The sequence below is a fragment of the Podarcis cretensis genome, assembly GCF_951804945.1.
Source record: "Podarcis cretensis genome assembly, chromosome: 17".
NCBI classification, from domain to species: Eukaryota; Metazoa; Chordata; class Lepidosauria; order Squamata; family Lacertidae; genus Podarcis; species Podarcis cretensis.
Window position 1 is genome coordinate 14,010,605 of NC_137187.1, and position 144,179 is coordinate 14,154,783.

The window sequence follows — 144,179 nt, forward strand, 5'->3', positions numbered from 1 at the left end:
ATCGTGTTGCCTAGACATTGTTGATGTTCTCTTTGCAACACAGGGGTTTGTTTGGATACTAACTTCTGTAGCCAAGCTGGTGCCCAATGTATTGCTCTGCTTTCCTTTGGACCACATCAATGAGACCGAGAGGGGGGTCTTGTCACCTAGGCAACCCAAGTCCTCCATACACCCTGCCCAGGCTTGCGCCCTGAGGAGGTCATTTAGGTGCCTCTAATGTAGCAGTTTGACCCCCCCAGAGATGCACTCCATTGTGTGTCGAGACAGATGGAAACCAAGAACAACAACATTTCTGTGAGTTGCTTCGAATTTCACTTTTCTGAAAAAAGACAAAGTAATATAAAAACAACAACTCTGAATAGTCCCCCTTTTTCTCTGGTCCCCCCCCTTCTCTTTTATTAAAGAAGAACAGGATATTTTAATGCCACCATCATCACAGAGGTATCTGTGGAGGGGATATATTGATTGAAAAGTGTATTGTATTGTAACTGCATTGTAACATTTGAATAAATGTTTTTTGAATTTTTTTAAACTCCGAATCAGATTGTTCCACACTGCAACATGTTGCTGCTGGTTCTTTGTTTGAACCAAAAGTTCCAGCCAGTTTGGCCATTGTTCAGGGATGAAGAGAGCCACAGACACCTGAAGACCTTATCCCCAGTGAAAAGAAAAGTACAGCATGCATTGTGGCAGAACATAGGAGCATATGGATTTTAGGTGTGCATTAGTCACACCTTAGCAGTTACTGTGTGTAAACGTGTGGTGCCGAGATGCCCTAATAATCACAGAACAGTATCTGTCTCTGGGCTTGTGTGTGGCCTATGAATGGCATGCAGTTCTTGCCAGAATTTGATCCCAACCACCCACAATTCCAACTGAAGCCCAAGGAAATAAAGTCCTTCCCATTGACTTCAATGAGGATCATGTCTGCATAATTACCAAATCCAACCATCACTCACAAGGACTTTGTAGTTCTGGAAGGATACTGCCAGCGCTGACATCATCCTCATCAGACTCTTCCACATGGTTCTGTTTATAGACGGTTAATTGCTGTCAACGTCTCAAGGAACCTTTGAGATCTAGAGTCTTTTTATTTTTTTGCGACTCCATAAAATTAAGAAGCTGATTTTTGTTGTTGTTGTCGTTTAAGGATCCAGTCCGCAAAAGACTCAACACTGGCATGACTTTTATTATTGTAATTTGCTGACTACAAAGCATAAAAAAGTAACTTACGCAGACATGTAATGGTTTGCATTTGGGTAAAACTAAATTGCATTGACGACACAGAACACATTTTTCTAAATAAAAGGGAGGGGGGTTAGAAACAAATGCTAAGCACTCATTGTTCGACTGGTGAAGTTAGGGGACAGCTGTACGAATGGCTGTGGCTATAAAAAAAGTAACTAAACATTCTGTGCTAAGGTGACCCAAATTCTGCACTAATTCTGTGCATTGGAGAGCTACTGTGGTGTAGTGGTTAGAGCACTGGACTAAGACCTGGGAGACTGGGGTCTGAATCCCCACTCAGCCCTGAAGCTCACTGGGTGACTTTGGGCCAGTCCCTGCCACACAGGGTTGTGGGGATTAAATGAGGGGGAGAACCATTGACACCACCTTGAAGCTGGGGTATAAATGTATAAATCATCAGGAGAAAAAGAGGGCAACAGCAGAAAACTAATATGGAGAGGCAGAGCTTCAAAGCAGCACAGAGAGGAATTGATAAGTATATGTAAATTGCTCAATGGATTTCATTAGCAGTCTTACTTGGGGTCTTATACCTGAATGAGTGCACCTACCCTCATCATTCAGCCTGTTCATGGAGATCCAACTCTGAGGGTCTTCTGGTAGTTCCCTCTCTGCGAGAAGTGACGCTACAGAGAACCAGACAGAGGGCCTTCTTGGTGGTGGCGCCCGCCCTGTGGAATGCCCTCCCATCAGATGTCAAAGACATAAACAACTATCTGACGTTTAGAAGACATCTGAAGGCAGCCCTGCATAGGGAAATCTTTTAACGTGTGATGTCTTGCTGTGGTTTTATAATTTGCTGGAAGCTTCTGCAATTGGATTGAAGACTTATACAAGCTCGCAACATATGAACAACATGCATATAAATGCAGATTTGCTATGGACAAATTCAATGATATTTGGAATCCATTCTTAAGATCTGGTGAAGTACAATAACAACCTTCTAAATTATACAGTTTTGGGGTTTCCCCCTCCCCCCTTTATTTTCCTTTATATACTGGTTCTGTTTCTCTTTTTCTTTCTCTCTCTTTTATTTACGTCTCACCATGTTTAGTGCACATATAATTATGTACTTTTTGAACTTTCAATAAAGATGTTAAACCAACAACAAAACAAAACAAAAAATTTGCTGGAAGCTGCCCAGAATGGCTGGGGCAACCCAGTCACATGGGTGGCATATAAATTTATTATTCTTATTCTTATTCTTATTTGTAGTAGTAGTAACCAAAGGAACACAACAGAGCAGCAGTAGCCAACATGGTGCCCTGCAGATGTTGCTGACCTACAAGTCACCTCAGTCTGAGCCAGTTTATTAATGCAGTAGAAAAGGCAAGTACAGATCTTGAATAACAGAAAGGGAGATCCCCTCGCATAAACATCTGCTCCATACATATTTATTCAGATGTAAGACTCACCGAGTCCTTAAGCATGCATAGGATCACAGCTTATAAATATAGCAAGACAGCAAGCAATGCCGCTCTGTAATTGTAAGCTGCCCTGGAAACCTGGTTATCAGGCGGCACAGAAACAGGATAAAATAAATAAAAGTAAACCAGAACTCCTACTCAGGAATGAGAGCAACAGGAAAGGTTTTTTGACACTCAATTTTTAGAGCTCTGGCACAATGTCACAATCTAATGTAAGCCAATTAAAAGATGTATTTTTTTTAAAGTCATGCTGGGCAGCCCTTCCCAATATGCCAATTAGGGAGACACAACACTGATTTATAATGTGATTTTTTATTTTTTATTGGTATATTGTTGTGTACCTTTGTAGTTATAAAAATTGCCGAAACAGTACATCAGCTTTTACCAAAGCAGGTTGCAGTGCTTTGAAGCTTGCTTGCTTGATTAGACTGTCAAATCCAATAAATATATAATCAGAGAGCAAGTTGTATATTCATTAGGGAATGTGTGAAATGGTTCCCTTTATCTTTTGTGGATTTTGCTGCCTTCCAGATGTGGGCATTCTGTGTTGGGGAGACTTATCCGCAACACTAGATCTGCATGTGCGCTTTACAACATAGACACAGTTCATTGCTATCTATTCAATTTGCTTGTCATCTATAATTATGCTTTATGTCCTGCCCCCCTCCTATCCGATGTCCAGCTGCTTTAATTATGAAACAACTGGCACAATTAAGTATCCATCTACCCCCACGCCCCTATAAACCCTGTGATTATCTTTGCAAACTTGCTGTCTGCATGGGACACATGCAGACGTGTTTTGCCTTTCAGGAGCAGAGAAAAACATGGCTATGACAAGGCACCCTGGTTTATGGATGGTTATTGCTCTGAACCATATAGAAGGCTGATCGCCAAAGAATTGATACTTTTGAATTATGGTGCTGGCGGAGACTCTTGAGAGTCCCATGGACTGCAAGAAGATCAAACCTATCCATTCTCAAGGAACTCAGCCCTGAGTGCTCACTGGAAGGACAGATCCTGAAGCTGAGGCTCCAATACTTTGGCCACCTCATGGGAAGAGAAGACTCCCTGGAAAAGACCCTGATGTTGGGGAAGATGGAGGGCACAAGGAGAAGGGGACGACAGAGGACGAGATGGTTGGACAGTGTTCTTGAAGCCACCAGCATGAGTTTGACCAAACTGTGGGAGGCAGTGGAAGACAGGAGTGCCTGGCATGCTCTGGTCCATGGGGTCACAAAGAGTCAGACATGACTAAACAACTAAACAACAACAAATTGCTCTACAGAACATGGACTTCTAGGTGCCTTCACAAATCCCTTCTAAGTAATGTTGAGACCATATTGTTCCATCCCAATCTAGTTCATAGGAACGTAGCATGGGCTGAATTAAAATGTGTGAACAAGCACAAACACTGCTGGCTTGTTTACTCTCAAGTACCAATTCTCCCAACATCTATAGCAGCTCTGTCTGAGGCAGCTGAGAATACTCAACTCTCATTTTCCCCTTCTTTCTTATAAAAAGGGGGTGGGAATCTCTCAGTGGAAACAGATTGAAGTCATTAACATTCGATCAGTTATTGTATTCTTTTTTTTTTCTTGAGCACCGCCGCAACTTATGAGGCTGTTTTAATAAAAACTCTGGTCAGAATCCAGCCCATGGCTGCCAGAATGTATGCAGGAAAGTGTTTCCCACACAGCTTTGCTCTAAAGCCGCCTCCTTCCTGCCTCTGAATGGCTGAAAACGAGGAGCCCCAAGCATGCATCTTTGTCGCTACACATCTCCATTTCCTCCAGAATATTGTAGGCCAAAAATCACAGCACAGATATTCCTAGACGCAAACAAATACAAGCTGTCCTTTCGGATAGCCAAAGAATGTCCCGTTGAATCATAACACAATATGCCATAGGTCTTCCAAAATACATGCACCACTTTCGGGCAGGAAGTTGTTTGCAAGATTGTGCATTGTCAACAGGATTCAAGCAAATGCTTGCATCCGCTGAAGAAGGGCTGAACATGCTTCTACTCCTGTGTAGGCCTGCACATGCCTCATCCTGGAGGGGTTGCTGCTGCCAATAAGCCAGGCTACGTGGGTGTCTCTCTATGTGGGGAGTCGGTTTTGTGAAGCGCGAAGTATTTCACCACAACAAGGGTAAAGCCCTTGACAAAGAGGGATTTTGAAGGTCATGCCTGACACCTCATCTAGGGGAATCCTATGACCACGAGGCCTGTTTCAAAACCAAGCAGGGTTGAAACAGATCATCTACAACTTCCTCAGTTGGAGGAAAATGTGATTTTATAAGAACATGGGATATGTGGAAACGAAGGATTCAGACACTAAAATTATTTACCTGTTCACGTCCTCGTTGCTTTATTACATTTATATAGCACTTTTCTTCCAAGGAGCTCAAGGTGATGTAAGGAAATGTTTTATTATTGATGTTTTACTGTGCTCAATGTTTTTAATTTGTTGGAAACCGAATCGTTGGAGCAACTCAGTCAGATGGGCAGCATATAAATTGTTATTGTTGTTATTATGGCTCTCCCCTCCCCATTTTATCCTCACAACAATCCAGTGAGGTAGGCTAGGCTGAGAGACAGGACTGGCCCAAGGTGAGCTTCATGGCTGAGTGGGAATTCAAACTCTGGTCTTCCAGCTCCTAGTCTTACACTACGTGGGTTCACTGTCTTTTGAAAGGATTTTATCCTTCCCCTCTAGATATCCCCTCACTGGTTTTCGAAAAATACAGTGACATCAACACCCAGTATCTGTCCCCTATAATAATAATAATAATAATAATAATAATAATAATAATAATAATAATATCTTTATTGTCATTGCCCCCTCTCAGGAACAACAAAATTTACTTGGCTGCTCCATCCACCCAGGTAGGGCACTCCACACAAAATCAGAACAACTATAAAAACACTAATTAAAACAATACAATATAATACAGCAAGGAAGATTAGATGACTTTCAAAGTCCAGGTTTCCCATTCAGGGCCGAGATCGCTCTGGAGAAGAAGCTGTTCTTGAGACGGCTCGTTCATGTCTTCATCGTCCTGTATCTCCGTCCCGACGGCAGGAGCTTGAAGAGACAGTGACCAGGATGCGATGGATCTTTTACTATGTCCAGTGCCTTCCTATGGCACCTTGTGGCATAAATCTGCTCTAAGGTGGAAAGTGGGCAGCCAACAATGCTCTCTGCTGCCTTAACAACTCTGCACAACCCCATCCTGTCCTGGGTAGTACAGCTTCCGTACCACACACATAAGCCATAAGTGAGCACGCTCTCAACGGCACAGTGATAGAAGGCAAGCAGCAGTTTCTGCGGAAGATGGTTTTTCCTTAGGATTCTCAAAAAGTACAGTCTCTGCTGCGCCTTCTTCACAAGCCCCCTTGTGTTGACACCCCAGGACAGATCCTCTTGTAATTCAATACCCAAAAATCTGAACGTTGTTACCCTCTCCACACAGACCCCATCAATCAAAAGTGGCTGGACATTGCTCTTCTGTCTCCTGAAGTCCACCACAAGCTCCTTTGTCTTCCTTGTATTTATGAGCAAGTTGTTAGCTCTGCACCACTCTATCAGCCGCTCCACCTCATCTCTATAGTCCGTTTCACCCTCCCTTTCAGAGATGAGCCCAATCATGGTTGTGTCATCTGCAAATTTGACAACCCTATTACTAGGGTGAGCAGCGACACAATCGTACGTGTAGAGAATATAAAGGAGCGGACTAAGTACGCATCCCTGTGGTGTTCCTGTGTTAGTCTTAAGCTTATTAGAGGTATAAGGGCCCAACCGAACCCTCTGGGGGCGGTCTGACAGAAAATCCAATATCCACCCACACAGTGATAACGGAAGCCCCAGATCTTCCAGTTTAGACATCAGACGTTGTGGTAGAATGGTATTAAATGCCGAGCTGAAATCTAAAAAAAGCAGTCTGGCATAACACCCCCCCCCCCCCGCTGCTCCAAATGTGCAAGAACGGCATGGAGGGCAATCGCCACAGCGTCCTCTGTCGATCTTTTCGTTTTATAAGCAAATTGGAATGTGTCCAGTGCCTCAAAGTGTCTCAAAATACTTTGATCTATGTTCATCTATGTTTCAGTGCCCTGTAGCAAGTTACCTCAAGTTCATATCAAGTTATCATTTGCTTTCTCTCTCTCTGACCATTTCTATAATCTACACTTTATATAAATGTATATATTCATTAGGGGAGGGGCTGTGTATGTCATCAGGATATTGAACTTTCCCCACCTTGCTCTGCATCACTCTCCTGCTTCAGAGTTTTTTTATAAAAAAACCTAAGGGACGCGGGTGGCGCTGTAGTCTAAACCACTGAGCCTCTTGGGCTTGCCAATCAGAAGGTTGGCAGTTCGAATCCCTGTGACATGGTGAGCTCCCGTTGTTCTGTCCCAGCTCCTGCCAACCTAGCAGTTTGAAAGCACACCAGTGCAAGTAGATAAATAGGTACCACTGCGGCAGGAAGGTAAACAGCGTTTCCACGCACTCTGGTTTCTGTCATGGTGTCCTGTTGTGCCGGAAGCGGTTTAGTCATGCTGGCCACCTTTATAGGCATATGTACAAGTTTCCAATAGAGTTCAATAAAAACAACAACAACCCTGGGAACTGTAGTTCACCCCTCACAGAGCTGCCGTTTCCACAAGCACCTTTAACAAACTACATTTCCCAAGATTCTTTTGTCAGCAGATGTGTGCTTTGAAAGTGCTTTAAAGAGATGGTGTTTGGCTGTGACCAACTTCAGCTACAGTGAGATGACTGGATCATCCAGTGAATGGAGCAGAGACCCAACCCTACTCCCAGTAGCTGGTTGACCACTGTGAGATTAGAAAGCAGGGCCCTTAGTCTGGTCCAGCAGTTCTCTTCTCATATTCAGCGCCTCCGACTGCTCCGGGCAGAGGAGAGAGCATTGCAAGAGAACCATCTTGCTACGGATGGGAACGCGGGTAACATTCAGCAATCTGACCGATGGTGTTTCTCGAGAGGGCAGGCCACCATCAAGAGCTTCCAGAGCAGCTGTAGAATCATTGTGGCAGAGGGGCAGAGACTGACATTAGACCCTACACACAACTCCGTATCTCTACACACTGCTGGCACAGTTACAAGACAGAACTACAAGTGATGCCCTGTGGTTGCAGGATGAGCCCGTTCCTGAAGAAACAAGCAGCATCTAGCCACTGGCTCTTACTAGTGTTTCCAAGACAGGGCATACACATCCCTGAAGTGTTTCTCTAGAAGTGTGAATAAACCTTGTGGGTGATAGACTTTGCCCACCCCCCAGCAACCTTGCAGACCTAAGCATTAATTGACACGCATAATAGCACACATTATAGCTCAAGTCTGCTGTTTTAATCTTAGAATCCTTCCTTGCAGACAGGGAAGAATACCATTTCTTAAAGTTCACTGTTCTCTGTTTGTAAGAAAGAAGTTGACTCTCAACGGGAGCCCTATGTGCCAGATGGATTTATGAACAAGCCCCCTAATGTGACAATTGAAACAGCATGGTGGGATACTTCCTCCCATGCAAATATTTCCTGCATTGGTCCAGTTTTCTGCACATCCAAAGAGTAGCGAATGAAATGAATTTAAAGTTTGTGTGTGGGTACACACACACGCGCGCACACACATATATGTAGATACACACACTTGTATAATTAATCAATTGATTTATTGTATGTATGTTTCCTTAGAATGCCCAGAACAGCATAAAGGGCTCCCAGTTATTGCCCATCTTCGCATAGATCAAGCCACTCTTGCTTATTTTCAACAACGCTACAAAAGCAAGCACTCATTGACAGAGCCACTGACTGCTCCGTATAATTACCCTATTAAAAAAACCCTTGTACAACAAAATCAGTCTGTTTCGCTGCAGGTGCCTGGGTCAAGAAACTGGTGCCTCCCCCTGGCATTCCAAAAGGGCAGAAGAAACTTCCTCTGTATGTTTTCCGATTGGTACCCAATCCCAGGCTTAACACTGATACAAAACATTACATCTCCCTTTCTTGCAATTCTGTCCGTGTGTGTGTGTAAAGCACCTAACAAAGTCGATCGCGCTTTCCCTTGGCTTTGAACCTTTCATGCTGAATCTGCTCTGCTTTTCTACAGAGGGGGGAAAATCATTTGGAAACACAAACCCGCATCCCTCCATCCTCATCGCCTTGGGACACCTGTTCATTGATGCCGATCCAGAACAATATAGCTATCTATGTATGATAATGGAGAGAGGAGCTGAGATTCTGATTCCCGCCCCCCCCCCCGCCAAAAGCTCTGCGTATTGAGCAATTCCTTCCGAACATTTTTTTTTTACAGGCAAGGTTTATAAATCTTTGCAAAACAGTCTCCTTTGCACGAGCCCTCGTTTGGAGCGCACGGCTGCGTTCTTAGGGGGAGAAGAAGATGAAAAACAGTATTCTTGAGCTCCTTCCCAGGGGGCTGTTGAAAAAGAGCTGCCTGCCAAACACGTCTGAAGGGTTTCACAATTGCATCATAAGCTCTGGTCTTTGCAGGGTGTGTGTTTATGTGTGTGTGTGTGTGCGCGCTGGAGCAGGATCCGCTGCTGTGCTCCGAGCTGACCAGGCGCGCACTGCGTGTGCTGGGATTCCACAGCCGGCCTTAAATATGCTGGTTATTTTTATCCGCCTACGTAGCGCGTATAAGGCCATCCCACCAGCGGCACGGCAGCGAAAGCTACACAATGTTTCCCTTTAGTCGGGAGGGGAAGTGGAAAAAGGCCAGGCTTCCTGATCACATGGTGCTGAAGTCAATGAAAAAAAGGAGGGGGGGAGAGAGGGAGAGAGTTTTCCTGCCGGTTGCTTGGCTTTTGCGCGCGCCCCCCTCCCAGATTCCTTTCTAATAGCCTGGTCCGGCTTAACCCTTGGCACCGAGCGCGTCTTGGGGAAGGCGGCCTGGGCGGGACAGCGGCCAGAAAAGCATCAGTGGAAAAGAGCAGGGAGGGAGGGAGAGAGACCAGCGCTCTCTATAAACACCAGCCCGCTGCAGTAATTGGTGGCTTGGAAAAGGCGAAGGAAATGCGAGGCTTGTACGAAACATCAGCCGACAAGAAGTGGGGTGATGTCACACGGCCTTCCAGGATTAGAAACCCTTAAAAGCTCCGCAGCTCGGGGCTGCCCCTGCGCAAAAGCGCACGGGAAGGGAGCGAGAAGGACTTGGGCAGCTCCAAATGCCCAGCGGTGTTTGTTGTTGTGCCAAACTCTGCTGCCACAGATCGAATGGCAAAAGAACCCCTAAAGCCAGGTCACTTTATTATTAGTTAAGACAATTAGTTATTACTCTCAATGTGTATTGGGGTTTATTTCTACAATTTGGCAGTATTATAGTCATAATCAGCCAACGGATTATGGTGTTCCATGTCAGGGGCAGTGGGTCGGCTTCCATCTGTATGTGCACACTTATCATAGAATCATAGAACCGTAAAGTTGTGAGGGACCGTGAGGGTCATCTAGTCTAACCCCATGCAAGTCATGAATCTCAGCTAAAGCATCCATGACAGATGGCCACCCAACCTCTGCTTAAAAACCTCCAAGGAAGGAGAATCCACAACCTCCTCTGGGTGAAAAACAGGCTTCACTGCAACGATGCTTCAGTTCATTACAGTGGTACCTCGGGTTACATACGCTTCAGGTTACAGACTCCTCTAACCCAGAAATAGTACCTCGGGTTAAGAACTTTACCTCAGGATGAGAACAGAAATCGTGCAGTGGTGGCACGGCGGTAGCGGGAGGCCCCATTAGCTAAAGTGGTGCTTCAGGTTAAGAACAGTTTCAGGATAAGAACGGACCTCCAGAACGAATTAAGTTCTTAACCCGAGGTACCACTGTATTATAATACTGCATGGTAATTTTTGGAAACTGCATGGTATTACTTTGCACCAGTTTTTGCCAATTTGGTATCTCCCACCAGATATTTGGGACTATGACTCACGTAGGCACCAGTCAGCATCGTGGAAATGGAGACAATTTGGGGAGAAACTGGGGAGATACTGAGGTGCCTCCAGAGGTAGGAGGGAGAGGTGTGGGTGAGAGAGAGAAGATAAGAACACGAGAAGAGCCTGCAGGATCAGTCCAATGGCCCACCTAGTCCAGCATCCTGTTCTCACAGGTGCCTGTGGCAAACCAGGAAACAGAATTCGAACACAAGAGAAGTCAACCCTCCAGCAGTTTCCAGCAACTGGCATAAAGATATAAAGAAATTGTATAAGATGCCCGTTGGTATTTCCATTTTATGGGTTCCAAGTTGCGTGTGCATCTTACACAATTCCTTTATACCAAGTTGCTGGAAACCTCAGAAAGGTCTCAGTAAAAAAGGTAAAAAGGTAAAAAAAATTTTTACTGAGACCCTTCTGAGGTTTCCAACAACTTGTATAAAGGAATTGAGAGAGAGAGAAGACCTGAAATAAAGGACAAAACTGCATCAATACAGAATGTAACATTTTACATGGATATATCCATGTAATATAATACAGGACAATCCTGTATTATAAAAAAGATAAAGGACCCCTGGACGGTTAAGTCCAGTCAAAGGCGACTATGGGGTTGCAGCGCTCATCTCGCTTTCAGGCTGAGGGAGCCAGCCTTTGTCCACAGACAGCTTTCCAGGTCATGCAGCCAGCATGACTAAACCGCTTCTGGTGCAACAGAACACCAGAAACCAGAGTGCATGGAAACACCGTTTACCTTCCCGCCACAGCGGTACCTATTTAGTTACCTGCACTGGTGTGCTTTTGAACTGCTATGTTGGCAGGAGCTGGGACAGAGCAATGGGAGCTCACTCCATCACAGGGATTCAAACCGCCGACCACCTGATCGGCAAGCCCAAGGAGCTCAGTGGTTTAGACCACAGTGCTACCTTTGCTCAGTATTGGTGACCTCTCCAACCACAGATTTAGTGGCCCATTCCAGTCTTTTCAGTCAATTACTAGTCCACACTCCAATCCATGGGTAAAAAACAAGCAAACATGACACTCTATATTACTCTCCTATGCTGTCCGTCAACTTAAGTTTTAGAATAGTTTTTTTTTAAATAGGTCCAGGTAGGTTTAACGTAAGGGACACAGGTGGCGCTGTGGGTTAAAGCCTCAGCGCCTAGGACTTGCCGATCGAAAGGTCGGCGGTTCGAATCCCTGCGGCGGGGTGCGCTCCCGCTGCTCTGTCCCAGCGCCTGCCAACCTAGCAGTTCGAAAGCACCTCCGGGTGCAAGTAGATAAATAGGGACCGCTTACCAGCGGGAAGGTAAACGGCGTTTCCGTGTGCGGCTCTGGCTCGCCAGAGCAGCGATGTCACGCTGGCCACGTGACCCGGAAGTGTCTCCGGACAGCGCTGGCCCCTGGCCTCTTAAGTGAGATGGGCACACAACCCCAGAGTCTGTCAAGACTGGCCCGTACGGGCAGGGGTACCTTTACCTTTACCTAGGTTTAACGTAAGAAAGCACAACTGATCATGCAGCTTGGGCACCAGCCTGTTCAGGGTGGGATTGTTTTGAAGCTCAGGGACTAAAGATGCACAAACCCACTGGCAGAGCTTCAGCTTGCCCTCTCACGAGTGCTGGGATGGCAAGCAGACTTTCTGCCTAGAGCAACAGCTGCTTAAGAGCCTTGCCCTGCCAGAATGAGTGGGTTCATTGGACAGATGTTGGACAGCAAAGGGTATTTTGTTATGTGCATAGGAGTGTCACATACCCCCCACTGAGAGGAGTTTATGGGGGGAAAGTCCAATCTTTGCCAAGCATCTGGAGTGACTAGATGCTGAGCTCTGCTTTCTGGCCTGTGAGGGAAGTGATGTGTGGGCTTGTTTGCATGAAAAATTGCTCCAGCCAGGGTGGCCATTTTTGCTCACAGTTAAACACATTTCTTGTTTTGTTATGATCTATCCTAATCCAAGAGTCTAACGTATATAGGCTAATATAGCACATTTTCTTATATCCAGATCTTTGCCTTCTGAGTCAATCAGCTTGGGAGAGTCAAAGAAGGAAAAGGCAGAAGTGAAAAACAAATTAGTAGGTGCTAGTGAAGTTCTCTTTTGTTTTGATGGGCTGGAGCGGTGGAGGAAGGAAAGGTAATGCAATATTATAAAAAAGGTAAAGGGACCCCTGACAATTAGGTCCAGTCGTGGCCGACTCGGGGGTTGTGGCGCTTATCTCGCTTTACTGGCCGAGGGAGCCGGTGTACAGTTTCCGGGTCATGTGGCCAGCATGACTAAGCCGCTTCTGGCGAACCAGAGCAGCGCACGGAAATGCTGTTTACCTTCCCACCAGAGCGGTACCTATTTATCTACTTGCACTTTGACGTGCTTTCGAACTGCTAGGTTGGCAGGAGCAGGGACCGAGCGAAAGGAGCTCACCCCATCACGGGAATTCGAACCGCCGACCTTCTGATCGGCAAGTCCCAATATTAGGGTCAGGGTAAAGATTATCTCCCTCTCACCTCCACCCCTGTTGCCTTCCCAAGTGGATAAATGCCTTCCTTATATAGGAAAAAAATGAGTGTATTTGGGAACACCACTGGGGCAGATACGATACCTGCTGCCTTTCATGACTCTTGTGTCTGGTTTGTGGGACACTCCTTCCTTCAGCAGTCTTGATATTTGGTGTCTGTTCATATGACCATTTGCAAGTCGATTGGAGAAAGTAGAAGAGCTGCCCACTTCCTCAGACACAGATTACCCTCAGCTGGTTTTGACCCACATTGCAGTCAGTTTCTTTTGCCCAGTAAAAGGTAGGTAAAGGACCCCTGGATGGTTACGTCCAGTCAAAGGCGACTATGGGGTTGTGGTGCTCATCTTGCTTCAGGCCGAGGGAGCTGACGTTTGTCCGCAGACAGCTTTCCGGGTCATGTGGCTAGCAGGACTAAACCGCTTCTGGCACAACGGAACACTGTGACAGAAATGAGTGCACAGAAACTCCGTTTACCTTCCTGCCACAGTGGTACCTATTTATCTACTTGCACTGGCATGAACTGCTAAGTTGGCAGAAGCTGGGACAGAGCAACAGGAGCTCACCCTGTTGCATGAATTCAAACCGCCAACCTTCTGATCAGCGAGCCTAAGAGACTCAGTGGTTTAGACCACAGCACCACCCGTGTCCAGTAGAACTCAGCAGAACCAAGCCTGTCTCTGCCTGCCTAGCTTCATGCTTTATGGACACAGCCCTGTCCTGGACTCAGTTTCTTTGACATGCCAGAGTGTGACAAAGAGACAGGAACAAAGAGGCTGTGCCATGCAAATTCTATTGCTTTTACTTGGATCCCTTGTAGGACTCCCAAGAAAAACTGCAAAATCTGTAGCCACCAGAAATCTTGAGATTCTCAATTGGCTATTTAACTCGAACAGCTGATCTGTGAATTGCATGACCGACAGGTGACATTCAGCATACGTGTAGAACATCACGCTCATTTGAATTTGGGACAAGTCATCTCAACTTTGTATACAGTCTGTTAATGGGTGGAAGTCAATGGATTTCAATGATGATTTCTTATTATCTCCCCTCACCTAGCCATTCCCAGCGCCCCACTCATTGTCTCATCCAAAACGGAGTGGAAAGTGACATGGGGGAGGGCATGCAGGGGGAAGGGTGAATGAGAACATATCTCCTCTCTTTCTATTAGCAGAAGCAACTGCTGGATCATAAGCCCTCCCGAAAACCTAAATTCCACATTCAGAATCAAACAATGCCACTACTGTAAATAATCATAATCATACATTCACATTGCCCTGAGAAGCTCCCAATTGGCTTGGTATCAGATAATATATCTGTCTGAGGTGCTGGGTGTGTGGGGATGTTTCACAGCTGAGGGTGATCAGCTTGTAAACTGGCTATCTGTTCGAGGAGATAGAAATCTGGACTAACCTTGACCTGAGCTCAAGGAGTAAATTCTTATGTGCTTGAAATTTGCCTTGTGCTTCTAGTTGTTAATTTACTAACATATACTAAGTCTATATACTCCCCAATAACAAAAAATGCTGTATTTCTTCCCCTTTCTTTTCTGGCTCTATACTAACTAAATGCTTAGATTCATGTTTATGGATCTGGCAAAAGTCTCTGAATTCACCTGCTTGGTAGTCCACATTTAATATTGTCTCCAGTTCATCAGAGTTTTGCAATTGGCCAAGATTTACCATGTGACATGAGTCAAACACATGACAGAAATAGAAACTTTATAAAGCTACAGAGTGGTAGGATTTTTTATTTTTAAAAAACAAAACAAAATTATTTTGTTTAATTCTCATTGAGTTCTCATTGATTGTGACAGAACAGCATTGAGCAAGATGTTGGACCTCTGGCCCATAACTCCGAGAAGAAGTCAAATGAGGTTTCTCCTGGCAGATCAGAACAAAGATACCACTGCTTTAGTAGCTTCCTTTTAAGCCACAATTTTACCTGAAAGGGTTCCCAATGAACCATCCTTTTGGGAAACATGACAGGGTGAAGCAGAATATCTAAGTGCACACGATCACAGAGTGACCTTATGACCCTCAACAGCTTCACCCTTGTCCTTTTAATTATCCCAGGAACTTGAAATGTTTTATACCGTGATGCCAATAAAGGTATTTGATTTGATTTGATTTGATAGAACAGCATTTCTAGTACAGTGGTACCTTAGTTTTAGAGCAGCTTAGTTTATGCAAACCCAGAAGTAGGTGTTCCGGTTTGTGAACTTTGCCTTGGAAGCTGAACATGTTCCACTGCCTGTTGAGTGTGTTCTGTTTGTAAATTTAATCCTCCGCTGCTAATCAGAGGCTTCCTGTTGAGTCTGTCAGCTGTGGAGTCCCGAGCACCCACGCAACACAGAGGTGATATTTGGAGCTTTTGTTTTTGCTTTTTTTTTGCATTTTTGTTTGTGTGGCTTTTTCATTTTTTTGACTGTGACTTGTTTTTTGTTTTATGGGACTGACTTGTGAATGTGGCTTGTGACTTCATTTTTGTGAGTTGTTTTGTGACTGTGTGGAACCCAGTTCAGCTACTGGTTGATTGATTGTGTGACTGCAGAAATGGATAAAAGCCCTCCATCCAAACAATGACTATCATCAGTGCACGTAAGGAAAAAAAAATTACAGTGGTGCCTTGCAAGACGAAAATAATCTGTTCCGCGAGTCTCTTCGTCTAGCGGTTTTTTAGTCTTGCAAAGCATCCCTATTAGCGGCTTAGCGGATTAGCGCTATTAGCGGCTTAGCGGCTATTAGCGGCTTAGCGGCTATTAGCGGCTTAGCGGCTTAGAAAAAGAGAAAAAACTCGCAAGACTCGCAAGACGTTTTCGTCTTGCGAAGCAAGCCCATAGGGAAATTCATCTTGCGAAGCGCCTCGAAAAACGGAAAACCCTTTCGTCTAGCGGGTTTTTCGTCTTGCGAGGCATTCATCTTGCGGGGCACCACTGTAATTACAATTTTTATCATCTACAATACTGTCTTATTTATTTTATAGTACAATACATTGATTATTGCTTTCATTTTAGGGATCAATGGTCTCGTTACATAGTAAAATCCATGTTAAATTGCTGTTTTAGGGGTTGTTTTTAAAAGTCTGGAACGGATCAATTCATTTTTCATTACTTTCTATGGGAAAGCACGCCTTGGTTTTAGAACGCTTTGGTTTTGGAACAGACTTCCGGAACAGATTAAGTTTGGGAACCAAGGATCCACTGTAAAGTCCAGAACTATTATAATTTTTTGCTTTATTTATCTGCCTCATGTTCATATCAGGAAATTACATCAGTCATTTGAATGGATCTTCTTTGTCTTTAGCTTCCAGAATAAATACCTCTGAATTGCCAGAGGAAGAGGGAATGGGACTTATTGAACATGCGGGTTGTCCTTTTGCTCCATGATGCATAAATCTTAACTTATCATAGGCCAGCCCTTCCTATTACACTACACCATTGTCTCCAGTGCTGATCAGAGCTAACTTTAAACCGGCACTTCCTGGCTCTTTCTTTTTAAAAAGCTTCAATTTCAAAACGTTGCATTGACCGATTATGAAAGCATTTAGACACTGTGAAGTTTTGCAATGGGAATTTTGCAATTTTACAGGAATTTTCAAAGGGATCTGAAGAAATAACGGTCTTGGAAGTCACCTTTGCTACTGTACCTAGCTACTGTACCTGAAACAAGGACTTGTTTGTTGCTCACATATCCTAAAGAAGTAAGGGGAGCTGGGTGGATATCAACATGGAAAGGAGTGATTTACATAATGCACATTACGGAATCACAGCCTTTCTTAGCTGAGGCTTGGCTGATTCAGTTGGCACCAAAAAGAAACCACCATTGGCACCTGTCAGCTTCCTGAGGAAATGTGAGGGGAATATATGTTTCAAACTGTTGCCTGAATCACCAGATTCTGTATGTTGGGAAGGCATCATAAGAAACTACCAGTAAGAAACATGTCACTGAACAATGTTGTTGTTGTTGTTTAGTCGTTTAGTCGCGTCCGACTCTTCGTGACCCCATGGACCAGAGCACACCAGGCACTTCTGTCTTCCACTGCCTCCTGCAGTTTGATCAAACTCATGCTGGTAGCTTCGAGAACACTCTCCGACCATCTCGTCCTCTGTCGTCCCCTTCTCCTTGTGCCCTCTACCTTTCCCAACATCAGGGTCTTTTCCAGGGAGTCTTCTCTTCTCATGAGGTGGCCAAAGTATTGGAGCCTCAGCTTCACGATCTGTCCTTCCAGTGAGCACTCAGGGCTGATTTCCTTAAGAATAGATAGGCTTGATCTTCTTGCAGTCCATGGGACTCTCAAGAGTCTCCTCCAGCACCATAATTCAAAAGCATCAAATCTTTGGCAATCAGCCTTCTTTATGGTCCAGCTCTCACTTCCAGACATCACTACTGGGAAAACCATAGCTTTTACTATGTGGACCTTTGTTGGCAAGGTGATGTCTCTGCTTTTTAGGATGCTGTCTAGGTTTGTCATTGCCACTGAACAATAGTGTAGATAAATGATGGACTCTTGTAAGATTGGCGTGTGAGCAGAATGCCAAAGGAAGGTTGAAGCAGCTTGCAGTCTTACAACAATAAAAGTGGAAATCATTAAATGCAAAAGTGATTATCTTAGGACAGACTTGTACAGATGGTGCATCACTCACTGTTGGGCAGCCTGAAGCCACTTCAATCACTTTTTAAATTATTATTAAAGAAAAGCATAGGCAGAGAGAGCCAGGTAAAGAATTCACATGTCTCCCTGCCCGCATTCTCCCCCTTCAAACCCCAGGGGACAGGCTTTGTCACCAAAAGCTACTAAATATAGGAGCCATGAGGCAGAATATCTCATATTTCATTTTCGTTCTAAGGAACTAACAATAGTAAGTGAAAATGGAACCCCAGAATGAGGAGCAATGGGCCATTGACTTCTGTAGAGAGACTCTTGCTCCTATCTGACCCACACATTTATTCAACACGTAGCTCACGAGCTATTTCCCTCTTTTCTCTCCCATGTTTCCAGGCAGACCAATAGCTTGCTGGATAGTTGGGTCAAGGGTGATAACTCAGCAAGAAAGAGTTACAGTGGTACCTCGGGTTACAGACACTTCAGGTTACAGACTCTGGTAACCCAGAATAGTACCTCGGGTTAAGAACTTTGCTTCAGGATGAGAGCAGAAATCATGCTGCGGCGGCGGGAGGCCCCATTAGCTAAAGTGATACCTCAGGTTAAGAACAGTTTCAGGTTAAGAATGGACCTCCAGAATGAATTAAATTCTTAACTCGAGGTACCACTGTACTGACTCAGATTAGGTTCTATTGCTGACTTCCCTTTAAGAATTAACTTGTGGCCCAGAAGATACTAAATGGTTGCAAAAATAACCAGTCTGCTATGGGGTGACAATGTCACAAATTAAATAATTAGCTAGGGGGGCACACCATTCATCATTAATGCTTTTTTTTAATTTAAAAAAGTGTGCTTAAACTGTCCATTTTTATTTTAAAGAGAAAGCTAGTTTGGACCCTAATATATTCCCCATCCAGATTGGATTTCCATGCCAATTCCCTGCTAAAACCTCTCTGCTCCAAGCTGTTGCCTCCATGCATCATTTTCTGGACCCAAATGATCATTTTTGCAGGTTCGATCCCCATCTGGGACAGCTGCATAGTCCTGCATTGCAGGGGTTGGACTAGATGATCCTCAGGGTCCCTTACACCTCCACAATTCTATGATTTTCCCCTAGCTAGATGTTATTAGTCAAGATGGCAAGGATCAAGCATATAAAATATAGGCTGCACCTCTTCAGACAACCTACGAGCGTCTTGGGCTCCAATAACGGTTATGGCAGGATTGGCTTATGGAATATCTCACCCCTATTAAATCCGTTTAAAATGATTGGTCATCATTGTTACAGCAACTCTCCCCAAACAACTTAGACATTGATACACACATGATCATAAATATTCTTGACTGTAAGGAAGTACCCTGCTCTTGTACTACATTAAATGGAATACAAGTGGAAGACTAACCCTATAACTGAATTTTCACTGCAGTGAAATTCTCCCGAAACTTGTTGGTATGTACAATGATTGGAAATGCTTGGAAGAGTCTGCCCCCAGCAGACTCCTTCTGGTGTTTGTCAGCCTATTGTAAGTAGTATCTAGAGTGCTAATGCTGAAAAGACTTTGGCAATTTGATGTGGAAAGACCCCGGTTTCAGAAGAAAAGTTCAGTTCTGGGCAATGGAAATGAAACTTGTGACTTGGTTAGATAGGGACCCATCTGCGACCGCAGCTGGGTATGTTGCACAATTTTCTATTGTTGGCCTGTAACTGACTCTCATCCTTTCCTCACAGAAGGAACCAGATTTGATCTTTGAAAACTTCTCCCATGCTTTAGTTCAACACCAGCTGCTTTTTGACGGTCAAATTTAGTGCTGTGGCTAGAGTTAATTTGTTCAGTTATCACATCATTGCATAAGAAAAAGTATGCTATGGGTGAACTAGAATATACCACCAGACTTGGGTGAAATCATGTTATTCTCCTTGAGGAACTGGTTTCTTCCAGATATTTTATTGAAGCAACGCTAAAACCATGCTCTATGATCTATTCCTTGCGCTTCTCATTTTCTCCCCTCTTTTCCTGATGAACAGATTCTTAAAAATGCTCTATTTATGTAATCTCCATTGATAGTAATTGCATCAACAATTATAATTATTCATTTTCATTTGGTATTTTTCCCATTCATGAATTGAACATTTATTGTTTTATGCATTTTATCTGTATTTTTCTTGTGCTATGCCACAAAAAGTTTCATCTGAACTTCTAGTTCTATGTATAGCAAACATCAAAGAATTAAAACTTTTAATGCAAAAAATAAACTCTGCATGGGTGGGTGAATTTACAAAGGAAAGGCTACAAAGCCTGAGATCCTAAACTGCATATCCACAAATTATAACTAGCAAGCGGACCCTTCGTAACTATTCAGATTATACTTTAACTGAGCTCAAAAAGGTTTCTCCAAGGAGGTAAATACATGAGTTCAAAAACATTATTTTTCCTTTCAACTTTATTATCTAAATCAGTGGCATTCCTCCTGGGCAGCTATCCATTTGGATGCAGTCCAAATTGCAGCCTGTGAGCTTCAGAATTAATAGCCTAGTTTAAATAGACAAATTCAAAGTGATGTGATTTGTCCCAAGGCAGAATCAGCAGGTCAGCTAAATGAGGGATAGGCAGCACCTCTGGGTTCCATTCCGGTAACTTTTGGCAGAACCTAGAATAAAACAATTTTGGGTCTGCCAAAACTTGCAGTCCGGATTGTGGAATCTGGAAGAGAGTCTGTAAAATTAAGTTCAGGCTCTGAAGGGAATAAAAACACCACATCACTGTCCATGTTTCCTTGGAAGAAAACATCACCGCGGTCAGTGGGGCTTCCCCCCAGTGCATAGGATCAGAATCTTAGGTTCAATGAATAAAGCTCATTGAACACACAGTTGTACCTTGGTTCTTGAACAGATTGCGTTCCAGGAGTCTGTTTGACTCCCGGAACTGTTCAAAAACCAAGGCGCGGCTTCCGATTGCCTGCAGGAGCATCCTGCAGCCAACTGGAAGTCACAGAAGCCATGCCAGATGTTCGGCTTCCAAAAATTGTTCGAAAACCAGAACACTTACTTCCGTTTTTTGATTGTTCCGGAGTCAAAACGTACGAGTTCCAAGGCGTTCAGCAACCAAGGTACTGGGATATCCTTCTAAGCAGTGCTTTTTTTAAAAAAAGGCTTTATTGATTTTTTCTTTAAAAAACCAGTCAACAAAAACAATCCAAAATTGATACATATTACCAAATAAAGATTTAGATGCATACATAACAAATTCCATCATGACTTCCAATCACCCCAATCTCTCATCTCAAGACATCTCAAGCAGTCCTCTTTTTTTCAGCTGGAGTGCACTGGAGCACAGTTCTGGCAACTCTTAGGTGGGTGCCATTGTGAGCCAGCACTCCCCCTGCGCACTTTTTGCCTTTAAGTACTTCTGAGCCCAAAACAAACATTTCAAGTCAAAATGGAAGCTGGCCAACACGTGCGAGTCTATGCTTTTTATCTATGATGCACCTGCTTTGTAAGGAGAAGGTCCCAATCCCCAGCATCTATAAGGAGGGCTGGGACAGATCCCTTCTGAAACCCCAGAGAATCACTACCACTCAGTGTAAACAATGGTCTGACTCTGTATAAGGAACTTCGTGTGTTCCTAAAATGCAGTGGAATTGCTTGGCATATCTGAAGGAAAGGGAAAGCAAGGCATGCTGTGTGTGTGTGTGAGAAACGCAATCACTTTGTAGACAAAAAATCCAGCGATATAATGTACTGCACTCCTCCAAAAAAAAAACCCCACTTATCTTTCCAAAAGCCACATGGGGCTTTATAACAAACAAAAGAAGAGTGCAGCGAGCCTGGCTGGAAGGTAAATAACAAGTTGCAAAAATAGCAGACCATAATACTTTTCCTGGCATTTGCATCAGAGGCATTCATTATAAAACATGCAAATGCTTTGTCTGAAGGACGGATTTCTATCGACATGAATGAAAGCAAACAAGAAAGACCAGGCAGGGGGTGGAGTGGAATCAAATGACTGGCACTCTAACTTGGCATGGGACTCCTTCAGCGAGGTGCTTCCAATTGCTAAAGATTCCTGGGTGGCGCCCTGGAAGAGGAGAAATGATTTCATTGGCTGAGGCAGAGAACTTGCTGCCCTCGAGAAATGCAGAGAAGGATACGCTGATGTTTCACGCCACCCGAATAAACCGAAAGAAGGAAACATCACAGCAGAAACGCCATGTCAGGCATCAAATAAGCATGGAGCTGAGCTAGAGAATATGAAATGAGGGTAAAAGATACTGGCGCAAGCCAAACGCATCTGAATACCTGTTTGACAAAGACGCATTCATCCACAATGATGGAGCAAAAATGCTAAACTCCAGAACGATCACAGTGCATGAAGCGTTTGATAAGTGCATTTTCCCCTTCACTTGTGCCCCTGTTAGAACCAATTATTATGACATCTCTCCCGCTCTCTCTGTGCTTCGCTAGCAAATGGATTGTCTGAATCCCTCACCCTGGGCAGACAGACGATATAATTCTGCATAGCATTTCTTAGGAGCAAATGCCATCATGTGCGGGAGGGAAATTAGAGGCACAAGCAAGAACAGAGCTGTGACAAGTGCATCATCTAGTCTTCAGAAAGGCATTATAATAATGTTTGTTATTACTAATGATAATGCGTGTTATTAAAATGTTTTTGATGAAGCCTTTAAAAACGACGCACTTGTAACACCTCTGTTATAATACAGTGGTACCTCTGGTCATGAACTTAATTCGTTCTGGAGGTCCGTTCTTAACCTGAAACCGTTCTTAACCTGAGGTACCACTTTAGCTAATGGGGCCTCCTGCTGCCACCATGCCGCCGCCACACGATTTCTGTTCTCATCCTGAGGTAAAGTTCTTAACCCGAGGCACTACTTCTGGGTTAGTGGAGTCTGTAACCCGAAGTGTTTGTAACCTGAGGTGTTTGTAACCTGAGATACCACTATAATTGTTACAGAAGCCATCTACCTGCCCCTCTACCTGCCAAGCAGTGGCCCGAGCGCATGGGGCCCCAGGTATCCACACAGGGTCTGTGCCCCTTTGGAGAACAGAAAACATGGCGGAGACTGTTGTACTTTAAGAGATAGGGCTTATTCACCTATATACACTTTTAGTCTGCATGGAGAGATTATACCTCTTACAGCATGGCCCACAGCATTGCACGTAACCTCCACTCCCTCTCACAATGATGGAGCTCAGCCCTTTTGTCCTCCTCCTTCTTCCCAGGAATGCCTGCTTCCAAAGCTCCCTGTTCCTTTCCCCTCAAACGAACACCCCATCTCTTTGGTAACATCTCACCCCCCCCCCAGACTAAAAGATTCCTCTCCTCCATGCCCCATAATTGTTCCTCCCTTGTCTCCACCCCCCATCGTTCTGCCCGGACGCTGAGGTCCAGTGCCGAGGGCCTTCTGGCAGTTCCCTCCTTGCGAGAAGTGAAGCTACAGGGAACCGGGCAGAGGGCCTTCTCGGTAGTGGCCCCCGCCCTGTGGAACACCCTCCGATCAAAAGTCAAGGAAATAAATAACTACCTTACTTTAAAAAGACAGCTGAAGGCAGCCCTGTTTAGGGGAGGTTTTTAATGTTTGATGTTTCATTGTGTTTTTAATGCTGTTGGGAGCTGCCCAGAGTGGCTGGGGAGGCCCAGCCAGATGGGCATGGTATAAATAATAATTTATTATTCCATTATTATTATTATTGTTATTATTATTATTAATAATAATGGCCCTAACTTGGCCAGGCTCATTTGCATAAACCAGCCTAGGAATTCCCTTAATTCCCTGTCTGGCGCAGTTCTGCCCAGTTCCATATCTCAATTAATCAAAACCCTGACTTTTATTAATTTTGAGGGTTTACCCATATCTGTAACATAATTATGATGGGACGCGGGTGGCGCTGTGTGTTAAACCACAGAGCCTAGGACTTGCCGATCAGAAGGTCAGCAGTTCGAATCCCCGCAACGGCGTGAGCTCCGCTCGGTCCCAGCTCCTGCCAACCTATCAGTTCGAAAGCAAGTCAAAGTGCAAGTAGATAAATAGGTGCCACTCCGGTGGGAAGGTAAACGGCGTTTCCGTGTGATGCTCTGGTTCGCCAGAAGCGGCTTAGTCATGCTGGCCACCTGACCTGGAAGCTGTACGCCAGCTCCCTCAGCCAATAAAGCGAGATGAGCGCCGCAACCCCAGAGTCGGCCACGACTGGACCTAATGGTCAGGGATCCCTTTACCCTTTACCTATAACATAATTATAAACATTTCTACCCTGCCCTTTTCTAACATGTGGACCTGAGGCAGGTTATATAGTGAAATGTGCAGGATTATGTGGCATTACAGTCTACTGTGAAGTAAATTCAACTGAGTTCAAGGGGGGTTTTTTGGTTACCTACCTGGGTATACAACTGCAGCCTTAATTACTCAAGTTCATTGTGGGAGGGGAAGCACCTTACTGCCTATTGGCTGAATTGTCACGTAGGCATTTTCTCTCCATGTACTTGCTGTCAGCACTAAACAGCTATAAATTCTTTCTTTCTGTAGGTGCTGCTATGTGCGAAGCAATAAAAAAATCAAATGACCTGGCACCGGGTTAAATACCGATGGCTGTTTATTATTATCATGTGCTACTTATAGCCCAGGCTCAGTTCCCATCTCATTTCACGTGGAATTATCCTCACTTTGGAGCAATAAGCCATGCCTTTTAGCAGGCTGTGTGTACCAACAGCACAGATCTTTCTGCTCCACTGGCGATTCTCAGACAGATAAACAAGTTTTCCCCGGGCCTCTGACATGGCTTTGTAATTAAAAAGCCCGTAATAAATGTTTATATTCAAAGGAAACAACTTGTTGGATTGGCAAGGGAAGGCGGAAGAGTCATCATCATCGCAGGAGTGTGAAATGGCATTTGGCAAAAATGATCCTTCAATAATCAGCTTGTGGCAGGATTACCAGGGAGCTTTGTAACTGAGCTGCTCTGTCCAGCCTGGCGAGGTATTTTCCAGTCTTTAAGTCTAATTGCTTGCCTTTAAAAAAAATAAAAAATAAGGCAGACTTCTTAATGTGAGCATTTGTTGGGTGAGTCATACTGAGAAGGTGGCAGAGTTGTGACCCCCAGAGGGCTTTGCCACCTGCTTTCTGCAAATGATGTTTCCCTATTCACTTCACACACTCAGAGGACACACAACCCTCTCTGCTGAGTAAGCTTGAAAGCCAAAAAGTAGTCTCCGGGTGCATGCTCCAATCTCAGCTCTGTGTGTGGACTGCCTAATGTTCAGGTGCAGCAGAAAGCTGAAAGGAAGGGGTGAATAGTGGGATATGAAATATCTTTTCATTCAGAGTAAAAGGTAAATGTAAAGGGACCCCTGACCATTAGGTCCAGTCATGGCCGACTCTGGGGTTGTGGTGCTCATCTCGCTTTATTGGCCGAGGGAGCCGGCGTACAGCTTCTGGGTCATGTGGCCAGCATGACTAAACCGCTTCTGGCGAACCAGAGCAGTGCACGGAAATGCCGTTTACCTTCCTGCCGAAGCGGTACCTATTTATCTACTTGCACTGCGTGCTTTCAAACTGCTAGGTTGGCAGGAGCTGGGACTGAGCAACGGGAGCTCACCCCGTTGCGGGGATTTGAACCGCCGACCTTCTGATCGGCAAGTCCTAGGCTCTGTGGTTTAACCCACAGTGCCACCCGTGTCCCTTCATTAGGAGTAGAAGAGAGTTAATGACATGCATAGCTAAAAAAAGAACCACATTGGGAAGGAACGTAGGGTTGCCACCTATCCCGTATAATACAGGATTAAAAGGGTGGCATTGTAGTCTCAACTCCTGAGCCACTTGGGCTTGCCGATCAGAAGGTCGGAGGTTCGATTCTTCACGACAGGGTGAGCTCCTGTTGCTCCTGTCAACCTAGCAGTTCAAAAGCACACCAGTGCAAATAGATAAATAGGTACCTCTGTGGCGGGAGGGAAATGGAGTTTCCGTGCGCTCTGGCTTCTGTCACTGTGTTCCGTTGCACCAGACGCAGTTTAGTTCTGCTGGCCACATGACCCGGAAAGCTGTCTGTGGACAAATGCTGGCTTCCTCAGCCTGAAAGTGAGATGAGTGCCACAACCCCATAGTTGCCTTTGACTGAACTTAACCATCTAGGGGCCCTTTACCTTTACCTTTTTTATAATACAGGATTGTCCCTTATTTCCATGTAAAATGTTACATTCTGTGTTGATGCAGTTTTGTCCTGTATTTCAGGTCTTTTCTCTCTCTTTCTCTGCCAAGTTAGAGACCTTCTCCAAATGCATGTGTTTGAAAGCATGTGTTAAAGATCATGTGTTTAAGCTCTTGGTAGTCAAGCACAGCAATATTTATAAATTCACGTGTTTGTATCTGTGTGTGCATGACCAATTCCAGAGGGGCCATCTTGTGAGGCTGCAATAGATTGTAATGAATTCCCCCCCAATGCCCCTCCCCTCCCTGTGCTATATTTTGCCAGAACAAAGGTGGCAACCCTAGAAGAAAGGAGGATGAGACCAGATCACACATGGATGATATCCCACTTGAGGGCCTTTGCACCTGTATCTGTGAGAACATAGGGAGAGCCTGCTGGATTAGGCCAGGCCAGGCCAAGCTTAGATAGATAGATAAACTTTATTTGCATTCGCCAACGGCCGTAGCAACATAAAGCAAGCAATATATACAATTAAGAAACAACAACAATGGAGGAAAAGGACCATCAAATGACCAAGACCATCGTTCAAATAGTGGCCCTTAATCTCATTGCACCCTCGATAAACCTAGCAACCTTTGCTGTTGTCTGATCATTTTGATCTGATAAAAGAAAGAACAATGTGGCCACAGATGGGCGGCCTGGGATGGTAAGTAAGAGTGGGGTGATGATCTCATTCCTCAGGTCTTTATAAAGGGGGCAAGACAGGAGAACATGAGCCACTGTTTCCAGATTGCCATCTCCACAGGGCCAGAGTCGCTTCTCAGTTGGAATCTTTTGTTTTTTTTCTTTTTTAAAAAATAATTTTTATTAACTGGCCAATCACATCAAATTAAATCACATCATATAAATTCCGAATTACAAAGCCAAATTTTTAAATTTTGTTGGGGGAACCCATACTTCAAGATCCAAAGGGGAATTCAGATCATCTTCTTATTACTGCGTTAATGTCCAAATCAGTCCCAATCAGTCCAAACAAAGTTCATAATTCTATCCAGTCTTATCTTGGTGTTGCCACATCATATCTTGTTCGTATAGTTTCTCTTTTTCCTTTACGATCTCTTCTGTTAGTCTCCTTAAGCCGATAGCAAGTGTAATAATCCTGTGTGGATTTCCCGTTCCTCCACTAAGTCCAGATGGTTTCCATATATCTCCTTCGTAGATAACATCACTTTATCCATCGTAAATTTTGGCATTTGTCGCTCTTAAGTCCCACCGAGGAGTTGATTCACGATATGTAAACAACTCTATTTCTCTCTTTCTCCTCCCAGACCCAAGAGCTCCCACAATGCCTCACAAAATGGCGGACGGCATTTTTTCCTGACTGTGTCACTCCAAAACTCTTAGCTTTCCAGCTTCATCTTGAAACATTGCTTTGGATCGAAAGTTTATCTCCACACAGCCTTAAATCCACAGCTTAAGTCCTTAATTTCTGACTCATTAGGGGAGGGGGATTCTTGTTAAATCACATAAAAAGGTAGAGGCAGGTTTTTCCCCCCCTCCCCCCTCAGTCATTACCGTATCTTGACGTTCTTCTCGTATTTTATTGTTGTCTTGTTATCAGAGATCTCTTCTGTCAGCAGTATTTACTCCCCTTTTTCCTCGATGTATGTGCAATTAATCATGTCCAAATTATTTCTTTTAAAGATCATTGCAACCAGCGGCGCGAATCGGGGACGGCGTCGAGGAGTGCCGAAAATCCCACAGGAGGGCTTTGTGCCTAGTGCCCCCACCCCCACAAATTCGGGGGTGGTATAGGGCACAGCAGGCAAGGGCCGTCCCCCCCATAATCCTGGGGGGGGGGTTAAGGAGGCTAATTACCCCCATCATAGCCTCCAAATTACCTCGTGTGGGTCGGAGAGATGTTATTGTCAGCCATCTTCCGATGCGCCACCTAGTGGCCCCCTCAGTTGGAATCTTTTGGTATCTGCCCTCAAGTATGGCAGAGGGCATCACATCCAATCTGGCCAGTGTGAAGGCACATCTGTATTTTGGGATAGTTAATTTATACAAATATGGTGCCAGGGAGTCAAACTGAGGGGGTGGGAGGCATACCAAGGCCAGCATTTCTTCATAATGGCCAGATTGTTCTGTTGCTCCAAGTCCTTCAGACGCTGTTCAATTAGCCCCAGGCCTAGCTTAGCAACTTGTTCTCGTGGTGGTCCAGCAGATGACTATGGGATGCCCGAAAGCAGGACCTGAGCATGAGAGCACTCTCCCTATTTTCAGCAGTTTGGCATTCACAGGTATGCTGTGTCAGACAGAGAAGGTAGAAAATAGCCATCATGGTCCGTGATGCTGTCTTCATAAACTTCCTCCCCATCACCATAGCAGCATGAAGGAGGCATTCATTATCAGCAAAACATTGAGGGTAGGGGGAGAATGGGTGCCCAGGCCCTGACTTGAAGAGGTTGGGGGCACAAGGGCACATGCCCTGGGTTGCAGATTAAGGGCAGGTGGCAGGTTAAGGTGATCATGGAATCATGAATGCAGCCTAGGACCCACGTACCTATGAGACCACCTCTCCTGGTATGCCCTGCGGAGGACCTTAAGGTCCGCAAATGACAACACTTTGGAGGTCCCAGGTCTCAAGGTTGGTCTCAACTAGGGCCAGGGCCTTTTCAGTACTGGCCCCAACCTGGTGGAACGCTCTGTCACAAGAGACTAGGGCCCTGCGGGACTTGACATCTTTCTGCAGAGCCTGCAAAACCTAGCTGTTCCACCTGGCCTTTGGTTTGGACTCAGTCTGACGCTTCTGTTTCCCACCCCTTATGGTTTTGATCTATGGGCTACTTTTAAAATGAGGCTTTTTAAATTGCATTTTAACCTGTATTTTAAATTGGTGGTTTTTTCCCCTATTATGTTTTTATTGTAATTTTACTGGTGTTAGCTGCCCTGAGCCCGGCTCTGGCCGGGGAGGGCGGGGTATAAATAAAATTTATTATTATTATTATTATTATTATTATTATTATTATTATTATTGAGCTGGAAGGGACCTCTATAATCATCTAATCCAAAGCCCTGAAATGCAGGAATCTCCTTCTCTTGGTGGCAGAGACGGCAGCAGCAGGGGGACAACAACACAAGCCGGCAGCAAAATTTGCAGATCCAGTATTGTGTGTGCTTACATGGTGACCAAGGGGTGTGGGTGTTCATGCTTTTGCTTTTTCATCCCCTCCTCCTCATCGTCTTTCCTCCTTTGCATGGCTCCCTGGAGCTCTTCAACCTTCCTGGTTGGCAAGGCTCCTTGAAGGCACTTCCTGGAATGCCCAGTGGAGGACCTTAGGCCATGACATCATCCCATGAACATACCAGGAAATCTGGACAGCTGTGTGGGTGTTCTTGCTTTTTTTTTTTTAAACACACACAGTCATTTATGTGCCACCCCTTGGCTTACCCATACTTCCTGGCATGCCTGTGGAAGAACATCCTGATGTAATGTTCCCTTACGGGAATTTGAGCTGGGGAAGGATACGGAGTGCTGGAGAGTGGCACAATTAAAATATATATAAAGTGATTGCACCAACACCCCTTGGATGTAAATGATTAAGGTAAGCATATAGCCACCCTCACTTCTCACCTCCTAAAATTTCACCATAGATTCTACTGCTCCTGCAAAAGAGGCAGGGAAAAAATGACATACAGTGGTACCGCTAGTTAAGTACTTAATTCGTTCCGGAGGTCTGTTCCTAACCTGAAACTGTTCTTAACCTGAAGCACCACTTTAGCTAATGGGGCCTCCTGCTGCCGCCGAGCCGCTGGAGCACGATTTCTGTTCTCAGCCTGAAGCAAAGTTCTTAACTATTTCTGGGTTAGTGAAGTCTGTAACCTGAAGCGTATGTAACCTGAAGCGTCTGTAACCTGAGGTACCACTGTACTTAATTCCCCTCTGCTGGAGCAGGTTGGCTTAAAACTTCTTAACATAATTGTCAGGGAACTGACATTGGCTAAGAGGCGAGGAATAGAAGGGGAGTTGTGTTACAGGGAGCCTCCGAAAATCTTGCGAAGCAGTTCCTCTTCCGGGGAGGAGGAAAGCCCCACCTCTAGTGGGGAAGAGGTGCAAGGACCAGAGGATGCTGGTGGGAGCCTTAACACCGCTCCTGGGCAAGGCGGACAAGAGGGAAACACGCCACTGCCATCGCGCATCCTGCGCAGTAGCCTAAGGCGCAAAGAGGGAAGGAGAATGTTGGGGGTAATGAAACTCTTATGTTGGGGGAGGTCCAAAAAAAGACCACTCCCGGATTCTGCTAGCGATTGAACCAGACATGAGCTTTGGGGCTCTTCACTGTAAATAGTTTGTACCAAAATAAAAACCTGTAAAACACAGGTTTGGAGTGCTGCCTGGTTACTCTTGAGCAACCGCAACAGCCATCTGACAATAATCATTATTATTATCAGTGCTTTTTTTATGGGGGTACTTAAGGGTGCACAGGGACACGGGTGGCGCTGTGGGTTAAACCACAGAGTCTAGGACTTGCTGATCAGAAGGTCGGCGGTTCGAATCCCCACGATGGGTGAGCTCCCGTTGCTCGGTCCCTGCTCCTGCCAACCTAGCAGTTCGAAAGCACATCAAAGTCCAAGTAGATAAATAAGTACCGCTCCAGCGGGAAGGTAAATGGCATTTCCGTGCGCTTCTCTGGTTCGCCAGAAGTGGCTTAGTCATGCTGGCCACATGACCCGGAAGCTGTAGGCCGGCTCTCTCGGCCAATAAAGCGAGATGAGTGCCGCAACCCCAGAGTCGGTCACGACTAGACCTAATGGTCAGGGGTCCCTTTACCTTTACCTTTTAAGGGTGCACAGTACTGGCACCTCTCCTTTTTTGTTATTAAAAATGTGTGGCACTTACTGTAACAATTTCATGGTGAGTACTGGCACTATTTTGTATTATTTTTGTTTGTTTGTTTGTCTGTCTGTTTGTTTATTATATTTCTGTATCACCCTTCATCCAATGATCACAGGCCAGCTTACAATATAAAAACACAAAAATGCACACCATGATAACAGACAGAAACAATTACCCCTCCCACAGTTTTAAAGGCCATAGTTTCATTAGCCAAAGGCTTTTTGCCTGGTGCCTAAAGGTATGCAAGGACGGTGCCAGGTGAGCCGCTATGGGGAGAGCATTCCACAGGCATTGGATGGGTGGTGCCCATTGGTATTTCTGAAAAATAGGAAGGTGTGGAACCTGCCTGTAGAATTATACTGCAGCTGAAATTTCCATAGAAAATCCTGCCCTGCTGTCAAAGTTCCTTAGGGTTCTATTTCATTTCAGCTGTTGGGCCAATTCCTTTGAAAATGATCCAAAGCAAGACAAAGAAGCTGAACTAAATTAACAGCTTGAAACAGGAGAGAGAATAATGCCTAATGATAAAAAATAGTGTAGTGAACATCACTGTGTTCCAGATGATGTATCTGAACCCAATAGTTTGGCTCAAAGACTCAATCTTCAACCCTCCAGAAGCCCCACTTTATCTCTTATCTGCCCAAGGTTATTACTGTAGTTATATTCATCAGACAGAGAGACTTAGGGCATCATAAACATTAGATGATTATAATTTCCCAGACACTTGAATCATTGATTCTTTTCCCCAAAATGTCATATATTGGGCTAGAAGCGTCCTTGTACCGTCAACATTCATAATTCAGAATTTTGACCAACTTTCAAAAACATTCAGAGAACTGTACTTAAATTCACTTTTTATAACTGTATTTTCCCCAAAACGTTCAAGCTTGGGATTTATCATTGACAAAGAGAAAGCACAAATTTTAAAATCAAGATGTAAGTAATGTAAGGCAAATGTGTTTGAGAACTTCCCTTCCTCTGGCCAGCTTAATTTCAGTAGGCTGGTGGCAGATACTGTATTAGTTTTTAGGCCTACCACCCTATACCTGGCAGGAATCCCCATTGAACTCAGTGGAACGTTCTTCTAATTACAGTGGTACCTCGAGTTAAGTACTTAATTCGTTCCGGAGGTCCGTTCTTAACCTGAAAACGTTCTGAACCTGTGGTACCACTTTAGCTAATGGGGCCTCCCGCTGCCACCGGAACATGATTTCTGTTCTCATCCTGAAGCAAAGTTCTTAACCCAAGGTCCTATTTCTGGGTTAGCGGAGTCTGTAACCTGAAGCGTATGTAACCCGAGGTACCACTGTAAACATATATAGCAGGGATGTCCAACTGGTTGACAGCGATCAACTGGTTGATCCTTGGGAGCATTGAACTGATCGCTCTTTTTCCTTTGCGGGGGAAAAAAAGGATGCATCCTCACCCTGTCCTCCATTCGTGCATGATAACAAGAATGGAAGACGGAGTTTTCGCCTTTTTTCCCCATGAGCAATTTTTTGGTGGGCGACTTTTACCTATTTCCCCTAAAGAAAACCCAGCATTTTGGACCTACCCCTCTAAAAAAAGGTCAACAGCTTTGACTTCCCTCCCCTAAAGCAAGCTCAACAACTTTGACCTGAATCCCCCAGTTCACTGCCAGTTTTTTCCCCTGTGAGTAGATCGCAGTCTCTTGGGAGTTGGACATCCCTGATATATAGGATTGTACTATAGGAGTGTTGATCTATGATATAGATTTGATCCCAAAGAGGCCAGGACTTCCAAGATAAACGCACTTGATTTCTTACAATCTATTGTCATCTTTGGTCAAGTAGGTTTTGCACATTTTTGAAGTGCTAGAAAACACCGCAAACAAATATTACTACTGCTGCTATAACTTATCCTTCATCAGCAGGTGCCAGGTTACAACAATTTAAAGTTCAGAATTAAAAACAGTTACAGACATATTGCTTTCACAAGAATGGCTGAGTCCTGAAACACATGTCTCAGCTTTCAAAGGCCAGAATTTTAAAAATGTGAATTTTCTGATTAACCATTTTCACTGGAAAAATGTATCCACAACCGAACATACATATTTTAAAGAATACGCTCCCACTCCTTTCAGCTGTCCCAAAATGTATCCTGTCTGTCTCCAGTATTAGATCCGCTGGCCAATATTTCACCTATACTTTACTTTAGTGAGAATGTTTCTCTTACTTGACACTTACAGATGTGTCCTAAGCCTCTGTCACCAGAGAAGCAAATGACTGAACAGAAATCCCATTGGTAGCAGTGAAAATCTTGACCACTACTCTTTTCTTCCTGCTATTGTGTCACACTGCTTTCATGGGAAACTAAACAGCAGGAAGTGTAAACAGAAACTAAGGGATAAAGGGGAAAAAAATCTGTTGTGCACATTAAGCGGTAAGCTGTGAGGGTAAAACAATATTTCTTCATGAAAACCTGGTGCAACATGTTTTGGGAAGGCTTTGCAGTCTGTAACAATGTGTACTGTGTTCATTGTACTTTTTAGGGATGAACATGCAGACAAATAAAGCAGTGATTTATTGCATCTCTGTATCTTTTCTCAACAATCTAAATTATTGGGTAATGCCCTTGACAGGAGAGAGAGCGAATAAATTGGTTTCGTATTTATAAACAGGGAAGTATATCAGAAAAGGTTAAGGGGTTGCAACTTTGCTTGTTTTATGTTTGTCAGACACTCCCTCTCTGTGTGGGCTTATTGTTAAGAATGCAAGTTCTAACCAATATCATAAATTACAATGATTTGCCTTAAAACCATGGTATTTATTCCCAATAGAATTAAAGAAACAATGACTAGATTTATTTGAAGAGAAATGGCATTAATTTAATCTGAGTGCCAGACAAAACAGAAACAATTTCAGTCTATGTGTGTGATGTTAGGCCATTTCCCACTCTGGCCACAAGGACAGTGGCTGTCAAGGTCATGAAATAAATTTGAGAACAATTCTTATATGACTTATATGTCCTAGATTTTGTACTCAGGAAGGCATTATTTTGCAAACAGGTTGTTCAGATCCGTGTGTGTGTGTGTGTGTGTGTGTGTGTGTGTGTAAGAGAGAGAGAGAAGGATTGTGCAATTGGGTCACAAATGCCTATACCTCCCAGTTTTTTCAGCCAACACACTAATAATAATAATAATAATAATAATATATTTATACCCCGCCCATCTGGCTGAGTTTCCCCAGCCAGATGGGCAGCTTCCAGCAGAATATTAGAATACAATGATTCACCAAACATTAAAAGCTTCCCTAAACAGGGCTGCCTTCAGATGTCTTCTAAAAGTCTGATAGTTGTTTATTTCTTTGACATCTGATGGGAGGGTATTCCACAGGGCGGGTGCCACTACCAAGAAGACCCTCTGCCTGATTCCCTGTAACCTCAGTTCTCGCAGTGAGGGAACCGCCAGAAGGCCCTCAGAGCTGGACCTCAGTGTCTGGGCTGAGCGATGGGGGTGGAGACGCTCCTTCAGGTATACTGTTCCAAAAACAATTTTCCTTGTGGCGTGGGAGGCTGCTATTCATGAACACAAGGGCCTTCAGTGCCTGCAACACAGAAAACCATCTTATGCTGATAATATTTATAGACATTACCTGCCCTTCTCCAGAAGGTCCCAGGCTGGGTTACAGCAAAAGCAAACACAGTGTTGAATTGCAATTCCCTCAGCTGTGTGGTACCAGCCTACTCTAGCAACTGATATGGGTACCATGCAAGAGAGAATCACAACAACTCGGAAGGGATCTATCACATCCGTGCAGGCAATTTATGTACCAGCTGATGACTTAACTGATCTAGCCCCTGCGACTACATTTGCCCACTTGGCTGCCACCACTGTGTTGTCTCGTGCCATTGCTAAATTGGGCATTTACCCAGCTGTGGATTCTCTAGATTCCACCTCTTGTATCATGGATCCCAATATTGTGGGGCAGGAGCATTATGATGTGGCCCGTGGGGTGCAAAAGATTTTACAGATGGTGACAGCAGTCACGAAATTAAAAGACGCCTGCTCCTTGGGAGAAAGGCGATGGCAAACCTAGACAGCATCTTAAAAAGCAGAGACATCACCTTGCCAACAAAGGTCCATATAGTTAAAGCTGTGGTTTTCCCAGTAGTGATGTATGGAAGTGAGAGCTGGACCATAAAGAAGGCTGATCGCCAAAGAATTGATGCTTTTGAATTATGGTGCTGGAGGAGACTCTTGAGAGTCCCTTGGACTGCAAGAAGATCAAACCTCTCCATTCTGAAGGAAATCAGCCCTGAGTGCTCACTGGAAGGACCGATCGTGAAGCTGAGGCTCCAATACTTTGGCCACCTCATGAGAAGAGAAGACTCCCTGGAAAAGACCCTGATGTTGGGAAAGATGGAGGGCACAAGGAGAAGGGGACGACAGAGGACGAGATGGTTGGACAGTGTTCTCGAAGCTACAAACATGAGTCTGACCAAACTGCAGGAGGCAGTGGAAGACAGGAGGGCCTGGCGTCCTTAGGTTCATGGGGTCACGAAGAGTCGGACACGACTAAATGACTAAACAACAACAACAAGTCCCTCTAGGACATCATTGCTATTTTGGGTATGGATGAGTTGTCTGAAGAGGATAAGCTTACTGTGGCTTGTGCCTGTAAGATTCAGAGATTTCTGTCCCTGTCCTTCCAGGTTGCTGAAGTTTTCACTGGCCATGCAGGCAAGCTGGTACCCCTAAAGGAAACCATCAAGGGCTTCCAAGCGATCCTGGCAGGTGAGTATGGCCATTTCCCTGAGCAGGCTTTCCACTTGGTGGGGCCTATTGAGGAAGCTGTGGCAAAGGCTGAGAAGCTGGCTGAAGTGCACTAATGAGTCTGTGGCTGAGGGGGAAATTGTTCTGCATCAAACTCTCCATTGGTTCATATTGTCCAGGTTCCCAACTGGGAAGTCGTGTAACATGTCTGCAAAGTATTTAAAGTTTTCAATAAAACTTCTGGTGAGATTGTAAAATAAAATAAAAATAAAAAATTGCAATCTAGCCCAATATTGATTGGTGGCAGCTTTTCTGGATTTCGGACAGGCACCTTTCCCGCACTTGTTATCTGATTCTTTTGATATGGGATGCTGGGAATCAAACTTGGCACAGGCTGCATGCAAGACATGTGATTTACCACTTTTCTGTGATCTATGCCCCTCCCCACTATTTTGGATCCTGGCCATAAATCTTACTGATACATTTAAAGACAATAACACTAAGTGTCAGATTTCTTTTTCAACTCCTCCAAACACATTGCTACTTTAAAGCAATCCTTGACTTTGATAGATGAGGAATGACAGTTCACCTCATTATTTCTCTGTTTTGCATTTTAAAGCTGCATCTCTGCCACTCAGAGCAGCGCGGAAGAAAGTAGATGACAACAGAGCAAGAAGAGTTGGTTGCTGTGCTTCTTTAAGACTACGTTAAACTCTTTCTGTGATATTATTAAGTGCTGTGACCTAACGCGTTGCTTGATTGCAGGAAACTATTTTTTATTATTATTTTATTTTATTTTATTAAAACAGTCTGTGGAAAAAATAAATGTAGCATTAAGATTGCAACACCATTTTACATAGTCTTATGGCATTAATGGTCAATATAGGCTCTCCGCATAAAAATTTGAGAAATTGGTGGGAGAAATTTGCTATCTACTTCCCTTACATCAGAAAAAAAGGGGGAGCAGGTTTCATCAAAGGTGTCTCTCTTTATAACACCTTTTGCTATCCTTTGCCCAGTTATTCACTCTGAAATAGCCACGTCCAAGGTATTGTATAACCATACATCAAGGCTGGAATTCCAATGAAATATGCTATGGCCAAATGTGCAGCCAGGGTTTTTTTTCCAGTCAGAACTCAGTGCCATTGCCATTCTAGGAGAACGAGGGAGGTGTTCTAGAAAAACAGCACTGTATGCAGCTGTTAGTAAAAAGAAAGTTAGCTCTTAATGTTGAATAATAAGATCAGAATCTACATGTGACCCAATAAGTTGCTTGATCACAGGGAACTCTGAAGAATTGTAACTGGTGATATCCTTGGCATGTCTTCAGAAATTTCCAATCTGCCCTCTCATTGGGCCTTATATCAGATTCCATATATAAGACTGGGGTGCTGTCCTGTGGCTCTCCAGATATTCTGAACTCCAACTTGATCTTTGGCCATGCTGGCTGGTGTTGATGAGGATTGTAACGGTAAAAAACAAAAGGTAAAAGACCCCTGGGCGGTTAAGTCCAGTCACAGGCAACTATGGGGTGTGGCACTCATCTCCACTTTCGGGCCGAGGGAGCCGGCATTTGTCCACAGACAGAATTCCAGGTCATGTGGCCAGCATGACTAAACCGCTTCTGGTGCAACAAAGCACCATGACGGAAATCAGAGTGCATGGAAATGCTGTTTAACCTTCCTGCCACAGCAATACCTATTTATCTACTTGCACTGGTGTGCTTTCGAACTGCTAGGTTGGCAGGAGCTGGGACAGAGAAATGGGAGCTCACTCTGTCATGGGGATTCAAACTGCCAACCTTCTGATTGGCAAGCCCTAGTGGCTCAGTGGTTCAGAAAACCCACGTCCTAAGAGGTGAGGGTTGTAGTTCGGCAACATCCAGAGGTCCACAGGTTCGCCTCCCCTGCTATGAGAATTTGCTACCATAAAGCAATGTCTGCTGTTCAGTTAACTGATTCAACTTGTGTTTATTTTCTACATTTGGTTTGCTTCTATTGATTTAACTGCTGCTCTAAGCAGACTTCAAACGTTATGGGCCCTGTAAGGAGCTCTGCAGTACAGAGTATTTTGGGCAACCTGCTCGTGTAAAGTTAACACTGGAGTGGACTGTTAACTTCAGTAGAATTGCTTTTTGGTGTTGGCAAGAACAACCCTGCATACTAATATCAGACAGAAGATGACTTCTATGTAGCTCCCCACTTTTCACGGTAATGTTCTCAAGTTTTCGAAATGGTCCCTTTGTTTGTTTACCCGCGATTCTTATTGTTCCAAGTAGAGGAGCTGAGGCAGGGTGACAGAGAGAGAGAAGGGAAACATAATTGGAACAAAATGTCTTTTGTCATGCTAATAACGAGTGTCATCATTTTATTTATATTGTGGATTCCCCCCCCCCCTAACACAAGAGCACTTCAAAGAGCAGAGAAGAATAGAACAGAAGAACATCATGAAATAAATGTGGAGCTCCCCCCTAATGAGAACCAGTTAGAAAGGAGGCAAGCCGGCAAAACACAAACAACTGGCGGACCATCTAACGTGTATCAAGCCGTTCTAAAGGATTTGCTCAGGTGCATTAAACAAAGATGGGAAACCTGAGGCCTTAGCTCACCAGTGACATACAGCTGGGAAAACGATTGCAGTTGGTGACATTCAAACACAAGATAAAGACTTAAGAAAGACTTCTAAGGGTAGGTGAATGAGATGAGAGCTTGCAGGCAACCTAGCCAGCCTGACTAAAAGGTATTGTGTCCTGCTAAAAGTCTGCCCTTTCCCAACTTCCTCATCTAGAAGCAGTACATCAAATAATATTTTTCATAAATGAGCATCTTTTAAAGCTGGTCATATGTTACTGAGCGCAGCACTGAAGATATATTGCTTCTGCCCGATGACATTCACATCCAGGATCCAGGGAAATAATGTGGTACCTTATCACCTGAACACCTTCTTCCCTACCAGCTAAATGATGACCACTTAAGTACCAGTATTTCACAGTTTAAAAAAGAGAGAATATTTCTGCCTATTTAACACTTTCTTTGCCTCTTCCCACTTCTTTTGAGCATTATATGTTGCTGAAAGCTTTTCTCTCTCTGCCTCCTTGCGTGTTACTCTGCATTCATTTACCAGGCCTAGTCTGGGTTTATGTTTTATTTTTTATATCAGGGTGTGCAAGTAAGCCAATCACAAGTGTTTTTGCTTTTTTTGTTTTGTTTTAATAAAAACTGTCCACTACAATGCTTCAACTCACAGTGGATACATCTGGTTGCATGTATTATAGAAGAATTGCAACACAGTCACATTCCAAAATGTTTACTATCCGATGGTTATGAAGGAGATAAAAGGGGAAAACAGTGGTCTGGCGTTTTATATCCTTGTAGAGTCATTTCCCTTAATGTGCACTAGAGTCAAGATGTAGCCACCCTTCACTCGTGAGATTTAAAGTGTAGAGGCTCGGGAGGAAGAGGCTGAAATCTGAAAAAGTGCAGAGAAATGTAATTCAATGTAAATTAACGTAATCTACTCAAAAGGCAAAACAGGCAGAAGGTGACAATGATTTGCCAGGAACACTGATTAGAAAATAAGGTGTACCCTTGATCAATTGGGGTAGAGGAAAAATGCACAACCAGTTGGTAAAATCCTATTTGACCTTGCCCATGGGGAAGCAGTTTCCATGCTGCAGCAAGTTTTGCAAAGTAGCCATTCTCATTGAACAGATTGGGAAATTCAGATCAATCAGCATAGCATGTGGAAATGGCCTAAGGTAGAGAGAGAGATGAGTAGATCTCAAGAATGTGCACTTTGATGAGCCATTGATTCATCTTGAATAGATTTTAAAACACAGCTACACTATGACATTCACCATGTCTCTTGCATAGTGGATACAGTCTGGAAAGCAAGTGAGAAACATTGGCGCTTTTAAGTCTATTTTGAAATAATGTTTTATCAGCTATTCAGTTCCATCGTGGTGGTTTTTGAAAGCTGAGATATAAGGATGCAGTCCAAAATATACTTTGCTGTGAGTAAATCCTATTGAAATCAATGATGTTAGTTTCTTACTCGACATTATTAGGATCCAGCTTCACATTTCAGAACCCCTTAAGTTAAGCTTTAGCACCGAAATTTCTTGAAATTAGAGGCTGTTTCAAAAATTGCCTTAAGCCATTATAAAGGTTTCACTTGCTGAATATGTTAGTTAATACAGTGGCCGTGACTTCTGCATGAGAATCCATTGATCACATTATTCACTATTTATCCATTCATTATATTTCACCCTCCTTTTCAGACAACTGTATCAAAGCAATTCACATCAATTAACCCCCCCCCCCATATAATACAATGGAAGACACAGTTGTATGAAGCTATGGAAACTTGCAGCGTAGCCTAAATTAAACCTTTCATCTTTCCAACAAGGTTCGAAAAGTCAAGAAGAAAAATGAGCTTTGTACGCATCTACCTTAGAGTTTACAATTCATTATCAGTCAGTCATGGGGTCCTGCCTGGGTAGATTTTGAACACTGATCTGGATTTCTAAGAAATGTTTTTAAATGAGGGAGTGATCCAGAATCCCTAAATCTAAGTGAATGGGACTTAATCAGATCAGCCTGATAGCTCAACATACTTGTAAGAATAGAACCATATTCAAAAAGCACTAATGCCCTGATGACAATGAGGCTCAAGTGCTCAGTGCAGTGAGAGAGCATCGCTGACACCCCATTGGCTATCCCATTGGGTTGACAGCCAAAACATGTCAGCTTCATTTTATAGTGGAGGCTTTGGCAGAGATTTTTGTTGTCGCGATCTGCCAAGAAAAATTTCCTTTGTGAAGGGAGTAAGAGTTTCACCTGCTCAGCGGGAAAGGAAGGGCGGCAAGTTGCTCTGAGATAGAGCAAAACCGCAGAACCTCTTTTGAATGCGATGTTTTGTGAGCATGTGAAGCACTGACAAGCATCCTCATGAGCAGGTGTGGAGTACCTTTTCTTCTGTAGTGCACAGTCACTGCTTGGCAACTGGCTGCAAGCTGCTACCTTGGCAGTTGGACCTGCTCCTGTGCCACAAACAGCAACTTGATATGTATTCAGTCAGCCGGTAATGCTTTGCAAAGCATGGAGAGAAGCAGTGCTGGATTTAAGGTAAAGTTAAAGGGACCCTTGACCATTAGGTCCAGTCGTGACCGACTCTGGGGTTGCGGCGCTCATCTCGCTTTATTGGCCGAGGGAGCCGGCATACAGCTTCCAGGTCATGTGGCCAGCATGACTAAGCTGCTTCTGGCTAACCAGAGCAGCGCACGGAAACGCCATTTACCTTCCCGCCGGAGCAGTACCTATTTATCTACTTGCACTTTGACATGCTTTCAAACTGCTAGGTTGGCAGGAGCTGGGACCAAGCAACGGGAGCTCACCCCGTTGCGGGGATTCAAACCGCTGACCTTCTGATCGGCAAGTCCTAGGCTCTGTGGTTTAATCCACAGTGCCACCTGCATCTCAGTGCTGGATTTACGTATAAGCTAAACAAGCTATAGCTTAGGGCCCCATTATTTTGGGGGCCCCCAAAAAATTTAAAGGGAAAAAAACCTGGATGTACATTTCCAAAATATAAGATAAAAAACAAATAAAATAAAACCTACATACAGCAACAGTGTTTTGTGTTGTGTAGGCTCCTATGATGTAAGTAACGGGCCCTGCCTGCTAGCTTGCTCCCTAAAATACCACTGGTTTGCTCATTTCTATATATAAGGTGCCAACATTCTGCATGGACTGGTTACATGGCACCATGTGCAAATGGCTTCAGATACCTATTAGGTCCATAAATTACCACATAGCATATATTCAACACAAAGAACAGCAACAGTTTGTTGTTGGCAAAGGACAGATGGACATATTACCATTACCTTCAGTAGCTTAGGGCCTCAACAGACCTAAAACCAGCCCTATGAACTTTACCAAATTGCTAGCAGGACCAGTGAAAAAATAGTCTGAGTCATCTTTATTTCCAGATCACACTGCTGGTAATGATAAGAGTTACTGGATCTTACGAGGTTGGACTCAAAATCTAAGGAACAACATCAGTGGTATCTCAGAATGCATACACTTTATCTTCTTTCTTTCCTCCTCTGCCATATCCGAGATATTTCTTATAAATCTTCCTTTGAAGGCCCATGTTTTATATATTTGTCTGCATGTTTGAATGAAGTGATTTACCTTTTGTCTTGTTTTTTTTTTAATGCACTAACCAGAGCCAGAATCTGCCTCCTTTTGCCAGTCATATCATGTTGCTACCCTAAGGGTTAACGATTGCATTATGACTTAATAACATGCTTCTTCCCTTGATTAATTCCTATAATAATCCCAGCATTTGGCTATGCTAAACAGAGAATAAATACTTTTCTGACAGAACTCCCATAAGTTAAACTCCTTTCACCGAGAGACGCTGGCCATTTTTTATCTTCATCGCTGAAATGAATTGAACAGAACCCTGATGAGAATTAATCAACTCATTGCAGTAACAATGCTTGCTGTCTGTTTAACATTCTGTATTGTTATGGGTTTCCTAACAGAGATAGTGTAGGCTGCCCTGAGGCAATACCTGGCCAAACTCTCTGATTTGAAAAGAGAGTATTAATAGTATGGCAGTTATTTCCATGGGAACAAATAATTAGGCCGCTTTTCCTTTCCGAATGGCTAGGACTGCGGTTGGGAGCCTTATCTGGGCACTTCTGAGCAACCACAAACTTAAATAGGGTTAATACTTTTTCCCTCTTCACAAGCAACAGGAGTTCTGTGATGCGTTGATCTCTTAAGAAGAGAACTTTCAACACAATTCCAAAATTGCAGTTTTCCCAGGATCTCTTTGTGGAAAGCCGGTTAGACTGGCATACAAGCAATGTAAGCTTGCAGTCTTGATATGCCCCAGATGAACATTATTAGGGCAGGGTTCCTGTATTTTTGACAATTGTGAAAAATGGCAGGTGCAGCTTGTAACGTCAGCATGAGAAAAGTTATGCATGCTCAAGTTCCCCTTTCCACACAAGTATTTAAAATACAAGACGTTGTCTTCCTTTGCATCTGGTTTCCTAATCCAGCGTAATTTTTTTATGCTAATAATCAGTTTTTGTTTTCGCCGTTGAAGCTCTCCCTTTTATTTCTTTGTTTTTGTTTGTTCTCCAACAAGTGTTTCCCTAAAGTATTTCCCAGCTGTCTCATAAAACGCGCGCGCGCGCGCGCGCGCACACACACACACACACACACACACACAGTCTGCAATGGTCTGGGAAGCAGAATTGATTCCTGTTGTTCAGGCATTCAGATTCTGTGGCAATGTTTATGAAAAGAACACCACCTAATTAAATGCAGTGTTGAAATTAAAACTTGAAACAGCCTTTGAAACAGACAAATTTACTGTGTTAGAGTAATAAAGCATTTTTTTGTCTCATTTACGTCCCGTTTTCTTACTCAAGTATTTGTTCCCATTGGACACAATCCAGTCACTTTTAAATCCTATTGATTTCAATGAAAAACATTTTTAGCACAGCCTTGATTGTCCCGACAATATAATTACTAATGCAATTTTTAGCGGTGGAATCCACATGCATGCCCACTCAGAAGCAAGCTCCAGTTAATTCACTATCTTCAAAGGGACTTCTGAGCAGACATGTATAGGATTGTGCTGTAAATTATGTAAATGTGGCAGGATCCTTGATTTTTAAATGCATTTGATCTTTCAAAGTTTCTTTGTGTATTTAACTTTAGAACATTTTAAAACTGCACACTTGCCAATTCCATCTGAATATGCTTCTCGTTTCAAGACCTTCCTCAGCCTGAATGTCATATTTACCGTACTTGTAGACGGCAGTGTGTGGTCAGTAGACTAAGGGACTAGGCTAGTCCCCTAAATGTTCCCCTAGCATCTCCTTCCCAAATAATAATAATAAATTTTATTTATATCCCGCCCTCCCCAGCCAAAGCCGGGCTCAGGGCGGCTAACAACAATAAAATAGTACAATATTCTAAAAATATTTCATTATAAAAATTAATTAAAATCAAATTGATGGCAACCATTAAGCTAAAGTTCTGTGGAGACTGCCAAAGGAGGGAGTCAGGCTGTGCCCTGACCAAAGGCCTGGTGGAACAGCTCTGTCTTGCAGGCCCTGCGGAAAGATGTAAAGTCCTGCAGGGCCCTAGTCTCTTGTGACAGAGCGTTCCACAGCCGAAAAAGCCCTGGCTCTAGTTGAGGCCAGCCTATCCTCTCTGTGGCCCAGGACCTCCAAGATGTTTTTGTTTGAAGACCGTAAGGTCCTCTGTGGGACGTACCAGGAGAGGCGGTCCCATAGGTACAAGGAAACTTCAGCTTGGCTTAGGGAGGGAGACACTGAAGAAACCTTTCTCTTCCCTTCTCCCCCCACCCAATTATAAAATTCTTTTAAACCACTTAAAAATTGATTGAGCCAGAAATCTTCTCCCCAATTTGCAGCATCTGATATATTTGCTGCTACCACCACCATTGTAAGTGCTGTTTTGTAACTGTGCTTCCTGAATTTATTTACTTCATAGTTTCCTTATCGCTCTTTGACTGGAGTTTCCAGAGCAGCTCACTATATTTGTGAAATGCAACTGCTCTGTTAAAAACCTTGTAAAATGTAAAAATTAAACTGCTAAAATGACTGAGGGGAGGGGCAGAAAGAGAGAATGTGTTAAGAAGCAGGGTTATTTTAAAATGCCGAATTAAGAAGTTACACAAATTAGAACCCTCCAAAATAAACAACAACATCATTAAGGGCTTATCTACACTTCCTTTCGTCCCCCTTGGGGAAAAGCACTCTTTAGTGCTAAATCGGAGCAAACAGCAATTCGGAGGTTTTCTAGATTGACATTTCTTCTGATCTATCACAAAAGAGTGGGTTTTCCCTGCAAAAGGGGTGGGTCAAGGCACTGGCGGAGCAAGCCGATTGGGCGCCTGGGGCAGTACACATGCCCTGCACCCAGGGGTGGGGCCAGCCGCTTGCGGGGTGGGGCAAGCCGGGGCAGGACGCTCTGTGGGGCCTCCTCCCACTCTGCCGCCCTACAACTGAGGGGGAGGCAGTGGGTGGACCATTTGGGGCAGTGCAGAGCCTGCAGGCGTGCAAGCCACCACATCACTCCCAGGAGAGACGTGTGCCTCGGGCACGCTGCAGGCCCCGCGGTGAGTTCCGCCGGGCATTTTGCCACCCCCCCTCAGTGGTGACACCCAGGGCGGCCCACACACCCCTTCCTTCGTCCCTGGGTCAAGGCAGTACGATTTTTCTAGAAAAATAGGTGCCGGAACTCACCATGAAGGCCTCTCTCGTTCTCTTAGACTGGCAATGGCGCCCATCTGAGAGGTGCCGAAACCGAGTTCCGGTGAGTTCTAGCTGGGCAAAAAGACCTGGGTCAAGGAGAGAACTTCTCAAACCTGTGCCTAGGAAGTTCAGGTCAAGCGGAAAACCACTTGCACCCTTGCTTTGTAGGCCTGGAACAAGTGGAGGTGTGGAAGAACCCTATCTTCCACGTGTGAAGAACATTCTGTTCCTGAACATGGGTGAAGACACCAGTGGAACAGGCAGTGCTAGTGTGATTTGAGAGAGCGGACATGTGATAGTGTCTTCACCTGCCTGCCTCCTTCCCTCTCTCACACAGGGCTGTCATAATTAAACAGGGAACTAGCAGGACCCATGATCATGCATGAACTCATAGCTCCCAAAGGCTACTTCTCTTAGCAGGTGCTTTTCCTTAAGTGCTGGTGAGTCCCAGAGTATTGTCAGAAATGCACTCAGCCAGGATACGCTGCGGCAGCTGAGATGTGGAACGCCTTCTGAAACGAAGGCAGGATGGGAATTTCCAGGTCTGCTTGCTATTTATTCAGCTCAACTGCAGCAGTGTAATAAAAGGCAACAAGCAGGGGAGGGGAGGAGAGGGAGGGGGAAGACACCACAAAGCTAATGAAATGTCAGAGTTTGTGTATGCTAACCAGACAAATGCAGAGAGATGCATAAAACCACAAGGGACAAACCTGTCATTTACATGAATTATTACTGGGCCTGTGACTCCAGGGGAGGCTAGGAAAGTGCAGGGTAATCAAGGAGCAAAGGCACTGGCTTTCTGCGCAAGCCCTTCATTTAAGAGGCATAATAAAAGGACAAACATGTTGTCGAAGAGCTGCAGAAATACATGGGGTTTTTTTTTGAACCATAAGAAGAGAAGCAGCATCAAACAATATACTTTTGCACTGGACATACAAATACTACAGAAGTGGTTGCTTTGTATGCTGTGATTTGCTACAAGCACAGAATCTTGGTGTTGTTGTTATTAATTAAATTTGTTAGAATTTTGGTCCTGGAATTGCCGTGTCTGGAGCACTCCTTGTTTTGGTGGTGGTAAGGAGAATAAAAACCACCAGAAAATGGATGTCAAGATGAGCCCTGGTTGTTTTTTTTAAAAAAAATTCTAAAGTGTGGGGGAACACCACTGCCCCGCCATCAATGGTAAGCCCCACAGCCATGAAAAACTGCTTTTCCCAAATCCACTTACTTCAAAAGGGTCAATGATTTTTTGGGGGTGTGTGTGTGTGGGGGGGGAGAGGACAGGGAGGAGAGTCAGAATTTCATTCAGCCTTAACAACTCCCCCCAAAACTGCCAAGGAGGGGCCTTTGACTTTCTGCGTTTTTTCAGCTGGTAAAATCTTTCACGAAAAAGCATCCATGGTTTTGCCCTAGGAAGTGAAATTTCTCTCAAAGGCTACTTTGTCTACATTCTTTTTTTAGAAGATGAATTTTGAGAAAACAATTGTTTCGACAAGTAACTTGTCCTGATAAAATTACAGACTTTTATCATGCCATGTGTTGAAGTTTCATTTGATTACTCTAAGAGATCACGCCGCATTTTCCCATGAATGCTGGGTGGATTCCTGCCATGGTCTGAACAATTTATGTATTCAATAAACATTTGCCATATGTTATGAAAGGAATAGGGATTGTGTTTGCCCTTTGCCGCTCTCACCTGGCATGTTAGTTTCTCAGCCAATGCTATTGACCATATTCTGTTATACCAAGAACCAATGTTGAGCCCATCACTGGTAGTCCAACGTTTGGTTATATCCATATGAGCAGGAGTCATCAGAAAGGCTAAGAGGTCATCTTTAGGATCCATTCTTAGTCACCTTGAGAGGCTTGCCCCAATTCACAAGAAAATGAAGAGAGAATAAAACTGTGAAAAGGGAAAAAAACCAAAAACATCTTGCCCTACCGTGAATGAAAGTCTAATTGAAAGCTATTTTGATTTATTAGCGATGAACTTTCCAATGTAGGGAGAGGCTGCAATACAGTATGAGTAACTGTTTACAACAAGGTTTTGCCTCATACTTTTGACTGCGCCTCTGTCAGAAAAATCTGCAGTTCCAGAGAAAACTGATTAGACATATATCAGTTTTCTTTACAGCTTCCTCTGATGCTTCAGCTGCAATTGATGTAGCAGTTTTCTGTTATAGCCAGGAAGATTCCACCAGGATACCACATGACCATGATTTTAAGGTATTGATGTCCTTCTTGTTTTTAAGACACAAAATGGAGGCCTGTTTTGAGGCTGGGTAGGGGCAACTATTGGCACAAACAAGGAAGAGGAGGAGGGTAGGCCAATAGAGCCTTGCAAAATGGGTGTAAAGAAACCAATTTATAACAATGATCTCAGTGCCAGATTTACTGCTGCAAGGAAGAAGGAATGCATTGTGATTGACTAGAAACAGACAAAGCTTAAAGCATTCGCTCTTAAATCCTCTCTGTTAATATAAAAATTAAACAGCAAATCAAATAGCTGGATGCTCCGAGCAGCCAACTTATAGGTGCCAGTTAAACATAAATGTTAACTGCCTTCCCATTTCTCCACGCACAGAACTGCTGGCCGCCCGGTTTTCCTCACACTACAGTCACAGAGGGACAGGATCATGTTTGAAATGAGTTCTTGCTTACTTTGTTGGCTTCATCCTCTGCCAAGCTGAGAAGCGTTGACGCTTGCAGTGACATCAGAAATGAGCCAGAACAGTGTGGGGAGTCCGAGGAGAGTGGCCAGCAGTCGGAACATTGCCTGAGAGAGGCAGATTATTCTTATTTTTAATTAGATTAAAGTCTTTGTACTTGGCTCATACCCCATATAGGTTCTGAGGGTCAGTTCAAATAATATTACATCTCCGAGGCCACCAAAAACACATTTCTGTTCAGAGTGGCTCCATATGTGTGATTTTGTATGTGTGTTTGTGTGTGTATCATTTCGAAGCCCCATAGGTCATAAGACAGAATTTATCTACTGGAAGGTCATAATTCACACATCCCAGAAGTCCCTGGTATGAACCCTCAACTTGACTGGGATCATCCAGATATAAACATTTCTCCAGCATTCTGGGTCTACCAGACCCTCCAAGTGTCCCTATTTTCCAGGAACATGATTTAGAGAATCTTGATTTAGAGAAGCTGTCCCAGTTTCTGATTTGATCCCGGAATGTCCCTATTTTCCTTAGGATGTCCCTATTTTCATTGGAGAAATGTTGGAGGGTATGAAGTTATCCAGCCCCTGAGCCATCTGAAGGCAATCCTGTATAGGGAAGGGTTTTTTTGTTTTTTAAAAAGTTTATTATTTTATTACGTTTTTATATATTGCGGCAGCTGTCCAGAGTGTTGGGGCAACCCAATAAGATTATCATTATGGAATGGGACGTACCAAATTAGGTGTTAGGCCTATGGCTAAATCTCGTGGCAAGCTGTAGATAGGGTCTGATTCTTATAAAGGCAGATTGGGGCCAAAGGGCCTGGAGCTGATATTATAGTTAAGATATGGGTTCAGTGTTGGGTAGCAGGCAGGAATATAGTGCCCAAAGCAGGAAGATAATGAAAGGCAAACTGGAGCTCATGTACCAGGTGAGACAATCAGAAGTGGGAGTTATATAGAGCCATATATAAATTTGGAATGAAATGTCTCCACAACAGTTGTTTTAAATTACTTTCGTTTGACCCCAAGTGCTCAGAAAAATCTGTCAAAATCTTTCTACAATTTCTACTTTTAGTTATTTTTATTTACTTGAAAATATTTATTTACTTGATTTAAGGGAAGGCAACTGCCCCCCCCCCCGGCAACACCCAAGTTTCCAAAGGGTTGGTTTTATGAAAGAAACCTTCCATTCTTTTCTGAAGGGATGGGGAGAAGGGCTCAGAAATGACATTCACCATGAGTCATGTGACCATTTTGTTCTGAGAAAATGCATTTTATGGAAGCATTTTCAAGGTATGACAGCACAAACGAGATTACAAGCAATGAATGTCAAAGTGGAGGAAGGAGAAGGAGTCGAGATCACCTTGACTTGCAAGCCGTTATGCCAGAGTTATACCGTTTTGTCTGTGGCAAAAGGCACAGTTGACCTAAATTGGCTCGTTTGTATTTCTGTGTGTAAGAATGGTCTCTTAAGTAAGTTCCTTGGCATGTGTTCAAACTGCAACTCACCATTTCCTGATTGATGCTGTTTTGGGAAGATTGGTCAGAACAGGTTCAGACAGAGAGGAGGAGGAGGAGGAGGGCTTCCATATTTGCAAGGCCACCCCCACCTCCTTGTAATGCTTCCTCCAAAAGGCAACTGTCTGGGCTTTGTTGATGAGTCACATGTAGCTCATCTCTTAGTGCTATTCCTAATGCTTGTCCTCATAACTGGTAGTTGCTACTTACACACAGCCTTCATCAACTGGTATGCCAACTGACAGGACACACACATTCCTGCCTTGCAGAGGGTTGGGCTAGTCCAGGCCTCCTCAAACTCGGCCCTCCAGATGTTTTTGAGACTACAATTCTCATCATCCCTGACCACTGGTCCTGCTAGCTAGGGATCATGGGAGTTGTAGGCCAAAAACATCTGAAGGGCCGAGTCTGAGGAAGCCTGGGCTAGATGAATCTTGGCTCCTTCTCAACTCTGCAATTCTATGATTCTCACTATGTGGATTGACTTACAGTGGTACCTCTGGTTACGTACTTAATCCGTTCTGGAGGTCCGTTCTTAACCTGAAACTGTTCTTAACCTGGAGCAACACTTTAGCTAATGGGGCCTCCTACTGCTGCCGCGCCACCGGAGCACGATTTCTGTTCTCATCCTGAAGCAAAGTTCTTAACCTGAGGTACTATTTCTGGGTTAGCGGAGTCTTTAACCTGAAGCATATGTAACCTGAAGCATATGTAACCCGAGGTACCACTGTATATCTGGGATCACTAATGTGGTTACCCCTGGGCACCACACTGCCCTCAACCCCCCCCCCACCCCCTGGTGCCTGCCATAATCTGCCCCTTCCCATTTTTATTTTTGCCACTTTCCCTTTTTTAAAAAATAGTTTTTATTTACGATTTTCTTGTGCTAGAAAACAAACAAACGGGGAAAAGTGCACCATTTGTCTCCACTTTCAATTCATAGAGTCTTTTTCACAGTTTGTTTACATGTAGTGAGAGACATGTTTGTCATAGACATATTGCGATGGGGGGGGAGAGGGGAGGGAGAGAGATGGGGGTGTTGTTCTTTCGTTCTGTTGCATACTGTTTATGTAGGGGTTTGTGTCAGCATCATGTTGACAGGTCCTTTGATTATGTATATATTTATTTTTATTGACATTGCGATAGGCTAGGGGGTCCAGTTCTTGGTTGGGATGGGCAGTAGTAGCTGCTGTTGTGGTGGTCGGGCAGTTGTGGAAATGCCATTAGGAAAGACTTGTTGAATCAAGACAATGAGATTGGTGCCTTATTGGTGTCAAAGTTCTGCGTGATTGGAAGGCGAATCGGGCACTCTTATCTTTTCAAATGGTACCCAGACAATGGTATCGTTTCTGCTTCGTGATATGCTAAAACACTTTTGCACTGGAGCCTTGCCATGTTCCTTGAATCTCACTTTCTTCACACATAGCTGAGCTCTTGCATAACCAAGAACAACTTCGCAAATTGCTTCTGCCAAATGGTGCTCTCCATAAAAGACAAAGTGATTATTTTTCTACCCCCGCCCCCACCCCAAGTAAAGGTTACAACAATATTTTGTTTTAACGCACAGCGGAACAACTCAGAGCCATTGACTTAGTAATAGAATACGATGCATGCATGTGTGTGTGTGTATGTGGAAAGTATCTTGGAATGAGTAAGCCTTACTCAAAGTGATTCAGCGCTTGAAAGTGATGTGCTGCTTCAGAATTGCACTGGCTATTTCCTCTCTCCCATTCTAGTAACACAGCTTAGTGGAATGGCTGCACTGACATCTCTATGCTGAATGGAGATATTCTCAAATCTGCCCCACCAGTTTAGATTGGTTATTTAAACTTAAAAAAAAATAAATAAATCAGAATATTACAAGTTTAATCCCTGAATTCATTCTCAGTCCTTTGGAATTTGTCTGTACTCTCGTCTGCATCTCGTATGCATTGGGAGAAGCTGTATGGTATTCAGAAACCTCTGGTATGTATATTGTGAACCTTTATTCCAGTCTCCAAAACTCTGGGTCAGTTTATCCCGTCAACAGGACTGCATGCAGAATCCTGGCAGGTTAGGAGCATATTTGCTGATTCACACAAGTATTGTTATATCATTATATAAACTGATGAAACTATGCCTGTGACAATTTGAGAAGGTCACATGGATAGAGCTTATGCTCAACAGGAATCTCCGAATCGTAGAATCATAGAACTGTAGAGGTGGAAGGGACCCAAAGGGCCATCTATTCTGCAGTGCAGGAATCTCAACTAAATCATACATGACAGGTGGCCATCCAACCTCTGCTTAAAAGCCTCCAAGGAAGGAGAGTCCACCACCTTCTGAGGAAGACCGTTCCACTGTTGAAAGGGTCTTACAGTCAGAAAGTTCTTTCTGATGTTTACTCAGAATCTCCTTTCTTGTAACTTGAAGCCATTGATTCGAGTCCTGCCCTCCAGAGCAGGAGAAAACAAGCTTGTTCCATCTTCTATGTGGCGACCCTGGAGATATTTGAAGGTGGCTATGCTATTTCCTCTCAGTCTCCTCTTTTCCAGGCTATGCATACCTAGCTCCTTCAAGTGTTCTTCTTACCAGGGGTCAGCAAACTTTTTCAGCCGTGGCCCGGTCCACCGTCCCTCAGACTTTGTGGGGGGCCAGACTATATTTTGAAAAAAAGAAATAAATGAATGAATTCCTGTGCCCCACAAATAACCCAGAGATGCATTTTAAATAAAAGGACACCTTCTACTCATGTAAAAACATGCTGATTCCCGGACCGTCCACAGGCCGGATTGAGAAGGTGATTGGGCCGGATCCGGCCCCCTTGCCTTAGTTTGCCTACCCATGCTCTTAAGGCTTGGTTTCCAGACCCGTAAAAGAGTCTTTTGCTTTTATGCTCGTTTCTGAGCCTTTAACGGTACAGTTCACACTTGGTATCTTGCACAGGGCTGGAACCCCCTCAATAGATTCCACTCCCCATCTTTTCACGTGTTTGCATGGAATGCCCTCTCTCTTCCGTGCACAGCAAAGTTCGGCAGGTTCTGTGGCTTGCCTTCCAAAGATGCCAAAAAGCCCAGGAATCCAGCCAAGGAGAAAACTGCTGGATCTCACAACACTACACTCAAGGAAACGTTTAGGGAAAACCTGCTGGTGGTGAATGGTAAAAACTGAGGGAGGAAGCCAAAGCAACTTGGCACTTCAGAAAGGATTGGCGTGATGTGCGTTGGACGGGTTTCGTGTCTGATACAGGGAGTTTCCAGAAGGATCGTATGTTAGGCTAGAGGCTAATGTGCTTAGGTTTAATTATGCACTTCTGTACCTCAGGAAATTGCCAGGGAATTATGAATTCATCTCTGCTTTCCAAACACTAAAATAGACGTAGAAAGAGCTTTATCTCTGGTATGACAAAACACCCCCAAAGAAAAATAGAAGTGGATTTGGGCCAAGGTCTTTGTCTCAGCATTTAAGAGTGTGCATGTTTGTGGTGTTGGGCTCCATTCGAGTGACGTATTTTGTTTTACAAACCCCATTTAGCCAATTTTCTTCTGCATCAACAGCTAACACGTCCGCACGCTCAACCCGCCGGCTGCGAAAGGAGGAGCAACCACCATTCGGAATGAGAAATGTAAAGGCTTTCGGAAAGAGTTGCTGGTGAGAAACACAACTTTCTGTTTAACTTTTGGATATTAAGCGTTGTTATCTGAAGTGCAACTATAGGCACTCCTATTAAGAAATGAGGAAAGCAAAGGAGGAGATCCATTACTGCAAATGCCATGGGTGCACCAAAGACATGTCTTCATCTACCCTGAGCCCCTGTGGTAATGCAGGATACAGCCATGGGTGTGCTAGGTGTGGTGTTATTGTTGCACTAGGTACGTGGATCCCACAGCGCTGGCAGTTGCTGGGACCAGACTGGACATGGCAGCTATAAGGGTGGGGGAAGAAGAAGAGGAGTTTGGATTTGATATCCTGCTTTATCACTACCCGAAGGAGTCTCAAAGAGGCTAACATTCTCCTTTCCCTTCCTCCCCCACAACAAACACTCTGTGAGGTGAGTGGGGCTGAGAGACTTCAGAGAAGTGTGACTGGCCCAAGATCACCCAGCAGCTGCATGTGGAGGAGCGGGGAAGCGAACCCAGTTCACCAGATTACGAGTCTACTGCTCTTAACCACTACACCAAACTGGCTCTCCAGGGAAGCACTGGCGTGGCAACAGTGGGCACAATCTCTGTCTTCCCCTGCTGCCAGCCATGTGCTTCCTCCACCATTCCTGATGCCACACACATTCCTGGTGACCGGCAGCGCCAATGCAGCTGGGAGCACTTTGCCACCTCACATGCTGCACCTGGCAGGACCTTTTTATCAAGCACACATTTTGCATCCCTATACGGCAGGGATGTCCAACAAGTCAATCGCGATCTACTGTTAGATCTCCGTGACATTTTGGTAGATTGCGGTTGATCTCTGGCTCCCTTTTGTCTGCGTTGGTAAATCTGACTCCTGCCCTGCCCCTTGCCCCGCCCTCCATTGTTGTTTGAACTCAGGAAGGGAAGATGGAGCTCCCTCTGTGTGGCTGTTTTCATCCATAGCAATGTTTTTGTGAGTGACTTAACCCTAACTTCCCCTTCCTTGCTCCCCACCCCCAAAGCGGAACTCCCCTCCCCCAAGAAGCCTTTACCTTAACCCCACAAAAACAGGTCTTTCCACCTCCCCCAAAAAGTAGATCTCTGCCAGATTTCAATTCTGAAAGTAGATCGCAGTCTCTTGGGAGTTGGCAACCCCTGCTATATGGTAATATATGTTCCTGGTGGAAAGGTTTGCTTAATATTCCCTAATGTTCTCTCCCTATGATAGGAGAGCAGGACAGATGGAATTTGTACCATATGATGTGCTTGTGGCTGCTGATTTGAATGGCTTTAAGTCCTCTTCCCTTAAACGTTCAGGAGGTGTTGTGGCCTGGCCATGGGCCTGGCCAGCGATCCGGCAGTCGGCTGGGGAGGACTGCAGACCTGCCTACAGATCGGCCTTTGTCAGGCAAGCCTGGGTCCAGGGATTCCCCAGGGGGTGGGCCCAACAAGCCAATGGGATGTGCTTGGGTCTGCCCCCTGGTGATTAGATGAATTTAAGGGGAGATAAGACTATTCCTGTCCTTAGGAACCTGAGTGGGAAAGTGCTATTACACAGATAGCCTGCTTTTTGGCTTTCCATAGGTGTGGAAACAGAATGACCAACTAGATGGGTCCTTCATCTTGATGATATGTTGATCAAGCTGTCCCTAGGAAGGCAAGGCCACTCTGAATGTAACACTGTTGAGAGGACCTTGCTTGTGCTTTCAAAGGGACAGCTCTTGGCATCATTGCTTCAGCTCCAGTGCACCAGAATCTAGGCTGGTGATTCCTAGACTTCTAATAGGTGAAGCACACTTGAGTTAAAATCGAAGGTATGTGCAGCTCTTACACCCAGAACAGTTTTCTTTAATCAGCTTAGCCAATGGATTAATCAGCTACACTTGGGACCATCAGTTTTAGTTAGCAGAGCTGTGCATGATGTTACTACCAGCAGCCTTGTACGCTGCGTTGCTCAGGAATTCTAAGAAACAAAAACTCAGCGCAGCTTTGAAATTGGTGGCTAAAATCAGTGCAGTTGAAAGGTTCGGTCTGCTAAAATCTTGATTCAAAATGGCATCAAACTCTATCCAAACATCATGAAAACTTGCACCTTAATCCAGAGGCGGAGCTAGCTGCTCCGGCACACATGTTGTGTACCCAGGGGTACACAGGGGTTGGGCCATGGCCTGGGATGAGCATCCCAGGGGGGTAGAGCGAGCATCCCAGGGGGCTGCTTTCTAGGCAGGGGTGGGGAGCCATGCCGCTTTGCCAGCAGCCTTCCTCCCTTCCCTCTTCCTTGACAGCTCGGGAGAGGCTCCCCCCCCCCAGGAAGCAGCCCAGGAGCAGGGGGCAATGGCGCACCACCTGCCCATGACTCCCAAGTCTCCCCCGAGCTGTCAAAACGAAGGGAGAAAGGGGGTAGGCTGCTGGCAAGGCAGCACAGCTCTGATCCTTCCCCCGACAGCTCGGGGTAGGCTTGGGAGTCACAGGCGGGTGGCATGCCGAATGCCACCCCCCTCAGTGATGACAGCCAGGGCGGACTGCCCCCCACCTTCCTCCGCCCCTGCCTTAATCTCAGGAACTACCATGTACAATTTGGTTATGATACCTTAAAGGGTTTCCAAATGCACAGTGAACAAATGCACAGCTTTTCAGAATTAGTAGCAGATTATCGTCACAGCTTTTGTGCATGGAATAACATTTGAATGCATCCACATGAATGCAAGAGAGACACCCCAACCGGTGCCTGAAGATATTACTGTGCTAAACTCCAGTCCACTAGCCAAACTGCCTGCTGCCACTGAAGATTCTTTGGCCACCAGGATGCAAAAGCATTTGAAAAGCCCCGTACTTGGTTCAAGTGGTCTCAGATTACAGCAGTTGCTGGAGCCCTGTGAAGATGGTGGCATGCCGTGTGCTTGCTGTTTGTTTTAACCCTCTCCATAATTAGAGTGGTTAGGCTATTTTTACAGTACATGGCAGTCTTCCTTTCAAGGCTGAAATTATAGGGGATAAATGGGTTGCTTGTGGAGGGCAGGAAGGAATTTTGCTGTGAATGGTGAAGCAGAGCTTGGCAACTTGCGTTAAGCATTTGAGGCTGAATGCATCATTTAGCCAATGACCAATCACGTACATGGCATATTTGGCTGCAGTTATTTATCCACGCTGAAATGACTAAAGGGGAACTTGATGGGATCTGGAGAGTGCTGTCCTGAGATATACAGTATGTGAATGGGAGCCGTTGCATTTAATGTACACATGGTCCTAGTGCCAGTCTACTGTGGGTAATACACCCTTGGGCAAATTAATTGAAACAAAGCATGTTTTCTATCTTACTTGTAATCCTGTACCCAAAACAAACACAAAAAGTCAGTTGATCATTGTGGTGTCGGAAGCCTGCAGCCAATAGAAGGAATGATGCGCTCGCCACAATATATTGAGGTTCTAAGTAAGAGTTAATCCAGAGCTGGAAAAGAGGTATCCTGATGGTACTGAGATATTGCAGAAGGTCCTAACCCCCTGTCACACATCAAAAGTGGTGAAGAAATTCATGACAGCAGCAAATACAGGTACTTGATTGGCCAGGGAATTTCCTGGACATAAATCCCATTGACAATTTGTGAGCTATATGCAAAAGTCGCCTTGTGCTGTAGACTGTACGACTATGCAGAAGCTCATTCAGGCGCTGATTCAAGTGTGGTCCAGGGATCTGAAAATCAACAGTGACTAGTTATTTTATTATTTGAAACTAGTAGACTCCATGCCAAACCATGTTCAAATGCTGCTTAAAAATAGCGGAGGTCATATCCGTTACTAATGTACATATATGTGAGTTTTGTACATTGTTTCAATTAATTTGCACAAGGGTGTAAGTGGTCTTGTGGAAAAAACTGCTCAGATCATCCACTTCCTAGGCACATTCATTCATATATTTATTTGCTACCCAAAGAAACAGCTCTCTGCTCCCAGGGAGCTTACAGTTCAAGAGAACCAAATCAACCCCGTGCATGTGCCCCACAGGGCTAGATGGGAATGATGCAGCAAAACAAAACTTCCCAGCTGCAACTTACATTCTGGTACCTATTCCAAAGAATAAGTGGCTTTGTGGTGAAACAGCCCACAACAACTGATTCCAAGGCAGTGCAAGTCAACGATATTTGCAAGTTGCACAGATGAGGATGATGCAACAGGCAGCAACACTTTGAAACCGTCAGTGTTCTATTGCCTGTCCTTGATTTTTTAATAGAGAAACAGGCTGGAATATCTGATTATGAGGAAATCCAATCGACCAAATTCACATCACACATAGGACTAATTGGGAATGATAGAGTGAGCTAATAAACCTTAAAAAAAAACCCAAATCCATGTTCCAGTGTCTGTGTTAGAGAATGAGCCGTTCAGCAAAATGCAAACAAGCCACAACAACAGCAACTAGGAATATCCAGTTTTGAAGCAGTCCGCTCAACAGAATTCACAGATTCACATGCTGTATATAGGATGCAATCCAATCAACAAAATTCACATGCCATATAGGATGAGATGTTCACAAGACAGTAAGCCACAAAAACTCCAAAGAATCCACATTCCATTGCCCATTCTGGTGAGAAACTCATTTTGTAGAAAAGCAGCTAGAATGCCGAGGCGCCACTATTAACAAAATCCACAAACAGATGGGAAGTAGATGTCGGTTGAAAGACCAGCTTGGAGTATTTGGATCTTGCACTACATTTCTGGAGAAGATTAAGGTTTCTTCTGGCCTACCACCCACCACGCTGCACACGAATCTTTCTGCCTGAGCTGATGGACGTAGCATTGGATTTGGGGTTCAGGGTTCTCAGGGCGATTGATTTAGGAACCATCAGCATTTCTGCCATGCTGCTATATTCAGGGCAACTCAGGACTTCGTGCCTACTGTGATGATAATGGGCAGAATGTGTCATGGTCCAGTCTATGGGCAATTGAAGTCCCGGCTGAGGACGTCAGGACCGGGGGCAAGATGGCGGGGTGGGAGCAGGAACGAGAGTCCAGAAGCCAGGGGTCCGAGGGTCAGGAAGCAGGGAGTCATGAAGTCAAGGGTCTGAGGATCGAGAAGCAAGGAGTCACGAAGTCAAGGGTCTGAGGGTTGAGAAGCAAGGAGTCAATAAGTTGAGGTCTGAGGATCAGGAAGCAAGAAGCCAAACACAGCAAGGCAGGAAACGAGCTGCTGTGGCAAAGAGATGAAGGGAAATGCTGGCCTTATATCCCTTCCCGGCTCTTGCCACTAGGTGAGGTGAGTTACCAAGCGGCCTCACCTGTGAGGCTGTGCCTTGCCTCTCCAGAACAAACTTAGGAAGGCCCCAGTCCTGTGAAGCCCTACTGGTCACAGGGCCTGGCTCCTGCATGCACTCCTGACAGAATGATGGTGATCAAAAAGTAGGGGATTTTGTACCTTCTCACTTGACATGGTTGGATCGCTTCCTGCTGAGATTTAGACTTGCGGTGACTGTGTCCCTCTGTAAGGGTAGGGGACCTATTAGAATAGTCACTCATTGATCCATTTTAATTGGGGTTTAGGGTGGGTTTAGGCACTGAAAGTGCTGTAGTAACTCAGTGTGATGACTTTTGCCAGGACAGAGACAGATGATTATCCTGGACCTTTCAATACCATCAACTATGGTATCCTTCTGTAGAGACTGTCTGAATTGGGTGCAGCCATCCCTGCCTATCCATGGTTCCAATAACACATGATAAGTGGTTCATCTACTAAGAAGAGTGGTGCTCAACCTGTTCTGGAGGGACTGTACTCTCCCAAAAGATTCATAGTTTGGGGTTGTTCAATGGCTCTGTGGCTTGGAGAGCCTTTTTCCCAGCTTAGGTGTCTTCACTAGCACTGTTTAGAAAGATCCTGGCTACTTCAGTCATCCATGTCCTGCTAATCACCTGTTTGGATTACTGAAATGTGTTGTCAATGGATTTGCTTTCCACACAGCCTGGAAAATTGAGTTGGAGCAGAATACGGCTCTGAGGCTTCTAGCTAGGACTTGAAGTCCTGAATGTATTAGTCTGCTTTGCCATCTTCACTGGTTCCTGGTCTATTTCTAGACCCAATTCAAAGTGCTTGCTTTAAAAGACAGCACCTTTCTTCATGGTTTGGGACCTATGGTTTGGGTATCTGAAGGATTCCCTCTTCCCATATCAGCAAATGTCATTTTCTGTGTGCCATGATTAAATGAGGTATGGTAGGTGCCTACAAAAGAAAGGAGCTTTTCAGCAGTGCTCTCTTGATTGTGGGATCGCTCCACAGAGAGGCATGCATGGTGCCTGCTTTAACATATTTTTGACACCAGCTAATCTGTGCCCGGGACGCAGGTGGCGCTGTGGGTTAAAGCCTCAGCGCCTAGGGCTTGCCGATCGAAAGGTCGGCGGTTCGAATCCCTGCGGCGGGGTGCGCTCCCGCTGCTCGGTCCCAGCGCCTGCTAACCTAGCAGTTCGAAAGCACCTCCGGGTGCAAGTAGATAAATAGGGACCGCTTACCAGCGGGAAGGTAAACGGCGTTTCCGTGTGCGGCTCTGGCTCTGGCTCTGGCTCTGGCCAGAGCAGCGATGTCACGCTGGCCACGTGACCCGGAAGTGTCTCCGGACAGCGCTGGCCCCTGGCCTCTTAAGTGAGATGGGCGCACAACCCCAGAGTCTGTCAAGACTGGCCCGTACGGGCAGGGGTACCTTTACCTTTACCTTTAATCTGTGCCCGATCAGTGTTCATAAAGGAATTAGCACAAGGATACCCTGGAACTTCCATTTCTGAGGCATTCCAAATCAGCAAATTCACTGGTCATGTAGAACATCTAAGAGGGCTTGCCGTAAAGTGGTCAGCAACCAGTTTCTGACTAATACATCTCCCAAAGTCTGATTATAGGCAGAAAATTATTTGTGGTATGAAAAAGCAGAGTTTTAAGAAATATTAAACAACTCTGTTAATATGATGACCATTAATTTTCCATAGAATCCAACTTCTGATGTCTAATCCAGTCATTAAACCATTTATGAAAAAAGGAAACACATTGCTTTAAATGCCCTTGCATCACAAACAGTAACACTGAAATGTAATATAAAATGAAGAGACGAGAATGAGGAGTCATGCCAACCTCAGAAGAATAAAGGATTTATTAGTCTTCTTTTTTACTCAAGTCAAGGTAGATTTTCTGAAGAGAGAGAGAGCACTAAAAGGTGAGATTAGTATTTAAAAAAATTGCACCACCGTATTCAAATTAGCAGAGGCCATTCACATTGATGCCAGCTGAGGATCTAGTTCAGCCACCATCTTTAAATGTTTAATTTCTTGCCTCTGGCTGGATTTCTTCAGAGCTTCACCATGATTTAAAGTTGGTTTAATGGTAGCAGAGTCAGATAGCTGTGTGGCCTGCTAAGTCATTGCCCCCATATGTGACTGATGATATTTCGACATGATTACAGACCTTGGGCCATTATCGCGGTTTGCAGTGAAAGTGCTCAGATCAGTTTAAGCTTACACTGCTACTGGAAGTGGAGGGGGGGACAGGGGGTGTTTCCTCCTTCCTTCCCCCCTTTTGCCTCCGCTCCTTGAAGTACTGAAACGGCCGCAGGATTTGCCAGATGGAAAGTTGTCCAATAGACAGTGTGTAAACGGAATGAGAAAACCAAGAAGCTATCGACTGCCCATCCATTATGTGCTTGTACGCCTGTGTGTGCTTCTGTGCTTTATAAAGGAGCTGGAGCAGTCTTTCATATAGCGTTTCTGGTTAATTATTTCCAGTCGTCTTTGGTGAACCCCAGGCTTCCTTGAGTTAGTGTGTTTATCAGAAAAATAAACAATCATGAGCTAGAGCCAACAGGTCTGCGCTTACTGTTTTTCCTGTAATCTTCTGATCTTTCTTCTCACTTTCTCCTGTTCCCCAGAGGCCTCTTGATCTCTCAGGGGCTGCTTCCCTCTTCTCTTGCCTGTGTTATGCCTGTGTTATCGTGATTCCTTTATAGCTTCAGCCTCTTTATGCCTGCTGCTGACTGATGCATCCTCTTTTCATGCTGCCTTTTTAATGCTTAGACATCTTTTCAAAGTCTATTGACATTCCAGTTTTGTAGCACTCCCATTTTGTAAAGGCCAAACCCACCTCTTGTTGTGGGGGCTGGGGAGCAAGATAGGCAGAGTTGGGGGGGGGCAATGTATCATTAGAAAGGCAAAAGCTGAAACCTTTGCTCACGCAGACCAATGGACAAGTATTATGGGGATGAACGCATGGGGCAGCCCCTTTGTGCTAAAATTGTTTTAATGGGGGATGGGGTTTTAACTTGGGTGGGTGCTATTTTATTTTTTGGGGGTTGTTTTAAATAGTTTTTTAAATGTTATATGTTAATTTGGGTTTTTGAATTTGTGGGCTGGGGGATTTTGTTGGGGAGTGTATTTTTTATTAGTTTGTATACATAAGTACTGTTAATTTTTAAAATTATTTTTACAGTGGTACCTCGGGTTACATACGCTTCAGGTTACAGACTCTGCTAACCCAGAAATAGTACCTTGGGTTAAGAACTTTGCTTCAGGATGAGAACAGAAGTCGCGTGGCAGCAGCGGGAGGCCCCATTAGCTAAAGTGGTGCTTCGGGTTCAGAACAGTTTCAGGTTAAGAACCGACCTCTGGAACAAATTAAGTACTTAACCCGAGGTACCACTGTATTATGTATTTTGTGCCACAACTTTGTGTTGTTGAACTGCCCTGAGACCTATGGGTATAGGGAGGTACGCAAATTTAAAGAATAAGAATTATCTCTGGCGCAGCTTCCTTGCAAATTTGGTTGGTTTTCTGGTAGCTTCCTTCCTTCGGCTTCGTTTTAGGATTCACACCCTGAAAGCTGGGTGTCATGAATACAGTCACCCATTGGGCCATGAACACATTTTTCACCAGTGCAGAGTTCCACAGATGCACCATTTGCAGGAACCATTGCTGCCATTGTTTGGCCGATGGTGGCGCTTTTTCAAGCCACTTTTGAGCAATTGTGCAGACTATATTGCAACTCAGACGGAGGCACCAGTACAGGTCATGGGACTGCTGGTATCCTCATTTGTTGCCAGAGATGACTGAATGAGCTGAGCCTTCAGTTGCCAACTTAGAAGTAGAAAACAAAACAAAACAAAAGTATAGGGGTTGGCAATTGTATTAATGTGATGTGTTGCTTTATATCCGCCTCTCAGGGTACACATATGAAAAAATAGCAGGATTCTTTCCACAGTGTAGATGATAGAAGGCCCTGAAGAAGTGCAGGAGGGCGATAGCTCTGAGGTCTTCATTACCCTCCTGCAATCCTCTTGACCAGTCAGTTGGTGGTAGAAGAGGCTCAGATGTTCTTTGCCCACCACTCTCTCCTGAAATGAGTGTCATGGTTCATGGGCAGTCGAAGTCCGGGCTGGGAATGTAAGGACCAGGGGCAAGATGAGAGCAGAAACGGGATTCCAGAAGCCAGGAGTCATGAAGCCAAGGGTCCAAGGATCAAGAAGCAAGGAGTCATGAAGTCAAGGGTCTAAGGATCAAGAAGAAAGAAGGCACAAAGTCAAGGGTCTGAGGATCAAGAAGAATGAAGGCACAAAGTCAAGGGTCTGAGGATCAAGAAGCAAGGAGTCAAGGAACCCAAGACAGGGAACGTGTTGTTGTCTCAAAGAGCCAAAGGGAAATGCTGACCTTATATCCCTTCCCGGCTCTTGCCACCAGGTGCTGTGAGTTACCCATCAGCCTCACCTGTGCGGTCACACCTTGCCTCTTCAGAACAAACTTAGGAAGGCCCCAGTCCTGCAAAGTCCTACTGGTCACAGGGTCTGGCTCCTGCACGCACTCCTGGCAATGAGTTGCTTACATAGGGATTAGAGAGACAAGGAAAGGGTGTGTGCATGTGGAAGCAGAATATGTGTTAGGCCACAGAATGTGGATGCAAATAGGAAAAGCATGCCATGGCAATTGTATTAAAAATGGTGACCGGACCTTTTGCCTGCTGCAATCAACAATGGGTTCTGTGGCTTCCCATCTGTGAAGTATTCCCCACAGTAATTTTTGGATGACAAGGATTTCAAGGGGATGCCAGTCAGAGCCACCAAACTTCATGAAGTTTGCTTCTTTTCTTCACGAAAGGCTCAGCAAAATATTCCAGTCTCTAAATACTGTGCCCTACATCTCTCTTCAAACAATACGGCAAAACATATTCCAAAGAATGACACTGACCTTTGGTTATACATAGCAGTGTCCTGAATGGGTGCAACTGTATCGCAACAGCTAACTGCTGCACTTTTCCTTCTCCATTATTGTTATTACTATTATTTCACATTTGCTATGTTTTTAATATATATTTAAAGAACATTTCCCAGACATTTTCAATTAGAGGGCAGCATAATACTGCCAACCCTTGTGAGATGTGTAGCGTTGTAATTAACTTGTGAGATGAAAACTTAATTATATAGAACACTCTTGCTTGTTGGAATCTCTCTTATTATGATGAACAGTTTAGGTCTTTCCCCTTTCCCCTCTTTTCCTTTTGTTCCTTACTAATGTTGAAATAAATTGTTCGTGGATGTGTTCTTTTCAGGATCTCAGGTGGTTTGGAGATAATTTTCACTGCAGCCATTGGAGTCTGTCAATAACAGGGGTGAGAGCGCAGCCAAATGTCTCAGCATATAGTTTGTAAGGTGGAAAAGTGCATTGTCTCGTGCATGAACTGCTTGATGGAAATACAGTGGAACCTCGGGTTGCAAATGTGATCTGGGCGGGAGGCATGTTCACAACCCGCAGTATTCGCAACCTGCAGCGCCATATCTGTACATGCATGGGTTGCAATTCAGTGCTTCTGCGCATGAGAGAGTGCCGAAACCCAGAAGTAACCTGTTCTGGTACTTCTGGGTTTGGCGCGGTATGCAACCCAAAAACACGTAACCTGAAGCATCTGTAACTCGAGGTACCACTGTATGGCATACAAAGGTGATGAAGTTTTTTATTATACAGTGGTACCTTGGTTCTCAAACTTAATCTGTTCCAGAAGTCTGCTCCAAAACCAAAGCGTTCCAAAACCAAGGCGCGCTTTCCCATAGAAAATAATGCAAAATGGATTAATCCGGTCAAGACTTTTAAAAACAATCCCTAAAACAGCAATTTAACATGAATTTTACTATCTAGTGAGACCACTGATCCATAAATTGAAAGCAATAAACAATGTAATGCAGTCACACGATCAATCAGTCAGTAGCTGAACTGGGCTCCACACAGTCAGGAAAACAAAAAGAAAGAGAGCTGCAGAAACAAAAACACAAAATAAATAGTAAAAGCAGACAGATCTCAGCGGAACACTCAAATCGGAAGCGTAATACTCAATACGGAAGCGTGGCACTCAAAACAGAGCATGTTCGGCTTCCAAAAAAAGTTCACAAACCGAAACACTTACTTCTGGGCTAACAGTGTTTGGGTTCCAAGTTGTTTGAGTACAAAGGCGTTTGAGAACCAAGGTGCCACTGTATTGTAAATCGTTTCAGCGTCATGGGAAGTGCTTCATACATCAAATAACTAAATCAAAAAGAGCTAGGCTGTTGTCGTTTTGCTTTGTGATGATACACGTGGGACTTTTCCAAGTGGTATTGTACTTGGCTAGTGCTTCAGTTGTGAAATGCACTTTTCTAGTGGCAATGAGGTGCATTTCCTTACAGGGTGATTTAGCTGCATTGATGTACCAATCAGATCTATTAATTTATGATGTACTCTGCATTCATTCCACTAATGCAATTGTATCAGTGGTTTTATGCAGGGCTTTCTTTCACCACCATGTTTGGATTGCTGCAAATGCACTCTATATGAGGCCACCCTTGAGGTTTGTCTGCAGGCTGCTGTTGGTGCAGAACATGGTGCCCAGGTTGCTTGTGGGGGCAAACTACTGCCAACAACACATAACACCTTGCTTGTGGGATTTCCACTGGCTGCTAATCTGCTACCAGGCCAAGTTCAAGGTCTTGGTACTAAAAACTTATTAGGCCCTATGCTGCTCAGGACCAGGCTACCTAAAAGAGGTCATTGTGGTCTGTAAGAGATCTCAGATCTCAAAAGCCCACTCCATGCTAACTCAGAGCAGAGCGATGCTCCTGTTCTGTGGAACAAGCATTCCTGTTGTGATATGACAAACACCCACCATATGCACTTTCTGGAAGGAACTGAAGACATTTATGTTCTGTTGGGTCTTTCAAGCTGCTTGGCTGGATCTCTGCCATGGGTGTCTATTTTGTATTGTTTTGTTTTTAAAATATATCTGCTTTTTGGTGTTTTTAACTGTTTGCTGCTATTTAAATTGTGTATTGCCTTGAGACACTTATGTACGAGGCAATTAATAATAATAAGTTGGTAATATAAAAATATTTGATAGGTAAAGGTAAAGGAACCCCTGACCATTAGGTCCAGTCGTGGCCGACTCTGGGGTTGCGGTGCTCATCTTGCTTTACTGGCCGAGGGAGCCGGCGTACAGCTTCCGGGTCATGTGGCCAGCATGACTAAGCCGCTTCTGGCGAACCAGAGCAGTGCACGGAAACGCCGTTTACCTTCCGCCGGAGTGGTACCTATTTATCTACTTGCACTTTGACATGCTTTCAAACTGCTAGGTGGGCAGGAGCAGGGACCGAGCAACGGGAGCTCACCCCATCGAGGGGATTCGAACCGCTGACCTTCTGATCAGCAAGTCTTAGGCTCTGTGGTTTAACCCACAGTGCCACATGGCCACATGGGAGCCAAATCACAGCCAGGGTGAATTTGCATTAGGTCTGCAGTGTGGCACGAAAGTGTGAACTACTCCTTCCCATCTGTGGTGGACCCAATCCTATTTGGGACATTAACAGCTATTTTTTAAAAAGAGCTGGACAAAAATGTTAATTGTTTAGCATCCTGTGTAGTTAGCCCCCGAGTTCTGGACAGAAATTCTCTACTTCAAAATCCTGTGTCTGCCATCAGTAAGTGGATTTAGGACAGACTCATTGTTGCCCATTTTTATAAACATGTTTTATTGCAAGTGTTGCTCATAGTCTTCTAAGGGCATTTCCGGACTGACACTATTTTCATGTGCAATTCTGTCACACACCGGCAAATTCAGGTTGCGCAATTGCAATTGACTGGGAGGCTGGGCACAACAAATCAGCTTTGCCAAAAACAGCATACTTCTGGCAAGAAGGAAGGTGACTTGCAAAAGCGATGGAGAGTGTGAGATAATACTTGTTTCAGTGCAGTGTCTAGCCTCCCCCCAAACATATAAGACTGAATGGTCATTAAATAGCCTACGCTGTCTCATTTCCCCTGCAAACAAATCAGGAAGAATGTTAAAAAAGAAAAAAAGGGTCATCTGGAAGTGTCCTAAGCTTATTTGCTCAACAATGAGGGCTAGAAACCTGCTGTTAAAAAAATATGAAGACTCAGAGATTATTTGGTTGAATTCTGTGGTCAGTACTTAATCATGCACTTCAGGGGAATGTTCCCTAATTATAAATTTTCTGTTAAAAAGTGTGATGGGATCACATTCTTGAATCCAATTGAGCAGATTAAATTTCTCATTTAGAACCAAACTAGAATGTTTGGCTTTTCAAAATGTCAGGGAATAATTCAAGGCAAAGAGCATTTTGCTAATCAAGATCAACATCGACTGATTTATTGCCAGTGTAAATCTGCTTATAAACGGAGTAGCAGGAAATTCTTTTCTGTGTGTATACACTGTTAAAAGAATAAAGGTAGCTTCCGCCTCATGGTAAAACGCAATTTAAAATTACACTGTAGCTTACAAACTCAGCAAAGCACACAAAACCTTAGGACTTGCAATATAAATTCTGAGTGATAGTTCCTTTTGTCTGCAATTCTAATATTTATGTACAAATGCTGCATTGTCTGGCTGAAAAAAAAATCGCTGAGAAAATGCTTTGGAGGGTGTTTAAATAAAATATGCTTGGTAAGAGCATGACTATTCTGTGTTTGAAGCTGGGATAGCTCAGCTGGTAAAGCATGAGACTGCTGATCCCACAGTTGTGGGTTCGAGCCCCATGTTGGGCAAATGATTCCTGGGTTAGACTAGATGACCCTCGTGGTCTCTTCCAACTCTACAATTATATGATTCTTCTACCAATCAAGCCTTCTACCAATCAAGGTGTTATGTACTAAGCTTGGATCCTAGAACAATAGGCTGGTAGGATCCTAGAATGCAACAACTGATTGGCCTGCAGGAGAAGACCAATCAGGCTCCAGGAGGGAAGCAGAATCAGCCAATCAGACGGGACTCATTGTGTAAATAATGTATATAAATGCCTGAGGTTTGGGGGAAAATTCAATCACTGTTTTACAAGCTGCCATTGAGAGCATGGAATCACTGCAGGACTCCGAGTATATTTCACAAGGCAATGGGACTATTAGCTCTGAGCCCCAATGGAGTCAGAATTAATTCAGGAGACTATTGGGCGATCTCTAAAAATCTAAATTTTCTATTGTCATTTTTGCTTGGGGCAAAACAAAACCCAAAACGGGCCAGCTGCAAAAATGGCTTTCTGACTGTAATTATCAGTCGTGAATCTGCCTAAAAGTACAAATAAATAATATAATATAATTGCAAGTCATGTTCGTGCCTTGAGAAGGAAGCTGATTGCTATGATGGAAGGATTTTCCAATCAGTGAAGTAAACTTTGCGCCCTTGATTTCTTGCCATGTGGAGCTGTTTTTTCCTCCTCAGACTGTAATTATTAAGACAGCGATCTGATACTCTAAAATAAATATTGTAGCCTTAATCTGCATTTGCCTTGAGCTTTCCAGGGAACCACCACCAGTCAGTGTAACAGACAGTACTGAGGTAGATGGACCAACAATCTGCTGCAGTCTAAGGAAGAAGAAGAATAAGAATTTGGATTTGATATCCCACCTTTCACTCCCCTTAAGGAGTCTCAAAGCAGCTAACAATCTCCTTTCCCTTCCTTCCCCACAACAAACACCCTGTGAGGTGATAGATTCAGGTAGGTAGCCGTGATTCAGGTAGGTATCTGAAGAAGTGTGCATGCACACGAAAGCTTATACCATGAACTAACTTAGTTGGTCTCTAAGGTGCTACTAGACAATATATACAGTGGTGCTCCGCAAGACGAATGCCTCGCAAGACGAAAAACCCGCTAGACGAAAGGGTTTTCCGTTTTTCGAGGCACTTCGCAAGACGAATTTCCCTATGGGCTTGCGAGTCTTGCGAGTTGTTTCCCTCCCCCCCCTTTTTCTAAGCCGCTAATAGCGCCAATCCGCTAAGCCGCTAATAGGGATGCTTCGTAAGACGAAAAAACCGCTAGACGAAGAGACTTGCGGAATGGATTATTTTCGTCTTGCGAGGCACCACTGTGTATATATATATATATATATATATATGGACGACTCTGGGGTTGCGGCGCTCATGTCGCTCTATAGACCGAGGGAGCTGGTGTTTGTCTGCAGACAGCTTCTGGGTCATGTGGCCAGCATGACTAAACGGCTTCTGGTGAACCAGAGCAGCACACGAGAACACTGTTTACCTTTCCGCCAGAGCTGTACCTCTCTTCCTATGTTCCTAATATGTTCCACTGCTTCCTATGTTCCTAATATTACCCTTTCAGTGGATGTGGCAGAAGGGGACATTTGTGCTTGTGTGTGTGTGTGCCCTTCCTTCCTTAAGGTTGCAATTCTAGGCACATTTACCTGGGAATAAGAATCAATTGAATCAATGCTGTACAAATGTGGTGAACCGAACTTTGAGACTTGGGGAAAAAATGAGAAACTGACATGGACAGATTTATCTATCCCTGTCAGGTGCTAAAATGTTGGTGGATAGTTCCAGTCCCCCTGCTTTCCCTCAGGGTTCTTTACCTTTAAACCAGACTTAATTGGACCACACTTTAAATAGTGGACTGTTTTCTGTAAAGTAGTACATAGAATCATAGAACGTTAGAATTGTAGAGTTGGAAGGGACACCAGAAATCCTCATTAAGTCCAACCCCCAGCAATGCCGTAATCTTTTTGCCCAACACGGCGCTCGAACCCATGACCTTGGGATTAAGAGTCTCATGCTCTGTTGACTGAGTTATACATGTGGCCACTCTTTTTCTCTACCTGCCCTGAGGTGCCTTCAGCTCCCAATTTTTTGGGGCAGGAAGGAGGAGGTGCTTGAGTAAGCTCAAGGTCTTGTCTTGGTTTGAGAAGGATTTCAGCAGCCGTCAAGCTTTTGCTGCTTGGCGGTGGCAGTTTCTGCTTCCTTCTTTTATTCCCTTTTACTGACTCCATCTCTGCTGGAATTAATACAGCCACTGAGTGCAGGGTACTCTGCTTTTAATGCCCGTTTAATTGTTATTTGTTCCACATTGCAGGTTTAAGGACTTTCCTGAATGCTGCAATTGTGCATCAGCACGCCAAAGGAAAAGCAAGGATCAGAAGTTATTTTTATGACCATGTTTGTGATGGAGTGCACAAAGGGAATTAAAATTACAGAGGAAATTACTCACTTGCTGCGCCCCCCCCCCCACTGGCTGTTAAAAAGTAATGGGTCCCAATTGCAGGGCATGCCATGGCAATGCAGCCAGGAAATGGCAAGGCATCCACAGCCCCACAGTCCACTTCTCCCACAGTGCGCATCAATCATGTTTAGCCAGTGCATGCAGTATTACATTTCAAGCCAGAGCAATGGCTAGAAAACAGGCTTTAAAATCGAGAGAACAACAGGAAAACACTGGGCTGCAGCAGTCTGAATTTTCCGTAATTACTGAATGAATTAATACTACTGATTCCAGAGAAATGGGCTAGTGTGGAGGAAGCAGCCCCCCACCAATGAGATTTATAGCTGCACAGCACCTTGACTTCGGGGTTCTTACATCCAAATCTTATAGTGTAGTTTTTGCACCACGCTGTGTCTAAGAGGTGGAGGAGACCAGGGCTGTCATTGGGGGGAAATGCACAGAGAAGGCCAAGTCGGTTTCTCCTCTTTGTTGACATAGTTTGCACTTGAAAAACCATCTCTGAGCAACCAGTGACTGATAAGTGGGAGAAAAGTTATCTGCTCGCTCAGCAACATATATTTCTCTCTACTTGCTAAGACCTATAAATTATAACAAGCTGCTCCATTACTATTTAAAAAATAAAATAAAGAGCTCTCGTACCAGAAGCTTCCCATCTCGTGCAGTTGTATCTTGCTAGGTTAAAGTTGATTTGGTTTTATGAGTGTGAAGAATATGGCTACTCTGAAGCTGAATCAAGACATTGCTTGAGTGACATAAACCAGAGGAAGGTGATACATTGGGGTGAATGTTCTGAGATGAATGCAGTTCATTAAAGTGCAGTATGCAATGATCACACTTTTGTTTCTGGTTTATAATGATTGTGGTGGCTTTATGCTATTTTTTAAAAATGGAAGAACCTGAAAATTCAAGCATGGTTGGAAGAAACAGGTGAACTAGACCCATTTCAATCTGGCTTCAGGCAGGAAACCATCTTGATTGTTCTGACTGATTACTTTTATTAGGAATGAGACATGGAGGAATGCAAGCCTATTGATTCTCCTTGATATTTTGACATTTTTTATACTATTGCCCATGATATCCTCTGCAGATTGGGAGCAGGAGTGACAGTGGTGATTCCACTTTTATGAAGTGGACAACATTGGCAGCCCCTAAATGATATTATTTAGAAGTGTTGAAGCTACTGCAGCCTGGCTATTTTCTGTGCCACACACAGTAATATCAAAAGTCTGAGATCAGTGAACTAGATCTGCCATGTGGGAACACACCATGTGAATTTGGACATCTAAGATTTAACAAGGGATGTAGAAAGGAGTCATGCTCCAGCATTTCCTATGGCCACAAAACATTGTGATGGCCCAAAGAATGTACCATCACTGTGATTTGGAAACAATTATTTGCCATAGCCAACTCCATGCCAGTTTATTTTGCACACTTTCCCCCTCCTTGCTTTTGGTATCTGCAAGGACTAAAGGACAGATTGAGTCAAGCTCAGTTGTGGGTGATTTTTTTTTAACTATAAAGTTTGTATATTCCAAATATTCAGTTAGTGTTTTTTTTCCCTTTTAAACCATACTCAGCTTCAGAGCTTCTCTGTCCCTATTTCTGCTTAGGGCTCCAAGGCTTTTCTTTCGTGTTTTATCAAATTACATACTGAAGCAAGGCCTCCATTTCAGAGACAGATGGATTTAATGTGTATGAAAATAGATGCCTTTTAAAGGAACTAAATTAGTAGTTCCACTTTTCTTCCCCCTTTTTTATTGAAGACAGAGCCGACGATCTCTAAAAGCACAACTTAACAGACATACGTAAAAAAAGCAATGGCATAATCCAGCCAAAATTAAGCATGCTTAAGTCCCACTGATTTCAACAAGAGAGATTTGAACATGCAATTAAGTAGCCCATTGCAATCAATGGGAATTAAGAAGGCCTTCATTTTGGTTGTCATAACCCAACTTATTTTCTTACCATGTAGAATATGTAAGAGAACTTCTAACCAGTGCCAGCCATGCCAGTTTCTAATAGCAGTGCAAAAACCTGTTTCCGGTGACACAACAATAATTTGAAAAGTATTTTGAGACTTGATATTTATATTTACTTGTTGCACATCTGCAGCTAATGGAGTGAAGAAGCAGGTTCATCGCAGGAGATTTTGGAGAACATTTAATGCCTCTCAGTTATAGAGAGCAGTGTGGTTTCCTCCATGCTCTGTCCAGAAATATATGCTACTAGCATTCATGGGCTCCATGAGTCACCTTGCATTTGTGTCTGTGCATTATTTTAAAAAAATCTGATCTGTTTCTAAAGTAGGACTGTTCACTCTTACTTTGAGATGCAATTGACTCCTGTTTTAAAACAAAACTCTCTGCTCCCTCCATTCACTATAATAGAAGACCAAAAATCAGGTATAACTTTCCCCCTTTGGGCCAAAGTGGATGAAATTTGCAGGCACAAGAGCACTTTCAGAGTAGATTAAGCCTGCCAAATTGCAAACAAACTAGTCCAAGGGCTTTTTTTGTGTGGGACAAATATAAGGGATTCACTTTCTTTCCCAATCCTTTATTGGGGAGCAGGAGAGTGGGAATTTGTCACATTCTTACCTTAAAATAATTAGGTAAGTGCTGTGCACAGTTTTAACACTTTTCAGCTTCATGCTGGCTTTTCTTTCTCGTTGTTGTCCCTGTGAAGCTTTGTTGTTTGTTGTTTAGTCGTTTAGTCGTGTCCGACTCTTCGTGACCCCATGGACCAGAGCACGCCAGGCACTTCTGTCTTCCACTGCCTCCCGCAGTTTGGTCAAACTCATGCTGGTAGCTTCGAGGACACTATCCAACCATCTCATCCTCTGTCGTCCCCTTCTCCTTGTGCCCTCCATCTTTCCCAACATCAGGGTCTTTTCCAGGGAGTGTGAAGCTTTACAGGTCTGCAAAACCCTACAATGTGCATTTTTCTAGTATACTGAAAAGTTCTAGGTTTTGTTTCGTTTTTGTAAAAGCAGAGTAGTGTGGGACTTTTTAAAAACCTTAAATGAAGTATTTAAGTGTTGTTGTTGTTTTAATTATCTGCTGCAATCCTTAAAAAACAATCCAAAGTTCTTCAGTGCTCTGCAGGTAAGATTTTGGACAGCCTTGCACACATAGGGAAATATAGAGGTATTATATAGGAAAACAGAGAGCTCAGAAATAGAGAAACAGTGTTTTGTGGCTTTGTGGGTTATGTTTTTTTTTTTTTTTTGGAGGGGTACTGACATCACACCTTGATTTAGGGGAGAGGGGAGAACCCAAAACTGCCACAAATTGCCTTGTTATTCAGCCCCCACATAAAGCCAATGTACACACCTAATATCTGCAAATTCGCCCACATAGAAATAGCAAGCTTTTCATACAGACAGGTCCTAAATTTCTTGCTAAATTAAATTCAGTGTTTGGAATACTTAGGATGAATCGAAGAGCTAAACTACACATTAAATAGAAAATCCATGAATTGGATATACTGAAACCCTCCTCCCACCCAATGAAACGCAGCTGTGGAGGGCTGCCAACTTCTTTGATGTAGTGGGCAGAAGGAGTGCTTAACCCCTTTCCCTCAGTTGCATTTCCTTCCAGCTGTTTTCCTCTATGGGAAAACTGTGCCCCAAACAAATTGGCAGCCTCCTGCCATGGTTTTATTTCCATGAAAAAAGAAGATTCAGCCATGGATCTCCCATACAACTGCTGCCTTGCTATGTGATGGGGAAGAGATGGAGATGTCAAAGAGAAAAACAACTATCAGACTTTTAGAAGACATTATTATTATTATTATTATTATTATTCACATGTAGAAAGCAGTTCACCTTTTCACAAATTGTAAGCAACTTGAGGGCATCTGGAGCCAACCTTGAACAATAACAGAAACAATGACTCAGTGCAACAAAATGCTACCATTCCACCCTTCTGTCTTTCAGCCTATTTGTGATCCTAAGGTTGGACTTAGCTGCAACCATAATGCTAGAATGCATGCAGACCTTGCCAAAAAACCAAATGAAAAAACAACACCCCCCCTGAAATTATTGGGATTCTTAGAATCATCTATGGACAATCCACAACCACGTGCCATATAATCTGGCTATCAGAACAAAATTCAGTAGGAACAGAAGTTTTGGAAATCTGTTTAAGTCCCCCTATACATGATTACAAAAAAACAAACAAACACCAGAATATTTGATACTTAAACGTTTTTTTATTTCCCCAAACTGAAAAACATACCAACATCGGCAACCAGAAGTATAACTGGGATCAGAATATATTTCTCACTGTACTTTAAATTATTCTGAATGAAAGAAGTAAATAAAATGATTTCCAGCTAGGCATAATTGCACTGAAAACCCCATAATTATTTTTTTTTTGGGGGGGGGTGTCAGAATAGGGTTTAAAATTTCTTTGTAAAAACCCAACTATTTTATTTTCCAGCCCATACGTTTTGTACTGTGATACGTTTTGTACCGTAGTGCTGAGCATGAGGCTTGAGTGGTAGTTACTGTACAAATACGCAAACAGAAGTTCAGATACCAAAGGCAAGAGATGTACATAAGAGATAACAAGGTAAATATTGGCAAATGTGACCTTTACAGCTATAGCAGAAACAGGATATCAGTAGGAAATAATAGAGGATCACCATGTACTAATTTGGACTTGCTGTTGAACAAGACTTGTTGTTTTAATCCTATATGGTGGTAGCTGCCTCTTCACACTTGACATATTTCACAAGTATATGCAAGCCATCTGCACCAAACAACCAGCACATTCACTTAGATTATCCATGTTCTGTGACAAGAAAAGTTGTATTCGGCAAGCTGTGTATGGGGGATGTGCATCATTCTAGTATGTTTCCTGACTCCTAAAGTACCTTGGGGATGGCATGCATGTTTTTGAGTTGCATCGCGCTGTTAACAAGGTGCTATAAGAATTTATGGTCTCAAATATATAAATTAAATGTTCATAAATTTACAAGGCAAACACATACATAAGTATGTAAACCACGTTTTTTGAAATAGTGTTGTTGTTGATTAGTCATTTAGTCATGTCCGACTCTTCGTGACCCCATGGACCAGAGCACGCCAGGCACTCCTGTCTTCCACTGCCTCCCGCAGTTTACTCAAACTCATGCTGGTAGCTTTGAGAACACTGTCCAACCATCTCGTCCTCTGTCGTCCCCTTCTCCTTGTGCCCTCCATCTTTCCCAACATCAGGGTATTTTCCAGGGAGTCTTCTCTTCTCATGAGGTGGCCAAAGTACTGGAGCCTCAGCTTCACGACCTGTCCTTCCAGTGAGCACTCAGGGCTGATTTCCTTCAGAATGGATAGGTTTGATCTTTTTGCAGTCCATGGGACTCTCAAGAGTCTCCTCCAGCACCATATTTCAAAAGCATCAATTCTTCGGTGATCAGCCTTCTTTATGGTCCAGCTCTCAATTCCATACATCACTACTGGGAAAGTGTACAGGAGAACAACCCTGAAACCATTTTGACTCTCCCAAATTGACCTCAAATGTTTCTCTGCAAGGAGGAAGTAAATGGGAAAGTCTCTCCATTGTCTTCTGCTTACTTGTCTTTAGGGCATCTTTGTGTATGAATAGGGTGAGCCTGTGACCTGGATTCAGGAATTAAAGTATTTGCCCATCACAAAAGAATGACCAGGCTGCCCAAGAAAGCAATCACTGGCCATTGTCAGGTATCCTGGCAGACAGGATTTCTGCTGTAGACCGCCTCCTTCTGTGATGTATGTATGGTGTTTTTGGGGGTGGTTTTGAGCTACAGGGTAGGCAATTTCAAAAGTCTATATAAGGGCTTGCTCACCATGATTCTGGGTTCCTCCTCCCTCCTGCATGTGGTGAGTGAGGACCCTGTTGCAACAGTTCAATAAAGATCAGGCTTCCTATCTGCCTTGCTTCTCAATATTCTCTGGTTGGCCTCTGTTATTTTCTCCTGCCAATAGGGAACCCACTTAAGGACTCTATAGGGCTCTTGGATACCCCATAAGGGAAAAAGGAGCAGCTTTTGTTGACATCAAAGATGTCTTGAGTCACTCTGTGCATTGGCTGCCCAAGAAATGCAAACCTTTCCCTCCTGCTCTCTGCTGAGACACAAAACCAGGCTGACTGGGAAAGCACCCAGGACTCAAGAGAAAAAGGGTAATAGGTAGGATCTTTAATTTTAACAGACAGGTCTACCTTTCCACCACAGTAAATTATTTCTGCAGCAACAGTGATTTGGGGAATGAATTAAAAACTGCTAATTTTCCGTGTGGATCCATGCTTCCTTTTACAAATCAATGAGGAGATCTCTATTGTACCCAAAAAAAATATTTGAAGGGAGCAGAAATGCACCCCTCCACCACCAATGAGTAACAGAGCCAGTATGGTGTAGTGGTTAGAGCAGGGTTTCCCAACTTGGGTCTCCAGCTGTTTTGGGGCTACAGTTCCCAATATCTCTGGCCACTGGTCCTGCTAGCTAGGTATGATGGGAGTTGCAGACCAAAAACAAGTTTGGGAAACCTTGGGTTAGAGTGTTGGACTGGAAGACCAGTGTTTGTCTTCCTAACACTGCAGCCTTGCTTAGCTTGAAATAGAAAATCTAAATCTAACACTGGACAACAGTTGAAGAAATTAATAATCTGAAGGTATTGTGAGTGGAAAAAACAGAATGTAGGTGCCAACTTGAATGAAATATTGGATGGAGGAGGAATGCCCTGTCCTGAAAAAATTGATCACATGATGTGGTGCACACACAGCATTTGAATGGCAATGCCCATCAACTCTGCCCCACTCTGCCCTCTCAAATATTTAATGGAGGTGGGCAAAAATCCTGCAGCCCCTAGGAGTTGGCTCCTATGTAGAATACAGAATCTAAGGTATAATCTGACTTTTGTTACATCATACAGTTTAATTTCATTGCTATGCTATGCTAAGAAAGACAATGAAACAATGAAATGTAAACCATGATAACTCTCTCCATCCACAAGCATCAGAAGAAAAGAATCCTCTCTCTTCTCTCTTTGGAAAATGGGAAAAGGCATTAGTGTGTTTATGGTATGTATATCCTACTCAGTTTGGTTAACAAAGCAGAAGGGATCACGCTGTACTTAAAACTGAAAATGATACTATAAGGAAGGCAAATCTTTCACTAGGAGAAATCTCAAGTCCAGATATTTGATCTTCTTTGTTTACAGACTCTACTAAAAATGTTCGGAAAGTTCCAATTCAGAGCTGGTCTCCACGGTGTGTCCAGTACAGAACAAAACAAAATCCAGAGTGAATAAGTCAATTTTGTTGCAACTGGACACTCAAATCAATGCATTTGTTAAAGTCATGGAACGATTCCTACAATGGGTTCTTTGGCATCCAGTAACAAAACCTATTTAATGTTTATATGTACTGTATATAAAACAAATTGAAGGCAATATTGATGGAAACAGTGAATTTTCAAGCTAGTTTAGCACTTCTTATGCCAAACTTTAGCGGGCTCTGAAGGAAACAGTTCTCTTCTTCCAAAGGCTTGATGACAATTCAAGGAATGCAATAGGGGGACAAATGTATTTGTGTGGCATTAATATTCATAGCAAAAACAAATGAAAAAAAAAAGACATTAAAATGCTACTCTGACTTTCTTTATCAAATGTTAATGAAAATGATTCAGAAACAGTGAACGGAGGGAAGTAGTCCAGTATGAGGATGGAAATGTACACCCTTGTGCAAATTAATTGAAACAAAGCATGTTTTCTATCTTATTCATAATCCTGTACTCAAAACAAACATGAAACAATGATCAGTTGATCATTATGGTGTCAGAAGCCTGCAGCCAATAGAAGGAATGATGAGATCGACACAATATATTGAGGTTCTATGAAAGAGAGTTATTCCAGAGCTGGAAAAGAGGTGTCCTGATGGTACTGGGATATTGCAGCAGGACCTAGCCCCCTGTCACACATCAAAAATGGTGAAGAAATCCATGACAGAGCAGCAAATACAGGTATTTGATTGGCCAGGGAATTCCCTGGATGTAAATCTTGACAATTTGTGGGCTATATGCAAAAGTCACCTCTGTGCTGTAGACTGTACGACTATGGAGAAGCTCATTCAGGTGCTGGTTCAAGTGTGGTCCTAGGTGTTGGTTTCTGCTCTCTTTCACTGTGCAGCGAAGTGCTTGTCACGAGACAGGTGTTTACATTCCACAGTCAGTTGCTGTTGGGTTTCTCACGGGAAAGGAGACTGGATGTGACGTACACTGGTTTCCTGTTTTTCACTGTTCGTTGGTTGTTCTCTCCGTGCTTTAGAGGAGAGAGGATGCTTTCTCTGCTCCGGCAGAGGCAAGATGTTTTTCTGTAATCTACCAGCTTTGAAGTGTAAATAAAGTAATATAAAGTATGTGGCACGTACTCCTCATCATTCCGCTGTGCTTGGGACACTGCAAATTCAACACTGGGATCCGAAAATCAACAGTGACTGTTCAAAACTAGTAGACTCCATGCCAAACCGTGTTCAAATGCTGCTTAAAAACAGCGGAGGTCATATCTGTTATCAATGTACGTATATGTGAGTTTTGTACAATAAACTACATTGTTTGTTTCAATTAATTTGCACAAGGGTGTAGGTTGTTAACTAATTTTTTGAAACAGACATATCAGAGTGCAAATCAGAGTGGGTAGAATGAAACTTACTTAGAATGGAATAGCAATGGATATTTCCCCCCATTGCTGAAGAACTACTGTAATCAATTATAAAGCTAGGTTCATTTTATTTTTATTCTAATCTTATAATTGTAAATTATGTGTTACTGGTATTGTTGTATCATGGAAGAGCAGAGATTTGGACCCCCTTATTATTATTTTGGTGCAATGTTCCTTATAAATAGCGTTGGGTTTGGGTGATTTTTGTATGCATTTTTAAAAGTCTTTTTCTAAGATTTTTTTTTTTAAAAAAGGAACAACAACAACAACAAGCAGAATGCATGTAGCAGACGGAAAGGGAGTAGCAACCAATACTTTTCCTCACCATCTGGTGGCCATTTTGTTAATAAAACTCCCAATTTTTAATACTTCCATGGCATCAGCCGTGGATATGATCCAGTGATGCTTTCTTAGCACGTCAAGATATTAAAATATCATTACACTGGGAAAAGGACAGAGAGTTCTGGCATTGTTCTTGCATGATATGGGCCGCAAGCCATGCCCATTTGTCATTACTTTGTGCTGGTGTCAGGCACCTACATGTCAGGAAGCATGTCTCTGGTTTGTTCCCCTCAGGCAAGCACCATTTTGTTTATTGTTCATCCTGCTCTTTATTTAGAGTAATGGAGTTCTCGTACTTCACCTTGGCAGCAGTAGAACTCTGCCTCTTCAAGTGAATTTAGGATCCCAGCCAATAACTCAGAAAGGCAACGTAAGCCCATGGAACAGCATCTCCTGAGCAGCTTTCAGTAATCCGGTGGATTTCAGCTAATTGCTATTCAGTTCTGATACCACAGAATTTGGACATTTCAAATTTACCTCAGAAGCCATGCATTCAGGCAGTGCTATTTTTCTAGAAAAAGAGGTGTGGGAACTCACCATGAACGCTTCCCTTGTTCTCTTATACAGTCATACTTCTTGTTACGTTTGCTTCAGGTTAAATCTTTTCAGGTTGCTTTCCACTGCAGCCCAGAAGTAACAGAACAGGTTACTTCTGGGTTTCGCTGCTTGCGCATGAGCAGACCTTCAAAATGGCATCGCGCATGCGCAGAAGCGGTGAATCGCGACCCGCGCATGCGCAGATGCGGTTTGCGTTCTGCTAAGGTTGCGAATGGGGCTCCGGAACGAATCCCGTTCGCAACCAGAGGTACCACTGCACAGTGGTACCTCAGGTTACAGACTCTTCAGGTTACAGACTCCACTAACCCAGAAATAATACTTCAGGTTAAGAACTTTGCTTCAGGATGAGAACAGAAATTGCACGGCGGCAGCAGCAGAAGGCCCCATTAGCTAAAGTGGTACCTCAGGTTAAGAACAGTTTCAGGTTAAGAACGGACCTCCAGAACGAATTAAGTTCTTAACCCGAGGTTCCACTGTAATGGTAATGGTGCCCACCTGAGCGATGCCAGAACAGAGTTTTTCCCAGCTGAAAAAATGCCCTGCATTCAGGGCAGTGTGTACTGTGGACCATGGCTCGGTGGCAGGCCACATGCTTTGCATGCTTCCAGGTTCAATTCCTTGGATCTCCAGATGGGGCTGAGTATGGAATCATAGAACTGTAGAGTTGGAAGGGACCCGAGGAATCATCTAGTCCAGCGCTCTGCAAAGCAGGAACATACAACCTGGGCGTTATCAACACCTCAGTCGAACCTGCAACCTGGGTGTTATCAGCACCTCACTCCAACCAACTGAGCTATCTGGGCATGAGGTCTGAAACCCTGGAGAATCCTTCTGACTTCTTGGCCAAAGCACATATAGCACAGGACATAGCAATGACCAGAAGCATTTGAACATGGGCATCTTACATGTCACTGTTTTGAAAGGGGTGTGTGTGATCTCACTAAGTGCTTAAAAGGTCACTATAATTCCTTTTGGGAATTATAGGGTTAGAACTACCCAAACTGTCTAGAAATGTATTCATGTATGCAACTACAGTGGCCAGAATGTGACTTGCCCAAAAATGGAAAGAAGAAGAATGGATACAAAAACTTATTTGCAGAAATGGCAAAACTTACTGGAAAAATAAGAAATCAAGAGAACAAACCTTTTTTTTTTAATAAAAGAATGGAAATGGTTTATTAAATATTTACAAATAATCTGTAAACAGATAAGAGCACTGGCAGGATTATTGTAATAACCTGCAGTTTTAAAAGAGTATATATTTAAAGTAGATGAATAAATGAGCAAATTAAGTTAATTTGGATATGGCAAAAATATTAAAAATAAATTTCAGGAACTGCAGGAAGCAGGGAAGGAAGTCAAGTTTTGAAATGTTAAAATGATTGTACAATTATTGCAATGTATACAATTGAAAATCATAAATAACTTGGCCAGGGATTTTGGTTATAATATACAGTTAGCAGATTGGGAGAAGGTATGGAAGGAAAATATGAAATTCACTGCATGTATGACGATAAAGGAAAATATTATGAAAATGGTATATAGATGGTATATCACTCCCGTAAAATTAGCAAAAATGTATAAGACATGCAACAAATGTTGGAAATGTAAGGAAAGGGAAGGCACATTTTATCATATGTGGTGGGAGTGTAAGAAAGTAAAAGGCTTCTGGGAAATGATATATAATGAGTTGAAAAGGATGTTTAAATACACGTTTGTGAAGAAACCAGAAGCCTTCCTGTTAGGAATTACAGGAAGAGAAATTAATAGAAGTGATTATAAACTTTTTCAATATGCAGTGACTGCGGCAAGAATTTTAATGGCTCAAAAATGGAAACAAGAAGAATTACCAACATTGGAAGAATGGAGACGGAAATTGATGGATTTTGCTGAACTAGACAAATTGACAGGAAAAATTAGATATCAGAAAGATCACAAGTTCACACAGGACTGGAGAAAGTTTACGATTTATCTGGAAAATATTTGTGATGAACAGACAACGCTAGTTGGATTTAAAGAGGCTTTGTGATGAGAAAGGGTATTGTGAGAGGGACAAGAGCTGTAAAGATTAATTAACTGGCAATACAATCATAAAGAAAATGTGAAATAAATTTAAAATTATGAGGATTGTGGAGGGAGCGGGGGGAAGTTCAAAGAATTTGATATTATAGTGGATATGAATGTGTCATTTAAATTTGTAAAAGAAATTTTTTCTAAAAAAATAATAAAAAAAAAGAAAATCATAAATAACATAATTAAAAGGTCACTAGAAATAAACGTCTAGACAGCATCTTAAAAAGCAGGGAAAAAAAGCAAAAAAAAAGAAAAAAAGAAAAAAGGAGAGACATCACCTTGCCAACAAAGGTCCGTATAGTTAAAGCCATGGTTTTCCCAGTAGTGATGTATGGAAGTGAGAGCTGGACCATAAAGAAGGCTGATCGCCGAATAATTGATGCTTTTGAAATATGGTAGTGGAGGAGACTCTTGAGAGTCCCATGGACTGCAAGAAGATCCAACCGATCCATTCTTAAGGAAATCAGCCCTGAGTGCTCACTGGAAGGACAGATCCTGAAGCTGAGGATCCAATACTTTGGCCACCTCATGAGAAGAGAAGACTCCCTGGAAAAGACCCTGATGTTGGGAAAGATGGAGGGCACAAGGAGAAGGGGACGGCAGAGGACGAGATGGTTGGACAGTGTTCTCAAAGCTACCAGCATGAGTTTGACCAAACTGTGGGAGGCAGTGGAAGACAGGAGTGCCTGGCATGCTCTGGTCCATGGGGTCACGAAGAGTCAGACACGACTAAACGACTAAACAACAACAACAGAAATAAACGTACTGACAACTCAGTATATGAAGCTTGCCTCATACTAGATTTCAGTGCATAGCAAGCCAAACCATGTATGGAAAAGAATATGGGTGGCATTTTTACCAATCTACACGAGCCCTTTGTGCACTGATGAAACATTGCTAAAAAGGAGAATTTGACGCAACTGCTTGTTTTGACACCAAGACTCTAGTGGTTTCTTGCTATTGCTGAAGAGTGTATGAGTGCATCAGTAAATCATTGGACAGAAATAATGCCTCATATGTTCACATTTAAAGGTAGGGTGGTTTTTTTTTGCAATGATTTATTCATGGATGTATACACATAGTTAACAGAGACAAAAATCAAAGATTCAAATGAAATGAAGGAATGTAAAGCTTCAGCAAACTGTGCATGTTTCATGTTCAGAACTAATTGTAGGAATGATCCTAGTTGAACCAGAATATGGGGCAATGCAAATCAGAGGAACAACGAAGGAATGCAATAGGGGAAAGTCTCTCCTTTCTAGGAACAGCTCCTCAGCTTTGGAACATATGCTGCCTTGAGGTCACTTTTAAATGTATTTCTCTCACTCTCTGGCACCAACCTTCCTGCAACTTCCATGAAGGATGCAGGAGGAGGCTGCTGGCAGGTTGTCCAACTGTTCCTTGGTGGTGTTTTCTTTCGTACCTCCAACCCTGAATTGGCCCATTTGCTTCTCTCTCTCTTACCATGCATATTGCTTTTCTGGGGTCCTGCTCACTTTCTAACAGATAAAGATAACCAGGTGACAGCAAAAACAACAAAACTTTTAGCAGGGACAATGAGAATAAGATCTATTATTTGATTAGCTTTCTAATATTGCTCCGCTGTTGTTGTTTTAATCAAAAGAAAGCCTATAGGCTCACATGTTTTATCTGTGGCTAAAGGACCATGTATCAGTTCTGTCATTTTATTGGTTGTAAACCTTTTGAATGTATTTTGTAGCGGCTAAGGAAACATTTAGTTTTATCCTCCGTGTATTTTATTTTATTTTATTGCTATGGCTAGTAGCTAAGACAAATAAAGTTTCTCTCTATCCTTCTCCCATGAATTGACATATTAATAGAGGATGAGGCCATCAATGGCTACTTCCTGTGATGGCCGTGCAGTCTCTCCAGTGTCAGAGGAAGTAGGGTGAGGACCACAAGTGAGGAGTGTGATGTTGTACTCAAGCTTTAATTGCAGACTTGGTTGGCCACTGTGAGACTTGTGTGATGGTCTTTATGGGTCTTTGACCTGATCGATCAGGACTCTTCTTATGCCCTGGTATACTTAGACCTTTTCTCTTCCTACCCACATGAATCTGTCTTCTCATCCAGATGTTCTGATCCATGTAGGGCTTCTCGCTGGATAGAAACAATTGCTGAAGGAAGATATCCAAATCCAAACCTTTCTCTAAAACTAGGGAAACAGGAACCTATTCCGCCGAGTTTTGTAAACTGAACATGTATGTATTTTCCTGCTCTTAATTTGTCCTTGATATTGATCTCCATGCTGTTGCCATTTTTTAAAACACAACACAGAGCTCTTAACATATTGCAAATGCCTTTTCTCTGATTCACAAAGGTTAGATTCCACCCAGGCATAGCTTCAAATCCCCTGGGTTGACCTAAGAATGTTCAAAGTTCTTTGCCCTTCGTCATTCTATAAGGCTGAATAGGAATAAGAATAATAAGGTGGGAAGGAATTTACACAACACTTACTCCTAGAGAATGGTTTTGAATGGTCACACGTGCATTTCAGAAGCACATTGGAGCCAAAATATCTGCAGATCATTAAGTAATATGAGTGTTGCTTGGAAGAGAGGAGGTACAACAATATTATGGGTGTATCAATTTAGCCTCCATGGTTCTATCATTGCTTACAAAACTATTCAGGATGTAGTAGACCATATCACAGATTAAGTCATGGAGAGTTGAAGATTCCTGGTTTTATTTTTGTACTAGCAGTATTATTTGGCATTCTCATAGCAAGTCCTTTTGAACATGCCAGAATACCTCGTTCAAGTTGCTGAGCAGCACACATGACTTGGTTAGTTTAGTACAGGAATTTACCCTCTTGTCCACAGGAACTTTAAAAAGTGTCCAGATCCATAACGGTGGTGGCTCTGATGAGGGTATTGAACATGGTGTCTTCTCAATCAGCATCTGGAATATGCCATGCTGGCTACTCCTGTAAGATACAGTTGGACAATATCAATAGTGCAATTCCAGTAAGAATATTAGAGTTTATTTCTATATTTTTGGAGGATACCAGACCCTCCAAGTGTCCCTATTTTCCAGGGACAGTCCCAGATTTACAGAAGCCATTCCAATTTCTGATTTGACCTCTGAATGCCCCGCTTTTCCTTAGGATGTTCCTATTTTCAGCGGAGAAATGTTGGAGGGTATGGGGTACACAGCCAATTTCTTTCCAACCCCAAAGCAGAGACTTTGCCCTGCCCTTGACCACAGCAAAGCCCAACACAGCCCAGAGACAGCAACAGCTCTCTGTTGAATGCACATATATATGATGGCAAACCTGGATTCGATCTAGGCCAGAAGTTCACAGGATTATAATGGCCCATAGTCACAGGAAAAGTAAATAAATAAGTGCAGCAATAGAAGCCATTGCTTGTGTACTTACAACAACTTGCCCGAGACATAGAGGTGATGGTCTAGTGTGCTCATTGTGTCCTGCCATTGCCTCCAATAAAAATATTTTTGCAGGGGTTTGTAGTGCTTCTCATTTTGCCATGGAAAAGCGAGGAGGGGGAAAGGCCTACGGTATAGTGTACATGACAAGTAACACACACTTTCCCTGCATCATGTACAATGCCTGGAGCACTTTCAGAACGACTGTTGCAGCCGTATCTTCATATAACAGGTTATTTCCTCATGCAGCCTTTAAGAGAAGAGAGGGAGGAGGTCTGTAGTTGTTCCCAGCTTTCTGTGAGAAGAGAATTTGAGGAGACCAGAATCTATTGCAGCTAGACTTGGGAAACTGGAGTGAGGAAGCTCCCCTCTTCTGCCACAGTAAGTCACCCTAACTGCCTTGCCTTTTTTCATTATGGAACTATCAATGCTTGATCAGAGCTGGTGCTGAGAGGCAAGTTGTCCCAGAGAAACCAATATTAGATCATGTGTGCACTGCTAACTTTTGCAATGTACCACATGTCTTGCAATTCTGGGCTTTCCCAAATCTTACAAATTATATGGAAACTCTCTAAGTATTACAAGTTTCCCCCACAAAAAAATGTAATTATATCTCTGTTTGTTGTGGCAACAAGCTAGAAGTTGTGTTTCAGTGTACAGTAAAGGCATTGATATTGAAAGGCAGAAGGCAAGAAATATGTCCAGGTATGTCTTTATTTTAAAAACAATCTTAGAACATGTGGATTTTTTCAAATGTGCTGTTTTTAAATATACATAGTTGGCTCCCCTCACTCCCACTTCTGTATGGTCCCCCTTTTTCAGCAAGAATAATATTTATTCCTTGATAGACTATTGGGCCATATCTATTTCCTAACTTCAATCTGTAGGCAGGGAATTACATGTTTGAATATTTCTCAATATTAACTCTTACCCCCTACTTCACAACAGTTACCATTTACATTTTGATCCAATTACTTCTCAGATCCAGAGCTGGTTTTTTTCTTTTCTTTAGAAAGTGCCAATATTGGGGCAGCTAGTTGAGGAATCCAAAGCAGCTAGACAGGAGCAGATGGAACACCCATTGGTTTTAAGTGATTAGTTGTAGTTATATCTATTGGAGAAATCTTTCTTTTCCCTTGATGAGGAGCCCTCCCCTCTTTGGTAGATTTTTTTTTTCAATTGGCAGTACATATTCTATCTCTAAAGCAGTTGTTTCCAAAATTTATTAGGAGACCCACCAATGGAATTTTGGCTTGGCAATGCTTTCACCAGATGGCTGTTCATCATCACTCAGAATTTATGCCCACTTTTTTTCGATATAGCTGCAGCAGGAAGGGTAAAGAGATTCATAAAACTGGATAAATTAACTTCCTTTTTGTCATGGGGCATTGAAATTTCTGATAAATGCATTTTCTGAGCTCCTTTATGTAATGAGATGGAAATATTAATAACAGACTTAACCAGAATTAGGTTAAGTGCCAGCATTTGCTAGCCAGCCCACATTCTGAACGGGCCAGGAATGATATGGAGAACATATGCCATATATAACTCTAGAACAGGGTTTTCCATACTTGGATCTCCAGCTGTTTTGGAGCTACAACACCCATCATCCCTAGCTATCAGGACCAGTGGTCAAGGATGATGGGAACTGTAGTGCAAAAACAGCTGGAGACCCAAGTTTGGGAAACCCTGCTCTAGTGAGGTCTGTCAAGAAGCAAAGAATGGCCCAAAGAGTGCCCTTTCCATTCTGCATTGTCCTCTCTCGACGCTGCAGCAGGGCACCCTGGCCATGGGAGGGCTGGCCATTTGCAGACCCACCCAAGCTGTGGTCACCCCAGCTTCTACTTTTTTCCCCCTTGGCTTTTCAAAAATATTTATTGGTGCAAACGCATGCCACTCAGAATCTGAGCTTCTGGAAAAACCACTTGTTCTTGCCTGTCTTGTATCTCTCCTCAAATTTCACTTTGGCCTCCCGCCGGGCTTTACGTTTCAGCACAGGGTCCTTGCTGCCAAGGAGTGTGGTAGAGTCTCCTTCTTTGGAGGTCTTTAAGCAGAGGCTTGACAACCATATGTCAGGAGTGCTCTGATGGTGTTTCCTGCTTGGCAGGGGGTTGGACTCGATGGCCCTTGTGGTCTCTTCCAACTCTATTTCTATGATTCTATATCCTTGTTGACAACGGTCTTGTCAAGGGGAAGATCAACAGAGTACCTGGTAGGCATCAAGTGGTTGTAATTGCAGACCTTCACAAAGGACTTGATCTTGGAACGCTTGGCAATCTACTTCTTGCCCATGCTTGCTGTCACTTTGTGTGGGTAGTGATCAATACCAGCCACCAAAGTGTGGCTGTAAGGGTGGTCAGAGGTGCCATCATCAATATTCTTAACAATAACAGCTTTGCGTCCGGAGTAACGCCCAGCGATGACAAGGATGACTTTCCCTGGTTTCATAAACTTGCCCATCTTGGAGCTGTGGCAGCAATGGCACCCACACCGCCACAGCTGCTACTTTTGAGAGCCCCACGGTAGTGGTGGCAAGAGGAGGAAGCTGCAGCAGCCAGGGTGGCCCTGGTTCGGCTCACATCATAGGGAAGAAAGCACAGCTCCACTCTGCTCCCCATGCCAAGAAGCTGGCGAAACTGTACCTAGCCCAGCACTGCGATCCGTTTGGCGTTCAGCCTCCTCCGACCCCTCAGTATTGGGGTGTGTGTGTGCTGAGCTCACTGCAAGACAACATCAAGGGGGCTGAAGACACCTCAGCCCTAAGGAGTCGGCGCCTATCTCCCTTGCCACTGCTAACTGACAATACTTACCTCTCCAAATCCCACTTACTTATGGACGTCAATAATGGGGTTGCATCAAGGTAAAAGTGTATTCAACATTTCCTGCTGTCAGTGCTTTATTCTGTGCTGTAGGAGGCGGGAGATAAACCTCCATTAAAAACAGGGGAACGTCAAAGGCAGAGTAGAGGAGTGCGAACCCTCAGAAGTATATAGTCACTAACTAGATGACTAAGTAGCTTTTCAAAGATTTCCTCTCCTGCTTTTTGGAAAACCATAAAAAATGTCATTGTGGTTAGGCTGCCTCAGAACCCAATAATAAAAAAAAAGCAATTACTTTCTCATTCAGCCTCTGTGTAGCTCTAGCAGCTGCAGACAAATATATAGTACAGACAGGAGGGTTTGTTTCGTGGCCGGGGGGTGGGGGGTTGACCATTCACTGTCCAGACGTTCTATATTTGGTTGAGATTTGTTTTCCATCTTGGCTTTCTGACTGTATTGAACAAGCTTCCTGAATGTTCCTGGGGGGGAAGTTGGATTATGCTTCCACTAACAGCCGTAAATGTGGGAAAATATAATAAGTTTTTTTGTTTTTGTTTAAAAGTAAAGATAATCTTAAAAGACAAGCAATAATGGAGAACGAACCACAAAAGAAACCAGGCCTGTCCAAAACCACAAGGGGCGAGCATGGCAAATTAATATTTGGATAGACTTGGGTAGCTAATTTGTAAATGCTACCCTTAGGGTTTGGAAAGTTCACTGCAGCTGTATGCTCATTTCAGCCACCAAACACCAATCGTACAGGCAAGTTTCTTTCCCATAATATGAATGAAACAATGGCCGGTTTTAAAATGGAAAACGGGAACAAGGAATAAAGAACCATCAAGATACGTGCCCAAATTTCCTCAGGGATGTCTGGACTCAGACTGGAGGTTTGGCCTTGATAACTGAACTGAATGCCAACAACAAAGAACTCTTTCAGTTTGCAGCCAAACTGTTGTGGTGGCCACATTTATCTTCGTGTGCGGTGGTTATACTACACTTCCCATCATGCCACATGAATGCCTAATCATGGTCTGATTGTAGGAGCCCTTCAATTAGATGCTCGAATATCCAATAAATTAAACAGAACTTGTGGAACAGTTTTTTTTAAGAATCTAAGAACAGTCACGAGCATTAAGGCTTGTGAGCACCAGCTGTTTTTCATGAGATGTGCCCCTCAGCATACTTCAAATATCTAGCAAACATCGTGCCGTTAGAGTCCATTCTAAATCCACACTCCACATCTGTGTAGGTTTTTATGTGACAGTATATTGTAAAAGAGGTGTTAATCTTCTCATCCTGCCTCATGAAGTCTACATAGGCATCCTTGATTCATTGATTGGCTTAATGGATTAACAGTTTCCTATGCAGCATCTCAATGTCCCTCACCCCAGCCATTTACCAACCACTCTTGTCATCTTTATTCAACATTTTAAGGTACAGATCAGTTTGATTGTCTATTTACTGTTTCATTGTTGCCACAATGAAATTGCATTGTCATTCCAGGAGGGGCTTGACCCCCCCAGCAGTGCAGCCATGGAGTTCAAGGCACCTCTCTCAGCCAGCCTTCCCAAGATGGATCCAATTCTTTCTTCTTCTTCCTAGATCACCCTGCTAAAATCCCTCTGCAGCTTGTATTTCTCCCTTAATTCCACAAATCATCAAAACCCTACCATTTATTAATTTCTAGGGTTTCGGTGGTTCCCTCCCAAATCTATAACAATACGACGGGAATAGAAGATGGAGGACTAGCGGATGTAATTGCTATTGCGAACTGGCATGTGATGACAGAGAAAGTAATGCACATCGCTACCTTTTGAAAGGGAAATAGTATATCAGATCTTGCTTTAAATGTAGCAATGAAAGGCTGAACATATGCAGAAGGTCACTGCATGCTTCAGATAGCTTGGAGATTTGAGACCTTGCTGACAGAAAACAGCAACAGCAGACGATCTCATTAATTAACCTTTACTGTTTTGTTGTTGCTGTACCAAAATAATAAGAGGGACACCCAGCTTGCCAGTAGTACATGTGAAAAGAGTCTAGGGGTCTTAGTAGACGTCAAGCAAGCAGCAGCAATTTTTTTTAAAAAAGCTAATGTTATTCTAGTTGCATCAACAGAAGCATAGTGTCCCAAATAAGGAAAGTAACCATCCTGCTCTATTCTGCCTTGGTCAGACCACACCTGGAACACTGTGTCTAGTTCTGGGCACCACAATTTAAGAAGGATATGGAGAAGCTGGAATGTGTGCAGAGGAGTTTGGCCGAGATGATAAAGGGTCTGGAGACCAAGTCATGAACCTCAGGGTCTCTTCCAACTCTGCAATTCTACTACAGTGGTACCTTGGGTTAAGAACTTAATTCGTTCTGGAGGTCCGTTCTTAACCTGAAACTGTTCTTAACCCGAGGTATCACTTTAGCTAATGGGGCCTCCTGCTGCCGCCGCGTGATTTCTGTTCCTATCCTGAAGCAAAGTTCTTAACCCGAGGTATTATTTCTGGGTTAGCGGAGTCTGTAACCTGAAGCGTCTGTATCCTGAAGCATCTGTAACCCGAGGTACCACTGTACGATTCTATGAAATAAGGGAAATAGTTTTAAAAGCACACACCAAGATAATGCTTAGGCTTGATTCTGTCAAGCTTTGCACTGGATCCCCCCCCCCCCGCCCCAGTGTCACACACATCACTCTGCAAGAAAGCTCCCCCTCCCCCCCCCGTTTTTGGCTGGGGGTGCTGAGCAAATGACACACTGGGGGTTTTGCTTTCAATCCTATCTCACTACAGCAGATGAATGGGAAATGTGGCTTGCCGGAGTCCTGAGAGATATTATTTAAATCCTTAAGGTATCAGCTTTCACTTTTGTCATTTCCTCCTCCTCCTCCTCCTCCTTTATTGTTGTTGTTGTCATATTCTAGTGAGGGTTTTTTTAATAAAATAACATAAATGTAACATCACTTTCTTAAATTGAAATTAGTTTTCCTATATTGATTGCAGTAGTCATTTGCTAGTACAGGATGTCATTGCTCATATAGGAAAACTTCCAATCATTCTTCCTTCACATCAGCTTAACTATCTAATCGATTCTTATTTTTTTTACTTTTGTTAATTCACAACTTGTGCTAATTTAACTTGCACTAATTCAACTTTATGCACATCACCGAAAAGAGGAGGGGCAGGCATCCAGGATAACAAATTTGGCATTTCCATCCATGACTGGAGGGCTGTGTTGACTATACACAATGTTGGCTTGATGTGCTCTCTCCAGAACATAAACCCTGTGTAAGATGAAAACTGACTTTATTTGGTACTGGTAAGTCCACTCACCCTCACTGGTGGGCGGTGTTGTGGCAAGGCCCTGGACCGCACAAGTGATCTGGCAAATCACAGGCTGGATTGCCCGGTTGGCAGATATTGGCCAATGCCAGCAGCCCTTGGATGGGCGTTCCCCTGGCAGCGGGCAAAACCAGCCAATGGGGATGCTTGGGCCTTCTGCCAGGAGTCATTAAATTGCAGCCTGCCTGGCAGACTTTCCTGCCTTTTCCTGGTAATGCAAAGAGATGCCACCAAGACAATAATGGAATGGGCACATTGTGGGGTACCATTTGCCCATCTATTATTAGTCAGAATTTATGGCATTTGCTAAATCTTCAAGTGCATTTAGGACTGTGAATGAAATGTGAAGTCTAGTAGTATTTTTTCTAAGGACTTTCACTGGGTTATGATCCCTGGTTAAACTCCACACAGAGGGTAATATTCTGCCTATGGTAAATGTATTTTATCTTACACTCCATAGAAAAGCCACCTTTCCATATGTTTTCACTTTTGTGTATTTCGTTACTTTTACCAATTTATTTTTAGAAAGAACTTTAGCTATTAATGTTTAATGCCAATGAAAGAAAAACAAAGAACTGGGAGACTGCATTGAAGTGATACCATGTAATCCCCACTGCAGTGCTCTTTAGAAATGTGGAAACAACCTGCCATTTTTTACACAGGGAATTTTCACCCAGTAGTTGAAGATATTTACGTGGATACCCATCAAAACAGGTACAACCCTAATTTCATACAGAAGAGAATGGGGGGGATTATTATGCAAATTATTAACAACCAGTGACCATGTTATATCTAAGATTCAGCCAAGCCACTCCTGAGCCAGTGCTAAATGAAACATCTTTCAGTGTAATGAAAGGTTCAGCGTTATTCTGAAGCTTTCCAGTATTCTCGAGCCAAAGTTTATTTAGTGAGAAGTATCTCCCTACCCTCCCTCGGCCTCGCTGATGCAGTCCAAAGGAAAGCAAAGCAATATGTTTGGGACCCGCTTGGTTGAAGGAGTTGCCGTAAAGAGGTGTACATAATGCTGTCCAACCGTCTTAGGGACTCTACTTTGGTTTTTGTAGGGTTTACTCCTTAGTCTTTTCTTTTCCCAAAGACATCTTGCAAGGCAGTGGGAACGGACTTTTTCTTGGGTTTTACTTCCAAAGCCTTTCTTACAAGTGAGCATAGCAACAAGGCAGCGGAGGTCTAGGTTCCTTCTCCTAGAGGGGCCACTTTTCCAGGTTCTCAAGCCCCATGTGCCCCTCACATCCCTCTACAGCACATGCAGAAACCACCTCCTTCTTGACCATTGGACCCACTGTTGGTCTTGTCCATTCAATCCACTGCAGGGGTGGCCAAGTCCCAAGAGACTGCGATCTACTCACAGAATTAAAAACTGGCAGTGATCCACCCCCGTTTCAGGTCAAAGTATTTGAGCTTTTTTGAGGGAGGAGGGTAGCCATGGTTTTTTTTGGGGGGGGTTGGGGAGGAAGAGGAACAGCCACTCACCAGCAGATCAACAGATCGCTGGGGAAGCAAACAGCCTCACTGAGTAAACTCTGTTTTCCTTCTGCAGATCGTACAACAATGGAGGCCAGGGTGAGGGGGCGGGGCAGGCTTCTAATTTACCAGTGCTGAGGAGAGGGAGCCAGCGACTGACTGCGATCTACCAAAACCTCCAGGGGATCTACCAGTAGATCGTGATCGACCTGTTGGACATCCCTGCACTAGAGCATGCCTACACGTGCAGGAGAAGTCCTTAACTCACTGAGGTTTTGAAACTTATTGGCTACCCTCATGTGATTTAGCTGGTCGATCAAAGTTGTTTCCCGGGGTGTGGCCACTGTCACATGCTGACAGCTGCTAGGAGCTGCAGGTGATAGCTGAGTGCAGGCTGGGGACCAAAGGTGGACAAACTACCCCAGAAGAAGCAGGACGTGTCCTCCAACAGAGGTTACCCCCTCCCCTAATTAGTCAAAACGAGGTTACAATTTCTGAGCTGTAAACGCAGGGTGGTAGGTGTGTGGAGTCCTTTAAGGGTAGAATCTGAACTAAAATGTTAAACAAAATATTATCTGGTTGGTGCAGAGAAAGCAGGGGCCTGAGCATTTTTCCACTTACCCACAAAAATCCACTCTTTAGCTTTAAATCGGAGCAAATGGGAACCTGGAGAAAACCCGAATTGCCATTTGCTCTGATTGAGCACTAAAGAGCGGTTTTCCCTGGGGAAAAGCAGTGGGACAAGAGAAAGGGTGCATAAACCCTCAGTCCCATTGAACTTTTGAACAGATATGCTTATCATTATGGTGTTAACATCCCTTCATGGGAGGTAGCCAGCTTTAAAAGAATTTTTTAAAAAGCAAAAAAAAAAAAAAAAAGAAAAGAAAAAAAGGGGGCCCCAAGAACTTCAGGAGCTCCATACTAAAGGATCTTGGCATAACTCCAGTCTTTCTTACAGCCCCAGGGTAGGACCTATATAAAATGAGAACGATGTATGCAAGTTTCTGGTATATAGTGAAACCGCCAAAGTTTGGCGCCTGGCCAGTTTCAGATAAAAGAAAAGGGGGTAAGAAAATTCTTTGAAGTTACACTTTCGTAAGATATGTTATTTTTATTTTTTAAATAGGAGACAAACTAGTCTTGTCTGGTAAATTGTGTGTGTGTTTGTGTTCAGAAGTGGAGAAAACAGCTATGGAAAATTCACAAGGAATCCTTTAAGAATGAAACTAGCGTGCCAGATTTAGATGGATGAGCCATTAGCTCCCCCTCAGCCTAATCAACTTCATTAGGTTGTTTTGGGGGATAAAATGGAACGGCTGCATGTGTGCTGCCCCGAGAACATTGAAGCAAGGGGAAGGTTCATTGGCAAAACATGGGTATTTGCCATTGGTTTGAAATGTTATTATCTTCAGAGGTTGAGCTTTCTTCAGAATGACCACAGAAGAGGGAAAAGGTCAAATTCTCTTCTCCACTTGCTGTAATCCCAATCAGCCCCTACTCTGGTGGAAAGCATTAGCATAAAAAGTACATTAAATGAAAAGACACATTTCATCCAGTTTGGGCCACAGTCTACTGCGGTGCTTGAATGCCCCAAACTGTTAATGGGTATAGCTCTGAGCTTCACTGCATGCCCTCCAAGTGTCCCTACTTTCCAGGCATGGTCCCAGATATACAGAAGCCATTCTGTTTTCTGATTTAATCCCGGAATGCCCTGCTTTTCCTTAGGCTGTCCCTATTTTCGCTGGAGAAATTTTGGAGGGTATGGTAGGGTCCTTATTTTTATTGCAGAAATTTTGGAGTGTATGGAGTGACGTGAACCCCAAGACAAGGAGATAAGTAACTATCCAACCTTTAGAAGACATATGAAGGCAGCCCAGTATAGGGAAGGTTTTTTAAAAAAATGTTTTAATGTTTTATTATGTGGTTACATATGTTGGAAGCCACCCAGAGTGGCTGGGGCAACCCAGTAAGATGGACGGGGTAATAATAATAATAATAATAATAATAATAATAATAATAATAATAATAGAAGACATCCCTATTTCCATCGGAGAAATGTTGGAGAGTATGCCACTGAGTTACAAGTTAATCAGTCAATATGTTGATACGAACAATGTTCTGATAATATGACTGAAATAATATTGGATGGCTTAGGATCTGTGTGTACAATCTGAAATGAATCAATGAAACTGTTTGCTGGGTATAAGTGAAAGTGTAATAAGCTTGTGGCAAGTGAGCAGAAACTTGTCATCTTCTTCGTTATAGAAGGTAAGGGGCAGTCTTATGTGAGTTTGCGGCTCTCATCATACATTGCTCAGTTCTCACAGGTATTTGTCTGAGCAAGATGGCTTCTGATTACACTAATAGATTCCGCACCAGGCTCATACAGTGGTACTTCAGGTTAAGTACTTACAGTGGTGCCCCGCAAGACAAACGCCTCGCAAGACGGAAAACCCGCTAGACGAAAGGGTTTTCCATTTTGGAGGCGCTTCGCAAAACGAATTTCCCTATGGGCTTGCTTTGCAAGATGAAAATGTCTTGCGAGTTCCTGCGGGTTCCCCCCCTTCCCCCCTTTTCCTAAGCCGCTAAGCCGCTTAACAGCTGATCGCTAAAAGCTGCTAAACCGCTAATAGCGCTAATCCGCTAAGCTGTCAATGGGCTTGCTTCGCAAGATGAAAAAACCGCTATACGAAGAGCCTCACGGAATGGATTAATTTCATCTTGCGAGGCACCACTGTAATTCATTCTGGAGGTCCGTTCTTAACCTGAAACTGTTCTTAACCTGAAGCACCACTTTAGCTAATGCGGCCTCCTGCTGCTGCCACGCTGCTGGAGCACGATTTCTGTTCTCTTCCTGAAGCAAAGTTCTTAACCCGAGGTACTATTTCTGGGTTAGCAGAGTCTGTAACATGAAGCGTATGTAACCTTAAGCGTATGTAACCTGAGGTACCACTGTATTTGACATAAGCACATTTAACATCAGAGTAGCAATAATAGCTCGTTTCATGTTTAGTGGTGTTTTGAAGATACCTTAACAAGGCATAAATTGTGGAGCTGAGAGAGCATATCCCTGGATTTTCTTCTTTCGCAGCTGGTGGATAGAACCAGTTGTCTAGTTTCCTTCTCTGCACTTGCTTTTCTGGGCCGGGTTCCCATTCACAATATCTGTATGCATCTCTCAACTCAATGGCAAACCTGCATTTTGTTATGCCTGTTGACCATCTGCCTTTTGGCTTTCTCAAAAAAAATTTTCCTAAGAGCTGTTTCCACAGTTTGCTTTGCTCTTATCTGCTCTTTGTATTCCATTCTTTCTCCATGAAGCATGCTGTGTTTTCTACTCATTATCCCCACCACACTCGGCTTGTCTCTTTGAGTTAGATGGACTGATGAAACATGACTGCTACCTTGGGTGGGGCTTCTGCCTTTCATTATCACCCCTCTCCTCTTTTGGGGAATTTTTTTTTTTATTTGCTGCGATGTTGAATATGAGGCTTTCTTTAGGTATATGTACAAAATATATGTTGAATGATTGCTGTATTTTTGCTCTATAAGACGCACCAGACCATAAGACGCACCTAGTTTTGGGAGGAGGAAAACAAGAAGAAAAAAAATCTGAATCCCAGAAGCCAGAACAGCAAGAGGGATTGCTGTGCAGCGAAAGCAGCTATCCCTCTTGCTGTTCTGGCTTCTGTGATAGCTGCGAAGCCTGCATTCGCTCCATAAGACGCACACACATTTCCCCTTACTTTTTAGGAGGGAAAAAGTGAGTCTTATAGAGCAAAAAATACGGTACTTTCAGTTGAACACAGAGAGAGAATGTGTAAAGAAGAAAAAACACGCAGACGTGCACTATTGGGGTTGAACATGGATTTTTAGCTATTTGCCACCATCTTCCCCCAGTACTGAGGAATGAGAAGATGTGATGGCCTGGGAATCTGATTCAGAGGCTGAACCTGAGGAATCCCAGCCTGCACAGGAGTCCCCGCCTCCAGGGCCGGCTGAGCCGGGACTGGGGCTTGAATCTGAAGGTCCCCCACCTGTGCTGGATCCTCAGGAGCAGACACCAGCTGAATCTGCTCTGGCGGTGATGGAGGACCAATTGCCTGCAGGTGCTCCTCTCCCAGCCCTGTCAGGGGAAGGTGAGGTTGCCTCTGGGTCCGGTAACCCTCCAGCCTCTCCTGAGCTGCAGAGGCTCAGGGCAGAGAGGCAGAGGGAAGTAAGTTTTCGCAGGAGGAGTGCTCACCTCTAGGCCAGGGGAGGCGAGTCACCTGTGGGCTGGGACCACCCCAGGCCTCAGAGGAGATAAAGGCCAGTCAGCCCAGTCCCAGGTTGCGAGAGCAACATCGCTGGAAACCTGTTCCTGCCAGAACCCGGACCTGCTCTTCTGAGGTTCCTGATCATGCCCGGCTCCTTGCCTTGGACCCCGCTTCACCTTTGACGGACAGCCTCCAGACTCTTCATCCAGGACCAGACTCAGACCACGCCGCATGGTAACCCCCCCAGGACCAGCACAGAAGACTAATGGTCAGGCCCTCATCTGCAGAAGAAATTCCTTACACCATAGACGAGGAACCTGTGTTTCTTCAGTTGTTGGCCTACAACTCTTATCATCTCTGAGCTTTGGGTATGTTGGCTGGGACTGATGGGAGTTACAAGTTCCCCGTAGGGATGAGGGTGGCGCTGTGGTCTAAACCACTGAGCCTCTTGGGCCTGCCAATTAGAAGGTTGGCGGTTCGAATCCCAACAATGGGGTGAGCTCCCATTGCTCTGTCCTACCTCCTGCCAACTTGCAGTTCGAAAGCATGCCAATGCAAGTAGATAAATAGGTACTGCTGTGGCAGGAAGGTAAATGGCATTTCTGTGCGCTCTGGCACTTGTCATGGTCCTCTGTGCACCAGAAGTGGTTTAGTCATGCTGGCCACATGACCCAGAAAGCTGTCTGTGGACAAATGCTGGCTCCCTAGGCCTGAAAGCAAGATGAGCGCTGCAACCCCATAGTCGCCTTTGACTGGACTTAACCATCCAGCGGTCCTTTACCTTTAGCTTACAAGTTCCCCATCCTGTATTTACTTTCAGCTGACCAAGGATCCTCTTTGTGTGTTGGCAAAGAAGGCATGTGCACCTCACCTGCCATGTAAGGCATGTATCACCAACATGCTGTCCTCCAGAAGTTGTGGACTACAATTTGCATCAGCTCAAGCCAGCATGGTAATTCAAAACACTGGGAGGACACAATTTTGGCTACCTGTCAGGCTTCGGGGAATTTGATCCCTCCCCCGGAGGCAGTAAACAAGCAAATCTTGCCAGATAGTTTCTTTAATAATTACAGCGAGAGACACAGGAATGCACATCTCTCTAAAAAATAGTGTTGCTCCCAGTAAAGGTTTACCCCCTCAGTCCCCATTAATCTACATCACTCCTATGTAGGGTAATCTGAGCTTGTTGCCTCTGTGCTTTCTGTTCTATCACTCTCAGAGCAAGTCTAGTCTTAGGCGAAGGGGGGCAGGTCAGTAATGCTTTCCAAGGACACTGAATCTGCCAGCTGTCTCTCTCCTGGTGTTTCCTCTTCTAGCTGTTCCTCTCCCACTATTTCCCAGCTTTCCCCCTCTGGACTATGTCCCTCTGCAAACCACTGTTCTAAATTAATATTGTCCTCCTTCCTTTGGGAAGATTTAGGGGGGAAAAGGGGGGCTCCCACCATTCCTCCTCAGTCCAGTCCCTGACACTACCCCAATATAATATAATACTTCTTACATTGGGCCATCATTCCTTGATACATTGTTTTTCTTTTTTCTTTAATGAAAAAGTGGTGTATAAATCATACCCTCCAACATTTTTTTTGATGAAAATAGAGGTGTGCTATTCAACCACAACAATTTTATTATTTTTATCCCGCCCATCTGATTGGGTTGCCCCAGAAACTCTGGATGGCTTCCAACACAGATAAAACGAAAGAAAATATGAAACATTAAAAACTTCCCTATACAGTGCTGCCTTCAGATGTCTACTAAAGGTTGTATAAGTTCCTTATCTCCTTGGCTCAGGGGTGCCTAACTCCACACCCTCCAACTTCATCTCTGATGAAAATAGGGGTGTTTTTAGGAAAAGATGGATATTCCAGGATCAAATCAGAAACTGGGACAGCTTCTGTAAATCCAGGACCGTTCCTGGAAAATAGGGACACTTTGAAGGTCTGATAAATCCTGTTAATAATTAATATTATATATAGATAATTTAGGTTTCTACAGGTTTTGTTTATATTTTCCCATTCTTTACAAAGACAGAAAATAAGAAATAATCACATTTACTGTTCATTAATATGTACTCTTTGTAGGTGTGCACATAGTCTGCCCTGTTGTTACCCACTTACACCTCTAGATTTTAAATATACATCGGTTTTTGAACGTAATCCGTTCCAGAAGACCGTTTGAGTTCTGAAACGTTTGAAAATAAAACTGAACAGCCGACAGCTAGGCCTCAGGATCTTGAGCTCAGCGGAAGCTGTGTAGCAGGTTCGACTTCTGAGGGGTGTTCGAAAACTGAAGCATTTACTTCCGGGTTTACGGTGTTGGAAAACTGAAATGTTCGTCAATGGAGATGTCCGAAAACCAAGGTACCACTGTATACCCCATAAATGTTCTGGAGGGATGCAGAATTCCTATAACTGACTTTAATGATCATGCTTTGCCATTTGAGATGAAGGTATTAAATCTCAAGTAAGTTTCAAATCTCAAATAAGGGTGAGTGGCAAGACTTATGTTGCAGACACATTGTCTTCAATGGGACAACAATAAAGAGTAATTTCAGAGGGCCAATTATAATATTCATTTGTGATGTGTTAGTATTGCTGGGGCTGTATCACTTTTCTTGAGGTGCTTTCTTCCCCCTTTTTTTGTGAAAAATAGAAATCTTAACATGCCAGAGAGAATTACAGTCATTTGCCAAAGTTATCAACAATAACATACAGTTAGATGCCAAGCCTGCTACATTTTCTTAAAAAAATGCCAAATATTAATTCTGAAGTCTAAATTTAGATTTTTGTTTTAAAAACTTATCTGTTTTCGCTGGGGATTTCCCTGACCTATATTAAGGACCACACCAGTGTGTGCAAACAGAAAAATCCCTGGAAACTCTTTGACTTTAAGCAAACACAATTCAGTCAGGAAGCATGCAGCGTTGGTAACTCAGAAATTCTCTGGTTTGGTTCTCTAGTCCCTCCCCTTTAAAGAACTGCAGTTTCCCAGGATTATTCCTGGGAGGAAAGAACTAACTTCTTCCAACAAGCCACTTCAGTGGAGATTTTTATCCCTATCTTTATATTCATTGAAAGAGAAATTGCAATTATGTGTGCTTTCTTTGCTTATTTGCTTATTTCCCACCCCCCACCCCCAGGATGTTCCATGGGAAGCTATTCATAAATGAAATAGATTGATGATAGATAGATAGATAGATAGATAGATAGATAGATAGATAGATAGATAGATAGATAGATAGATAGATAGATGATAGCTAGACAGATGATAGATAGAATACAGAGGAATGGCAAGAAAAAACTCTGGCTTCTTGCTTCTTATTTTTGTGGGTCCCCTTGCTTGTATGCCTCTGAAAATCTACCTCAGTGAACCTTTTAAAAATATGCATCTTTTCCTCCTTCCTTAGAGCTCTGTGACCTCTCCTAATGAATTCCATTGTTTCCGAGACAGAAGGAGACCTTATGTTCTGAATTCGCTAGCTGCAGCTAAACTTGAGACAGTGCTCCACTGAGGTCCCCCGCCCCCCCAGTTTGCACATTTTCTGCTCATGCTGTGTCAAGCCTGATTATCATCATAATCTCTGCTCTGTCACACTCTATAAATATAAGTCCCAATAAACTAAACAGCATTAATATTGCTGTTCTATTTTTGTCGCAAGGGGAAGCGCAAGGAAGGGTTTCATTAAGGGCCTTCGCACAACACGTTTCACCTAACGAACTAGATCGCAACCAGATTTGGAGGGGAATTGCACTCCTAGGCTCATAACGTGGAATCACTTATGGAGGAAGACAGGGGTTCCCCCAAATTTGGGGCCCAGCACTGCATTGGGAAATCAAAGAAACTGTCATGGGCGCTTTTAAAACAGACTTGGCCCAGACAGCCCTTCAAACAGAGGATAGCTTCAAACAGAGGACTGTCCTCAGTAAATAGAACTCATGACCACTCTATAGCTGAATTCAGCCTGCTAGCAAAGTACGGTGGCCCACCCAGGATTCGGTGAATGTCCTGATTTCGTTTCCTGCCTCTGCCTACAAAAGCAGGGCAATGACAATATATGGCTCAGTGGGCTGCTTTCAGCTTGGCAGGGCACAACTAATGCAAGCCCTTTTCTGAAGGTATTCAGGCTTCCTGAAAAGAAATGAGCCTATTGTCTCTGAATTTGCATTTGAACCTCCAAGGTATCTTTTGAAAATGTCAGAGCCTAAAACAGTTTACTTCATGGGTGTGAGGAGCTCTTAATGCACAATCAGTCCTACATTAGATAACATATTACCTAACACCGACAGTTCAGAGATGGGAACCGTTTGAGAAAAACCTGTTAACTTTGCCCCAGGGCTGAGATGTTATTTTTATGCTCTTTGGGTTTTTTGTGGGGTTTTTTTTTTGGACACCAAGACATGTAGTTCGTGGAAAACTTTATCCATCATCTGAAAGAGGCAGCTCTGCTTGAATGTCGGTTCATGCTTTGTCTCAGTTAATGCACGTATATGACTGAGAACTGTACCTCTGCCAGACTTAAGAAACAACAGATCACAGGTGTGTCAAAGGTGCTGAGTGAACACGCACCTGCAAGTGTTGGAAGTGGCAGCAAGTATCTAGTACTTTTTTGTAATCAACCACCATTTAGTGGCAGCAGAGTGGGAACCGGATCTCATACCTGTGTTTTAATCACCATGTCTAATTCCTAAGTGTATCTCTATATCTGAGTGGCAGTCATTGGAAGCAATGAAACTACACGGTTACTGGATGTGCATATTCTTCCCTATACTACAATGATGGCTTGCAAATGTGAATGGGGAATCAGTGGTCCAATAGCCCATTAGACTTTTCAAGTCACCTCTAACTTCATCCTTTCCAGTGGAGTTTGTCCCTACATTCAGATGTTGTTGTTTAGTCGTTTAGTCGTGTCCGACTCTTCGTGACCCCATGAACCAGAGCACGCCAGGCACTCCTGACTTCCACTGCCTCCCGCAGTTTGGTCAGACTCATGTTTGTAGCTTCGAGAACACTGTCCAACCATCTCGTCCTCTGTTGTCCCCTTCTCCTTGTGCCCTCCATCTTTCCCAACATGAGGGTCTTTTCCAGGGAGTCTTCTCTTCTCATGAGGTGGCCAAAGTACTGGAGCCTCAGCTTCACGATCTGTCCTTCCAGTGATCCCCTTCATGGATCACTGCCTTGCCATGGCGAAGGGGCTTGAATAACTCAGAGAAGCTATGAGCTATGCCGTGCAGGGCCACCCAAGATGGACAGGTCATAGTGGAGAGTTTTGACCAAACGTGATCCACCTGGAGCAGCAACCGGCAAGCCACTCCAGTATCCCTGCCAAGAAAACTCCATGGACAAAGACAACAGGCATACATTCAGATGCAAGTCTTTAAAGCCACAAACCAGGCAGAGATTTAGAACCCTGAAGAGCTGATCTAAGTCTCTTCCTCATATTTACTTCTCATTGTTCCTAATGGGAAGAGAAATGGTGTTGTTAAAGACAAAAGGAAACAGAAAGCTACAAAATGGACAGAATATTGTTAGACTGCTCCTCTGCCCTGCCATTGGATATGATGGTTCAGTCTAAGATACAGACCCTCCAAGTGTCCCTGTTTTCCAGGGACAGTCCTAGATTTACAGAAGCCACCCTGATTTCTGATTTGATCCTGGAGTGTCCCATTTTTCCTTAGGGCTTCCCTATTTTCACTGAAAATTGTTTTTGGAGGGTGTGGAGTTATGTGACCCCCAAGCCAATGAGATAAGGAACTATACAACCTTTAGAAGACATCTCAAGGTAGTTCCTTTTCAAATTTCATTATGTTTTTATATATGTTGGAAGCCACCCAGAGTGTCTAGGGCAACCCAGTCAGATGGGTGGGGTATTGTGCTGGGCCCGGGGGTAACCCGTGAAATGTGGTCCAGGACTGGTCCAGAATCTGAAGGTTCTGCTGGGAGTCAGTCTGACAGGGCCAAGGCAGGAAACCAGGCAAGGAGAGGTACAGGATCTCAGGCAGGACCTGGCATATAGCAATATTGCTCCTGCAACCTGGGGCAGGGTCCGACAGCCCTTTATCTTTGTTGGGGTAGCGGCCGGTCCTGATCCCCCGGCGACTCACCTCCCTGTTTAACCCGAAGGTGAGCACTCCTCCTGCAAGTACTCAGGTCTCTCCTTCTCTAAGACCTTAGTCTCTGCAGCTTGGGAGACGTCGGTGGGTTACTAGACCCAGGGGCTGCCTCAGCCTCCCCTGACCAAACCAGTAGTGGAGCAGCTGTAAGTGATGGCCCAGCTGAAGGCAAAGAAATAATCCCCGCATCTGGAGCCAGGGCAGGCTCAGGCCCCTGACTCGGCCCAGCTGGTGTTTGTTGCAGGGGAACCTGTGAAGACTGGGACTCTTCAGGATCAGGCCCCAGACTTGGTTCAGATGATGCCTGAGGCAAAGGATCCGGTGCAGACTGCGTCTCCTCTGGTTCCTCTGGTCTGAGCCCGAGTCCCAGGCCATTACAGGTATGAAGTACAGTGGTACCTTGGTTTTTGAATGTCACCATTGCCGAACATTTTGGTTTTCGAATGCCGTAAACCTGGAAGTAAGTGTCTCGGTTTTTGAACGCGCTGCGGAAGTTGAACAGGAAATGCAGCTTCCATTCTGAGTTTTCTGTATTGAGCTTTCCCTTTTGAGGCTTCCAGTTGAGTTTTAAGTTTTTGAATGTTTTGGAACTCCAACGGTCTTCTGGAACGGATTATGTTCGAAAACCGAGGTCCCACTGTATAAAATTAATATTATCATGGAATAGAATCATAGAATCATAGAATTGGAAGAGACCACAAGGGCCATCGAGTCCAACCCCCTGCCAAGCAGGAAACACCATCAGAGCACTCCTGACATATGGTTGTCAAGCCTCTGCTTAAAGACCTTCAAAGAAGGAGACTCCACCACACTCCTTGGCAGCAAATTCCACTGTCGAACAGCTCTTACTGTCAGGAAGTTCTTCCTAATGTTTAGGTGGAATCTTCTTTCTTGTAGTTTGGATCCATTGCTCCATGTCCGCTTCTCTGGAGCAGCAGAAAACAACCTTTCTCCCTCCTCTATGTGACATCCTTTTATATATTTGAACATGGCTATCATATCACCCCTTAACCTCCTCTTCTCCAGGCTAAACATGCCCAGCTCCCTTAGCCGTTCCTCATAAGGCATCGTTTCCAGGCCTTTGACCATTTTGGTTGCCCTCCTCTGGACACGTTCCAGTTTGTCAGTGTCCTTCTTGAACTGTGGTGCCCAGAACTGGACACAGTACTCCAGGTGAGGTCATCCCCATTTTCATCAGAGAAAGACTCTCCTCCCTGAAAGAGAGGGGAGTGGTTGTGGGCGGGAGCCTGAACACCGCCCCTAGCAGGGGGCATAGCCCCCTGCCTCCAGCTCACCTGGCTGGCGCTCACGCCCCCCCCGGTGGCCGTCCAACCAGGTGCCGTGGGGGGGGGGCGTGTCCAGCAGCCTTGATGCTGCAGCGTCAGCCTCTCCCTGGCCTCATTTCTCTTCGTCGTCCTGAGGCATTGCTTATGCCATTGCTGAGAGGGGGAGTTGCCACGTTTGGCCCTCCTGATAGCCACCTGGAGTGCGAGTTTCCTGGTTTTCGAGATGAGGCATTGCTTATGCCATTGCTGAGAGGGAGAGTTGCCACGTTTGGCCCTCCTGGCAGCCACCTGGAGTGTGAGTTTCCTGGTTTTCATGACGAGGCATTGCTTATGCCATTGCTGAGAGGGAGAGTTGCCACGTTTGGCCCTCCTGGCAGCCACCTGGAGTGTGAGTTTCCTGGTTTTCATGACGAGGCATTGCTTATGCCATTGCTGAGAGGGGGAGTTGCCACGTTTGGCCCTCCTGACAGCTACCTGGAGTGCGAGTTTCCTGGGTTATGTGACGAGGCATTGCTTATGCCATTGCTGAGAGGGAGAGTTGCCACGTTTGGCCCTCCTGGCAGCCATCTGGAGTGCGAGTTTCCTGGTTTTCGTGACGAGGCATTGCTTATGCCATTGTTGAGAGGGAGAGTTGCCGCGTTTGGCCCTCCTGACATCCTTATCAGCAGAAGAAGTGTGGACTTGTCGTGGCACATAAAGAGAGATTTGGATGAGGTGGCTGCCTAGTGTCCCGGAACAACGGTGTTCTGGTCCTCCTTCCTGAAGAGAATTGTGTGACGCAGTGTGCAGAACTGTATGGCCATTGAAAAATCCAGGAAACTCTTAAATCGTGCAATAGCCCGTTGGGTGCACTTTTTGTATGGCTGAGTCATTTATCATGACCGTATCCGGATCGGCGACCAAGCTTTATACCGGAATGACGGTGTCCACCTATTGGATCTGGGGAACGACAGTTGGTTAGCTAGTGTCAGCAAATGCATCTGGGATTGGTTACAGCTTTGAGGGTATTGGCGGCGAGCCTTTCGCCTCGGGTGGCGGTTAGGCATTGGAATAATGTGCTGTGGTGTGTCGAAGTGCTAGGTGTGGCCATCGCCTATGCCTTCAATGTTTAGGGGTATTCCGTTAAAGGAATCTGGCGGTCGTGTATTCTGTCCGATGCCTGCTTGGCGGGAGGCCATGGCACGACCCTCGGTGACAGCAGGGGTGAGCCTATAGTTGGATTAGCATCAACAGGTGATGAACCCCTGGTGAATAAACCCACTTGTTTCGCGATCCAATGCCTAAGCCAATACCTTTTCATTGCTGTAATCAATAAAGTTGTGGCCTTTTCTAGCCCATTAACCTTATATCATGTGTCCCTGTGTCTTCTTTTCACGTCGCGGTGGTCGGGTCCTCGAACCACAAAGACTCTCCTCCCTGAAAGAGAGGGGAGTGGTTGTGGGCGGGAGCCTGAACACTGCCCCTAGCAGGGGGCGTAGCCCCCTGCCTCCAGCTTACCTGGCTGGCGCTCACGCCCCCCCGGTGGCCGTCCAACCAGGTGCCGTGGGGGGGCGTGTCCAGCAGCCTTGATGCTGCAGCGTCAGCCTCTCCCTGGCCTCATTTCTCTTCGTCGTCCTGTGCGAGTCACCCACCCTCCACTCCCATTGAGTTAGGGCTTAGGTCATTGGCCTTGCTATGGACCTTAGGTTGGTCGCCCCGGTTGCACGGGGGGCCTGGTAGGAGTATTTCCATTTGGCATTAGGCTTTTTGGTTTTTTCGCCTACCTCGTAGCAATCGTCACAACTTTTGTGGTATTGGTGGGTAGGTTAGGCATTGGAATAATGTGCTGTGGTGTGTCTAAGTGCTAGGTGTGGCCATCGCCTATGCCTTCAATGTTTAGGGGTATTCCGTTAAAGGAATCTGGCGGTCGTGTATTCTGTCCGATGCCTGCTTGGCGGGAGGCCATGGCACGACCCTCGGTGACAGCAGGGGTGAGCCTATAGTTGGATTAGCATCAACAGGTGATGAACCCCTGGTGAATAAACCCACTTGTTTCGCGATCCAATGCCTAAGCCAATACCTTTTCATTGCTGTAATCAATAAAGTTGTGGCCTTTTCTAGCCCATTAACCTTATATCACGTGTCCCTGTGTCTTCTTTTCACGTGTTGGTGGTCGGGTCCTCAAACCACAATAGGACGTCCCCATTTTCATCAGAGAAATTTTTGAGGGTATGAAGATATAAGATAACTGTAAAATGTAGTATCAGTTAGACTGCAGTCTAAATGATAAAAAAAATCAAGGTGGTATGTACATGCACGTGTAATCCATCCCTACAAACAGTCACTCTCAGATGCAATCACTGGAATAAATGAGGACTCAATTTGCGTCTCTGATTTATGTCTACATTTAGGGTGTGTTCATCTGTGACATCTCCTTGACCCATTTTGTCAAGAGGCTAATTACAATGAATGAAATGTCAAAAGAGTGATGACCTCCAAAACGGTATATAATCAATGAAAGGTGACGACATAATATCTACTCACTCAAGCCAGGCAAAAACCCGAAAATCGAAAACACTAGCTGACAGCAGGTTTATACAACTGTTAGAACTATTGATGACACAATTATGCCTCTACCATTTACTGCTGTGTGTGTGTGTGTGTGTGTGTGTGTGTGTGTGTGTGTGTTTGAGATACAGGGCCTGGTTCGTAGATTGCTTCAAATGCTTGGGATGGTCTGTGCCTCTTGCTGTTGCAATTCTGATGAGAAGACTCAGTAGGCTTTTATGATGTTGATTGTCTTGATAGATTTTTTTTATGTTTGGAAGCATGTAGTATTTGCAAACCAGGTTCCCGACCACCAGCATTTAAAACAGTCATTTGTTGCAGGAGACTTCATTGGCTGATTCGCTCTATAGTGTCAGAGAGAGGGGGGAAAACAGATAAGCTATCCCTGCTGTTTTCTTTTAGAGTAAGGAAACAGCAGCAGCAGCAACAACAACAACAAGCAGCTATGGTAGAAACTGTGTTTTTTCAGACAAGTGCTGTACTTGAATAAAAGCAGCAGAATCATTCAAACTAATCTCCCAACCCCTTAGCAATCTTCCTGTCTTGTTAGCTCCGTTGGCTATTTTGCATTCAAAAATATTGCTTTACTTTCCTCTGCATGTGGAATTTTTGCTATATTGTTTCCTTCTCTTTTTAAAAGACCTTTGTGAAACTTTGACATCTCTTATCCTATTTAATCCCGGCTATCTCTTTGAAACACCATAAATAAGCAAACACTGGTGACATCGGTTTAAAACACATCCTCTCACTAGTCCAACTAGAATGCAATGAAAACGTAGCCATTCTTCCTTCTCGTTGTCAAAATTAATTGCTGCTGAAAAGAAAACAAGAATGAAGAAAAATATGTAAGAGATAAGATAGATGCAAGGGGGAGTGGGATCGGGAATCAAATAGGGCTGGCATTTAGTTCTGATGTTTGACTTAGCTTCCAGGAAGAAGTGTAGATGGGTGGGTTTACCATTCCTGCCCCCCTGGAAGAGTTACTGTTCTTTTTAAAGAGCTGCAGGCCTGGGAGAAATGGAACAAGCAAAGGTTTCGCCATCACCTCTATGCTGGGAACACCTGCATTCTCACATTCCTGTCAATCGCACAGCTTTTATAGGCATGGACGAGCCCTGCCAGGAAAGTAAGAAGAGGTAGTAACTTTCCTGGCAAACACATTCTGTGAATCATAATACTGATTCGCTCTCATGGTTTCCCCCAAAGAATCCTGGGAAACAGCGGTTTGCCGAATATGCTGGGAATTCTCTGCTAGAAATCCCTGGCATCTAACCTATCAGAGCTACATTTCTCAAGAGTTTCCAAGGGGAGACAGTGTCAATTAGAATGCAATCAAAACATTAATTAAAAAAAGGAAGGGAAGTGTGTTGAAGAATATATTGTACAAAATTACTTCAATGGAAGTTTTTGGATAAGTACTGATTGAGTTTATTAAGCTAAGATGCAATGATTCTGGAACAGAGGATTGATTAATGTGATGAATAAATAAATACGAACACAATGATAGAGTTTTAATGTAGTGAGAAGGACATCATGCAAGTGGGTGAGGTATTTGGGTAAATGGTGAATAGGGTATAGGGTTAGATGTGGGGACTAACCCCCCCCCCACTGTACATAACATATATTATATTAAATATAATAAATTTAGCACTGTACATAACATATATTATACTAAATATATGGACGTATATTTAATATAATATATGTTATGTACAGGGATATGGGTGGCGCTGTGGGTTAAACCACAGAGCCTAGGACTTGCCAATCAGAAGGTTGGCGGTTCGAATCCCCACGACGGAGTGAGCTCCCGTTGCCCGGTCCCTGCTCCTGCCAGCCTAGCAGTTCAAAAGCACGTCAAAGTGCAAGTAGATAAATACTCCGGTGGGAAGGTAAATGGAGTTTCTGTGTGCTGCTCTGGTTCGCCAGAAGCGGGTTAGTCATGCTGGCCACATGACCCGGAAGCTGTACGCCGGCTCCCTCGGCCAGTAAAGCAAGATGAGCACCGCAACCCCAGTGTCGGCCATGACTGGACTTAATGGTCAGGGGTCCCTTTACCTTTTATGTTATATGCAGTGCTAAAATTGTAAGGTAACTAACGTGTAATATGAATTTAATAAATAAAGTCTGGGAAGCTAAAAACAACAACAATAACAACCAACAACACCAAGATTGTAAGAACACACACCTGTGTGTGTTTCAGCGACACACGTCAAGCAAAACATGCTTCTTTTCTGGGCAGCATGAATTGCACTGCCACTTCATTCCAGGCAATATGGAAGGTGGCTGGAGTTTGCTTAGTCCATTTATTCTTAACTCAATAAAATGACGCTTTGGGGAAAGGCCTAGGAATATATATTTTTTATATAAAGAGTTTCCTGGGGAGAGGGATGGATGAGAAAGAATTTTAAGTGGTGTGTGTGTATATAGATTGTAACTGGTATGGTGATGGGAGACCTGGTAGATTTTGGTTTTTCATTTTTTCCAGGCTCCACATCGGTTTCCAGGTTTGTTTGTTTGTTTGTTTTTTTAAAGAGTTGTCATGAGATTTCATCAGCTTTAATGTGGAAATATATCTTAGTATTCACATTTTGTATGCAATTTTGCCAGATATAATTTTTTTTTCTAAAGCCATCTCCTTGAACATTTTTCTCTATTATTTTCATTAATCATAGAACTGTAGAATAGGAAAGGACCCCAAGGATCATCAGGAATCTCAGCTAAAGCATCCATGACAGATGGCCAAACCAACCTCTGCTTGAAAACCTCCAAGGAAGGAGAGTCCATCACCTCCCGAAGGAGACTGTTCCACTTTCTTTCTGTCAGAAAGGTCTTCCAGATGTTTAGTCAGATTCTCCTTTCTTGTAACTTGAAGCCATTGGTTCAAGTCCTACCCTCTGGAGCAGGAGAAAACAAGCTTGTACCCTCTTCCATGTGAGAGCTCTTGAGATATTTGAAGATGGCTATTGTATCCCCCCCCCCCAGTCTCCTCTTTTCCAGGCTAAACATACCCAACTCCTTCAACCATTCCTCATAAGGCTTGGTTTCCAGACTCTTGATCACCTTGGTTGCCCTCCTCTGCACACGTTCCAGCTGTATGCATTTTTGGACACATTGCTTGATTGGAGAACTGCATTATGAAATTTGAAGAAGTGTGACTTTCAAAGGATGGTGCCTTCGGTTCATGTAAGTGATGATAATGCAGGTTCACCTTTGAATGCACAATGAATAGAATATCTCATCCCATCCTTATATGTAGTTACTGTGTTAACTAAGAAAGCTTTGGGTAGCCTGGACTATATTTAAGGATCAGCAGTAAAGTGAGAAGTTCTCAGTAGCATACTAAGTAACGCTTCCAATCTGTTCTGCCCCTCCCCCTCCAAACTTACCTTGGGACAACATTATTCTAAATCTGAATCAGAGTCCTTCAAATATCTATCATGCTCAGAACAGAAACCTGACCAAATTCAGGCAGTGGCAAGACTGCACTCGCTCACTGTCATTTGTGAAAACCAGAAATGACTTGGTAGTGTATCTGTGATTAGGTAAAGCTTGTAATTTGTGTTTGCTGTAGTCAGCGTGGTGGTATTTTGGGACAAACAACCACTGTATGCTACTTATAGCCTGGAATTCTGTGGCTTTTTTTTCTTTTAGTTGCTATTCTGCAGTTGAGATTGGGGATCAGGAAGAAAAGACAGATGGACATAATGTTTCCAACGTATACAGTCTGGGGGCAGACTAAGAGCTCTGCATAGCCTAAGCCCCTATTTCACTTACTACAATACCTGTAGTAGCCTCTTTAATGCTTTTCCAGAGAGAAGTGAAGCTAGGTGAGGGGAGTCCATCATAAAAGAGAGCAGGAGGGTACCATTCCTTTATATGTTTTGAGGTCTTACTGCCATCTCCGTGCCACATTTTAGCGTAAACAAGAAATGGAAAGTAATCATAGAATCATAGACTCCATGGAGTTTTCTTGGTAGGGATACTGGAGTGGCTTGCCAGTTCCTGCTCCAGGTGGATCACGTTTGACCTGTCCATCTTGGGTGGCCCTGCACGGCATAGCTCATAGCTTCTCTGAGTTATTCAAGTCCCTTCGCCACGGCAAGGCAGTGATCCGTGAAGGAAGAAGATCAAACCTATCCATTCTTAAGGAAATCAGCCCTGAGTGCTCACTGGAAGGACAGATCCTGAAGCTGAGGTTCCAATACTTTGGCCACCTCGTGAGAAGAGAAGAATCCCTGGAAAAGACCTTGGGAAAGATGGAGGGCACAAGGAGAAGGGGACGACAGAGGACGAGATGGTTAGACAGTGTTCTTGAAGCTACCAGCATGAGTGTGACCAAACTGCGGGAGGCAGTGGAAGACAGGAGTGCCTGGTGTGCTCTGGTCCATGGGGTCACGAAGAGTCGGACACGACTAAACGACTAAACAACAACAACAAATAAGATACCTCCCATGTGACCAGAGTTAACCAATCACACAGACTAAACAACAACAACAAGGAAAAGCAGGACATTCCAGGATCAAATCTGAGACTGGGGTAGTTTCTCTAAATCCAGGGCTCCCTGGGAAAAAAGGACACTTGGAGGGTCTGGAATCATAGGCTTGGAATGGAGAATGCAATATTGATTTTACTGAGGGATTTTATGTGTCATGGAAGTGTGTCACGGCACACGTTGTCCCCCTCCCCTTTCTTTTTGCAGTGCTGTTTACTTTGGTAGCAGCAGTGTTCAAATCCCAGGAAGACATCAGTGAGGGAAGTGGCAGTGTTTTATCCTGGTCTTCCAAAGGGTGTTCAGATGCCTATAATATTTCTCTAGACACACAGCAGGAATGTTGATGATAATAACAATGATGTTTATCTTATGGGGATTACGCCGAAGCAAGTTTAATTGTATTAGTAGAAAACAGATCAATGCTGGGACTGACGTAATGTGTTTAGCATCAATATGAAGGTTGCTAAGTGTTGTACTTTCAGATGGAATTAAAGAAGCAATAGGACAATGGAACATATGGAAGCCATTTGGGGTTTTTATGTTTCTGTCTAGCAAGAAGAATTAGTATATTTGCTAAGTTTCTGGAGGGCCAGCAGTGCTGTGCATTAGCAGATTTCTTCTTCTTCTAGTTAAACCTGAACCCAAATGTTTAGAGAGCCTTAAGAAGCCTGACAGCTGGTTGTAGCTTGCAATTATTCAGAACGTGCTTCTTAATGGGTTATAAAAGTACTGGGATGTATACAGAAACATCTTGAGCGTGAGATATTGTATATAGGGTTGTGCCAAAAGACCTTGTGCATTGAATTTATCAATCTATATTAGAACTGGCAGCATAATAACGATGGCAAGGATCTGGATTTTATCTGTGCTTCATAAGGATAGCCTGATCAGCGAATCATGAAAAGCCTTCCTTTACAAGGAAGGTTGCCCATAGCTCTTGAAGATAAATTCCATATATTGGTTTATGTGCAGGGGACAGTTGCCTCGTATTAAACCCACATTGCATTAAACCCACAAAGCCCTTTCTTATTGCCTCACCCCCTACCTTTCTACTGAGGTCCAAAGTAGATGTGATGCTAAATGTGTCATTTGCAATCATGTCAAGGTTTGGGGCTTTTGTTTTGTTTTTTAACAAAGAAATTAATAGCAGGCACAGGAGGCCTCAATGTTCAATTGGAAGCTCGGTGTGCAGGAGAGCAAGAGTTAATCTTTCCTTCATCCATTAGGGGAACAACAACAAAACAACAACAACAGCAACAGCTTTGCCAATACAGCTACTAATAGCCCCCCAAGGAATGCTTGCATGGGTACAAAGGTTTTGCATCCTATTTTATCAGAGACAGCAGTGGGACAAGAGAAATCGGATCCTCCTATTTGAGGGTCCGCATTGTGCGCGGGCCCAGGGTGCCCCCCCATCCATGGCGGCAGGTGGGGGTTGAGCCCAAGCCATGTGATGGCCCCATGGTCATGCCACAGCCTATCTGGCCAATCAGAGAGTGGTGGCATGATTCTGGGGGCCTTTAAAAGGTGACGCTGCTGCGCTGGGGCTTTACCTGACTTCGCGCCGCAGAACACCCACCCACCTGCCCTAGTGCTTTAGGTGTCTGCTTTGGCCTTGCTCTGGACTTTGATTAGTCGCCTGTTTTGTGTCAGGAGTGTATGCAGGAGCCAGGCCCTGTGACCAGTAGAGCTTCACAGGATTGGGGCCTTCCTAAGGAGAGGCAAGGCGCGACCACACAGGTGAGGCCACTTGGTAACTCACTGCACCTGGTGGCAAGAGCCGGGAAGGGATATAAGGTCAGCATTTCCCTTCGGCTCTTTGCCACAGCAACACATTCCTGCCTTGCTGTGTTTGGCTCCTTGCTTCCTGATCCTCGGATCTCGGCTTCTTGACTCCTTGTTTCTCAACCCTCGGACCCTTGACTTCAGCACTCCTTGCTTCTCGACCCTCAGACCCTTGACTTTGGGATTCCTTGCTTCTCAACCCTCGGACCCTTGACTTCCTGACCCTCAGACCCCTGGTTTCTGGACTCTCGTTCTAGTTCCCACCCTGCCATCTTGCCCCTGGTCCCGACGTCCTCAGCCGGGATTTTGATTGCCCGTAGACCAGACTGTGACATTTTGGAACAGGGGCTGGGTAGGAATTTTTTCCATTTTGCATATTGGCACTGGCCATTAGGTTTTGACCTACCTCTTAGCAATCGTCACAACTTTGTAAAGTTAGACACAGGCTTAATGAGATGTGGGGGAGGAGAGGTGTGGCCATCACCTGCCCCTCCAGGTACAAGGGTATTCTGTTAAAGGAATCCGTGAGTCTGGATCTCATCCGAAGTCCGCTTGAGGGGCTAGGGCCATGCCAGGAACCTATGGGAACCCCAGGGTGAGCTTCAGTTGGTCGCCATCGATGGAGCTCCCTCTTTTGGTGGTTTACCCTTCTAGACTTCCTGCAAGGTAGGCAGGAGTCAGATATAGTTATTGCCAATGCCTAAGGCAATACGACTCACATTTCTGTAATCAATAAAGTTGTGGCCTAAATTTTGCCCATTAACCTTGAAACTAAAATTCTGTGTCAATGTGTTTTTATTATTCCTGGGGGGTGCACCAGGGCCTTGACGTGCAAATATATTTCTGCACCATGCAACAAGAAGCCTTTCTTGTCTGTTTCCAGCCTACGGTGCATCAGTTGAGGTGCGGAAACAGACAGTTTGTCAGAAAGATCCCTAATCTCAGGCTTTTCTTTAATGTGCAAAGAGTCGGTAAGGTGCACTCCTCCATGGTCTCCTGAGACAGATGGATGCCAAGCGAGGGGTGAGTAGTCCTGGAATTACAGTTCCCAGAAGTGACTGCAATATGATGCTTGAAAATGACACCACTGGAATGGCAACACAACAGAGGAAAACCAGCATTCACACAGGGAGTTTAGGACCCTCAAACTTATTCCCTGAAAATGCCCCCCAATCCATACTTTGCACATCACCGTCTCCAACTGCCCCCAAAATGCTTAAACCACTATGGCTTCTTAATTTGTCATGCAGGGTCACGAATTCCCAAGGGGGTTACCGGAAGTTCAGAGCCCAGACCCTCCAAGTGTCCCTATTTTCCAGGGACGGTCCTGGATTTCCGAGGGACGTCCCTATATTCATCGGAGAAACGTTGGAGAGTATGGACTTGTGTGACCCCTGAGCCAAGGAGATAAGTAACGATTCAGCCTTTAGAAGACATCAGGAGGCAGCCCTGTATAGAGAAGTCTTTAAATGTTTAATGTTTTATTATGTTTTTATATATGTTGGAAGCTGCCGAGAGTGGCTGGGGCAACCCAATCAGATGGGTGACGTATACTACTACTACTACTACTACTACTAATAATAATAATGGGATAGGATGTCCCTATTTTCATTGGAGAAATGTTGGAGAGTATGCAGGAGGAACAAAGTGACCCAACTAGTCTGTTCCCTTCCTCTGTTCTCTCCCCTCCCCCCATGAGGCATAGGCCGGTTGTTGCTTCCCTCAGTTCAGTGGCTCATCTTCTCAACATTGGCCCTGCTGTCTTGTGAGGTGGTGGAAGAAAGATCCAAGAGAAAGGAGCGCTAGGAATGTGTGCTTCATGTTAGGTAAAGATAAAGGTACCCCTGACCATTAGGTCCAGTCGCGGACGACTCGGGTTACGGTGCTCATCTCGCTCTATAGTCTGAGGGAGCTGGGGTTTGTCCGCAGACAGCTTCCGAGTCATGTGGCCAGCATGACTAGGCCACTTCTGGTGAACCAGAATAGCACACAGAAACACCGTTTACCTTCCCGCTGGAGTGGTACCTATTTATCTACTTGCACTTGATGTGCTTTTGAACTGCTAGGTTGGCAGAAGCTGGGACCGAACAACAGGAGCTCACCCCATTGCAGGGATTTGAATCGCCAACCTTCTGATTGGCAAGCCCTAGGCTCTGTGGTTTAGTGGTTCATGTTAGCTACAATCAAAGGGCCATCTTTATGCTGAAAGAGTGCTTGCACCTGTAACGAAAACTAAGGCATCCAGCTTTTGCCCGGTTGATTTTAAGCACATTCCGACAGTCATTGTTCCCATGCCATCTCAGATGTAGCTGCTGCAGCTTTCCAATGTTCTCCGTTCCAATGTCTTTCTAGTGCCAAGGAAAGGCCTTTTGATCTTCCCAGGCTTTTCAGGTTTTAAACTTGTTAAACCTTTGTTGATCTGTTACATTTGGATGCTGCTTTTACAGCACTGCATTATGATTTTTAAGCCCATGTTTTAAAGATATTTTATGGAGTTTAAAATATTTTATTGTAATTTGCCCTGCTAGTGTATTTGAAGAGCAGGGGGGTTAATGTAAAAATAATAAATTACTAGTGACGGAGAAACTCCCCATGTCATCAGTTGCTGGTGGATTTCCAGTTACAACTAGCATCTGGGAATGCTTCACATGAAGTTTTGATATTTTATCCGGAGTTCTCAGCTACATCATATGTCTTGTGCAGTAACAAAGAGCTGTTTCTTGAAAACACTTTCACTTCATCAAAAACTTTTAAGTGCATTCTGGGGTGTCCCCCCCCCTCCAGGTACACTTTTATACACTTGAACAATTAAAAAGTTAATTTTGGGGGGAGGTGGGGGGAAGTAAAACCCACTTGTAATGTTCTTGATTTAGATGGCAAGCTGAATGCCGTTCTCAAAATAAGGAAGTTCACCTTGAATTGCAGTTGAGACCTGGGGGATAAGTATATTCTTATATAACAAGTAACCTTGAGGTAAATCAGCCTATTTTCCTGCACTCAAGACCCAACCCAGCAAACTAACAGAGCAAAAGACAATGCATTTTTGGGAGCGGGGAGGGCAATGATCCTCTTGTTAATCAAGACCTGTCCCAGGGTTTGGGAACCTCTGTTGTATCCATCATTGACTTAAAGAAGAAAAAAACTTCAGCACCCCATGGCCAGGCAATCACACACAAGCATTCATGACTTAGTTGTATTATAGGCTTTTGATTGTACAGTGGTACCTTGGGCTACATACATTTCAGGTCACATATGCTTCAGGTTACAGACTCCGCTAACCCAGAAATAGTACCTCGGGTTAAGAACTTTGCTTCAGGATGAGAACAGAAATCGTTTGCAGAGTTTGGAGAAAATTAAAGACAAAGTGCGAGACTGGTTACATTACGCTCAGATTAACAAATTGTTTAAAAATGACAAAAAGTTAGGGTTCCGGGTGGAGAAATCGAAATTGGAAACAGAACTGTTAGAACCTAAGACTAAGATACTCTCAAGAATGTACAACTTGCTGTTAAAATGGAATACACAAGATGAAATGGTTAAATCGGCTATGATAAAGTGGGCACAGGACATTGGGCACAACATTATGTTTGAGGACTGGGAAAGGTTGTGGACCATTGGGTTGAACTTCACTGCATGTAATGCTTTGAAGGAAAATGTAATGAAAATGATATATAGATGGTACATGACCCCAGTTAAACTTGCCAAAATATACCATTTGTCTGATAATAAATGTTGGAAATGTAAAGGAAATGAAGGAACATTCTTTCACCTCTGGTGGACTTGCCCTAGAGTGAAGGCTTTCTGGGAAATGATATATAATGAGCTGAAAAAGGTATTTAAGTATACCTTCACTAAGAAACCAGAGGCCTTCCTTTTGGGTATTGTCGACCAGAAGGTGTTAAGGAAGGACCAAACATTTTTTATGTATGCAACAACAGCAGCAAGGATACTTATCGCTAAATACTGGAAAACCCAAGATCTACCCACACTGGAAGAGTGGCAGATGCAGCTGATAGACTATATGGAATTAGCCAAGATGACTGGCAGAATCCGAGACCTGGGAGAAGAGAAGGTTGAAGAAGACTGGAAGAAATTTAAGACTTATTTAAAAAAGCATTGTAATTTGGTTGAATGTTAAGAAGGATGCTAGATCATAAATAATTGACCACCACTAAATTAGATGGAATTAGGATGATAAGTAGATCGAGGAAAATATAAACCATTTGGAGAACGATTAGATTATGTTTAAAAGAATGGGACCTAGGAATATAAATAAGATGATAATTTGCTGGTTAAAATTTAAGAAGATGTAAGTGGGAGCGGGAGATGTGAGGGAGTCCAAAGAGGTTTTGAAAATATGTCATGATATATGCTACATTGTTGATTATTTTTGCATTTGTATTCAAAAAATTTTAATAAACATTTATAAAAAAAGAAAGAAAGAGAGAACAGAAATCGTGCTCCTGCGGCGCGGCAGCAACAGGAGGCCCCATTAGCTAAAGTGGTGTTTCAGGTTAAGAACAGTTTCAGATTAAGTACGGACCTCCGGAACGAATTAAGTACTTAACCCCAGGTACCACTGTATTAGAAATTCTGGAAATAAATTAAAACATTGTAATATCTCGGTGGAGCATTTCTACTTCCTGACCCTCTGGCTGTTCAAGTCAGGATCCACACTGATTAACTGGAACAATATTATAACCCGGGCCCCCATAGGCAGAGCAAGGTCAGGTGGTACCCGGTGCAGAATTTTTTTTGTCACCCCCCTCAATTGAAATTATTAAAAGAAGGCAAAATAAGATACTTACAGTTGCAAGTATTATTTTCCGGTTTATTTTCCGGAGCATAAGCACTTAACCCCCCCTAACTTTGTTCTCACACCCCACCTCTCCTCCTGTGTGTTCCAGGGTTCGAGTCCTGAGTTGAGGGAGCTTTTGTTTCTCTCCTTCCCTCACCCCTCTGCTTGTTTGCTTGCCTGCCTCCTTCCCATCATCTCCCTGCCTGCCTGCTTCCTCCAACAGCCTACCACCCACCTGCAACTCCCAAGCCTCCCCCGAGCTGTCAAAATGAAGGGGGGAAGGGAGGGGGAAGGCTGCCGGCAAAGCGACGCAGCTCCATCTCTTTCCCCGACGGCTCAGGGTAGGCACTGGGAGTCACTGGTGGGCGGTGCGCCAAATATCACCCCCTCAGTGATGACACCCAGGGCGGACTGCCCCCACTGCCCCCATTCCTACGCCTCTGAGGGCCCTACAGGTGTTGCTGAACTACAGTCTCCACATCCCTGACCATTAGTCATGCTGGCTGGAGTTAGGAATCAGCTTCTGCCTCTGATTCTAGGCTTCTCTCTGCCACCGAGTCTCTCAGCTCACTAAGCCTTGTTACCTCTTTCCCCTAACCACTTATCATCATCCCTCCTTTTTCTCTTGGTGATTCTCCAGTTGGTTCCTCCCACTATTCCTCTGAGTCCAGCCATGACACTCCACACAGCATACTGGCAAGAGGTTTTCTGTTTGCAGCTTTTGAATTGGAGTGGGTCACCCTCCTTTTTCAGTGCCGCTATTCCAAGACTTGCGACATCTCCAGTTAGCTTTGCTCCATCAAGTTCCATGTGCAGAATTGTTACCCTGTCCCTTGGCCCCAGCCAGTTAGCAGAATTTGTGAAATCACGTGTTAGCCTCTGTAAAACTGGCTAAAATTAAACCTTGCCCTTTCTGTATTAATCCGTCTTCAGAATCTGGTCTCGGACTGCTTGCGATGAGAGCACAGCAGACCTTCTCCGTTTCCATTTGTAATTGCAAAAAGAAACGCTTTGAAAACTGAAATCCCATAAACATCTGGAATGGAAAAAAATAATAATAAACTTGTTTGCACAATGTGGCTTTTGAAGGCACTTTTCAGACACTGCCTCGGGATTTTTAAATCTTTTGCTCTCTCTTGTAAAAACATCATTGAAATAGTTTTGAAGCTTAAGCTCCAAATGGTCCAAGATGATGAGCACACAGATGCGACTAAAATAATATTTCACAAGGCCTCAGCGACTTCTCCTTCTCAAATCAGTCAAAATAAATATTGTCACAGGTAATCCAAGAGAAAAACACACTTGCCCACAAAAATATACAAACATTGCCTTAGTGTAGAAATAAAAGTTCATATGATGTAAGAGTTATCTGTTTGTGTGAAAAGATCCCATATACAAACCATTCTCATGGATGGGGGCAAAAATAAATCTCTTCCCATTTATTTATTTATGGAAATGTTTCGATCCTGCCTTTCGGAGGTTTACAAACTTAAAACATACATCTTAATAGTGTAAAAAGTGGAAACAATCAAAATCTTTAAATCCACGACTTTTTAAAAGCATCAAATGAGAAGGTTGTTGGTTTTTTTGGGTTTTTTTTTTTTACCATGCTAAGCTCAGCCACAAAAAAATAAAATAAAAAAATGCCTTGGCTACCCACCTTAAAAACACACACATCAAAGACAGGACCACCATCCAAGGTGATCCCACTACAAAGGCCCTGTTTTGTGTCAAAGCCAAGTATGCTCTCCACTGTAGACTGAGTAATGTGCTGAAAACCTCTCTTCTTGACCATTTCCTATCAATTAATGAGAAAAGAAATGGCATTCAAAAATTAGCCAAGGGCAGGCAGAGAAATTTTTGCTTTTTGCAGGTTTTTTGTTACCTTCCTTACCTTCCTTTTGAGGTGGCCAGGCGCCATGGATATGTGTCCTTTCTTCCATTCTACAATCATCTCATCTGTTGTCTACACTTTGCAGCCTCCCTAGGTGCCCACACATCAATTAAAGCACATATATGTGGGGGAGCCAGTGGTGCAGTGTTGTTTGGGGGGCCAGGGGTGCGCACAGGCATGCACCAGGTGGGTCCGGGGCACATGGGGTGAATGAATGAATTTTATTATTTCTGTCACAGACCAGTTCCAGCTCACATACAATATCAAGGAAGTCATAAAACATGATAGGGATACATTTGAATTTGCAATTAGGTATAATAGGGACAGAACCTTTTAATGAGGGTGAAAGAGGAGAGTGCAAAATATGGTCTGAAGCTCAACATCAAAAAAACAAAGATCATGGCCACTGGGCTCATCACCTCCTGGCAAATAGAAGGGGAAGAAATGGAGGCAGTGAGAGATTTTACTTTCTTGGGCTCCATGATCACTGCAGATGGTGACAGCAGTCACGAAATTAAAAGACGTGGTTTCTTGGGAGAAAGGCAGTGACAAACCTAGACAGCATCTTAAAAAGCAGAGACATTACCTTGCCGACAAAGGTCCGTATAGTTAAAGCCATGGTTTTCCCAGTAGTGATGTATGGAAGTGAGAGCTGGACCATAAAGAAGGCTGATCGCTGAAGAATTATGCTTTTGAATTATGGTGCTGGAGGAAACTCTTGAGATTCCCATGGACTGCAAGAAGATCCAACCTCTCCATTCTGAAGGAAATCAGCCCTGAGTGCTCACTGGAAGGACAGATCCTGAAGCTGAGGCTCCCGTACTTTGGCCACCTCATGAGAAGAGAAGACTCCCTGGAAAAGACCCTGATGTTGGGAAAGATGGAGGGCACAAGGAGAAGGGGACGACAGAGGACGAGATGGTTGGACAGTGTTCTCGAAGCTACAAACATGAGTTTGACCAAACTGCGGGAGGTAGTGGAAGACAGGAGGGCCTGGCGTGCTCTGGTCCATGGGGTCATGAAGAATCGGACATGACCAAACGACTAAACAACAACATAATAGGGACAATACAGATATAGCAACAGTTAAAAAAATTATAAATTAAAACTTTGTCACTAACATATAACCTAAAATTATCATTTAAACCCTTAATCATTATGATAGCACAGATTGCTCCCTAAGTTTTATGGAAATCACACAGAACTTGGCTACCCTTAACGTGATTTCAGAATCCTTGTCCTCTACCAGGGATTTTAGACATTGAAGTTCGGATTCATTTGGAGATTTTTGCATAGCGGGGTAATACATATCAAGTGTATATCCCTTTAGAAACGGCAGCGTAACAAGGCATGAAAGACAGTTTCTACCTCCATTAAGCTGCAGAGGCAGACTCGTTTCGTGTATGGTTTACCCTCAAATCTGCCCTGCAATAAGGCAGATGGCAGCACTTTGAATCTAGCGAGGGTAAATAACCATCTGTATTTAGGTAGCACAAGGGGTGAATGGAACCCCTGCCCTTGTCATCCAAAGCAAGCAGGGCTGTGCTGCACCACCTGTCCGCCTGCACGGGGGGGGGGGAGCCCAGCCGACCCACACAACCCTCAGCAGCTGACTCTCCCCAATGCCTGTGAAGAGGAGCACTGGGCCAGGCCAAGCTTGGATAGCCTCTTGCTTGCTTCCCTCCATCTGTGCCCGCTAACCATCTGAGGGAGGAGCAAGCAAGCGCTTTCTGGACAGCCATTCAGCAAAGGAGCCAAGGAACGCAGTGGTGAGACCAGGCCCAGAGACAGCAGGCAGGGCAGAATGGGGATCCCTGCATGGGGTGTGTGTGTGCCTGGTTTGTGCCCCCTCAAAATTGTGCGCCATGGGCCAAGCCCCCCTGCCCCACCATACTACCCCCTTGAGGGGAGCGCACCTGCAATCTGAGATTCTATGGTCCAAGGATAGTTTTATCATACAAACTATTTGTGTCCTGGGCAGGAGATCCTTACCTGTATTTATTTAATATATTTATAACCTACTTTTTAGGGCGCAAACTCCCCACAAGGCAATTTACACCAGAAAAGTGCCGTATAAGAAACTATGAGATTAAAAAAAACCCCTTATAATCTAGGAATTGTTATTTTTTAAAGCATTATTCTCGCTGCAGAGCACGATGTGTAAAGTGACTTAATGACAGTGTTAATAAACTGGGAACACAGCTAGGAAATGAGTTTTGTTTGATGGGAGTTAAAGGTGGGGTAAAAAAATACAGTGGGATTATATAAGCCAAGGTTTCCAACAAACATAATAGGGAGAATGGGAAATTCTTTGTAACAGAAGCAGGTGTTTCCTGCTCACTGCACATCGCTTCCCCAAGTAGTACGGAGTTTCTGGGGCACTTTACAGGTCAGTTTCTTTGTGGTGAGAGGGTTGTCTTGTTGACAATCTAGTACATTCTCTGTGGGAATGCTGGCTACGCAAGGCCTTGAGTTTTGATCTGCTAGTTAAGTGTATCATCTGCAAAAGCGGGCACTGGAATGCAAACATGTGATCCGCGGAAAGAAGACCTACTGTTAAAATGAATTAAAGCTGTCAAGCATCTGATTCACTTTTGTAATACCCTTTGTTGGGATGTTTGCTTCATAAGAAAAAAAAATGGAAATGGGGAGAGCCATGTACCTCATCTTGGGCTTCAAAAGGAGGGATGCAAACAGAATAATGTGTGGTGTTGTGGCTAAAGTGCTGGACTGGGATCTGGTGTGTGTTCTTACAATCTTGGTGTTGTTGGTTGTTATTGTTGTTGTTTTTAGCTTTCCAGACTTTAATTATTAAATTCATATTACACGTTAGTTACCTTACAATTTTAGCACTGCATATAACATAAAAGGTAAAGGGACCCCTGACCATTAGGTCCAGTCATGACCGACTCTGGGGTTTTGGCACTCATCTCGCTTTACTGGCCGAGGGAGCCGGCGTACAGCTTCCGGGTCATGTGGCCAGCATGACTAAGCTGCTTCTGGCAAACCAGAGCAGCGCACGGAAACGTTGTTTCCCTTTCCACCGGAGTGGTACCTATTTATCTACTTGCACTTTGACATGCTTTTGAACTGCTAGATTGGCAGGAGCAGGGACCGAGCAACAGGAGCTCACCCCATCGTGGGGATTTGAACCGCCAGCCTTCTGATCGGCAAGTCCTAGGCTCTGTGGTTTAACCCTAGAGCAGGGTTCAAATCTCCACTCTCAACCATGAAGCCTACTGGGTGAGAACTTGGGTCAGCTCTCAGCCTAACCCACCACACAGGAAGAACTTTTTTTAGCTGGAGTGCACCGGAGCATAGTTACGGCACCTTTCAGGTGGGCACCATGGTGGACTGGCACTCTCTCTGCCCACTTCTTGACTCTAAATACTTCTGAGAAAACCAAAACAAACATTTCCAGTCAAAATGGAAGCTGGTCAGTATGCCTGTGTTTACACTTTTTTTTTAAAAAAGATCTACAACTCCATCTAGCTCCTAGCTGCTCCTAGCTGTGATTGCTCAAGCTATGGGGCAGGGCCAATACGTTTTTCCTTTTACAGTGGTACCTCGCAAGATGAATGCCTCGTAAGATGAAAAACTCGCAAGACGAAAGAGTTTTTCGTTTTTTGAGTTGCTTCGCAAGACGAATTTCCCTATGGGCTTGCTTCGCATTCAGGGGGTGCAGTTGCGACTTGACTTCAAGGAGTAACTCATAGCACGTGGTGTGGTAGCCTTTTTTGAGGTTTTTGAAGACTTTGGTGATTTTTGAAGCTTTTCCAAAATCTGTGCTTCGCAAGACGAAAAAATCGCAAGACGAAAAAACTCGCAGAACGAATTAATTTCGTCTTGCAAGGTACCACTGTATTCAATTTGTGTTGTGGTGATGGGTTTTAACCTTTCCAGCCAAGCTTCTACCATTGCACACATGCGTATTTACACATGCATTTATTTGAGCTGCACCAGAACCAGGGGTGACCCCCATACTAGCTAGGGAGGCAGCTTACCGTAGTTTTTAGCACCTCTGCGGATGGTGAATTTGGTTGTTATCAAACTTATTGTAACAACGTCATGGTGAGTTCCTCACTGGGTTGTTGTGAGGAAGAAATGAGGAGAGGAGGAGAACTGCAGGTGCCACCTTGAGTGTCTTGGAAGGAAAGGTAGGCTATAAATGTAGGGAGAAATTAAACAAAATAATTTTGCATGGGTGGCAAGCAGAGGGGAAGGGTGTGTCTGGAAAAGCTTCCCGTGTTTGACTCTGGCTCTGCCCAACCACTGCTATGTTACCTCTGAACTATCACCCCCAAAAGAATAGTAGGAAAATAGTTGCCTACCCCTGCTATATAGAAGAAGCAGGGACAATTGCTCCGCTCAAGTGGGGATCAAAACAGCTGAGGGAATTGATTTTCTGAATTAAAAAAGCACCACATTGGGAAAGGCTTATGAAGATGTCTCTTGCATTCGGACATACAAGGCTGCATGCACACTATATATTTAAAGCACAAGGCTTCCCCAAAAAGAACCTTGGGGACTGTAGTTTATCCCCCACAGAGCTACAATTGCCAGCACCCTTAACAAACTACAGTTCCCAGGAATCTTTGGCTTTGTGTGCGCTTTCAATGTATGGTGTATATGCAGTCACAGAACCACGACATATAATGTGTGGTTCCATCCTGTATATTGCCTCCATATTTGCATACATCTCTGCTTGAAGTACCATTTCAGAAGTCATTCTTTCTCTTAAGGTTGTGTGTGTGTGTGTGTGTATGCACACACACATACATGGCAAGAAATGGTTTGGCTCCGAGACACTGGGAGGCATTTAGGCATTTAGGCATTTAGGCAATGCTGGATTTCCCACTGTTTACACAAGGATTTCTTTCTGGAGAGCAGCTCTTTCTCATTACGGCAAGATGGCACAGCGATCTGGGCAGAAATATTATGCGCCTAAATGGGCATCAAAGTTGCATGAACATTATGTTCTTCTGACTCACTTTTGGTTCTGAGGTATTTTTAAACTTTTATCCTTCGGTGAATCAGCTCTTGTGTAAATCTATCCCCAAACACAAGCCCTTTTGTGGCTTGGAAATAGTGTTTTCTTTTGCTTCTTTATATTCTCTACAAAATTCTGTGTTCTGGACTCATATCAAATTGAACTGGCCATCTGCTCTTTTCAAACAATTAGCCCCAGAAAGATTCTTCAGGGTTTGGACCATTTGTGTATGAGTGAACATTCACAGTCAACAATGATTTTATTTTAATCCACAAAGGAGAGGAAAAGAATGATTCTGGTCCTTTCCACACTAGCAGGGCAATTCTGTGCCATGTTTATTCTGAAGCAAATCCCACTGTGTTCAGTGGAACAGACCCAGGGCTGCCTGAGGCCCTCTAAAATGTCAATCATTGTGGTCCCACAACATAATAATCTTCCAATCCCCACCAATTTGGCAAAGGACAGAGTGGTTGGTGCACTACTACTGATGCATACAGAGACCTTCAAGCCAGCATCAGCCACAACAATCCTGAGCAGGGATGCTTTCATGTTTTGGGTTATTTTGTTTTATTAGTGTCAAGGAGATTGCCTACACCAGTCCATACCTAGGCAGGAAAGTTAAATAAAAGCACAACCAAGGAATAAAACAACCAAAGGAATAATTGAAGCAAGGCAGCCGAGAGATAGGCACTTTTTATTACTGCTGTACCTGTGGTCAGCACCTCCAGATCAAGACCCAAAGGTACTGCGCCAAACAAGAAAATATTTGAGGCTTTTATACAGGGCATCTACCATCTACCTGCCTGCAGACTGTCTTGCTAGAGTGGTACCTGCCCTGGTTATCTCCCACTTGGACTACTGCAATGCACTCTATGTGGGGCTACCTTTGAAGGTGACTTGGAAACTACAACTGCAGCAGCTAGACTGGTGACTGGAAGTGGCCGCCAAGACCATATAACACTGGTCTTAAAAGGATCTTCACTTTCTGAGTACAATTTAAAGTGTTGGTGCTGACCTTTAAAGCCCTAAACTGCATCTGCCCAGTATACCTGAAGGAACGGCCCCACCCCCATTGCTTAGCCCAGACACTGAGGTCCTCCTCTGAGGGTCTTCTGCTGGTTCCCTCACTGCGAGAAGTGAACTTACAGGGAACCAGGCAGAGGGTCTTCTTGGTAGTGGTGCCCCCCACCCCAGTAAGAACACCCTCCCATCAGATGTCAAGGAGATAAAGAACTATATACAGTGGTACCTCGGGTTAAGTACTTAATTCGTTCTGGAGGTCCGTTCTTAACCTGAAACTGTTCTTAACCTGAAGCACCACTTTAGCTAATGGGGCCTCCTGCTGTTGCCGCTGCTCCGCCAGAGCCCAATTTCTATTCTTATCCTGAAGCAAAGTTCTTAACCTGAAGCACTATTTCTGGGTTAGCGGAGTGTGTAACCTGAAGCGTATGTAACCCAAGGTACCACTATACAGCTTTTAGAAGACATCTGAAGTTTTTAATGTTTGATGTTTTATATTTTCTGTAAGCTGTGCAGAGTGGCTGGGGAAACTCAGCCAGATGGGTGGGGTATAACAACAACAACAACAACAAACAACAACAATTCCCTCACACTCTGGAGATAGTGGTGCTATGTCAGGGCTCCAGAGGCATTTTGGGTGAATTAAAATCTCTGCTGCAAGTAGCAGTGTTTGAAAGCTAGACCAGCTGTCTGTTGCACCTGCCTGCTAGCAGAAGAATGGGGTCCACCATGCCATGGAAGGGCCCCCTTCAAGGTGCTGATCATGATCACTGAGACATCCCTTTGGACATTTTCTCCTCATTTATTACCACACTTTTGTCATCATACTCTATGTAGGAAAACTGAGGTTCACAGGCTGCCCAAACAAAACATACAGTCATGCTGTAGACTCATGGAAAGTGCACAGGCTGATATTATTGATGGAGCTTTAAAAATTCCAATCTATGAAGCTTCTTTTATTTTTGCTTTGGAACAAATTCTTTTTCTTTCCCAAATAGGAAGACTTCCTGGTGAGGTAAAGCCTATCGTTTTCTTTCCTTTTTCCTGCTTGTCTTTTGCCACAGAAGCTAAAGGACGAGAACAACAGGTATTTCATTACTCTAACCATGCCCAAAAGAAAGCAGGGAATCTAATTTCTATAGATTTCTTCATGGTGTATTCCTGGCAGTAACATTATAATCCTCCCTAAATCGCCCACACAATGGGAAATACCTGATGGTGATGCATAGGATAAGGAACTAGAATAACTCTGAAGATGAAGGCAAACATGCACAAAGGAGTGCTATAAACAGTGTAGCATATTCAAGAAAGGTTCCCTTTGTTTACAACATGAAAACTTACACACACAAAATGGCGTGGTTTCAAAAGGCAATCCCATAGGCTGGTTCTTTTCTCTTTACAGCAATTACTATATAGAAAGAAAATAGGTAAAGGTAAAGGGACCCCTGACCGTTATGTCCAGTTGTGGACATCTCTGGGGTTGTGGCGCTCATCTCGCTTTATTGGCCGAGGGAGCCGGCGTATAGCTTCCGGGTCATGTGGCCAGCATGACTAAGCCGCTTCTGGCGAACCAGAGCAGCGCACGGAAATGCCATTTACCTTTCCGCTGGAGCGGTACCTATTTATCTACTTGCAGTTTGACGTGCTTTCGAACTGCTAGGTTGGCAGGAGCAGGGACCGAGCAATGGGAGCTCACCCCATCGCGGGGATTCGAACCACCAACCTTCTGATCCGTAAGTCCTAGGCTCTGTGCTTTAACCCACAGTGCCACCCGCAGTGAGCCTGATGCTACATTTATATGTTTGGAAATAAACCCGACTATCTTCAGTGTAGGTGGGGGGTAGGCAACCAGTGGCCCAGGAAGGCAATCTGGCCCACAGGTTTAGGCTCCAGCCTTTTAACAGAGTCCCCAGTCTCAACAGAAATGTTGGAGAGGTTGCCAAATTTGGATTGGCTCATTTGGATTTTTGAGCAAATGCCATGGGCACCTCCATTTCTTCTCACTTCTCTCCCCTGTTCTCTGTGCCAGCCTCTCCCCTACAGAAGGGGAGAGAGAGAGGGAGAGAGAGAGGGGGGGAGGGAGAGAGAGAGAGAGAGGAAATGCACACACACTTGGTGTTTTCAAGGGATGTGGGTAAAAAAAAAATCAAGCTGAAAGAGGAAGTGGGAAAGAGCCCCAGTCTATTAACTTCCTCTTTCAGCCCTATGTACTTTTCAAGGGAGAAATGTTTCACCACCTTCCTTGACCAAACGGGCAGTGGAGGGTTTTCTTCAGCGGCTCTGAAAGCATAAGGGTGAAAGCTCAAGTGTACCATTACACCCTGTGTCACATTGGCAAGCCAGTTATATTGTATATAGGAGCATTGGATAGGGGAAGTTGCGTGAAGACAACAATCCATCTTCAGTGAGCAGGGGTGATGATGGGGTGCCTTACATACATTCTCACCAGTAGATTGTAAAATGATTATGAGAATATTGTTTTGGGGCATGTGGGGGTATCTGCTCTTTTGACTACTTTTGCTAAATTCAGGTCAAACGACTTGAGATCTAATCCTGTCTAGGCCACTGAAGATAGTCGGGTTTATTTCCAAACATATAAATGTAGCATCAGGCTCATTGGGTGACAGGAAACTGCTCTGAAATGGTAACTGTTGGATAAGGATAATGAACTTGTGCTTTACTAATAAGTGTTTTTTAAATGGTTATGTGAAATGTGAGTTGTAGGGTCACCGAAATCTTAAACTCAGGTTGGTCTTATTATGCAGGATTGTAGTGATGCCAAGAGGGTGGTGCCAGTTAAGATGAACCTCATGCAGAAGAGTTTGGTCCATGGGGGATAATGGGGCAATGTCCCACCAACTTCATCCTGCCCTCACCTTTCTGCCTTCTTTCTTACCACCTGCCCAGCGAGTGTCAGTGCCTGACATCTTCCTCCTCCTTCGCCACATTGTTGGCCATGTAGAACTCAGCAGGGACGATGATAAGGGGAAAAAAACACCAGAATTAGTTGGTCTCACCCATCATTGGCTCTGGCACTGCCTTCTGTTTGGGTCTCCTGCATTCCACCCCACAAGTCTCGATGGACACCGGCCACTATTAACCTGTTGGTAATGAAACTTTAAGACAAACAGAAAGTATGTTCATTCGACAATCAAAGTTCCACTTTGTTCCAAGCATAACCCTTTCTCCAGGGGAATGTTTTCTGCCAATTTAGCTACAGCAAAAAATACTTTCAATTTTCTGAGCCTTAAATTATCACGTTCAAATGTAGGATGAGTCCAGAGCAGGCCTTTCTGAATCGAAGGTAGCAGAATCACTTATTTTGATTCATGTAGCCATATCTGGCAGCAAATAGACACTTGGAAAACGGTTGTACAGCGTTTAATGTGTTGGGATTTCTTGAGTAATCTGTTGAAATAATGCATTTCCTATGCACCTTGCATTAAGGAGATGGCCAGCTGGCAACATGGAGGCCAGGTCTGGCCCCTCTCCTGATTTTTGGCATCCCATACATTAATTCCATGTTTCCATGCTTGGCAGGCCTTGAATAAAATTAAGATGCAATCTTCCTTTGGTTTTTTTGCATCCTCTCAATTTGTACAGGAAGTGGATCCCTGCCAGCTACTGCTTCCAACCGGTGTGAATTAAGAGCATGCCCCAGTGGAAAACCAAGTTATAGGGGTTTTTTAATATCCTACACTTTCACATGTAATTCATACCCTCCAACATTCAGCAGGTGAAGACAGGGACATTGCTCATCCCCCCCCCCAACTGACCCTCCTCGACTCCCCATTTTTTGTCCCTGCCTCTGCAAACCATTTCCACCACCATTACACCAAGGGGACCCAGCAGAAAAGCTCTCCACCATCCTAGGAAAATCCTTTAATCCCATTTTTATTTATTTTAATTTTGTTCTTTGGTAGGTTTACAACAACAACCACAACAACATTCATACCCCGCCCATCTGGCTGGGTTTCCCCAGCCACTCTGGGTGGGTTACATGCATATATAAAAACATAATAAAACATCGAACATTGAAAACTTCCCTATACAGGGCTGCCTTCAGATGTCTTCTAAAAGTTGTGGAGTTCTTTATCTCCTTGATATCCGAAGGGAGGGCGTTCCACAGGGAGGGTGCCACTACCAAGAAGGCCCTCGGTAGAAAAAACACATATCTATAAACAATTTTTTAGATTTTTTTTTAAAAGAAAGGGGCAAGATTCACACTTTACCCTTGTGTATGCATTTTTGTGCATGTTATGTGGCTGGGGAACTGCACTAGAAAAAATTGGGAGAAGTGTGAATTTCAAAGTGTGACTGTATTTCTTGATCATAGATGGTCGCTTCATTGTGAAGTGATATTTGAGCTTCTGTGAATTAGCTCTCAACGCTGTCACGGCAAAAACATTCTGAAGGGCTTTTTGCTTTGAATGTTTGTCTAAACGGCAACTAGTAGTCTTTGAGCTAGAAATATCCCCAAGCCAAGCTGTTTAATGAGATGCAGAGGGCTCCCCTGATTCAAGCAGGCTAGAAATATTCACAGTGGCTTTTCTTGTGGTCTTCCACACTTAGCTCATTTCTACTCCTTATCTAAGACCAGGAAGTGCAGGGGCGTTAAAAAATGAAGGACTTGTGAAAATGTCAACCAAATGACTTGTTTTTTGTCTTCCAACCAACTTTTGTGTGGATTGTGTTTTCCTAGATTAGAATTTTAAGCAAAACAAACCTTCCAAACAAATCATCATGGATAACTAAGATGGAATAGAGTTGTCAGAAGCGGTGGTGGTGGGGAGCTCTCACTGGGCAATTTTAGAATGCAAAAAAAATTGTTTAACCTTTCTTCTTCTTTCCCCACCCCTCTGACTTTCCTTATCTCCATTTGCCTGTATGTTGGTTGAATAGCAACCATTTGGAAGAAGCAAGTGGCTAGCCCTCATGGGAAGAGCCGGGCTTCTCTGGAGGCATTGCTGTCCCCTCCTCATCCTTCATGCCTGCCTTCAAGGGGCTGTTGTTGTTGACTCTTTGCTCCCCCCTGTCCTGCTCAGGTCTGGGAGTCACTGATGTCTGTGGGGAACTACAGCCGTTACCGGTGGCGCTTTGCTGAGTGCATGGGCTTTAAGTTCCTCAAGTACCTGGTGGCTGTCCACGTGGCCCACCATGACTAGCTGGACCGGCCGCACAAGTGCCTCAACAGGAACAAGATGCAGCAGCTGTTCAGCATTCTCAGTTCAGAGCATCCACCTACCCTTTGAGGCCAACCCTGACCTCCTCAACCTGCTCATGGTCTCCCTGGAATCTTGTATATATGCCAATAAAGGTTTGAGAATCTGAGAAGCAAGATCTGCCACAAAACCATACAGAGCAGAGTGTACCTGCTCACTATTTCAACCAGCCAGGCATTCTGTTCTCCACAAAACTTCATTTCATAACCCTTCCCTCAGGTTTTCTATCATCTTCCCAACAACCAGTCAGTATTACGTGGCTACAGAACATGCTCAGACTTCCTTGGGCTCTTTGGGTCCACACCTCACTTAGGGCTTCTTCTTCTTCTTCTTCTTTTTGTCTAAAGGGTGGTTTATTTATTTATTTATTTATTTAGGACTTTTGCAAATCTTGGAACTTCCCTGAGCCAGCTGATTCCTCCTTTGTGTGTGTGGATGGTGTCATTTTGGGCAGACAAGCACTAGCGTTTTTTCAGAACATCAGAACTATCCAATCTTTCTTCCATCATGGAACTTAAGGTGAAGTATATGGGGTTCCCAGTGATCTCTCTTGCACACCTTAAATTTACAACAACAACAACAACAATAATAATAAATTAATAATAATAATGATAGATTACTTATACCCCACCCATCTGGCCATGCCTACCCAGTCACTCTGGCCATCTCCCAATAGAATATTAAAAACACGATAAAACATCAAACTTTAAAAACTTCCCTAAACAGGGCTGCCTTCAGATGTTTTCTTAAAGTCAGATAGTTGTTTATTCCCTTGACATCTGATGGGAGGGCAATTCCACAGGGCGGGCGCCACTACTGAGAAGGCCCTCTGCCAGGTTATTAGCTTCAGCACAGTAACTCTGCCACGCAGCATTAACTTTTGTATTTGCAGAGAAAATTCTGGGCACTAACGGTGGTTTAAATTATGGCAGCATTCAACCAAAGTCCGTCCTTCCTTCCTTCCTTCCTTCCTTCCTTCCTTCCTTCCTTCCCTCCCATAAAGATAGCATCATATAAGCAACCTCTGCAGATGACAACACCTACTGGGAATGCTACCACACACAGGAAGAAACCCTCCCTGTGTACTTCAGTGCATGCTCATTCAGGTAGTTTGGGATTGTATGTTGGAGTCCCTTCCTTTAAAGGCTTATTTGATATTGGTTGGTTGGTTGACTGCATTGATAACCCACCTTTTTCTCCAAGGGGATGAAGGTTGTGTACATGGTTCTTCCCCTTCTCAATTAATCCCCACAGCAACCCTATGATGTAGGTTAGGCTGAGAGGCAATGACTGGCCCCATGTTGCTCAGTGAGCTTCAGAAGTTGGGTGGGAATTTGAACCCTGTTCTCCCAGGTCCTAGTCTGACACTCTAATCAGTACGCTGGCTTTCTTAATTTGTGGGTCAAGAAAATACTCATTATTGGGGAAAGGTTTGAGCTGACATGGACAATGTCATATGAAGAAGGGAAAAAATACGCACATTTTGGTGGCATCAAATCACCACTAAATTGGGGTGTACATGCACCCCAATTCCTCATCCAACTACAGATGCAGTTAACTATTTCCACATACACCTAGATCTTAGTTGGACTGGAGCAAATGGTTGTGTTTACTTGGTTTAAAAGTTGAAATGTTTTTATCTGACAATTACATTAAAAATGTTTCCATGGTTTTGCTTGTTGTATGATACTTTGAATTTTGTAAATAAATTGGGGTAAATCAACAGCAACACTTCTACCTCAGCAAAGCTTTTCTTCCTTGTGTTCAATATGAATGACGATGAATTATGTCTCCCTGCTTGCATCTTGTACTTTTTAATTTCATCAAATGTGAAAAACCCCTCTAATAATTCTCCATATTTCCAGCAATTTCACATTATATTTTTTTAATTTCCTGAACTCTTTGCCATACATCTGGGCTTGGAACCTATATAACAGTGTGGCAGATTTCCCTTGGGAAATTAAAAGTTAGTGGCTCTTGTTCAATTATTCAGTTGTTCTTTATTAATACAAAAAGCAGCAGATGCATAACTTTTTCTTTCTTTCACAAATCAACATAACATAACTGGGTGGCAGACCCCAGTTCCATAGCATTTGTCCATAGGTCTTTTGTTCCTTTTAGTTTACAAAATAGTACATATGTAATTGACATGGGCTCTGATCTGCCAAGTGATATGATCAAATCTTTTTCTATAATACATATCTTCAGTGGAAGGAGGAAACGCCTTGGCTAATACCCAGGGAACCACATGCGCAGCTGGGTCCCATCACTAATTATGGAAGGAAAAGAGCCAGTGGTGTTAACCATTCCTTAGTCAAAAATAGGGAAGCCCCAGCTGTGCTTATGGAACTCAGCTGCTGGATCATATCCCCAATGTTTTGAGAAAGAATAACTTTCTTCTTTTGAAACTGAACATTTGAAATGGAACAGTCTATCTGGAAGCTATGCAAGAATTTTACTTACTAGTATTGAAATAAATATTTGTGACTGTTCGAAGCAGAGCAAAATGTCCATCTTTGCCATTCACATTTGGAATGGAGCATTTTTAATTTAACACTCAGCTTTGCATTTTGAATGTTTTCTCTCAAAATTTGAGTCCTTCATCTATCTATCTATCATCTATCTATATCATCTATCTATCTATCTATCTATCTATCTATCTATCTATCTATCATCTATCTATCTATCTATCTATCTATCTATCTATCATCTATCATCATCATCTATCATCATCTATCATCTATCTATCTATCTCTATCTATCATCTATCTATCTATATCTCTATCTATCTATCTATCTATCTATCTATCTATCTATCTATCTAATCTATCTATCTAATCTATCTATCTATCATCTATCTATCATCTATCATCTACCGATCTATCATCTATCTATCTATCTATCTATCTATCTATCTATCTATCTATCTATCTATCTATCATCTATCTACAGTAATTTGCTAACTTCCCATAGTAATGATTTTCTTGTTAAACAAGGAATGGGATAACCTGTTCACTGTCAAATGGATGCATGCTATTTATTTATCTGTATACTCCTATCCTACCTTTTCAGCAAGGACTTCAAGGTTTTCCCCATCCATGTTATCTTCACAACCATCTGGTGAGAAAGGTAAAGCTAAGGGAGGGTGTTCAAATGTCATCTAGTGAGTTTCATGACTGGAGTAAGATTTGAACCCATTGCAATGTTGGCTATAAAAGTGTTGTCAGCCTCTAAATACCATTGTGTTTCAACTAACAAATGTGGTAAAATACTAAATGTCATTGTACCTTAACAATCAAATATAAAACACAAATATTGAAATGAAATATGATGGGATGTCAAACACACAGATTCACAAATACAGAGTGAAGCCTCTGGAGACATCCAGGGGGATAAAAACAGCACCAAATTCTGCAGAGAGAACAAAATAATAATATGAAGAGTGAATCATTTCAGCTCTAGTGCCTATCAATGCATATCACCAATAATGTCTGTATCAGCATTTCACTAAAAAAGCAAACCATGCTGACAATTTCTGTCTTGAATTTAAAACTTGGACCAACTGAGCACTTCTTTTTCATTTGATTTATCTTGCCAGCCTTGATTTATTTTATTTTTTCTTGACGAACTGCAATGCAACATCCCTTGGCACATACGCTGCATAATATCAGCCATTCGGAATTAGCATTTTGGGACCCTCTCCTTCTTCATCCTGATCCAGCAGGAAATATCTGCATATGTAAATGGTTCCACGTGCAGATTCTTTTGCTGGACAAGGAACTCTATGCCTAGATTGTCTCCAGATTAACATACATGCAGACATGTGCATCCATAGAATTTCAGAGTTGGGAGGGGTCTTTGAGGTCATTTAGCATAGACCCCTGTTCAGTTCAGGAATCTGGAAACTATAGCACTCCCTGCTTTTAAATACTTTCACTGGAGAAGAGCCCATCACCTCCCAAGACAGTCTGCTTCACTTACCAGCGGTTCTTATCTTTAGGATGTTTCTGTTCTGTTTAGCTGAAATTTGCTTCTGTGCCATTTCCACCCACTGAGTCTCGAACTTCCTTTCAGAACAACAACAACAACAAAACACAGATCTGCTCCATCTTCTTTTTGAAGCCTTTCAGATATTTGAAGGCAGCTACCATGCCTCCCTTTAATCTTCTCCAAGTGAAACATACCCAGCTTTTTCAACCATATCTTATAAGATTTGGGTGTTCTTTTGTTATTTTGCAAAGCATCCAACATACTGCCCATCTGCGCATCTGGGTGTGAATGGCATAACCCACATCTGAGCCTCAGCAACGACTCTGGTTAAATTAGGTAAATGAGAGACTGATTTCCCCAAGGCTCAGCAGGAAATTTGAAACCAGATCTCCTTAGCCAAGTCCCAGTATTCTAACCACTAAACTGCTCTGGTTAGGCATAATGTTTTGGCGTTACCATGGGGGCTTATCCTAGTTCTTTGACATAACACTGTAACAAATGTTGATGTGCTGTAAGTTATAAGTGGAATTAAATACTGTTATGAATTTGGGGGGTGAGTCTAAAAAGTTCCCTGAGTTCCTTCCAGTTCTTGGGATCCTGTATCTGTGGGGTGTATGTAGAGTAACCTTGCCAACTCAGTTCCTTTATTAAGGTAAGGACTTTGGCTGGGTATTTAAGCACCAATGAAGAAGTTGCCTTGTCCACAAATGGGTGGACCTCCCACCGTCACAATAGAGTTGTGACTGAGCTGGAAGCAGACTGGAAGCTGAAGACACAGAGTCATGCTTGCTCTGTGCTGGATCCAAAGCTGAAACTAATGAGGTGTTAATGCAGTGAGCCCCTCCATCAGGTTGCATATATGTGTAAATAAAACCATATATCCTAAAGACACTTCACCAGGGCTTTTCCTCAGCCAGAACTCACTGGAACTCAGTTCCAGCACCTCTCAGGTGGGTTCCATTGCCATTATAAGAGAACAAGGGAGGCATTCATGGTGAGTTCCAGCACCTCTTTTTCTAGAAAAATAGCACTGGCCTTCACTGACCTTCATTCCAAGGAAACTGAACCCCGAAGTCTCTCACGACTCAGAGTTTGGGATGGAGAGCAACAAAACCCCAAACTTGGTTGGTTCCAGTTCCAGACTCATACTGTTTATCGCAAAGTAGGATGCATTGAAACTGATAGGAAATATTTGGTTCAGAATAAATGGATTGTAAGCAACCATAAATCCCTTGGAAAAAAACAAAGAAAGAATCTCTTCTGCATAGTGGTCCAAGATGTGCCTATAAATTTCAGGAGAAATGATGACTACCCAGCATGTTTACTTATTCCTGGATTCTGCCCCCCCCCATGAATTTCCTTTGAAAGACAAAAAATTGCTATGTTGTGGAATCTACAAGGAAGGAGAGAGAAAGAGAAATGGACTTTTGGGAAACAATAGCGTCAGTGACTCTCTCCATTACATCATGTTCTCATTAGACTTTCAGCTGAATTTCAAAAATGTTATCAGGCTGTTTGCCAAAAGGAATAGTGTGCAGCACAACTGCATACTAGGTAGATGAAGGCACTGAAAGCCCAAATACAGAAGATCTCTCAAGGGGTGAACCTTTCCCTGCCCTGTTCTTCCAAACAATCTGTGGAATAGCTGTCCTGCGGCACACTTGCAGTTGTGAGGACAAAGCAGGCAAAGAGCTGTTTTCTGGGCTGCCTCAGTACTTTCTGATTCGAATCCCATGCTGCAGAAGCAACACTGTCTAAATTAAGCAATTTGCAAAGGAGAATCAGATGAAAAGCTTCTATGGCCCAGGAGTGTATTCCAATTTTTAAAAACCGAAACAGAACCAGAGAAACAAATGCCTTTATATTGATTTATTAAAATGCTGTGGGAGGGATCTCAAGCAACATACAGTGCGATTCTGTGCATGGATATTCATAAGTTAGCCCCATTGGATTCAAAGGGGCTTATTCCCAGGTAAGTGTATGACTGGAGACTGATTTCCTCATTTGATCCTAATGTGCCAACTGTTGATAAATGCATTCTTCTTAAGATGTTTCTAGGAGCAGTCTTCCATATTAAGATGTTTGAAATTGTCCACTGTATCCTGCATATGACATTAGAGAAGACTGTACTCTTGGCTGAGTCTCTTTGTGTAATAATAAGAATTAAAATCCTTTTAAGCAGGGATAATCCTGTGAGAATGCGAGCATGCACAACAACAAAACAGTCCTGATGTTTCAGAGACCTTCCTCTTGGTGGTTGCACATGCAACAATTCAGCTGATTTGTGCTGTTGTTTACATTGAGGCCTCCTTCCCTTGGGGAGACATTGTAGGTCATCAGCCTTGTCCATCTGTGCTTATTCTCTTGCCTTATTACAGCAGCATTATGAGGGAAGCTTTTATTCCTATCCTAGAAACTGAATCTGTTGCCTCTGGCTCCACAGCTGTTTGGCTTTCAACATCCCATAGGTTATATGCATTCTTTCCAATCTAATGAGACTTTCAGCCTTGTTCTCACATTTTATTTATTTAAGTATTTTAATACCCCTGGTATGTAAAATATCAAGGCAGTGTACAACCATATATACAAATACAACAAAACATTAAACACCTCAACAACCGTATAAGATTATCATTAAAATGACAGGCTAATCTTAAGAAAATTTAAACCGTGTAGGCCTTTTTTGGCATAAACGTTACAGAGGGTGGGCCTCTCAAGCTTGCTGAATTCTTGATGGCTACAGCATCACATTGACATGCATTTGTGAAAATGACACCACAGATATAATGGCCGAGATGACACACACATGCAGTCTTACTCATAATCTTAAACACCACGCTTCTCAATAGAGTTGGCTCACATGTTCAGTTGCCAGTCATAAAATGTACAGTGATCATCTGATTTACATGCAGAATCAGCCCATTGAGGACCATTTGACAAGATAAGGTTACCATGCTGATTCTAACCATCAACATCACCATTTAATCATCAGTGGGCTTATGTGGTGCTTTACAATCTAAATTTTAATAGAGGAGAAACAACAGCAGAAGGGAAGGAAGATGGGAGTAAAGGAAAGAATAGAGGATTAAGTGCAAGCTCACACTTCAGCTTAGTTTCAGATGGAGGTAAGGAGGATGACAACTTGTCAGGTTTCATATCCAAGACTACCTCCCTCAGGTCTGGGATTCTAAGGCAAATTGCTCACAAACCCTAGTGAAGATTAAGTGATTCCTTTTTTAAAAACTCACCTTAAAATTGTAATGGCTGCCTTTGCAGGAAAAGCACAACAGCTTTATTCCTGAAATTTGACAGGATCCTCTGAAGGGATCATATGAATTTTATCCAATTTCCCCATAACATAAAAAGTTGCAGTGTGTGTGTGTGTGTGTGTGTGTGTGTGTGTTCTCATCAAAAATGTCCCTAGACCTATTTGCCTGTAATTTGGCAGAATTTAGCTACTCTGCCTTCAAATTTCATCCACTTCTGTGAAAAGGGGGGGAAGTTATAGCGATTTGTTATTTGTTTTCCTCATAATAAATGGACTTTTTGAGGGGAGGAGATGAAGCAAGCTTTGATGGAACCCAAGCTGAATTGGGCAGGCTGCACAGTGTCCCAGACTGAGGTAGGCCATTTCTGAATTAGGGTCCAAACTGAATCTTGCTGTATGCCCCTAGGAAATCATCCTTTAGGCTATAACAGGCATCCCCAAACTTGGCCCTCCAGGTGTTTTGGGACTACAACTCCCATCATCCCTAGCTAACAGGATCAGTGGTCAGGGATGATGGGAATTGTAGTCCCAAAACATCTGGAGGGCTGAGTTTGGGGATGCCTGGGCTATAATAATAAGGGCCTAAGTATGGTTCTGGTGACATCAGACATGTGTTCATGGAATCATAGAATTGTAGAATTGAAAGCCATTCTGAAGGTCTTCTCGTCGACTCCCCAGTAATGCAAGAGAATCAACTAAAGCACCCAGTTTTGGGCAAGATCTTGAAGTTGGGAAAACTAAAGGTTAAAAACATTCTGTGTCTCATTTCAAGCTATGATTACATATGAAGCATTTGTGTGGTTTCAGTTCCGCTTTCTAAATGCAAAAGCAAAAGAAAAGAAAATCAAAGCAAAACCCAGCTTGTCTGTTTTGGGGTCTAAACCACTGAGTTTGGCTTAATTTCACCTAAAACCACAATTTGTCTCTGAGTGGCTCAGAATTTAAGCTCAGGATCATGAACTTTGGCAAACCTCTCAGAGCAAGTCAGGGTCCAATTATCCTGCAAGTTACTCCCGATGAAATCACTGAGCGTTCTGAATTTTTAGAGTTTGTATGGAAACCTGAAACCAGACGAGTTTTGCCTTGTTTCCCCTCGCTTTAACTATTGTTATCCATGATGCAAGAATCTTTCTGATGCAGTATGAATCCTTTGATAAGGTAACATATGTATGATGTTGAAGCTGGGTTTTTTTATGTCTTAAAGTTTAAAGCCACAGGAAGTTCTTAAATGCAAATCCTGTTGAAATTGGATCATCTTAAAGGATGGTCCTGGTTGCGGGCGGGCCCACAACACAGTCCCTCCTTCCCTGGCATGGGGGGAGTGATGCCCTTTACGCCAGGGTGGTACCACGATCACCCCAGGCCTCTTTTGGACAATTGCGATTGAGTGGGGTGATTGTGGGGGTTATAAAAGCGGCAGTGCGATGTCCGCTGAGGACCCACTTCATGCTGCCGAACAGCTGCCCACCCTCCCTTTCGTTTTAGGTGCCCTCTGGACTTTGGTTGGTCACCTGTCTTGGGACGGGGGACAGGTGGGATTTTTTCCCCACTTGGCAGATTGGCACTGGCCACTTGGTTTTCACCTACCTCTTAGCAATTGTCACAACTTTGTAAGGTTTTGCAGTTAGGCATTGGCTTATTGATGTGGGGTGGGGAGGGGAGATCAGCCATTGCCTGTCCCTCCATGTTCAAGGGTATTCCGTTAAAGGAATCCAGGGCCTGGATCCTGTCCGAAGTCCGCTTGAGGCTCTAGGGCCATGCCAAGCCTCTGGGAACACCGATGAGAGCTGCAGGTGGGTTCCACCAACATGGCTCCTTCATTGGTGATTTACCCTTCCTATCTCCCTGCAAGGTGGGCAGGAGTCAGAGTTTATTGCCAATGCCTAAGCCAATACTGCTCACATTTCCTGTAATCAATAAAGTTGTGGCCTAAATTTTGCCCATTAACCTTAAACCAAAATCTGTGTCTGTGTGAATTTATTTCTTCTGGGGGGCTGGCTTGGGGGCCTTGACATGCAAAAACCAGCATCCATTCCCAACTCAAATTAACAGGAGCTGCATACAGTACTGCTATACAACACCCATTCATTTCAATAGGACTTGCACAAGAGAACTTCTCCATCAAATGTGCCTTTTATCTGGACATGATAACATGATAACTGTACAATAATTATATACCCAAAACTACTGAGATTGTTTCAGGATACTTAGCCAAGATTTTTAAGGTCAGATTTAAAACTACTTGATTTTACTTGATGGTGGCTACTGAGCCTTTTTATACATTTATATGTTGTCTGGATTGCCAATGTTTTATGGGTGGTTTTCTCTTTGCCTCTTTTATGATTTTTATTGTCTAAATTATGCCAACAAAGACTGAATGAAATGAATGAAAAATAAGATATATGGAAGCCCTGAAGGCAGAGGAAAAGTTCATTCCTTACCCCTAAATAAACTGATCATAATTTTATTTTTATTTTTATAATTTGTATTTCCCTCCCCCTTTGATAAACTGGTTCAATGTGACTAGCACATCTTTCTAGTTTTTGAATAATACGGTTTCAAATTAAGGTAATACAGAATAAAGCACAGTACAGAAGGCTAATATCGAAGGTTAATTCAGATCAATCCAAATTAAATCTTGTGGTTTTTTGCACTAACTAAACTCAGTGTTTATAATGCCCATAGATTCTGATTCTCTGAATCTGTTTGTTCCAAGACTGTGCACACAAAGTCCAGTTTTTCCCCAAACTGCTGCACCAATAGAGTCACTAACTTTTATCCTTGTTGGAAGGGCTTCAGATGCAGTAGTTGAATTGCCAGGCAGATCATTCTTGAGACCAGGTTAGGGATAATCTGCCCATCACTATCTACAGGAATTGTCTCACTCCATATATATTGTGTCACATAGCACTCTGTGTTATTCATCATTTAATCTCTTTTTGTAAAGAAGTTTGCCTCTTCAGAAGAATGGACTTTACTCATCTGAAGTATCAAACAGAGGTTGAAGGAGAATTTTGCCTATGAAAGCTCTTCTTCATTTATTAATTTTTCTATTTCTTTTTTTTAATGATTTGAGTGCCTTTCAAGGAAAAACACTCAATACACCTTGATGGGTTCTCAGATTGCTAATGGAAATGGTTATTAGCCTCTGAGAAGAATCTGGATAATGTATTTTTTTATTAACCAATAAATCATTAATCCTGAGGGATATTTATAAGGCAGATTTGGTGGTTGATCGGTTGAGGTAAAAGGGAAGAAAAGTAAGGATAGTAGGAAAGAAGGAAAAGTGATAACAAAGGAATTGAGGTATAATGACTGTTGAATTTTTCCTCTAAAGATCCTTCCCCCTTTTTTTTCATTTGCAAATGCCCAGCTGGGGACTTAAATTATGAGGGAACTGTGCATCTGATTATTATTTTGTTCACAGAGCAGAGGAACTGAGATATGCAGTAAGGACAGATGTTACCCCTGTGAAAGTTAGTTGATGTCCAAATTATCTGATGTCCATATGAATTACTTAAGATGCTTTGAATGGACACCAATTATTAGCTGGAAGTAAGACTCCTCTCCAGAGTCTCATCCCTGGATTTGAATTTCATTCCACCATTGATTTTCCAGCTGCAGGGCTTTCGTTAAAAATCTTGAAGAGATCTGCACCAACACTGGACTATAAGGGAAAGTACTCGTGTACAAATACAACTGGTGTGTGCTGTATTTTGTACATTTTATAGTGATGGATCGCAGTGAGATGTTTCACACTTAGGCTTGCAAGATTGGCTTGCATAACATTATCTGTTTGTGTTTTAATTTACTCTCTATAAATGGTAGGTTTCCCAAGGACTCTTTGTGAAGACCTATTGTCCTTCCCTTAATTGAACATCTGTCAGGTTATTGTTGTTGTTGTTTTCCATGGGCTTAACATTCTTAACCAAAAATCAGAGTTGTTAGACACCTGCAGTGGAATCACCCCGCTTTCCTGCAGTGCCACATCTGACTGACTGCATATTCAATTTTACATATTTGACTCCTTTCCTGTGTAAAACAACAACCTTGGGAAACTAGCATGTCTGGATAAAGGGTCACTAACCCCCCCCCCCATGCTGGGTGTATATGTATTAGGAGTTTGGTGTAGGGTTTCAAAACTCGACTATATGTCTCTCCCCCCGCCCCCATTTCAGAAAAGCACTCAGGCAGAGTCTTTGTCCCAGTTGGTCTGATGACAGATCAGCCAAAGAAGAGAATCGCTGCATTCTCTGAAAGGTCTTCGGAGTAGAACATGAAGGAGAAATTGGCAGGAGTCAAGGATTCTTGATGGAACTCTGAACTTGGCTGATGAAACAAGAACTGACCCCAAATCAAGAACTAGAATTGATACGAGAGGTAGGAACCTGCACAACAGCTGTCAGGATGTTTTGCTGATGAACACTTGTAAAATGCAGCAAAGGTTTATTCCCAGTTGGTTTGTTTATAAAGTCGGAATGGCTAATTAAAGACAGAGGAAGGTACAGGAATGATACTGTTGAATCCCAGCTATAAAACCCATAAAGATCTCTTGTGTTTCTTTCGACGGTATTGAGATTTTTTTTTTTACATACAGAGCTCATGTGATGAATGATGGTTTCTGGCTACTGTTGCATGTGTATTTTCACAGCCAGGGAAGAGGATCGTGAAGAAAACAGGAGAGAGGAGGGAGAAAGTGAAAAGAAGACTAATTAAATAATTATTCCAATAAGGCTAGTACAGTAATGTCAACCAGATGTTTTGAATTCCATGAGCACATCTGATCTTCAGAAGTGCACACTTGTGTGTGTATTGCTACACGTTCTCCAAAAGTCAGTTGGATCCTCTGATGGGACAGAGAACTCATAACATTCTTTCACTAGATTATTTCTGATCTACAAGCCAGTGGCTTTACTCAAACAGGGGGCTACTGGACCCAAGTTTTCCAAGCCAGTCATATCTACTGGGTCTTCTCCACATCTGTTTTGAGCAGGTGGTGGCTGCACTAAGCAGGAAACACAGAAGGATCTGCTGCCAATCAATCAGTCAGGATACTCCTGCTTCCTAGTTCCTGCATGATGCTAGTTCCCAGCACAATGGAACCATTGCTGGATTGTTCAGTTTCAGGCTGGGGGAGGGGGGAATTAAATGTTTAACCGCTTCCCTACCTATTAAAATGTGAAACAGGAAGTTTCCACCTCTTTCCCCTGCTACAGCCAGGGTCCTGCCACCACCTCCTCTCCTCACATCCCTAGTAGCAGGGAGGAGGGAGGAGCTCCAGTTAGCAGTTATTCACTGCAATGGCTGAGTTCTACCTCTACTGGTGGAAGCAGCATGCTCGGACTTGGACCTGGAGGAGTCTCAGTCTGCACCGGATCGTCTGCCTCAGGCGGCATCTGAACTGAGTCTGGAGCCCCAGTCTGCACAGGTTCCCCTGCAACAAGCAACAGCTGGGCCGAGTCAGGGGCCTCAGCCTGCCCTGGCTCCAGATGCGGGTATTACCTTGTTGCCCTCTGCTGGGCAATCAAGTACAGCTGCTCCACTACCAGTTGGGTCAGGAGTGGCTGAGGCAGCCTCTGGGTCTAGTAACCCACTGACATCTCCCGAGCTGCAGAGACTCAGGTCTGAGAGAAGGAGAGACCTGAGTACTCGCAGGAGGAGTGCTTGCCTTCGGGCAAAACAGGGAAGTGAGTCACCGGGGGATCAGGACCGGCTGATAACCCAACAGAGATAAAAGGCTGTCGGGCCTCGTCCCAGGTTGCGGGAGCAATATTGCTGCTTGCTAGAACCTGCCCGAGACCCTGTGCCTGACTTAGCTTGGTTTCCTGCCTTGGTTTCCTGCCTTGGCCCTGTTGGACTGACTCCTTGCAGAATCCTTGGATTCGGGACCGGGCCTGGACCGTGTTGCTCGGGTTAACCCCCAGGCCCAGCACAGAACGCCAGTGGCTGAGGTCACTGTGAAGTGTGCTGCTGTACTCAAGCCTTGCTTGCAAGCCTCCCATAGGCACTGGATTGGCCACTGAGAACAGAATTCTCAGTGTCTTTGGTCTGATCCAGCAAGATCTTCTGTTGGGTTGCCATAAGGTGGCAAGGAGAAGAAGATGACAGGACTCCTGTACCTTTGGGAGCTGTGTAGAAGAGGGAATGTCAGCAGATGTAGCGTGTTACTCCTACCTCTGGCCAACCTACCAGGAACTCTTGTTTTGCTTGGGTGTATGGACCTGGCCTTCAGCAACTGCACAGAACGATAATGCTTTGTTATTGTCAGGAAAGTTGTACATGAGTTCCATCCTGAGACAAAATAAACACACCCTTTATTCTGCAGAGATAAAGAGATTATATCATTCAGGTTTTGGCAAGGGAATGACAGCTAGGTTTTGGTAAAATGCCTTTTTGTGTGTGTCTCTCCTCTTATTCCAGATGTCATCCTGCTGAATAGATCCTGCAACCCTCGCTTTCAATCTTCATTTCACCTCTAGCAATGATACAGCAGTTCTTAAGGAATTATTATTATTATTATTATTATTATTATTTTAAAAATGAGATCACAGTGTGGAAGATAATAATTAAGAAGATTAAGAAAAATATGTCCTCCTTTCCCAAGGGAGCCCTTATCCAGGGTCCAGATCCTTGCTTTAGCTAAACTCCTTAAATCAAGGGAGAAACATCTT